The sequence below is a fragment of the Dipteris shenzhenensis genome, chromosome 6 (genome assembly GCF_047967505.1).
Source record: "Dipteris shenzhenensis isolate YYH24624 ecotype China chromosome 6, Dip_SZ_1.0, whole genome shotgun sequence".
Taxonomy (NCBI): domain Eukaryota; kingdom Viridiplantae; phylum Streptophyta; class Polypodiopsida; order Gleicheniales; family Dipteridaceae; genus Dipteris; species Dipteris shenzhenensis.
This window is the reverse complement of record NC_141601.1, coordinates 9,872,559-10,016,737: the sequence shown is the minus strand read 5'-3', so window position 1 is coordinate 10,016,737 and position 144,179 is coordinate 9,872,559. Positions and strand designations below refer to the sequence as shown.

Here is a 144,179-nt window from a genome sequence, read left to right as displayed (position 1 = left end):
CGGCCAGTAGGTCAAATCAACCAACTCAACCTAGGTCGCTTGATTGACCCTAGGTTGACCATGTGGCAGACCTTGGGTCGGCCAATGCCGGACCTATAAAAGGCCTTCTCCATCTCATTGTACATCATTTTTTGTAGTAGTTCATGTCCTCTCTTTTTTGGGTGTTTCCCCTTCTGGAATATAGAGTTATCATTGCGAGCACATTGCCTCTTTCTATGTCTATTGTCTCTCTGTTTCTCTCTCTGTTATGTCATGCCTCCATGCATTTCACAATCTCATAGGGTATCAGACTTCAGGCTAGTGAGAGACCAGGAGAGGGCATGTGGCTATTAAGTGCTCCCAATCGCAGGTCTCGGAGACATGCAGTCACAAGTATTGGAGGTCATCCATGATCCAATCTATTTTTTTGGCTATTTTGAGGAGCTCTATCCCACGCAATCTGCTGGAGCAGGTCTAGTGCATTGGATTGGTTAGGTGGTCTACGTCGACTGGGTGTATTTTACACATGGTGTGATCAATGGAATGGATACATGGCAGGGTACTATTTCGACCACACCCCACCAACCCTTATTGCATCACACATGGCTGAAACCACTGCCTTTTGTCTTGACCAAGATCATATAGATCTAGTAGGGGCAATTTATTTTGTCAAGATTGGAAGCAGAGGTGTTGAGGTTGGAATAGTTCTAGGGTGATCATGTATAGGGCTGGACCCTATGCATCAATGACAAGGACAAGTTAAGCGGACCAAACTACACTCATTGGAAACTACACCTCAAGATTTGGTTCATTCATAAAGCCTTATGGGAGCTTATTTTAGGGGTTTGAGAAGAATTCCAAGCGACCTTCCAATCCCAAGAAGTGGACCCAGGATCTGAAGGATGAGTTTCAAGACAAGCTTGCTAAAGTTTGGCAAGATAATGACTCGAAGGAACATTCACGCCTTGTGCGCACCATCACGAAGGAGGTTTCTCTTGCAATGATGAGTGCGTATGAGTAATGGTCCAAATTGGAGGACCTATATGCAATGTATTCAATAATGCGGGCTGTTCCTCTAATGAGGTAGCCTTGTTCATTAGAAAGAAAAACCTTGACAAAGCAATGTCGAACATGAGCCATGGACTTCAATTTTAGGTCAGGAACACCCAAAACCTCTCTTAGCCAAAGAGTAAACTCTTGGGTATTATCGCCTTTGTCCCACAAAATTTCTCAACTCCCTTTCCATCCTATTCTAATTATAGGAGTCATAGGGTGAAGATATGGAACGGGTAAGATAAAGGACATGGTGGAGAATACAAATCCTTGCATTCCCCCCAAGGATCTTGGAACTCTGGGGTCTTAACATATCCCTTACCTTCCACAAACTCTATTTTGTAGAGTCACAACTTCTAGGAGATAGTTCAAGTGTACCAAATTATTCGCAATCTTTTTAGATCCAACTCCCCCATTTAAAGTCACCATTGCCCTTGCATTTAAAAAAAGATCCTTGACCATATGAAAATTGAGGGCCAAGTCCCACCCTTTCCATGACCTTGACAAAAAGATAACAAAAAGTTCCATCTAATTTCATCATAGGCCTTATCTAAATCCAAACAAGTAAAATAGTAGTGCTCCCTCTTTTAAATGTATAGTCGAGCCTTGTAAATATTGAGGATACTTTCAGAGATGTCTTTTTGAGAGCCAACGCTTTAGCAACAATTTGCGAGCAGAAATCAACCTCAATATGATATTACTAGCCTATTAACCCTCTTGGAAATTAAAGTAAGAAGGCTAGTGTTCACTCTCTTTGAAAAGGGCGCCTATGAGCAAGTAGCTTGCACCATATCAAAGAAGACTCCCTTGACGCAATCCTATCAATGAACATGAACTCAATAGTATGTCCTTTGAACCCAAAGAAATTTTTGACTCCAATTTGAGATCTCCTAGGGAAATGAATCTATTTGCAAGGAACAAGGGTTCATGCAACCAAACCATTTTGAAGGAATGAACATATATTGCATTCTTGACTGAAGATCCTAAGTCTTCCCTCCCATCCTAGAATAGAATCAACTTTGGAACGTCTTTCTAATGCTTGACAAAGTGGTCAGCCACCTTATAAGGATGATTAATTAATGAGGACGATTCAAGATCTTGAGTCTGTCCTCCCATCATGAAGATATACAACCTACAATAGCTTTCAAATGCTTGAAAAGTAATCAACCACCTTATATTAGGATGAGTATTTAGTGAACTTTCCTCATCGTGGACTCTATCTATGTAATGCTTCTCCAATTGCAACCCCTTAAAAAATAATAGATTAGAAAGAAAATCCTTATTAAATAAAAAAGGTATATTTGGAGGTTTAAAAAATTCTAATAGAAGGGAGAAATCCCATTGGATGAAGAAGTGATCAAAGAGTCCTAATCCCACATTAATTTCCCCTGAGAGGGGACCAAGCTTTGACTAAAAGGCTAATTTTGAAATATAGAACTTATCCAAATGAGAAGCACAAAAGGGCACAAAAAGAAACATTATCTTTGCTTTTGGTCCATGTGAAACAAGACAAGGCTCTTGATTGATCTATATGTGCACAGTCCACCAAAGAACAATTTGACTCAAAATCATCCCAACTAGTTATCTCTTCTTGGAACTAGTCCTTGCGTAGGTGGGAACGTTCCTTGTCCCTCATTGTTCGAGTCACCCCAAAATTTTCATTCTTCCCTTAAAGTTTCATAGAAAGGACCACAAACTCTCGCTCTCTCCATCCATAGACCGTCTAGACCTATATATGAATGACATGTAGCAAGAAAAACAAATTACATGCTTTGCCTTGGGCCTCCAATACCTTTATTGTTGTTTCTTTTCTTTTCTTTTCTTTTCTTTTTTTTGGGGGGGGTTGGCATAGTATCCTCAAGAATTGATTCAAGGGATGCCAACTCAGAAAGAAATGACTAGACTACAAGACTTGCGGCTCTTACTGTCTCCTCGAAGGGAAGCCATAAGCCCTCATCCTTCTCCCCTCCAAATCTAAATTTTCTTGAATTAGCTTACATTTAACTTGCATTAGAAACAAATGTAACCATATAGCTGACCTATTCACCCTACCAAGAACCACCACATAAAAAGTCTCCATATAGCGAGTGTTCTATTCCTTTGAATGTTGTCCAAAAGAATATTTCCTTTTTAAGAATCCCTATAGCTTCTCCCTAGATCAAAAAATTGCATTCCCCCCCTTGTCATGGGTTTATAAAAGAAACCTGCCAATTTACATCATCTTGTCTTGAAGGGTTCAATGTGTAAAAGTGCATATAGCATATGCAATCAAGCTTTATATGTATGTATGTATGCAGTATACATCACTATATTTGGAAATTAGTTTCATTGTTGAATTTAAATATCCCCTTTGTACATTCACATAAATTCATCATATTTGATGCTCTGAAGCATTCCTATGCCACTCAAATTTAAAAATCCCCTTGTCCATTCAAGCATGCAATGTTGCACATTTAGACATCTTAATAAGGCTCTTCCCAATGTCCCTAAACCTACTAGTAGGGCGATAAAAATGCAACATTGATTTGTTGTCCTTTCTATAGTGAACGATCAATCCACATTAATTATTTAAAACAACTTGGTCTCGCTTGTGAACTATCTAGTTCCAAAGGAGATATATTATGCTACCAATGGTTGGAGATATCCCTTCAAATTCTCATCATGTACCTACACCGCAATGCATAGTTAAGCTTAATCCCCTATTGCTCATTCAACCTACTAATGCCATTTATCAATACTAGATCCCTAGAGGTGAAGGTTTATTGTAATATTATTGAGTGTATAGTGTCCTCTAACCCTCCAATTCCTAGATCTTCATAAATGGGAACAAATAGCATTAATCAATCACTCATGCCTAGTAAAATTCATAATGGTGGAGATCAACAAAAGATTCTTCAACCTTCAGTCTCATAAGACTTTCTCATTTCCCTTTCTTGCACTCCAAAGTTGGTCCCATACAAGACCATTTTTCTATTATTATAAGATTGGCCATTCCTACTAATTTCTCATATAGTTCTGCAACAACTACTCCATCACAAAGTTTCTACTATGCTGGCCTCCCCTTCTTAAACTTAAACCCAACTTCTTATTAAAATACATTCGTTTATAAAACCCATCCTCTTGGCAAGAATGTGGTCAAACCCCTCACCTAAATATGCATTCTATTGGTTTGGCTTATGGTAAAGCCATCACTTGTCTTTCTAAAAATACCACTCATAAGAAAATAAGCAAACAACTTACAATTCCATATGGAAAAACACAAAGGAAATTTAGACAATCCTAAAATTGTGGTACATCAGTCCAAATATAATTTGTCATTAGGAATTGCAATGAGCAAGCTAGATGCTCACACACATGCACACATAGATATGGACACAATCTTCTCTAGAAAAAAAAAGATATGGACACAAGCACACATGTACAAACTTGCTAGGTTATTCTAGCCATAAGAAAAGGAAATCTATGGGTGACTAAGAATCAAGATTCAATGCTAGCAAAGTCAATGAGACCATATAGAAAGAATTTTTGACCCTTAAAAAGAGAACTTATACCAATAGATCTTTAAAGGGAGTAGCACAACTCAACATGGCCAAAACATGCCAAGTAGTAGGATTAACTAGCACAAAGTAGGACATTCAAGCAATGGTAGTATTGAATGCATTTTATTGTACCGTATTATAGTTTGTCATAGTTTTCAATGGAAAGCACGAATGCTTGGATAAAATAGAATATCAAGCACTAAGCACAACATGAAAAGAAACCAACCATAGCTATTTTGAGGATCTTTTTATAAAAGAAGGGCATGATTCAAAAGTGAGACACACATTGAGATTTTTCAAAGAGCTATTTCAAGCAAAAATATTGCTAATTATAACATTGTTTTCATGAATATAGTGATAAAATTATCAGCTCAAGATTTGCAACTATTAATGTAAAAGAATCCAACAAAGGGGAGTAGGCCTAGACCTTCCTTTTGTAATGGAGAACAATATTGACAAACGCATGATAACAAAAGTAAGCAAATTGGTAAAGCATATAAGGCATTGAATTTTGTAAGAGCTTATGCAAAGTGCTAGCATCCAAATACTAGGGAAAGGAAATGGACAAATGATTGTCTAGAGTAGCCTACAAAAAGCTCTCAATCCTTCATATGAGACACCTACCAAAGATTGGGCAAAACATTAATGGTCAAAAACCAAAATCATACATTTTAGCATACATGTATTTGATCAACAAACTGAAACCAGGATCCCTTATAACAAGTACACCATGGGCCAAATAGTGGAGTTGTAGAGTGTTTAGATAATAAAATGAGTAAAAAGGTTTAAATTCGGGAACAACTAGGAGATAGAGCACCTAAACCTAACCATGGGAGTACGTGCCTCATAAGGTTGCATCCAATAGACACATCTAGTAGATACCCATGTTTTAAAGTTACATTATGCCATAAAGCATTGTATAACTCATATTACATATTTTCTTTATATAGCAAGCCAAGCCAACATCTCACATCTACAAAATTGTAGAAATAGGGAGGAAACACAAAGAATACGAACAACATTAATAGCTTAAAATAGTAATTAAACATCCCTAAACAAGAGCACATGGGCCAAAGATGGGTTCATTTGCATAAGACATTTATTTATTCACTTCAAGAAAAAGTGTTAAAACATATGAAAGACTATATGTAAGTCATGGGGGCTCAATCAATAGTCTTAAATGCACGTGGTAGAAATTTTTTCTAGATAGTAAACCCATTTTGCTACTTGGACCAGGGCAAGTGGTGTATCCAAACGAAAAGGTGAGATGTGACAATTTGATAGTCAGTTAGGATTCTCTTAAGAAATACAGTAAAGCAATTAGAATGGCTACCAAGAAAGGGGCAAATCAAAATTTTTAAAAATGCCATGAACGCTTAATGAGGAGCCTGAAGAAGGCCTGATATGTGTTGCTAGTTGCATGTGGAGTCAATATAATCAGGATGCCCTAATCAAAATGACATTAACAGGACTGGCATGACACCTAAGGGTTCGCTTGAGAGTCCATAGGACAAGATAATTCATGTCTTTATGAAGGATCGTGATTGAATTGGATAATCTAGTTTGGATTCAAATGAGTTATGGAAGATGATATCAAGACAAGTTTCGGATTTTTTTTGAGTGCTAGAGTTCCAATAGGTTTCTATCTAACAATGGGGAAAGTTCCTTTCTCTCCCTGTATGAACCCTCTATACCACGTGCGTTCAAGGCATATTTCTAAAATCCCTTATCTGTGTAAAATTTTCATTAATAAAATGTACCCCTTTTCTATACAAATCTGTAAATTTTTTCCAAAACTATTTTAAATAGTCCTATATGTATATTTATTTCTGTAAATTTGAGAAATAAAAAATATCCTTTTGTTGAACTCACGTGATAGGGTTACATATGATGAGTGACCCCCCCGAGGATTCTTTAGGAGGCTTATTGAAATGATGCAAAACCATGTATGGTTCAATGGTGGTTTTGTTATGCTAGTGAGACTTTGTTTGCTAAAGACTTTGCCATATTTTGCCTTGAGGCCGGAGCCTAGGGCACTATGTTTTAAGATGTTCGATTAGTCAAGGTTTCTCCATTTCATTGCTCATGTTTGTTTGTCATGTGTACTAGGTCATCTGTGAAAGCCATTTTGAAGAGCAATGAAGGTTTTTAAAAAGACTTTACTTTACCTTCTAATCCATAGCTTTTCATGAAGCTATTTGCAAACAACACGATCCTTTTCTCCTCAGGGGGGTCACTATGTATAAACCCTCTATATCACGTGCGTTCAAGGCCTATATTTAAAATCCCTTATCTGTAAATTTTTTCATTAATAAAATGTACCCCTTTTCTATACAAATCTATAAATTTTTTCCAAAACTATTTTAAATAGTCCCTTATGTATATTTATTTCTGTAAATTTTAGAAATAAAAAATATCCTTCTGTTGAACTCACGTGATAGGGTTACATACGATGAGTGACCCCCCCGAGCTTTTCTCATAGATCAATGAAAGGCTGTGATATGAGTCCTAGGATGTTGAACAATGGTTTAACAGGTTCTGAGGTTGTGATTGTAATGTGATAGCCTTAGCCATGGTGAGTTTCATGGGAATCTCTACCAAATGAGACCAAGACATATGCCTTGAGGAGGAAGAAATACTAAGCTATTTGAGACTTCTAATAGGCACTATGTTAACTTTAAAATAGAGGTTCACTAAATTATACATACAATTTTAGCAAAATTTGATGATGAGGGGCCTGTCTCTAAGTTAGAATGCCCAAAAAAATTGTGTTACAGATGTATTATGACTTTTCAAGGTATATTTCAAGCATTCGGCTATTTCGCTAGTGTCATTGGGAGAAATTGGAGAAGGAGACATGATAGAGTTTCACTTGAGTGAATAGCTCAAGGTAGTATGAAACTACATTCTATTCCATATCTGAAAGGAGTATTGCAAAAGGAATCTAAGAGGGCTAGGTGTTCTAGATGTGTGGATGAGAGTAGTGGCTTTAATAGCTTAAGGGAATTGGTTGGCAAGGGTAGGATTTCAAGGCCCCATGCCCTCCTAAGGGGACCACTAAAATCTAAGGAACATGTAAGATATCATATGCAATCATTAGGAGATTACATATTTAAAAAATAAATTACATAATTATAATTATAAAGGGATTTTTGGAAAAAAATTAAAACTTTATGAAGGATTATGATAAAATAACTTATATGTAAGATAAGGGTACCTATATTGGTCCATTGAATGCATGTGTTATATATGGGTTTTCACATAGTGAATCCCCTAGGCATGGACTATGCTATTGAATGCTTTCTAAGAAAAGGTATCGGGAAAAAAGTAAGGCTGGGCAATTAGAAATTTTCATATTGGAGAGCCAACTTATTTTCTCATTTTCCTATAAAAATGGTTGGATCTAAGCCATTAGCAGGGATGATAAAGACATGGAGAGGCTTGACTGCCAATTTGGGATGGGTTAGCTAAGGTAAGAGGGAATCCTAGCAAATGATTAAAAATATGTGCTAAAGAGGTACGTGAGATAATAAAGAAATCTTAGCGAATGATTAAAAGTATGTGCTTAAGTGGTACGTGAGATAATCAAGAATCTCCTTTTATCTTAATCAACTTCAAAAGGGCTAATTGAAGTTGCTAAAGTTGTGGGCACTATGAACTGGAAACTAGCTAATTGAATACATTAACGGTTTGGATGCATTATTGAAAGACCTATTATGAGAGAACACATATCACTAAATTTGTGATGTATTATTGCTAATGCTTCAGAATGCAACAAATGTGAAACATACCATGATATTAAGAAAGCAAATGTAAAATATATATGTGGAATGCAACAAACGTGAAACGCACCATGATATTAAGAAAGCAAATGTAAAATATATATGTGGAAAGATATAGCTGGCAAGAAGGTTAAAAGGATGTCAATGATTAAAAATGTTGTGCATTAAGGATGTTAGGATTAGGCTATGCCCTTCATGATGCAAATGTTGTGAGGTAAGGGTGTTAGGATTAGGCTATGCCCTTTATGCTCTCATTGAGGTGTTGTAAGTGTGGCCACCCTATTGTTTGAAACCGCAATTGCAAGCAAGTGTAAGTGAGTTGAAAATTTGACTAAGACATAAGGGGAAGGAACTTCTAGGGGAGAGTGAATTGGGAAAGCTATGGAGTGATCTATGATGTCCTAGCTTCGAATTGATGTGGGAGAAGTGGTAGATTTGAGGAGGAAGAAGGAACTTGGGGGGACGCCGTTGAGAGTGCTGGGAATTCAGCGACCACCGGAAGTGAATCTACCTTTTGACCTGCCCTTGTACGCTCTAACCCCGACCAATCCACGCTTCCTCCTCATAATCTATTTCCTCCCCCGTCTTAATCCTCCACGACGGTGCATCCATTACGTTACTCCATTACGATAACCTTGCCAATTTTGCGTTCAGTTTTAGGCTTCCTTCATCTCGCTTACGACACGCACGCACGGAATCAGCCGTACCCAGTTCCGTCGCTGCCGGCCAGCTTTGCCGTTTGCCTCCCCGGGATGAGGTCTTCCGTCTGGTTTTTCTTTGCTCTTACGCATGCAGTGGAGCGTTTGATCCCCCCCTCCCCCAAAAATCGCGAGCGGAATCTTTGGCTTCCACCATAATTTCTTATCACGCCCTTCCATGCACCACAGCAGAGCGTGAAGGGCTCAAAGCTGGACGTACTCCTTCGATGCCTATCCGGAAGTCCTTAATCTTTAAAAGTCCCCGACTTCCCCCCCAGGTTCGTGCTGATAATCAGGAGTCACGCCCTGCTGCAGCTGGAAAGAACATCGACACGGAGGCCGTCTATTCCATTGAATGCTGTAGCAGCGTGGTAGCCCTGGATTATTATAAAGTCTAATGCCACGATACATGGATTCTTGACCGATAAGGACCGTCAGATTCGTCAACGGATTTTCGGCAGCAATGGCAATTTAAAACTATGCTAGCAACTTTTTAATCAAAACGTAATGCAATGCTATGTTATTGTTTATGATTGTAGCCAGCAATGGTGTTATTAGGCGCAATTTGTTTCCGACCAAACATGCTTTCAATCGCGAGACGCAACAATGATCGCATTTTTGTAGAACTGGGAGTGGATCCCCCGAAGCTGGAGTGGCAAGGTGCGGTCTACGGCAAAATAGCTCCGACCTCCCATCAGTCGCAAGATTCCTACCATTGTTAATCCGATAAGGATATACTGCGATTAAAGAACGTGGCGGCGGGTACTAGGGCTGCTGTTTAGATAAAACTTTTGCAAAGATACTCCGATAATCAAAAACGGAAAGCGGAACGCACTGAGGGATTAAAATTGGGAGGAGCTGGGATGGGGGCTGAACGAAGGATTAATAAACGAAGGGAGGGGGCCGGGGAGTTGGAGAAAATGGAGACAAAGATGGAGAAGGCGACGGAAAGTGGCCAGAGTGGGCGGCGAATCGCCATGGGAAGCAAGCAGAAGCAGCTGCCTCGTGCAAGAAAAGAGGAGGAGAAGGACTCAGGAGGTGCAGCCACTGTTGATTGATGGACGCCTTGCACCACCCACACTGATTTAATCCAAAAAACAATCGCGTTCTTGCAGAGCGCAATAACGATTCCACAGCTCCCTTCTACGGCGATTATATCACCGGAATTGTTTTTTGGTTTGTGTTCACGATCCTCGAGAGTAGATCTCGATCGCTTCGCCTAGACTTCATTTAGCTCCATTCCACGGCATGCACGTTGCTCTCCCTCTTCAAAGTTCAATCCCCCGTGCTCCGTTCGATGCTCTCCCTCTTCTACTCTTCCTCTAGTTCTCCCCTAATACCTCTCTAATCCACCTTCATTCGCCCACATCGCATCCGCATCTTCTCGCTTTGAATCGCCCCGGCTTCGTTTCATCACCGCAGATTTACTAGCCTTCCTTTCTCTTCCTATTTACGTGCCCCTGCCCCCTCTAATCCTCCCCTAATCGCTCTCTAATCCACCCTGCCTCCTCGTTAATTCGCCCGCATCGCCCGCTTACAATCGCCCCGGCTTCGTTTCATCAGCGCAGCTTTAATAATCACTCTACAGCCTTCATAATTACGTGCCTCCTCTAATGCTGCCTCTAATCCTGCCCGAATCCATCCTCCCACCTTGTTAATTCGCCCACATCGAACACGCAAGTACACCCCCCCCCAGCTTTGCTTCATTTCTGGGGCTTTAATAATCGCCCCAGCTTTGCTTCACTTCCGGGGCTTTACTAATTACTCTACAGCCTCTCTCCATGACATTGGACAAGGCAACTGTTTGAAGCCGAGTGTGATCTCAGCCCCATGGTTGAATTTGGAAGAGTCGTTCCAAGTCTCTTCTTCTTGTCGATTTTGTTGCTGAACGAGTTGAATTTTGGAAGTGTACTTCGTTCTCACTCTCTCTCTCTCTCTCTCTCTCTCTCTCCTCATAGTGCCTTTTTCCGCATATAGCAGAATGTTTTCCTTATGTCCGACATCAGGTTTTATCATCTAGTGTATCTACATGCATCCCTTCCCTCCCCGCGGAATGTTTTTATCATTTCCTTCTCCACCAATATTCCAAATCCAACCTTGCCTCCCCCAAATTTTTTTCATCCCTTTTTAATTCACCTCCAGACTTTGTAGCTGGTTGCTGGACTAGATTTAGACATCCAGATTCTTCAGACAATGGCCGCACGCCCAGCTCTTCTAATCAAAAGCTTGCCATTAATATGCGCGGCCAAGGTACTAATAATAGTAAAGCCAGGTAGCAGCTGTAGCATCTCACTCTGTGAGGATGAATTTTTATATTGCTATTGCGCTTGCTGAGCGACAATCGAGGGAATATCGTCAGAAAACTTCGGTAGAACCCGCATCTTTCTTTACAGACATCGAGTGATCTTTTTGCACAAGGAAAAGCCCAGTTTACCTTCTACAATCGCAGGTAATAATAGGTAGCTGAAGCAGGCTGCTGGGATCTCCCACCTACATATAACTGCCCAATTGCTTTCCCATTCTGCCACTCCTGACATCTCTCAGTGCCTGCTGAGTGTGAGAGAGAGAGAGAGAGAGAGAGGCATCGCTTCGAGCCCATATATATACCTGCCCGCGTACTCATTTTCAAAGCCCAACCTTTCTCGATTTCTCTCCAATGCCAAGCTCCTCTCCTTTCCTGATCTCGTAAATGATACCTTCAATCTCCGCTCCCCCCTCCTTCGTCCTTTCCGAGAACATTCTGCCTGCATCCACCATGGTCGATCACCTGCAGATGTTGCTCCAAAAGCCTGAGCTCGGGTTTTCTACCCTTCGCAAAGCCGACCTGGGTTCCGACTTGACGTCTGAGGATGTTCAAGTCTTGCGCCAGCAAATACAGAACTACTCCACACTATGTAAGTTGCTGGGTATGCAAATACCGCAGTTCTGTCATACTCTGCCCGTCGAGAAGGATAGCACCTCCTCATGTGGCACCGTGGCTGGGATGCAAGTTCCTCAAGGCAACTTCCACCAATCTAAGTGTGGGTCTGCTGAGAAATTGAAGCCCATACTTCAATCTCAAGTACTTCCGAATCATCCGTCTTCCTCTAGCGCCTACGCAGAGCTTGACTTTCGGGGTACTCCCAAAAATCAGCTTCTACTCAAATGTAGCAGCAGCCTTTATGGCAGCGTGGACAATGTTTCATCTTCTGGCACCCCTTCGACTCTTCCTCAATCATGCAATAAAAGTGAGTAGCTATTCTCTTTCCGTGTCCAGACTATTGAACTTCCATTCCATGGATCCGCAATGTAGCCTCTGAAGTTTGTGTAACAAATGGTGTGCTCGCACGTATTAAGACTCTCGAAGGAAGATTGGTGATAACGACTTAGAAAGAGGGATCGTTCACGCTCTAATCATATTATCGTCATGATTTCGTGCAGGAAGCTTGGAAGCAAACACACAGCGATTTGAAGAATCTTGCACTCCCAGACCACGCTGGTGTCCAACCCCGGAGCAAATTCATCTTCTCGAAGCTCTTTTCAATTCAGGCACCACCACTCCTTCGAGGGACATGATAGTCGAAATTGCAGCGCGTCTTAAGCAATACGGAAATATTGCTGAAGCAAACGTCTTCTACTGGTTTCAAAACCGCAAAGCAAGAGCAAAGAGGAAACTCCAGCACCCGACAGGAGATGGAACGTGCGTGGAGAAGGAGTCGAGAAGTAGAAGCCGCAGGGTTTGCACGAAGACAACTTTAGGGTCCTCACCGAGAACTGATACTTCTCAGAACAAGAGTGAGGCTTACAAACCGATGCAGGAATTTATCGGTAGAGCACTGTACAGCGAGCATATACTGCGGCAGCAGTTGCTGGCCTCCTCCTTGGGAAGGTCTGTTGTGGATGCAAGTAGTCATCCGAGCTCAGCAGCCCTGAGCGTCCCGCGCAATATGCAACAAGAAACCGAGCTAAACATTCCTCGTACAACTTTCTCAGAACAGACATGGCCTCCACAATGGCCCGCTTATCCGATTGTAGAGGAGCAGCAAACTACACATCAGCTTGCAGCTAGCAGCACAATCGATCCTCATCAGAACTTCCAGGCGGGACAAACACCTCAGCTATCCTGTAGCAGTACTGTTGAGGAGACCGTTCGCTACTCCAAGGAGGGTTTCCCGGCTGTTCAGCCACATCAGATACCTTCCAGCTGCAGCGTTGAGGACAGCGTTTCCTATCCTCACCAGACTTTCTCCAGTGTGCAGCTGCCTTGTACCTCCATTCAAGATATGGTAGGCTGTCCTCAAGATTTTCTACCTACCCAAACTGCACAGATGACATCCCCCCACAGATTATCCGAGGAAAAAGTTTGCTATGCACAGCACTGCAGTTTCCAGGTAACTCAAGCGAATCAACCTCCTAGCAGTAAAATGGAGGAGAGCTTTCGTTATTCTCAGCAACCCTTATCAGCTGGCGAGTATAGAAGGAGTTGGCTAGAAACCTTGAAAGTATTCTCAGAGAAGAATTCTAATCAGCGGGACCGCAGTCTCGTGGTTAGCAATCAAAGCCTGAACTTGCAAAACCTACAACAGCCACGCATCTGCCAGGATCTTCATCAGCAACTTCTTGAAACCGGAGGTAATAAAGGTTCCTCCTTGAACTTCAAAGTATCGATAAGAATATCATTGGGGTGCCTTTTGCTTTTAAAAATCTTACATCAATCTTGAGGACTTGACTTTCAGATTGACAACTTAAAATATTAGTGTGCGCATTGATCTGCATACGGCTTTTGAATCTTATTTTGACGATAGTATGGGAGCCGTTATGCTGGCGGATTGGCATATCGTGATGTTTACTATATGAAGATTCGTTGTGAGCGCTACGAGAGTGCAATCATCTTAGATCTCTATGCTTTGGTTTGCTTGTGCTGCAGGAAGATATGAACCAACAGTAAATTCGGATTTCGCAGATATACTATCGAGCGCGAAAAATCCTGTGTCCTCGATGAGCATGGTCTCAGAATCAAAAGGCAGCAACCTCGTATCCCTTACTCAAGGAGCTCAAGATTGCTACGAAGTGGTCAGTGTGCAGTAACGGTCTATTATCTATAGTTGCTTTATTTCTCGATTCACTTCTTATGAACTACATACCAAATACATGTTTCAAGTCGACTCATTCGAAACAGGTACAACAGTTAACTTGACCATCGATTGGCTTTGCAGACGTCGCTGCCTGTCTCGACGATGCAACCTGTGAATTGTACAGCAGCTGATTCTCTGGTCGTTAGCCTACCAAACATAACCGAGTGCGAGCTACCCTTGTGGGAAGTACTTGCACCTTATATGGAACATGGGAGATAGAGATGAGAGATATCATATAACTCACGAAAGTCTGCGGGTCTACTAGGAGCAACTGTAGCAGAGGGTCTACGTGGGAAGGCTTTGCCAGTCACTCTACTTATGAGGCATGCGCGCTATCAGCAGCAAGTCCCATCAGAAAATCGCATGGAGTCTAATCAGATGTGCAAGTCCGTTGATAGACATAACCTACGACATAGCTAGGCTGCTCCTTTCATGCCGGTATCTTGGATGGTGCCTCGGACATTTCTCTTCAGCGGCATCTCAGTATACAGACTCTTTAGGGTTGCCCACAAAGAGCGGAGCTTTCTGCCATCTTCACGCTTGTTTACGGGACAAGGCAATGCATCAATAGGGATGCATTTCCATTCCATTCCTTTAAGTCAACAAGTCATTTCTTGGTGCCTTCGTTTCTAACATCTTTATTGCTTTTGTGTGAGACATTTCATCCCTAGCTTAAGAGATGTTGATGAACAGTTTCCTCAAGATTACGTACTTTGGGCTCTGATTTGTCCGTCCGTTCAACATTTATGCGGACTCTTTTTCCTTGGAGCTTTGGCGTATTTTACTTGCGTTTCTTAAAACGTTCGTTGTTTAAAAGCAAGAGTCGTAATCGGAACTCGGTTTCCTACCATATTCAAAAATGTATGCGTAATCAGCTGAGTCATTGGCCGTGGTTATCACTCAAAATGTGCGATCCAGTGCGCAGCTGAGCGCTTTACACTTAGACTTATGTTTGACGGGAAAGGCTTATAGAAACTTCGTTAATTTCAATCACCACATTAATAGGGGGCGTGATCTATCTATCCAAGGTCATGCATCTCCTAAGTTTACAAAAAAGGTTAGAGCTAGCTCTACTTCTTGTTAGACATTAAGTCTAGAAGACAATACTATCCAACCACAAGCATGCATAAAGAATTTCAATACCATTACTTTTCTTTCATGAAAAGATGAAAAGAAGAATATTGAGTGCCCAACACAACAAGACTTTCCTTTTAGTCTCTTCAACCGACAATAAACCTTTCGTGTGCCAAAGGCACATCTTTGGCACAAGAATAACATTTCCTTCTTTTGGTAGGACTCTTTTCATTCAAGGAACTGACCTTGCTTTTGTCTTCTGTTGATTTCGAATTCGCCATTAAACTTCGTTGTAGAAGCCGCCTCTGCAATGTCCTTTGTGAATGACAGAAGTGAGATACAAATCGTAACTTCCTAGAGTGTGTTGCTTTCTCTAGAACTTAATATTTTTATGCCTATTACTAAGCATTGAGGACTTGTTTAGGGCGTAATCTATTGATGTGTGACACCCACATCCGTACACATGAAGATTAATGTTTCTTTAGCCTTAAAGGTACCTCGGGGGGGTCACTATGTATAAACCCTCTATACCACATGCGTTCAAGGCCTATTTCTAAAATGCCTTATCTGTAAAATTTTCATTAATAAAATGTACCCCTTTTCTATACAAATCTGTAAATTTTTCTCAAAACTATTTTAAATAGTCCCTTATGTATATTTATTTCTGTAAATTTTAGAAATAAAAAATATCCTTCTGTTGAACGCACGTGATAGGGTTACATATGATGAGTGACCCCCCTGAGAAGGGTACCTTCTCCCAAATTTTCTAAATGATAGAATGGACCTTTAAGACAAGGATTAAATCCTCATTAGAGCATTTCAACATCTTTCTCATCAAATACTTTGGTTTTATGCTGTGCTCCACTCATGATGACATATCACAATGATAAGAATTAATTTGAATCAATATTTCTTGCTTGCAACATCTTTCTTATCAAAGACTTCGGTTTAATGCTTAGCTCCACTCATGATGATGTATCATAATCATTGGAATCAATTTGAATCAATATTTCTTACTTGTAATAAGCTATCTTCATCCTGAACGTGATATCTTTGTGGAGTATTAAGTCCCAACGTGGTTCTCTTATTGAAATGCACTTCTTTTGTAATCATAGAGTGGCAACTACCACACCAGGTGTTGAAAGGCATCTCAAATATCATAATCAAGATGTTGAGGTCTAGTTTCTTGGCCCTCTCTCTCAAAGCGTGTTGTCCATGAAACTTGTTGAAAGACCCTAATTTGGTTCTAATCTAGATAGTATAAATTCTCAGCGAGTTCTTAGCTCTAGCACCAACTAGATGACATTTTTGAATTCTACCTAGACAATGAAACATGGACTACATGAAACCCTTCTGTTCAACCAACCCTACTTTGTTTCTAGTCTAATGTTTCTTGGCCCTCTCTCTCATACTGTGTTGTCCTCGGGGGAGTCACTAACAAATATGTAAGTATAGCACGTGGGTTCAATAGAAGGAGTTTTCAAAATCCCATTTTTACACATTTTTTACATATAGATGGGTATCATATAAAGGGGCTATTCACAGATTGAATAGAAAAGGGTTCATTTTATTTATGAAAAATGTATAGATAAGGAGTTTTACAAATAGGTACTACCCAGACTATGAAACATGGACTACATGAAACCCTTTTGTTCAACCAACCCTACTTTATTTCTAGTCTAGGATAATTTTAGTTCTCTGCTCTAGCAGCAGCAATTGGAGGAGATTTTTGGATTCGACCCAAACTATGAAACACGGATCACATGAAACCCTTTTGTTCACAATCATACAACTACACATATGTAAACATCATAGAGGACATTGACAAATTCTTCTTCCAAGATCTTCTCACACAATCATTCTATAGACTAGCCCCTTGTTGTAGCTTGTGAATAATTCCCATCATTTCCTTACCACTATCACATACCTCAAGTTGGTTATGGACTCTTGCTCTTGATGTCGAACCTCTCTAGGTTTGCAAAATGAAAATTTAGTACACAATATGGGATTGGAGTGTAAGGGTGAGGGGTGTAAAGGATAGTAGTAATTTTTTATTTTGTGATTTTCTTATTTTTAAAGCTTTTCATATACTTTGGTCATTTGGTCTCTTTGCAAAACTATGGAGAACTTTCTTTAGTAAAAGAAAAATCAAATTCGTTTATAAGTATTAGGGATGGGATATGAGCGTAACGGTGAGGGGTACATAGGTGTTATTAGTTTTTATTTTTTACTTTTCTTTCATTAAAAGAAAATTTTTCATTGATGTTATTCCACTGAGGAATTTTCTCATCGATGCTATCCCATAAGACCATATGTCCTAAAAAGGATGTATTTAAATATGAGCTCAAACGTGTACAATGTATGAGATTTGAAATTTTGGAATTAGTTTCGTTGTAGAGCAGAAAGTTTAACAAGCAACAATTTCCCCACACATGGTAAGTGTCATAGTTCATAGAGATAATAGAGGTAGTTTCCTCCCAACAAAACATGCATAGTGTTCTCATTGTGTTTAAGTGGGAACATTGGTAGGTTTGACATAGTAGTTTCCTACCATTGTTACAAGTCGACACTATGAATGCATGTCCAAAGTTGACTAAGAACCTCCATGACACTAAAACACTCTAGAGCCATACTTCAGTAGCTAGCTCACTCATCCCTACTACCCAAACATTCTCATCTAATTCTAAGCTAACTCAAGTATGGTTGACCCCCACTTTTAATCGATTTCTATCACAATCTATTGTAAATCCACCTGCAAGTGCCACCCCTTCATGACGTTGTGGGGATTCATGTAAGGTGCTTCATTTAGATCTTGCATGCCTTTATAGCTAGCAAGGCACAAGCCCTTTTTCGACAGAAATACCGACCTTTTTTATGCTAAAAAGTTTTTTTTGACAGGCGAAAATGTCGGTATTTACGTCGCTATTAGCGTCGAAAAAGAATGGTCGCTATATAAGCATCACTATATAGTGAAACTAATAAGCGTCACTATATAGCAACACTGGTAAATGTCGGTATATAGCAAAACTAGTAAATGTCATTATTAACAGAAGCTTTAAAAAAACATTAGTGGGGCTAAATAGGGCCACATCAAGCCCTATTTTGCCCCACTAATGTTTTTTTTTTTAGTAATTACAAAAGAATGTTGTTTGTTACAAAATTTCCCTTGTGAAACATGTGATATAAGGCATATGCTTATGAAAAGAAGAGAAAAAGAGAGGAAAAAAGAGAGGAGAAGAGAAGAGAAGGAAGAGGGGAAAAGAGATTGAAAGAGGGGGGAAAGAGATTGAAAAGAGGGGAAAAAGAAGAGGGGAAAAGAAGAGAAGGAAGAGGGGAAAAGAGATTGAAAGAGGGGAAAAGAAGAGGGGAAAAGAGTATAAGCATAAGAGAAGGAACAGGGGAAAAGAGATTGAAAGAGGGGAAAAAGAGATTGAAAAGAGGGGAAAAAGAAGAGGAGAAAAGAAGAGAAGGAAGAGGGGAAAAGAGCATTAGCATAAGAGAAGGAAGAGGGGAAAAGAGATTGAAAGAGGGGAAAAAGAGATTGAAAAGAGGGGAAAAAGAAGAGGGGAAAAGAGCATAAGCATAAGAGAAGGAAAAACATATGCATAAGAGAAAAAGAGAGAGAGCATATGCTTATGCTTATGCATGAGCATATGAGCAAATACATAAGCTTATGAAAAGAGGAGAAAAAGAGAGGAAAAAATAGAGTGGAAAAGAAGAGAAGGAAGAGGGGAAAAAGAAGAGGGGAAAAGAGCATAAGCATAAGAGAAGAAAAAGCATATGCATAAGAGAAAAAGAGAGAAGCATATGCTTATGCTTATGCATGAGAATATGAGGGAAAGAGGGAGGAAAAGAGGAAAAGAGGGGAAGAAGATGGAATGAGAGAAGAGAGGGGAAGAGAGGGTCACTGCAGCTAGCGCCTTAACGCTTAGGGTGCTAGCTACAGGTCAATGCAAATAACGGAATAAGGCACTAGCTGCAGGCCAATGCAAATAACAAAAATAACAAAAGGAAAATAGAGGAAGCACTTTCTTAGTCCCGCTCGGTGTTTCATGGACTGGCCTTACAAAAAAGAGGAAACATACAATTTTTTTAGATAACTAGTTAGAGGAAGGAGGAGTTTGGAGAAGCAACTTTTCAAAGGGATTGGATTGAGGAGACAAGCATAAGCTTACAAACAAGGAGAAAGCATAAGCATACATTATCATCTGGATGTATGATGCATGTAAGTTTCTTACCTCTTGACGTAATTAAGTAATTATTTGTGGCAATATACGCTATAAAATAGATGCATCTTCACTGTTTTAATGATGCTCTTTTGTTGTACAAAAAGTATAGTGCATTATGGTCATATGGACGACATTTTCACTTGGAATGCATCGATTCAAAGAGAGTCACATATGATTGTGGAGTCATGGCTAACTTCATACAAGATAGCCGAGCAAGTGCTTTGGATACCAATCTTCTCTCCTCAGTTGGATTATTGTGGGACCATATGCGAAATCTATGAAATTGATCTCAGACAATTTAGTATTTTCATTCTTGATGTAAAATGGTTTAAAACTGTTTACAACGGTCCCCATGTGACAGTGAGAAAAGACAGTAGCAATTTCTTTGCAATAGGCTCCACCAAACTTCGGACTGATGAAAGTAATACTTTTGTTCTTCCCAAGCATTGTGAGCAAGTGCATACTAATGATTTAATTAATCAAAGCTTTCGTTTTTAAAGATCCATTGATACATGTACTTAAGCATAATTTCATATATATTATTGATGGCATTTTGGCACCCATCTTCAATATATGTGGTTTTTCATCTGGATCGTTCTGATCCAAGATGGTGGTATGTGATCCAAGTTGCACCATGAAGTAAGCAAATTTTTGAAGATAGAGATGTGGATATGGAGATGCCACTACCAATGCTGGATCCAATTGATCCGCATGGATCTAGTGAAGAAGATGAAGCTCACAATATAAGCCAAGAGGAACATGTGCATAATGACATCTTACGGGAGGAAGATGGAGATCATGATATTGAGGAAGAAGATGATGATCATCAAGAATCACCAGACTTTATTGAAGAAGATGATCAAGTCTTAGGTGAACGTACGATGCTAGAGTACGATGATCATATAGGAGATCAATTCGGTATAGAGTTAGAGATAGACTTGTTTGGTGCGTTAGACTTGTGAAGCCGTTGATGTAAATGCTCTTCATTGATTTTTTTCATCTCAAACTTGGATATGAATATATGACCTTCAAACTTGATGTACATGCTCTTGTACTTTTATTCTGACAATGATTTGCATCAAGCTACTAACATTCTATGAGATTATCATAATGTTACTAACATTGTGTGATATTAGGATTTAGTACATGTTGTTCTAGAAGATATTTCCAAACCCAATATCATGCCACCATGGAATGGACTATAATACTATCCATTCTTATCCTAATGATTGCACTCTTTTTGCATGACTATGAGAATTTGGTTGGTTATCTACATTGTGGGCTCTTATTAGATATAGGACTTATAGGGCAAAACCCTCAGGGGGGTTAATATGTAAATATAGCATGTGGGCTCAACAAAGTCTCATAAGTCTTTATAGGTGTTCTTTATAGGTCTCATAAGTCTTTATAGGTGCTTTTTAGAAATTTTATATGCTCTTCATGATCATGGAATTTTGTACATAGAGTTTATAACACACTTTTGTATGTATAGTTTATCATTTCAATGTAGGGAAAGGATGCTTGTCAAAAGATATTAAAAAATCCATCTACAAGATCAATGGCCTCAAGAGATCTTCTTTGTATCCATCATTAGATGCCTTTAAGATATATTGGTATGCATATAATCATGAGTAACATTGTGATCATATTTTGGCATCTATCCCTCTCAACCATTTGTTTCTCCCTTGCAGTCGAACTATAAACTCAAGCCTTGACTATTCCATTTCCTTCACTATTTCATCTTCTATCCCTCTCGACCATTTCTATCTCCCTTGCACTCTTCGTGCAACTTCTATCCCCTCTCGTAATGGACCGTGCATAGTCCGAAAGCTCTTCACACCATCTTTCCTCCTCTCTACATCACAATGTGAGAGCCGCTCCTCCCCTGATCATGACATATGGGAGCTCCTCTCTCACTCTTGAAAAGCCGAATTTGGATGCTCTCAAAATCTTCACCAGGTTGGTACAAGAGGTGATCGTGAAGAAGGGGCAACTAGTCTGTCAAGGTCAAAAGATTACCATCACTGAAAGCATGATTGAAAATGATCTAGGAATTGCTGGGGGCAATTCGCAAGCACACTTCTTCGAGAAGCAGTGGAAGAAACATGATATTCTAGATGTATACCCGAATGCTCAGATTAGTAAAGATGGTGGAGTCAAGCTTTCTAGCTTGCCAACGGACCTCCAAGATGTGCTGAAGAGGTGATCGTGAAGAAGGGGCAACTAGTCTGTCAAGGTCAAAAGATTACCATCACTGAAAGCATGATTGAAAATGATCTAGGAATTGCTGGGGGCAATTCGCAAGCACACTTCTTCGAGAAGCAGTGGAAGAAACATGATATTCTAGATGTATACCCGAATGCTCAGATTAGTAAAGATGGTGGAGTCAAGCTTTCTAGCTTGCCAACGGACCTCAAGATGTGCTGAAGAAGACCATTCACTTGTTTCTTAATACGACAGGAACCATGAAGTTCTGGTAGGTTCAAGCAGCAGTAGAGCAACTAAAAGGACGTGATGTATCTTTCTCAAGAGCGATCTCCAAGAGCACGTTAACCAACCTGAAGAATTGCATGGATGGCAAATACGAATTGTCATCTCAATCCGCTGGAGTTGCCATGCACCTGATGGCATCTACCCTCAAAGGGATTTTTGAGCAATACGATGAGAAGATGTCTCAGATTGTGACTTTTCTACAAGAGAAAGCCATCGATGCAATGCGCAGCTTGAGAAAATTCTCAAGGAAGGCGCAAAAGCCAAGGTAGAGGAGGCATAAGCAATGGCCTTGCAGGCACAAGAGCAAGCTGAGGCCACTACAAAAATGGTCGACATGGAAAGGCATAGAAGAGAAGAAGCAGAGAAGCGCATGAAGGAGCTCCGAGATGGGCTTAAAGAAGTGAGAAGATCGCGGACAAGGAGCTAGCAATGATGTAAATGGAGCTTGAAGATCAGAGATCCGAATACAAATGGCTCTGCAACATGCAGAACACATTGAACATTAAAAAAGAACAGATGACGAAGGAGGTGAAAAGGAAGAATATAGAAACCAGAAAGGTGATGCAGGAATTGTGAGAGAGTTTCAAGGCCAGGAAGGATGGGGCAAAGAGCACCTAGGGTGGAGAAGACAACGAGGAAGCTCTCCAAGCCAGGAAGGATACAAAGAGGAGCCACAGTGGAGCAAGTTGTAGCAGCCACGGTGGAGCAAGTTGCAGCAGCCATGGTGAGGGTTGTTTTTTTGAAACACTATTGGAAGTTCAAAGAGTAAGCTACAAGACCCTGCAAATAAGATTACGATAGGACTCTACATGAGCTTGTGATGGCTTTTGATAGTTTGAAAAGCAGTCCATCATCCTCAGAGATTTCCAAACTAGAGTGGAAGTCTTGGGAAACGGCCAATGTTGATGTTTTTGAGCAATTTAAGCAGCTTCAATAGATGCTAAGGGATTTAGATGAATCTGCTACATAGAGTGAGTAAAGAGTGGAGGAGATGAAGGAAAACATCCATAGCCTTAGGATGCGGGAGGAGGGAATCAAGAAGCAACTTCATCATGTACAGAGCAAGACTGTGGTATTGATGGCCACAATAGTTAAATCGGATGCCTATCTTGCTATGCAGCAGGGTCCGAAATGCATGGTTTGCCATTCTCCCATCATAGATGACTGCATGGTTCTATGGCTTGCATGCTACCACCCGTGCACGCTTTTTGCTTTGGGGTGTTTATCCATGCAAGATCGCTATGTAGAGAATGCCATTTGCCATTGTCTAGGTCATGGATAGATCAAATGTGCCTACCTACTATAGCTATCTACGACGATAAAGTAGATGCTACAGCTCAATTTGCCATTTGGGCAAAAAATGCAAAAGACAAGGAGCTCAAATTGAAGAAGGCCAAGACCAAGCCTAACTGTGAGGAAAAGGAGCTTGAAGGGAGGAACCAACCCCCTTTAAAAAAGGAGCAAGAAGGACCGAGCCTCGAACCAGGAAGCTCAAATCAAGGAATTAAGAAGCGGCATGAAGGGAGGGGCAAGGCCCCTGAAGGAAGGAACCAGCCCCAGTCTGGAAAGGAGCAAGGAGCACCAATCTTGCAATTAGGGAGCTCAAAAAGCCGACTTGCTCAAAGAAATGTGGAACTAACCCCCTGAAGGAAAGGAGTCCTTGAGATATAATCTAAAGGAAAGAAGTCTTTGAGATGTAATCTATGTAATCTGTGTGTAATCTATTGAATTGTTAATCTTCTTTAGAGTTTACTTGGGCAATGTTTTCTTAGCTATGAGACTAGAAAGGAGCAAGGAGTGCCGAGCTTGCAATCAGGGAGCTCAAAAAGGCGACCTGCTCAAAGTAATGTGGAACTAGCCCCCTGAAGGAAAGGAGTCCTTGAGATATAATCTAAAGGAAAGGAGTCTTTGAGATGTAATCTGTGTGTAATCTATTGAATTGTTAATCTTCTTTAGAGTTTACTCGGGAGTGTTTTCTCAGCTATGAGACTAGATAGTGTCCTTTGACATGCCAAGGACCATAATATGAGACGAAAGATTTCGATTTGGCAACTAATGTGAGACCAAGGATTTTGATTAGACATTTAATGTGAGATTGAAAGATTTTGATTAGCCAACTAATGTGAGATGAAAGATTTGGATTAGACAACTAATGTGATGAAAGATTTCGATTAGACAATTAGCATGAGCCTGAAGAATGAGAAGGTCAGGCTCAATGAACTCTCTCCCTATTTAAGTACAGTATTTAAGTACAGTGCAGACACAACTAAGAGCCCACTATGAAATCTAGCCCCAAAACTTTGTACACCAATCCACCTACTGCGAATTTGTGGCAAACCCAAAAGACTTTGGAATGCTTTTGTTCTATCTGAAAACGATGTTGGATGACCTCCTCGCTGAAACAGACTCAGAGAAGGAGGAAAATAGCTACAAGGAGGACATGCTTCAATGGTGGGTGTATTAATTGGAGTCGGCAAAGATGGTGAAAATTAATTTTCCTCGCTATTTTTTTTCTTGCTCCTTTAAGGTACCTGTCAAGCTCATGATTAGGTTTTTTTTGGCAGGACATGATGGAGGTGCAAAGTTGTATTGAGCACAAAGACCAGGATGAAGAGGATCCTAAGCGAAAGGAAGAGTTACTATGGGCAGTGTGTGATCCGAGTGTGTGAAGAGGTCTACAATAGTACATTAGACTAGCCTAAAGAGCTGGGAGATGCTTGCTTTAGAGAGGTTGATACGATAGTGTTCATCATGCCCTCCATCCCCTCACCTTTGACATCAAAAAAACTATCCTCATGTGTCCTCAAGGACATCATCTCCCTCGTTCAGATCCAAGTGTGATCTCCCTCTATTCCCAACATCCCTAGAGGCTTGCCTTAATCTATGCAATTGCATGGGTATATTAGGTTCCCATATCAAGTCCTCTTGAGCTCTCTCAACTTGCACAATGAGTAACATATACAATATATCATGTGAAAGATAGGATGGAAATAGGTACGCATGTAGATGGAAATTTGAAAATCACTTAGTGTTGAAGCACCATCAGGAATTTCACAAATATGCCTCAAAACTTCTCCAAAAACTCAAATGTGCTGCATGACAAAATGACCCTAACATCGATTCCATATCTTGCATCCTACATGAACAAGTAATCTTCTTATGAAGCTAATTTTGGCTTCCATGTATTAGTTCATAATTTGATGACAATGAACTATGTTTATTCCTCCATAGAAAATCCACCACAAACCTTTGAAGTTACACCTTAAAACACCAAAAATTTAGCAAATGCTTTATTCTATTGGTACATCTATCGGTAAAATCTTTGTTATATTGGCTTTCTGAAGAACTATACCAACACAAATACCTCACGAATACTGATGGATCTTTGGGAATTTCCAAAGGAAATACCAATGAAAATATTGATGGAATTCAATGTATTAACCAAAAACCAAAAAGCCTACATTTGAGTTTCAAATTTTTAGCTTTTGAAATCTCTCTTCCCTCCCTTGCTTTCTGCCATTTACACACACACACACACATATTTTCTCCACCCTTGAAATACTTTCCTCCCCTCACACCCACCTACCATCTTCCACTCTCCTACTATCTTTCACTTCCCTTTGAAGGAGAAGGGAGCTTGGGGCTTGGTGAAGAATAGGATTTAAACTCAAAACCCCCTTCTCTCTTCACTTTTTCCATTTCTTCTTTGGATTCAAGAGGTTTGTTGTTTTGGTTTGAGTTTTTCTAAGTTTTGTGAAGATTTTCCATGGTTTCTTCTCAAAAAGAGAACATAGGTTTTGTAGAGGAGGTTAAGTCCCATTTTTTCATGCCCCTTACTTCTCCAATATCCTTTCCTTTTCTCTTTTCCTATAGCTAGTCCTTTCCTTTCTCTTTTAATGCTTTTCTCGTCTTCTCTTCTCATGCAATCATGAAAGAAGATGGTGGAGAAAGAGCGATGTATGGTTAAAAAATAGGGGGAGAGAAAGTCAGAGATTTCTTACTTTGTATCTCCCCTACTCTTATCTCTTGGAGCTTCCCTCTTCTTTGTATATCATGAACGGATGAAAGAAATAATCAATAAGACAAGCACATATGGAAGAGAGAAAGAGATGGGAAAAGAGGGAGACTACTTACTTTTTTCCTTTCAAATTGTGGCTTGCTTTCTCTTCTATGCTCCTCCCTTATTCTTTGGATTATATAAATCTAAGGACATTGTTGTGTTACTTTTGTATGTATCTCGATCTATTCCTCTATCGATATTTAGGGCAACTCTTTGTATTCTCTCTTCTTGCAGGTGTGTATTCTCTTTCTCGCCTATCTCACATCTATCTCCTTTGACTCATGTCAAGTTTGTTTTACTAGAAAGACATGGTAATGTAGGGTCTTGTTCTTTTTCCCGAAAATGTACCTATGTTGTTCTTTAGGTCATCTAAGTCCAGTCCTCCTCTTGTTATATTCAATCCCATGCATCTCAAATGTGTGTCGAGCAAGTTCTACAGTCAACTTTCACCTAGTAGTAGGCTATGCTCCAACTCATATTGGCACTAGGGAGTCACTGTCATGGGATGTCAACATCATAGAGAGGACTAGAGGATGACTGGGACGGTGAGGGGAACTCCACGTCATTGTAGAGATGATGAGAGGATGAATAGGGTGACTACAACCCAAGCAAAGGGAACTTGTTTGCAAAGAGGCCATTGAGGTTATTGAGCCCGTGCATTTCAATCACCATGATACACAACTAGCTAGTGGGATGGCCACACCACTACCTCATTATGCACTATGACCTTGGGATCATCATGCATCTTGACCTTGAGAGCAACTTCATAGCTCTCAACGACATCAACTATGATCCCAACGACATCATTTTGCACTTCTTCTTGTGGGGGGTCCCACATATTTTGCGAATGACATGAGACCAATTTTAGAGGATGATAGAGGATGCTCCATAGAGAGTTTCCAATTCTTGAGCACTTACAATTCAATAGGAGTGGATGCTAGCCTGTATGCTAGTAGTGAACTATAGTGAACTATAGAATAGGAAGCATTCCTCATGTATGCTGTCAGGATTAGCGCTCTTGGCAAAGGAAAAGCTTAAGAGAGATCTTGAGAAGTGGAGCCAATAGTAAAAGGTGGCACATACCTAACAACAAAAGGTTGGACCTTCTCACCTTGGGATTAGTGACAAGGATTGCTTCAAAACACATTCTGTAAGTATACATACTATCTTGTCAGTTAATGCATTTCTTTTAATGTATGTTCCTTTTCATACGGATGCCCTTCTCTTTTGTAACAAACAACTCATATTGTTGTAGACTCTTGTGGTTTGCCAACCAAGGACAAGAATAACTATGCTTATAATAAGGATAAGCTTGAGAGCCAAGGAGTCATATCAATTGGGATGCATATGCATTTTGAGGTAAGTCTTTGGCCACTCTTACTTTTGTAATATAACTAGCTTGTTTTAAGTTATATAATGCTGATGTACTTAATAAGCTTTTCCATGCAACACTTTTCCATTCATGTTGCAAGCAGCCTATCCCAGCTAGTAGCTCCAGAGAGGACAAGGGATTTGGAGTGAGCAAGGAATTTGGAGCGAATGGGGGACCTAAAGTTGACAAGGGATCTAGAGGTAGTGGAGGTGGAGGCAACGATGAGATAGGTATGACATCCAAGAGTGATGCAAATTGAGGAGAGGCTCTAGATTGGAGCTAGTGATCTCTCTTTTGTTTTTGTATAGAGTATAAGTTTGTTTTCTTGTAATTGATCTTGTCGCCTTATACATTTATGCCCCCTTAAGGAAATTTTATGTACTAATCCCTTGGAGCATTATATGTTCATGGAGCTTTGAGCGAATTTTGTGATACATTTTGCAATATATATTCATGCCCCTTTGAGGGATCTTGTTATATAGGTTTGATATCTTTTATGTTATGTTAACTTATGGTGAGGTAGAATGGGGGTACCGAGTTCCATCCTGATTTACATTCCATAGCGTTGGTGCCTGACAAAATATCGGCACTAATTTTTTGCATATTTTGCATTAGTTCCCTATGCCTATACTAATAGTTCCACATATATGGATATACCTATGCTTTCAACTTTGTTTCTTCACAAATTCCATTAAGCATTGCCCAATTATACCTTATAGTGGATATACCAATGGAAGAAAGGATTTACTCCATTTTTGGTGTTAAATTAAGGTATTACTTCAAATGTTAGCATACATTTGGCATGATTGTGGATTGTGTGTAGATGGATAGACAAAGTTTATCATCATTAGACAAAGAACTACTGCACAAGAGCTCAAAGTGGCTTCATTGGAGGATTTCTTATTTAGAAACTATTTGCTTTTTACTATGTGCCTATATGAATATCAACAATACAAATAATGAGAACAAAAAAAATAAAAGTACATATTGAGCACAAAGATATAGAGAAAGAGCTAAAGGAAGAGGATGACCGTTTACGTCACAATCAAGATTGTCAATGCCTCACTCTACACTCAAAGTATATGGAGAAGATGCATCAACACTAGATTCACCGTTTTCATTTTTTTAAGAGAAACATTTTAGGGGTTGAACTTGGTGGCTACATTTTGGCCCATGCCCCTAATATAGGGGAATCATTCCTTATATTGTATTTTTCAAGAGTTTCTCGCAATCATATCCCAATGAAGGAATGATGCTAATGGCATGTGAAGAGATATAAATTCCATGGGCTCTTCATTATAGATAGGAATTACAAGACAAACCATCCCAGTAAAGGTATTGAGACACTTTCCTATCATTGAGAGGATCTAGCATATGTTTGTAGTAATGATGGAACTAAAGCTAAGACGAGCTAGTGAAGGCAAGAAATATAAGGAAAAAGTAGAGTATCCATTCAAATTTCCTATAGAAGATGGTACTAGTAAACTTTGCATCATACATGTATACAAGTCTCTTAGCCAAGCACATTCCTCACCTTATAAGCTAAGAAGAGCTAGTAAAGGCAATAAATATAAATAAAAAACAAACTATCCATTCAAAATCTCCCCTACAGCAAATGGTGCTGGTAAATTAATTACCTATTAATAACAAGTCTCCTAGCCAATCACATTATAGTGCTTCAAAATGTCTTGGTGAAGTAGAGGGTATCATGCAGAAATATCTATTATTAGTTTTAACAAGTTTCTTATATGTTGATTTTGATGGTCAACCAACTTGGTCCATGGGAAAAAGAGACCTTGAATGTATCAACAATACCTTTAAATTGGAATGAAGAGTTGTAACTTGAATTGTTGGTTATCATATTAGATATGCTCTTTGCTTTTCTGACAAGATTGTAGCTTGCATTAAAATAAAATAAAATGATTGAAGCCATAATACTAGGCTGCTTGCATGGCTAATAAATTTATTAAAAACACATTAAAAAAACAGGTGATGTGATGAAATCTTTTTTAGAAAAGCTGTGTGTTTGTGAAAGCTAAATAAGGATTTTAAGTTAACAACCATTTGTCCTTGTGACTCCTTTTTATGAATGATTGATTTGATGCAATGAGGTGGAGCTTGCCTCTTTGTGGATGGTATTTTTAGGGTGGCATGCTTCTCTTTAACGTCACATGTGCTAATACATATTAGCCTTGAAGAGCAGAGATAGAATTAGAGAGAATGCCCCTTCTTTTAGCATGAATTACAGAGGAGATAGGACTGCAAAGAATGCCCCTTTTCTCACCACGGAGGAGAATCAGATTCAAATAATAAAGCAATGAAAATTGAGAATGCCCCTTCTTTTAGCACGGAGGAGAATCATGTTTAGACAATAAAGCACTGATAATAGAAGCAACCACCTTGTATACAAAAAATCAGGAAGGAATACACTGCACTATTTTAAAATCTTGCATCGTTGCTTTCCATTTGATCTTATGCTACTATGGATTTTCACTCCAGAGACTATAGCATCTCATTGTACTTGCAAGGATAAAAATTGGGAGCTTTTGCCGCTATCTCAAACAATTCACCGCCACAGAAACTAGGTGTATAAACTACTGTAAAATCAAACATCCACCTAGTTGAAAAGCTATTCCTTAGCCTCTCAATGTGACATCTGTAAGTGACTTTATTTGGCTTTTGACAATGGTTGTTCGTCAATGTTTTTGATTGGCTTTTGTTTCATGGTTTAGTTATATTGGAATTAGATACTAGTTGTTAGTAGTGTGGGTCGTTGGAAATTTAATGCCAAGTCATTTTCTCCTTTTTTTCCCACAAAACCAGTGAGCTCTTGAGGTCAATGGTTTTGTGGGGAAATTTTTTTTGAAGCATTTGAGTGTTGAGAATGATGTAAAATCTATATTTTCACCAAACATTATGATATTTAACATGGGGAACGAAGACAAACCAACGGCATGGTGAGCACATAGGGGAGGGCCTGCATTAATTAGACCTCCTCAAGTTTTGAATTTTTGTTCAGATAGGCAACAAAGATGCCATGCCTCTAGAAGAGGTGACGATGAGGTGGAAAGAGAATGCCAAATGTCACATACAAAAGCCCTAATGACATGGTGGGAAAAGAGTTTATATGTGGGAGAACTCATTCCCTTATTTAATATCATATAATAAGAGTGGAATGGTCATGGGTAGTCACTCACATTCTTGCTCAAAGGTATGCCATATAAGCTGGCCATTGCGTTGTCTGAACACAAGCGACTGCCATCTTTCTCATCTAGTATGCAAGGCTGACTCTCTGAACCCAGCCCAGATCATGGTTATGGGAGAGGAGGGCCTGCATTATTTAGAGCTCATCCTTTCACTCATTAATTTTCCAAGTTTTGATTTTTTCATTGTCATAGGCCGTTTACACACCGATTGCTTGAGCAGACATACGTGGTTGCGATGTGGCATTGTACAATTGGAGGTGCAAAGGGGGGGTGCCCATGAGCTCCCTCGCTTGTAACCTTGCCCACCTGGATATCATGTTGAATGTGGGGTCTGATCCAATTAGTGCTCTAACCATGTAGGCCATGTCACTTGCTTGGCATTTACACATTGGATGAGTGCTCTGATCATGTTGGCCACACCATTTGCTTGGCATTTACTTCTTGTTGAGCCTGTGTGTAAACACACACTGGCCTGCCCACATCGTCCAATTGGAGGTGCAAAAGGGGGGGTGGCCATGAGCTCTCTCGCTCGTACTACTGCCCACTTGGATATCATGTTGAATGTGGGGCTTGAACCCGTGTGACGATCCAATGAAATGGTAGAGTGCTCTGACAACGTAGTACGCCACGTCACTTGCGAGGCATTTCCACACCGGGGTCCGGGTGAGTGCGCTAACCAAGTGGGCAACGCAAGGTGCTTGGCATGTACGTTTTCGTCTTGTCCAAGCCGCCGCTTGTGCCGAGTGGACATGAAGGGATGACATGGCATACAATTAGGATGCTGAGGTGGAAAGAAAGAGGATGCCAGATGTCAAATACGAACTTCTTCTTCTTGCTTAATTCAATGCTAGGAGTTTCATTTTGGCTATGGCGTACAGCAGGCTTGCTCCCTCCTCCATCGCCAAGCCCCTTCTAAGCTTCTCTCGATGGTGCGCCTCCATCGCTTCCCCCGACAACCTCTCCCCTCAGCATCAGCCTTTCTCTCTTACACAGGTACACATCTCATCCCTTGGACACAATTCGACCTCACATTCCGGTTTCCTGCTCTCAAAATGCCCCAGATTTCTCATTCCGCCTTCCCTTTCCTGCCCTCACAACAAAAATTTCCGTCAAGCCTCTTGGGGTTTTTATGGTTTTCCCACCTGTTGGTCACAAAATTTATTGATTACAATATGACTGATTCAGACAGGTGAGTTCCAACGAACCATCTCCAAATCGGTCTCGAGAACGGGGATTGGCTTACATTCCGGAGACATTACCTCCTTGACATTGCTGCCTGCTTCAGCTGGGCAAGGACGGTATTTCGTTCATCGAATCAAAGATACCGCAGAAGAATTAAGAGTGCCTGCTACCATAAGCTCTGTAACGGGCACAAATTTGAGTACTTGCATTGGCGAAGGAAAAGCTGCCGTACGGACTATAGAGCATCTTCTGTCCGCTTTGGAAGGCCTTGGTGTTGATAACTGCAGAATAGAGGTGGAAGGTGGCAATGAGGTTGTTTTGTGTAACTCAATTTATCTTCTTTGACGCCTATTCATTCGGCTCTCCCTAAAGCAGGGACCGAATTCGACAGTACTTTATCTGGGCGTGCTAGAACTACGTTGTTCTTTATCGTGCAATATTTGGTTCGATCATGCGCATTGAGCACAGACTGTTGGCGTTATGTGTGTCAGGTTCCTCTGTTGGATGGCTCTGCGAAAATGTGGGTTGAGGCAATACAGGAGGCTGGCCTTTCCCCTGCAGTAGATGACGATGGAAAGAACGTTCCACGAAGCATTGTCGTGTTGAACGAACCTATTCATGTCTCGAATCGCGACTCTTTCGTCGCAGCCTTCCCGTCCTCAGAACTAAGGATCACGTATGGGATTGAGTTTAAACAGGTGAGGTACTTGTTGGCAATAAGGGTGTGAATCGAAGCACTGGACGTAGACCCACTCTTACCGTGGTCATTGTATGTGTCAAGGTTCGTTGGTTAATTGGACATGTATGACAAGTTACATTTTGTCGAAGTTTCATAAACTTTTGAACTGCTTTTATGAAATTATGCACTGGTATCGCAAGGTCCACTTATTACTCTCATCCAAATTAGAGGCATTTCTTTAGACATCTTGTATCAAGAGCTTTTCTCAGGTCCAGTTAGATTGCCTACTAGTCTAGATGACAACCACCCTCAAGCCATAAGACATTAGTGGGGTCCCTGATATACATTTAAGGCACATGTTTCAGGGTTGGTTATGGACACCTGTCTAAGGAGCTAGAAACTTACATGGCTTTTAGAAATGACACGTGTCAATAGATATGTGCTAGACAATTTAGTTTGTGAGCAGGCTGTGGAGCCACAATATGACACGTGTCATTTCTAAAGTGGAGACACAATAGGAATGCATGCCTAAGGAGCTAGGGACTTCAGAAGTTTTACAAATGACACGTGTCAATGGATATGTGCTAGACAATTTAGTTTGTGAGCAGGCTGTAGAGCCACAATATGATAAGGAGGATAACAATTCTAGGGATAGAGAATGTGCATCCAGTGACTTAAGAGACCAGGAATCAAGACAAGACTTGGCTCTTTGGCATTGATGAGTTTTTGCTATTGAGTTCAAGAATCGGATTGACTACCGACTAGTCATGACCCATTGAGCAGTGAAGAGTCAGCTCTTCATGGATTGGTCTCAACTTTTCTAATGTACATTTCATTATTACCATTGAATCTTGGCGCGCACATTATGTCTTGTCCAGCTTATACTCATCATCTTGCTGTAGCTGAATCGCCTCCTGTGAGGCCATTGTTATACTGGTTAACGGTCTTGTTCTGCCCCTGGCTCCATTAGGAACTTGGCTTACTCAGGGAAAGCATTCTGTGCTCTGCTCCGCCACTCAAATGGCCCCCAGTAGGAAGTTGGCCTGCCCAGGGAAAGCATTTGTGTGCGCCTTGTGTCACTTGCTCCACCACTCAATGGCCCCGCTGCTGCTGTGGTTACATGTTTGCCAAAATGCACTTTTGGTTGTCACTTGCTCCACCACTCAATGGCCCCGCTCTTTAGGTGCGTGGTTGCCAAAATGCACTTCTGGTTGAACTGACAAATACAAGAGACTAGTACAAGTGGGCAAGTTTTATCATCTATGATGTTTGAAAGGTCGTTTTCTTAGGTATGAAATGGCTCAGATGGGGCGGGCTGTTGGTACCCATCTGATTTGGCTTAGTGCCAACACTATGTCCCTAATCTTACCTCATTGTCTTCATGAAGCACGGTGAGAGGTCCCCAATTCGTATGCTCCTCTTAAGGCCTTCCTTTGCAAATAAGCTTAATCATACCCTTGTTCATCTTGGGGTCCAAGCCTCAAGGCACCTTTGGATAAGGGCTCATTCCAAAGTTTGACTAGCTCCCAAGAGAGAGAGTAAAACTCCACTCGTAACCCATCCTCCCCTGGAGTACTTCCCTTAGCTGTATGGTGCACTGCTGCTCTCAGCTCTATCAAAGTCAAATTTCTGTTTAGAAAAGAAGAGTCAAAAGGGGAGACCATATTTGCACTTCTAAATTATTAGAGAATTTATAACTCAAAAAGGGCCTCATAAGGAGTGTACTAGCAAAATGGATTAAGAACTAACAAGGCCCATGTGAGTCAAAAACGGTTCACCTCCCTAAAAGATGGTGGCCGCCCTCTCTGCCTTCTTTGGCTAAGGTCTTAGTTAACTAAGTTTATTTTGCATTGCAAATTATCCATTCATTCTGTTCACGCGAGACACAGTTGGGTCACTAACCCAAATGTGTGCCCCCATAAGAGGAGGACAAAGGGTTAGTGGACCTGAGTAGGTAGGAGTACCTGTAGGGAACTGATTGTGCAATGTTTGGAGCTGTCTGCAGAGGCACCTGGTTCTGTTTTGAAGTGCTGTAGGTGCAGCAGAACAGGGCTGCTTGGCAGTGTGGAGATGGGCCTGGTGGCCTGCCAGGGCCTATTTATACCTGGCATGGAGCAGCAGGAATCAGACTGGACGCATAACCATTTTGTACAATCCTCACTGAAGCCTTTCAGAGCCCCACAGACTGAAGGAGTGAAAGGACAGAATCCTTTCTGTAGTTCTATGCAGTAGCAAATCTTCCTTGATTGCTGTTTTACGTGTTTACCTATAGTATGTGAGGGATCCATGAGGATTTGAGATCATTCTGCTGTGTCGGGTTACTGTTCAGTAGTCCCTTCAATTCTAACACGCCGAAGGTGGTACCCTCTTGATCTGCTCCAACACACTTAAGATAGGCGTCCCTCCAGCAAGGAGACACTGTTTCAGTAAGGTGCTGTAAAAATAAGTTTTCTGTTTCAGTGTTGCACTCAGTTCTCAGAGATTGTTGTCTCTTATACGTGCTTGCAAATGGCTTCACGCATGCCTATTCCCGACTTCGGAGAGAGTGGGAAATTGGATGGGAACAACTATCCCATCTGGAAGTTGAGGCGAGACTGTCACGTAGGTGCACCGAAGGAACGAGGTGAAACCCAAGGACCTCACGAATCCATTTACCAGAGTTGTAACACCACTGGATCCAGCGGCAGTGTCAGGTTGGACACAGAGAGATGCGGAGCCACTCTCCGTGATAATTGGCAGCGCTGCAGACTCCGTCATACTCCACATCCAGCTTGCGGATATGGTGGCGGAGGCCTGGAAGTTCCTAAAGGATCAATTGAGACCAACAACACTTCACACATCCTTTCCCTCCAAAATCGACTCTTCACCATGGATGAAGGGAACGAGATCCATGACCATCTCCCTAAAGTGAAGGTTGTGAGGGACCGGTTGGCTAAAATTGGTTACAAGGTGGACACAAGCTAGTTGGCCATGCTTGTACTTGGCTCTCTTCCCAAAAGCTTCAAAGGGTTGTCATGACAGTGACAGCAGGCCAACGAACTACTCCGATGACGTTTGAGGAGCTTGATCCTCTACTACAAGAGCAAGCCTGAGAGAAGCAGTACGACAAAGATGGTGGCGAGAAGGCCTTCCTTACAAATGGAAAAGGCGGAAAGGGTAGGCTTAGAAAGGACAAGCCCAAGGATGACAACAATTCTAAGGGAAACATGTCCGAAGTTGATGGAGACTGGAAAAAGAGGAATCAAGACTGAGCGTGTGTCTATTGCGACAAGCCAAGCTGTTAGAAATTACCCAGCAGAGGGTACACACAGCGGAAGACTGATAGTAATGCCCAGGAGCTCACACAGTGTGGTGTGGTGTGTGGAATCACAAACTTCTTAACTTATGTGCATAAAATAGATGTGCGGACTCATCAATAGACAACGAACCAGCCAAATAGAGAAACCACCAAAATTGTCCAAAGCTACGGACACAATACAAAAGAGAGAGATCCAGAGTCCCACCAATGGTGTGGTCCTCTGATCTTACCACAAGGTACTTCTCCTATCTGCTGGCTATCTCTAGACTCGAGCCCGCGTGCTCCACCTCGAGCGTCTGTAGACTTTCCACCCAGAACGATCCTCTCCACCTTGCTGTCTGGAAACCAGCCTAGGTGGGCTGCCACTCAAGCTCAGTCTGCAGCTCCTTCAGGGTCCCCTTCACCTCCTGTGTATAGGCCCAAGGCTTGCCTTCTTGCTGCTCCTGTCTGCTGTCAGAGGGCTGCTCCAGAGAATGATTTATGAGGGCTGGAGGCCCTCCTTTTATAGGCCCAGGGGCCTGTCATAAAAACCGACCAGTCAGCTTCATACTGGCCGACCAGTCTGCTGCTGGTCCAGCCCTTTAAGGGCTCTAAAACCAGGGCCCTTGGCCCAAACTTCTAGGGCCTTTGGCCCTCCAATTAAGGCAAGGGCCCAGCCCTATATAAGACATGCCACTGCCTACTAGCAGCCCCATTTGCTGCTCCACCTGGCCTCCATGTGGCCGACCCAATCTGCTGGTCTGCCCCACCCTTCTGCGCCATCTCCTCTGCCAGATAGCCCGCCACGCAGGCGCTTCCAGCCTGCCTATGCCGCCACCTGTGCGCCTCTTTTGCAAGCCCATGGATTCCTGTTTTGACAGCTGCCCACATGGCAGACTGTGTGCTGCCCACGTGGCAGCCCCTGCCCTTTCTGTGTGCTGCCCCAATATATCCTGGTCTACCTCCCCCATGCTCTCCTCATATGGGGGCTTACAGATGGGGAGGTGACCATTCCAAAACCCCCTCTCACCGACACATCTTGGCCCAATGCCAACACGTCAATGACGATGCTCTAGTAACTCCCTGGTCGTAGTCCTCTGGAACATTTCGGTGTCAAAGTCTTTTCCTGGCTTTTCATCCAGTGGCTTCTGCTCCACCAGGTCTGGTTCTGCTTCCGCACACCATCCTGGTACACAGGTTCATCTATGGTACCACCTCCTGGCACCACCATCTTCCGTCACATTCCTGCCTTCGAACTCGAGCAATCCAGCCATCACGATCTTCCAGTTGTCCCCCTTATAATGAGTGAACAACTTGGAGTCTTCCAGGCACCATGCTCTTAGGGTCCGTTTCAACCCGTCCTTCCTTTGGCAAAGTTTGCAACAAAAGTACATCTTCAGATAACCTGGACTGCGAACTTTAAACGCACCTGACTGAACCTTAGCCACCCTCCTTCTCGCAAGGGCACAATCCTCTAGTCGTGGAAGTCGATTCCCAAGAGCTTCTGAATCAGGGTCGTCCTTCAGCAAGGTCCCTGCCTTCAGGCTCCCACACCTGTGAGCCTCCTACTTGGGCTCTGATACCATGTTAGAAAATTACCCAACAGAGGGTACACACAGCGGAAGACTAATAGTAATGCTCAGGAGCTCACACAGTGTGGTGTGGTGTGTGGAATCACAAACTTCTTAACTTATGTGCATAAAATAGATGTGCGGACTCATCAATAGACAATGAACCAGCCAGATAGAGAAACCACCAAAATAATATATTTCCGTCCAAAGCTATGGACACAATACAAAAGAGAGAGATCCAGAGTCCCACCAATGGTGTGGTCCTCTGATCTTAACACAAGGTACTTCTCCTATCTACTGGCTATCTCTAGACTCGAGCCCGCGTGCTCCACCTCGAGCGTCTGTAGACTTTCCGTCCAGAACGATCCTCTCCACCTTGCTGTTTGGAAACCAGCCTAGGTGGGCTGCCACTTAAGCTCAGTCTGCAGCTCCTTCAGGGTCCCCTTCACCTTCTGTGTATAGGCCCAAGGCTTGCCTTCTTGCTGCTCCTGTCTGCTGTCAGAGGGCTGCTCCAGAGAATGATTTATGAGGGTTGGAGGCCCTCCTTTTATAGGTCCAGGGGCCTGTCATAAAAACCGACCAGTCAGCTTCATACTGGCCGACCAGTCTGCTGCTGGTCCAGCCCTTTAAGGGCACTAAAACCGGGGCCCTTTGGCCCAAACTTCTAGGGCCTGTGGCCCTCCAATTAAGGCAAGGGCCCAGCCCTATATACATAGTTACCAGCCGAAACGGAAACGGAAGAAATGGAAGAAACGGAGTTTCCGGGCCCCGCCAAAACAGAAACGGAAGAAACGGCAATATGATACAATTTATGTATAAAAATTTATTTTTTATACATAATATAATTATCAATAGAGTGCAAATCATACATAATACAAATCACAATTATCTATACTTGAAGCTTCAGCCTTCAAGCATCAATGCATCATTCATGCCTCTATGATTCTAAATTCTTGAATGATGCTTCAATAATCTGAAATCAACATGTATCATGAGTCATGACTAACAAGTTTGGCATTACAAGAATCTGAAATTTAGAAGTTTGAAGTACTTTAAACTTAGCACACAAGTTGAAACTTGAAACTTGAAACTTGAAAGTATCCAATGTCCAGACTCTATAGATGATCATGATTCATGATCCACAAATTTCATGATCATGACTCATGAGTCATGCAAGACTCAAAATAAAAGCACCCATGGTCCATGGATGATATAAAAAAAAGCAACAGGACTACTGATCATCTGCATCATCCATGGACTCCTCGTCATCATCAGATAAGCTTGAAGCATCTGTGTCACTGTCTGAAGAAGAATCATCAACATTAGGATCAGGACCATTGGGTGCAACTGAAGTACTAGCACCATCTCCAGATGGTTGAGTGTATGATCGTGTGTGGTGTGCTGGTGCTGACAGCTCCTCATACAATATGGTGTATATGTCCAGCTCCTCTCGTGGGATATTTGGTATGGCCTTCATCTTCTCCACGTCCACCTTGTCTACATTCACTTGGCGAGGTTCGGGGCAGCCGGCGGCGAACTCAAGGAGACGGAGGTTGCAATGACAAAACACCAACCGCTCCAATTGAGCTGTGCTCAATCTATTCCTCTTCTTTGTGTGAAAGAGGGCCCAAGTGCTCCAGTTCCTCTCACAAGGACCGGAACTGTAGTCCTGTGAGAACACGTATAGCAAGGCGTTTCTGCCATAAGCCAATTAAGCAGAGATAAGTATCAGGAACTTGATAACTTTAAACATATTTGTAGTAGATAAAACTTCAAATTATTTAACGACTAAGCTCTAACTAGTGGCGTTGGAACTTGTCTCTTAGACTCTTACCAAAGTAGGAGTACAGTTGCCATATTTCTCCCACTAGGAGACAGGTTGTAACTGTGTCTCTCGGAGCCTAGCCGTAGGTCGACCAAAGGAGAGGCTGTGATTGCGGAACAATAGAAGTTCATCCTCCATTCTTCGTTGCATCTCCAAGTCACCACTCGTCCAATTTTGTAGATACTGTTGCATCCCCTCCTCCAACTCGTCATTCTCATATTGCTCTTGACTGTGCTAGAGCGGATGCAATACATGTGCCACCGCATGGATTGGGCAGTGGAACCAATTCCACCGCTTATTCCATATAGCACGGATGGATTCAACCCTAAATCATGCCACAAGAAATTAGAATGCATTATGCATGCAAAATTCATAGACTATAGATAATAGTACATACATAATATATATCTGAAAATTCTAGGCTTCATGATAACAAATTGCAATTTGCAATTTAGTAACTGCAATAATTATGCATATTACAAAAGTAAAAAGTCTTACTTGTCAGGCGATAGGGAAGTGTTTCTGTTGAGGGCCTTTCCAATCTTGTCCATAAACTCGTACAAGAGCCCTAACGTGCTTCCCTCCATGTCCGTGATGCGAAGTACCGTGTAGATAGGATTAATTGGTTTGATTAATGCCTCCGCTTGATTCCACCAAGACTCATCCATGATCATGCGAAAAAATTTGATAGACTTTGCTTGGCCTCTATCATCCCAATCTCCCCACTCTCGAGACACAACCGTGCGCAACAAGCCCTGGCGCACTCGCACAAGCCTCTCCACCACTATGAACATGTAAGCAAACCTTGTGGCTGGAGGTTTCAATAGCTCAAGGTCACTGTAAGCCCGATAGATGCTGAGGACTTTGGGTCTCTTCGTGACAAACTTCACGATACTGCGGGCTGCGGAGAAGATGGCATCAATCCAAGGTATCTTCCCTAGGTCCTCGATCAAAAGATCAAGGCAATGTGAGGCACAGGGTGTCCACACAATCTTAGGGAACTCATCTTCTAACATGGCACCCATTGACACACAATTGCTGCCATTATCTGTCACCACCTGCACCACATGCTCAACACCTATCTCCATAATGGCTGCCCGTAAATGCTTCCAAATATACAACCCTGTAATCACTGTACCTACAGTGGAAGCATCTATGGCTCTCAAGAACATGGTTCCCTTGCAAGAAGACACTAAAATATTGTACACATTTCTCTTGCGTGCATCTGACCATCCATTGCATAAGAGTGTGCATCCATATTTTTTCCAAGTCTCTTTCAAGGGCTTCATTTGGTCTTCCACACATTCCCTCTCTCTTCTTAGCTCTCTTGTCCGCAAGGCCTCATATGTAGGCCCTTCCCATTCATACCCAATGCGGCTTACGGCTCTCATGGCCTTCCTCCATCCTGTAGTCTTCGCCACATGAAAGGGTATTGCACAGTGTATGAAGAGCTTTGTGAGCTCACTAGTGGCCTCCTTCACTGCTTGCTTTTGCAAGCGTGCTTGAATGCTAGACCTTTGCAGTGATCCTCTTTTTCCTGCACTAGCATCCACACTAATTGATCCATGTGGCAAGGGTGTTCTTGTAGCACTAGGACCCGCGCTCGATGTAGTTGATGCCCCTCTACTTCTCTTTGCAGAACCCAATGTGCTGGCATCATCCAATGGCTCAGTGTCAGCAGCCTCTTCTTCATCTTGCAGCCCTTGTCCTCCACTTTTGCAGCCAAGGCTGCCATACGCACACGCTTCCATTTTGTTAGGCCACCTTTCACTGGAGTAGGCACGAACTCACAAGGTCCTACATCCTTGCTGGGAACACCTGCTAGATGGTCTTTCACCCGTGTGACAGACCCCGTTTTGCTTATGCCGCAATAGTTGCATCTCCACTTCTTGGAGCCACCGCCTCCTTTATAACTATCCAGGACATGGACCCAATAAGCATCTCTCGGCATTGAGGAGGATGGAGAGGTGAGAAGGAGGATGGAGAGGTCACAAGTGAGTAAGGATGGAGAGGTAGAAGGAGGATGGAGAGCTCAGAGGTAAAAGAGGATGGAGAGGTGGAAGGAGCCTGGAGGATCAAAGGTAGAAGTGAAGGAGGATGGAGAGGTTACAGGTAAGATTAAAGAGAGGATGGAGAGAAGAAGGATGGAGGGATGGAGAGCAGGCTGCCAAGTTGCAGCTTGCAAGATGGAGAAGATGGAGCAAAGGATGAAGAGGATGGAGAGAGAAGGATGGAGGTGACAGGTCCGAGGAAAACGGGATGGAGAGTCCAAGAGCAAAGGATAGAGGGATGGAGAGAGCTTAGAGAAGGTGGAGAGAGCAGCAAGGATGCACAGGAGGAGTGGAATGGGCGGGAGGCGGCGAAAGATGGAGCCAGGCGGTGAAATCACGCCTTTTGGGGTTTAGGGCAAAAACAGGTTTTATGAAATTGAAGAAACGCCGTTTTCGTTTCGCCGTTTCCGTTTCCGGCCACGAAACGGCCGTTTCGTGCAACTATGCCTATATAAGGCATGCCACTGCCAACTAGCAGCCCCATTTGCTGCTCCATCTGGCCTCCATGTGGCCAACCCAATCTGCTAGTCTGCCCCGCCCTTCTGCGCCATCTCCTCTGCCAGACAGCCCGCCATGGAGGCGCTTCCAGCCTGCCTATGCCGCCACCTGTGCGCCTCTTTTGTAGGCCCATGGATTCCTGTTTTGACAGCTGCCCACATGGCAGACTATGTGCTGCCCATGTGGCAGCCTCTGCCCTTTCTGTGTGCTGCCCCAGTATACCCTGGTCTACCTCCCCCATGCTCTCCTCATATGGGGGCTTACAGATGGGGAGGTGACCATTCCAACACAAGCCACATAGCTAGAGACTGCAGAAAGAAGGTCTTTCAGCCAGACAGGATTAAGACTGAATTCGATGACGGAAGATTCCTAATACCATCGCAGGATATGAGAAATGGAGGAGTAAGGACTGCCCAAAATCAGGGCTTTAATGGCCCACGTGGGTATAGGGACTTTGCAGTTGTGGGGTGAAAGGTTTGGGCATCACTTGTTGGTTACCTGGTCCTTCATTTGGAAGTCAAATGTGATGGAGTCTATTGGAAAACTCCATACGAGGCATACTATGGTTGGAAACACGTCGTTTCTCATTAGAGGATTTTCAGTTGTGATGCTTATTTACATGTGAACAAAGCTGGATCCTAAGTACGTCTTTGGTGGGTACAACGAGGAGTCAAAGGCCTATTGACTATATGATCCGGAGACAAAGAAGCTAGTGGTGAGCAGAGATGTGTTTTTGTAGGTGGCAGAGTCTGAGCCACAAGCAACCGCACCAGAGGTTCTAGTTGTTGCTTGCTATTACACAAGAAAAGGGAACATTGGGAGTAAGATTCTTAGGCACCTAAGCTGACAAGGCGGACCTCGACAAAGGAGAGAAGCTACCTAGATGGTACTTGAAGACCCTGGAGGATTCAGGCGCCATAGACATTCCAGAGAGGAGTTCGGAGCTAAGGAGGTCTTGGAGGAAAGGAATTCGGAGGTCTTAGAGGAAAGCACCAACCGTGAACTATACTGATTGCTCTAATAGTTCAGATCCAGAAGATTGTGGAACCAATGACCTTTGAAGAAGGAAGGGGATTCTGGAGTGGCAGGCTGCCATGGATGCATAAATGGAGGCCAATCTGAAGAACCATACTTGGGACCTGGTTGATAGACCCTAGAAGAGGAAGATCAAAGGAACTAAATGGGTTTACCATGCCAAGTACTAATCTGATGGTACTTTGGATAAGTACAAGGCGAGACTCGTCGTCAAAGGCTATGCACATGCAGATGGAGTCAACTACAGAGAGACATTTGCTCCTACAGTTAGGATGAGTACCATATAAATGGTCATAGCAGTGTGGGCTGCCACCACCATCAGTTTCCAATCTTTCAAATGGATGTGAAGTCTTCTTTTCTAATGGTGAGCTTCAAGAGGAAGTTTATGTTGAGCAGCCAGAAGGCTTCCAACAACGAGGTGAAAAAAAGAAGGTATGCAGGCTTCGCAGGGCACTTTATTGGCTGAAACATGCCCTGACAGTGTGGTATCAAAGGATAGATTACTAGTTCTATGATATGGGGTTATCTTGTACTCCATAACCTTTACCTCTTCAGAGAACGAGATAAGACCGTGATAATTATCCTTTATGTTGACTTAATTGTCACAGGTGATCACAGAAGGAAGATCCACGAGGTCAAAGGACTCTTGATGCAGGAGTTCGAGATGATAAATTCAGGACTTTTCCACTACTTCCTTGGAATAGAAGTCTGGTAGAAGAATGCCAACATCTTCATCTGTCAAGAAAAAGTACTGCTAGGAGGTGTTTGAAGAGATTCCAAATGGAGGAATGCAAAAAAGCACCAACCCCAATGGAGTTTGGGACAAAGGTGAGCAATGAGGACAAGTCTCAAATATGAAAGAATGGGGTAGCTTGTTGTATGTGACAATATTCAACCAGATATAGCTCTTGCAGTGGGATTGGTCTTTCAGTTCTCATCAAAGCCAAGGGAGACAGACATGAAAGCCGGATTCAGAGTTTTGAGGTACCTCAAGGTACATCCAGCTATGGGATCATGTATCGCATTTGGAACGATCTTGGAGGATTCTGTGATTCCGATTGGGCAAGAGATTGGGATACACAGGGCTCGACATTAGGCTACTGCTTCAAGCTTGCATCAGATGTCATGTCATGGCTTAGCAAGAGGCAACCGACACTCACTCTCTCTTCTAGGGAGGTATAATACAGAGCGGCTTTTTTGGTAGCATGTGAGTCTATTTGGCTCAGATGGATACTGGCAGACATGGGAGTTCTTGAGGAGGAGGTGACAGTGATCATGTGCGACAACAGGAGTTGCATAGGAACCCAGTATTTCATGTTTGTATAAAGCATATTAGGTTCTGTACCACTTCATTCGAGAGATGATTCTGGACGAGATTGTGGAGCTGCTTTACTGTCCAACATCTCTGACATCTTTACAGAGGCTCTTCCCAGAGAGCAGTTGGAGCATCTCGGCCCATAGCTGACTTGTTGAGAGGGGGTATTAGAGGATTCGTTCACTAACCCACTGTTAACCTCCCATTTGAGGATTAGTGGACCTGAATAGGTAGGAGCACCTGTAAGGAGCTGATTGTGCAATCTCTGCAGCTGTCTGCAGAGGCACCTGGTTCTGTCGTGAAGGTACCAAGGCTGCGTGGCAGAAGAGCTGTAGGTGCAGCAGAACAGGGCTGCGTGGCAGCATGGGGATGGGCCTGGAATGGACTGCCAATGGCTATTTATAGGCCTGGCAGTGGAGCAGCAGGAGTCACAGACTGAAGCATGTTGGCAACAGCAGGTCGGTCAGTTTGCAGACAGGGTTGGCCTTTCTGCAGACTGGGTCAGCTGATTTTGTAGGATCTCTAGCCCCCCCTCTTTCTCTATAAATAGGGATCTATTTTGCACACTCCTAGCTACTGAAGACCCTCAAGGCCCCGCAGACTGAAGGAGTGATACGACAGAATCCTTTTTGTAGTTCTCAGCCGTAGCAATCTGCCTTGATTGCTGTTTTACCCAGCAGCCTTTTGCTGGGTGCGTTCATCTCTTTTCTGAGCAGGTTTTCTCATGCTTGTGGATGAATAAGTCTGAGCCCTTGGTTGGATTTTGAACTTTGGCATGCCTTACTTAATCCCTCTGTATTGATCCTACAAGTCCTGCTACTTGATCTCGGGAATTGAGGAAAACATGGCAGTTGACCCTCACACCGGCGTGAGTGTCATAATCAGAATTTCCTTGGCTCTTATGATGTTTGAATATCATCGATATCCCTATTCTCCACTTAGGTTTGTGACGATATTGCCGAGTAAACTAGGCTGACAAAACGTAAAGCATTCTGGACTTGATCGAGTAAATGGTCAAATTCAGACTCCGATTGAAACAATATGCTGGCGTTTAATAGTCTCCCAGTTTATCAGGTGCTAAACGTCTCGCAGTTTATGCCCCAAGTTGAGTGTGAAGGTCTCCTTGGGCAATGCATGGTGGAAAAGGTACAAATGAAAGCCTATATCTACAAATGATATCTCTTTTATAATTGATGACACGGTCTGGCTTCCTCCAAATGGCCAATTGAGCTAGGCTGGTTATAATGGGCTGAGATAGAGGAGGGATTTGGGAGGCAAAAAGCACTGGGTTTGCCCAAGAGACTCCGCGGGTCTTTAGAAACCCAGTATAGCTGCTTATGCTTGGGCACTGATGACGACATAAGTGTTGCTTTGCTTGCTAAGTATGTCTTCCTTTTGTTTTTCATAAAAGTTTTTGTTTACCTCTTTTTTCTTCTCTTTCATTTTCTCTTTTATTTTCTGTGTAAACTTTAGAACAACAAAAAATCTAAATTTGTATTATTGGACATATTCTAGTGTTACAAAGGTATATACAGCCTGCTCAAGGTCCAGGATCCAAAGTAGTCCATCCCAAGGGATCTTTGTAAATGAGATGAGCTTTGTATTCCAATCAATCGCTCACAATGTTCATATGCACACTAGTTTTGTATAACTTCTCCATCAAGCCTTTAGTGATCAACTCTGAATGTTGGACCATATTGGAATAAACCTTGCTAATATGGTGATCACCATTCAAACAACATCATGACTTCTCTTAGTCCATGGCAACCCAATCACAAGCCATAGATGAGATCCTGCAAACTTATAATTTCATATTGCTCCATCTGCTGGCATTCTTTTGATAAGTTAGGGAATAGTTAGTTTCTAAGGAGAATGTGGTTTAGCTGGATGATTTGACTAGGATACTCTGCTAAATTCTGAAAAGGTTCTGAATTGAAGAACAAGACATCTTAGCAATCTTATCTAGCGTGCGTACTTTATTGTCTGGAAAGGCAGATCAAAAGATCAGGATGCTTGGGAATATTTCTCTTTATCCTTGAGAACATAACTTCTGATTCTCTGTAAAAGATGGACTGATATCACCTGCTGTGGCTTGTACCTGACATGGCGACATGTTGCCAAGGAGAGAATAGAATTAATGCGAGTTTGTAATCCTAGTACCTAAGGATTGTAATGATAGGTGTCAAAGTGAGGTCTAGGGGTTATTGTCCAACTAAATATAGCCGAGAGACTGAGCCTATATAGGTAGCTCTGCCCTTACGATCTGTGGTATCAATCATTGTGAAGCCCTCATCCCTAGGGTAGCCTGTGGAGTGTTAGAAAAGGAAATCCCACCAGAGGGTATCCCGCAAAGCAGCGGAAGACTGATAGATGGGCCCAGGAATGACACGCGAAAGTGTTTCACTTTTGTGTACTTCACAATCATAGATGTGTGTGTGAAAGCCAAATAGACAGTGCATCCAAGACAAATATAGAAGCAACACTTATATATTTCTGTTCGTCGACAAACTGGGCACAATACAAAAAGAGATGCGGAGTCCCGCCAAACCATGGTCCTCCAGTCTTCCCAAAATGTCCTCCAATCTAGATCTCTGAGCCCGTGTCCTCCTCTGAGCTTATGTAGACTCTCTGTCCAGTGATCCCTTCCACCTTGTTGTCTGGGTAGCCAGCCTAGGTGGGAGCACCTCAAGCTTAGTCGGCAGCTTCTTTATGCCTCCCTCACCTCCTGAAGATAGGCCCAAGTAAGGCTGCCTGCAGCTTCTATCTGCTTGTCTGAGGGCTGCTCCAAGTGATGCCTTGAGGAGGCCCAAATGCCCCCTTTTATAGGGGCTGATCCCCCCCCCAAACTGGCCGACTTTCCTGCTCCTACCAGCCGACTGGATGGGGAGGGCAATAAGGCCTATAAGTGGCCCTTAAGGGCCCCAGTTGGAGGCCTGTGCTGGCCTGCCTGGCCACATGGCTTCCAGCCACTGGCCCAGGCAAATCCAGCCTTCTTTCCTGCCCCCAAACCTGTCCCATATGGTCCCAAAGCTTGCTGAATTGCTGCGCCTTTCCTGCAGATTCTGCCTCTGTTCCGGCCTCTGCAAGTCCTTTACTGCCACGTGTCACCTCCATACTGGTCCTTACGTATGCTGATGTCATTCGCTTGTCCATGCAGCCGTCTCTTGCTGGTTTCCCGGTGCAGTCCTGTCCTCTCCAAGCATGGGCAGCCTCTGGAACTTTCCCTGTGCAGTCCTGTCTCTCCAAGCATGGACAGCCTGTGGACCTTTCTCTGCCAGATCTGCCCTCCATGGTGGCTTCCAACATCCAGGTACTCTCTCTCTCTCTCTCTGTGCTGCTGCCCACATGGCAGCCCATGTGCTGCCCATGTGCTGCCCATGTGGCAGCCTGATGACCCATCTTATCATTCTATGGTCCAAACCCCGATGCACTCTTGATTTGGGGGCTCACAGGTGGGGAGGTGACCAACCCGATTTTAACATGGAGCTAAACAATGTGGTTGCCCTCATGTTGTATCAGGGTGGTCATTGCTTAGTGCTGTGTGCCTGGGCTCAGCTGATGCTCTAGCCTATGTCTGGGACACGAGCCTCATGCCCACCCCTTTGTTTGTCATCTAACCTCTATGTGTATCTCTTAGTTGTGTGTTGTACCCCAAGATGGCTTCATCAATTGAAGACCTAACGCATGTTCACAAGGTCTTCAAAGCATTTTGTGAAACTTTCTTTGATCATATCAGTATAATCTGTTGACTGAGTGCATAGATCGCCTCAGTTATCTTGTTTGGTTGTATTACAAAGGTATTGTAGTATTTTTCGTCAAGATTTGTCGGATACCTCTTTGAGGAATTGTCACTTATACACATACTTGCTGAAAATGCGGGTTTTCAGTAGACGTTTCCTTTTCTGCAGGTGCCAGCTATTGGGACCCAGTGGTTCTCTCTTTGTCTTAGTGATACCTCTGTTTATGAAATCGAAGTTGCACCTGCACGAACTTTTGGCATCTTTGAGCAGGTAATAAGTTCTCAATTTATTTTGTTTATGGTGTGCATGAGCATCGGACTAAAATGTGAAGTTCATGTCTGTTTCTTTTATGGAGAGAGAGAGAGAGAGAGAGAGAGAGAGAGAGAGAGAGAGAGGGATTAACGTCTTCAGGAGACCTCGTGGGTCTATGAGACAAGGTACAAAATATATGTAACCCATACAAGCCACTGTGGGCTGTAGCAAAGGGCTCACTAAGGTCCTTGCTGAGTGCTAAGTGCTAAAAATGCAAAAAGCTAGTACAAAATAGTAGGAAAAGAGCAATCAAGTACTGCGTAGAACTAGAGCTCCAAGTACATGTGCAGGCTCTATATAACCCGGCTCCTTGATGGCTCTCTGATGTGATGCAAAGAGATCACGTATCTGTGTCTGCGGGGCTGTCTCTCGTAGTGGCGGGGGCACACTCTCTTGGATCTCTGTATTCGATGGGCTACATCAAGAGTAATGCCTTGTCTCTGATGGTCCCCTCTGAGGAGGGCTGAGATAGGTCGGACCTCAATTGTGCGTGCTCTGGTCGCCCCATGTGTCGTGTGTGGTCTCCGCGTCTCTCATCCAGCCACATCTTGGTGACGGGTCTCACTGCTGATCCATAGTGCTCTCGCCTCCTCGAGCTCCTCCCCCTCGAACTCATCTAGTGGTGACTCGGATGCATAAAAATTAGTGACGCGTGTTTGTGCTCGGTCTAGCTCGGTGGCCTGAGGCATCAACTGTAGCTGATCTCTGGCCTGCCACACAAGGGAATCTCTGTGTCTCCGCATCTTGATCAGGTAGAGCCCAATGCAAACTTGGTCAAGGAAATGTATCAGTCGTGTGAGTGGTCCGAAGCCAAGCCCCTCCTGAAAGAGATAGTGGTATCGCCCTCAGATCTCATAGTAGGCCGGACAGACACATAGAAAATGCTGCTCTGTCTCAACCTCCCCCATCGTGCATAGTTTGCAAACCCGCTGTTCTCTAGGTATGCCGACTGCTCTCCCAGCCTCAATCTGCAACTGGTGGGATGATACTCGTATCTGTCCGATGGCAATCCGCAAGGCGTGTGAGACTCTCCTATCCTTGAGGTGCCGTATGATACGGTTAATCTCATCATGTGGAATGAGCTCCGGTGGTGCATCCATGCTGGCATGCTATACTGAAAGGGGGGGAGCCTATCCATCTGGATATCGTGGCTATCAAACCATGTGGACACCTGCACATACCATGCTGTATCAAAGCCTCTCTCTGCTAGTCGTCTTGATGATTCCAGTGCCAGTCTCGGTAATCTCTTCTGAGGTAGGGCCCAAACTCTGTGGAGAAAAGTCACGGTCTAGAAGAGGGCATCCACCTGGAGAGGTGTCATGGCGAACTCTGCCTGTATGATTTGATGGGGGACTGAAGGCTTACTCTGAATCATCCTAGATCCCATGATCACTTATAGCCTCTCAAATCCCTTCCAATCAGTAGCCGAAAGGTCACTCCCCCAAAAAGGTGTTGCATACATGGCAGTCGGTCTCACAAGAGTGTCAAAAAGCCAGCCCTTCGTTAGTGGATCGTGGAAATGCACCAAGAAGCACTGTCTCTCTAATTGGGCCAGGGAACCCTTCCCTTGTGTGAGTCGTGCTTTGGTGGCATGGGTCATTGTAAAGACTGGTCCCGTGAATACTGGCCCTAGGTACGTGTAGGACTGCACTATCTCCACTGGCTCCCCTCGGTAAGTGAAACTATGTCGACGTCGACGTCGATGAAGCATTGTTTGGGATGTGTTGAAGATCATAACCTTGTTTTTCCCAAGGTTGACTGTCACGTCCCTCTCTCTGCAGAACATCTCCAAGGCCTCAAGTGTTTCTGCAATCCCTCGACTGAGGACAAAATGAGGATTACGTCATCTGCATATAGTAGTATCTGTACCATCAAATCAGTCAATAGGGAGCCCTCTCCACCTAGGCGATCAACAAAAGATGTGATCTCATCAATGTATAGCCCAAAGAGAGTCGGTGAGAGGGGGCAACCCTGCTTCACCCCTATGGTGCTCTTAACCCAATCTGATAGCCCCCCAGGAGCGCAGACTCGCCCTCTAACGGACTCGTATAGACTGATCACTCCCCAGATTATGACCTCTCAGAGATGTAACCGCTGTAGTGTTAGAATCTCACTGTGCCCACCTGTGAGCCCCCGATTTGAGGGGACAAGGGGCAGTGAGAGGTAGGAGGGCTGGGGAGAGACCCAGGACGGCATCAGAGGGAGGATCGCATGGTAAATATAGGTGACCAGCACACGGGCTGGTCACAGCTTGCAACAGCAGGTATGAGGGGGCTCTAGGCCTCACATGGAGGCACCAGCAGCAGCACAGACTGGCCGCCCAGGGCACCCTTATATAGGGGCCTGTGGCTGGCCAAGTCGGCCCAACCAGGGCCACCGACCAGGGCCAACCCTGGTCGGTTTATGGGGCCCCTATGGTCGGCCACTAGATAGGGTAATCACCCTCTCCAATACCGATCCATAAATCTTGGCCAGAGTGTGGCCAATCATGAGAGTGCGGTAGTTCCCAATGTCCATGGGGACCCCCGCCTTATGTATCGATACAACGGTGGTAGTGCTCCAAGTAGGTGGGAAACCGTGGCATACTGCATGGTTGTACAACTGCGCTAGAATCGGGGCCAAGACCTCATGTCCATGTGCGAAGTGCTCTGTACGTAGCCCCTCATGGTCTGGTGCTCTCCTGTTATGCAGGGAGAGGAGGGCATTCCTCACGATCTGTGCAGTGAACAAGTGACAAGTAGTGGGTCTGGGCATAGAGGACATATCTTGTGGCATTTGACCTGGGATGTCGTATAAGGAGCATGCATATCTATGCCAAATCTTTGGGTCCGTGATGGGAATGGGACGTTTCCCCTCTGATAGGAATCCCCAGCCAATAGTCGGGTCTCCCCCTCGAAAGAAACCGACCACCTCATCAATCCTGCGAGTGAGAAAAGTTCGCTTCTTACGTCGTGTTATCCGATGTAAGATGCGATGCGCCTCAGATGAGGTCAGGTGTTCGAGGGCCTTCTTGCGTGTGAGGTGAGCTCTCATCTCCTTACATTCATCATTGTACCAGGGGTTCTGAGGCATCCTCCCAGCCGGGGCATGTGTGGGTCGAGTCGTAGGGAAAGATATGATGGCAGCCTTGTGTACCACTGAAGCCAAAGTGGCTGAAACCTGAGCAAGATCTACCTCCCCTCCATGTAGGGTCAGAAGCTCTCGATCTAAGTGACTCACGTAAATTGGATCGAGAGTCTAGTCAAAGTGAACATGGGTCCGAGAGAGAGAGAGAGAGAGAGAGAGAGAGAGAGAGAGAGAGAGATGTATTAACGTCTACAAGAGGCCTCGCGGGCCTACAACACAAAGGTGCAAAACCAAAAGAGGCCTCGTAGGCCTAAGAGACAAAACCAAAAGTAACTCATACAAGATGCTATGGGCTGAAGCAAAGGGCTCACTAAGGCCCTTGCTGAGAGCTAAAGTGCTAAACTAGTGAACAACATAGCAAAGTAACAAATAACAAAATAACAAATAGTATTAGCTGAGAGAGAGAGAGAGAGAGAGAGAGAGAGAGAGAGATGTATTAACGTGTGCGAAAGGCCTCGCGGGCCATGGGACAAGGTACAAAGTGTAGGATCGATGAATAGAAAGAGAGAGAGAGCAAGGTACAAAGAGTCGATAGAGTCTGCCCTCACGTCAACTAGGATAGTGAGAATAGAGAGTACAAGGTACTTGTACCTAGACCTAGGACTAAGTGTCCTAGGTGTCACATAGGACTAAGTGTCCTATGTGGCCTAAAAGGCACTAACACTACAAGTGCCTATATTTATGCCTACAAGCCACATACCATGGCCTATAGGGCATCACTAGAACCACTAGGAGATGGCCTACAAACCCCCCTCCATGGGATGGGCTGAAGTACTCTGGAAACGTCTCAGAATACCTGGTATTTTATGGTCATGGTGGCACATGTTCATCCAAAAGGATATAGCCACCTATGAATGTACAAGGGATGTCAGATCATGTAACAAAGGGAACCAAGTGTAAAGCCTGTCAGAAGGCTTCGAACTTGGGACGAGGAAGTGCCTTTGTAAACATACCTGCTATCACCATGTGCCTCTTCAAGACACTTGGGTTCTTCAGCACGGATCACCTCTGTCATCAAAGTGTAGTTGACCAAGTGTTCCCGCGACTGGCCATCTCCATTGTGGACGTGTTTTTTCTTTCACAAACAGGATTCTGCTGAGGAGTGTAAGGAGTAGTGCATGAGTGAATAATGCCCCGTGAAGAGAGAAATGCATCAAACTCCTTTGACATATACTCTCCCCCCCTATCTGTGTTGAGGGTGACAAGCTTGCATCCTGATTTATTCTCAACCATATTCAGCCATCTCTGAAAGTATAAGAAAACTTCAGATTTGGCTTTTAAAGGATATATCCAACAATATCTTGTGAAATCATCAATGAGAGTCATGAAATACTTGTACCTCCCAATGGCATTTGTCCTCATTGGGCCACAGACATCACTGTGCACTAGCTGCAATTTCCTTTGTGAGAGTTTTGGACAATTCTTTCGAAAAGGAAATCGATGCATCTTAGCCAAAAGACAACCCTCACACACATGTTTGGAAACTGTGTGAGTTTGAGGTACATCATTTGCCATCTGCTGTGAATGTAGCTTTGCAAGAGCTCTATAATTGAGATGGCCCATTCTCTCATGCCCAAGATGAGTTTCAGCAAGTTGTGAATTTGAAAAGCCAATGCTTCAATAGAAAGTGCAGCTGAGTGATGATCAAGGTGATAAAGCCCTTTTTGCAAAGTGCTAGTGAGAACTATGGCATTGTCATCACAAAGATCATAAACTAGGCATCTGCAGCCATCAAAAATAACTCTGAAACCTGAAGTGGCAATTGCTGAAATTGAAATCAAGTTGACTTCAATTCTAGGCACAAAAAGAACATTTGTTAAAAAGACAGGATGGCTTGAAATGGATGTGAGCTGCACATCTCCGATTCCTTTTACAGCATATGAAGCATTATTAGCACATGTAACAAAGTACCAGGACTGAGCATCATTAGCAGTAAAGAATGCATCAGCTTTGGAGGGATCAAATGAGCAATGGACAGCCCATGCCCAATCATCCTGAAGAGCATGTGCGTGTGAAGCATCTTCTGGCTCATTGGATTCAATAGCATGAGAGGCATTAACTATCAATCTTGCTTTCTTTTTCTCCGAAGCAATGCGCTTCTTGCATTCTGAAATGTCATGTCCAGGCTTGCGACAATAGTTGCATCTTTTCTTCTTTGACTTATCTGCTGTATTTTTAGATGTATGGGAGGAATTGCAGCTGCTATGCGCATATTTTGGCTTGCCCATAGGCTTGGAAGCCTTGCCTCTTCCTGTCTGCTGTGAAGCAAATGCATGATCAGGAATAATGGCTTGTCTATCAGCTCTACTTTGCTCTTCCTGCAAAAGCAAAGTAACTAGCTGATCAAAAGAATAGTGGTCTGGATTACCCATGGCCACTAATTGAAGGGTTGTAGCAAACCCTTGATATGTATCTGGCAGTCCATTCAATGTGGTACTGACAAGCTGTGAATTTGGCACCACCTCATCAATGTCGGCAAGTTGTTCCATGAGGTCCTTGACCTTTGTGAGGTATGCATCCATAGAGTCACCTTCATTCATGCTGCCTTCCTGTAATTGCCTTCTCAAATATGCAACACGTGCCTCATTGTGAATTTGATAGAGAGAAGCCAATTTATCCCAAGCATCCTTTGCTGTCGTGCAAGACCGGATGTGTGGAATAATGATTCTCTTGCATGATAAAGCAATACATGAATGTGCATTTGCATCTCTTGCATCCCATCTTGACTGTTCTTGAGTTGGAAGAGCAGCAGTAGGAGTGCTAGAGGATGAGGCATCAGGAGGAGTACCCCAGTGGTGCTTCCAAGCATGTCACATATTGCAGACAGTTGTTTCATTCTTTAGCTGATGCACCTCGAGGGGGGGCAGTAGAGGCAACCACTGTAGCATTGGCTGGCCTCAAATCAACCCCAGAAACAATATTCCACAAATGCTTTGCAACAAGAATATGTTTCATGACATATGACCACATCGGATAGTTGGTGCCATCCAACTTATCATCTTCACGAAGAACGTCAAATAGATCTTGATTGTTCCCAGCCATAGCAAATTTGATACCCTGAAAGAGACCTGAAAATCCAAAAGCCTCAAGGCTATCACTGGAAAAGTTGGCTGTCCAAAAATGACAGCAAATATCTGCAAATTTCCAACCCAAAACAAAGGGCAAATGCAAATCTGACTCAAATGTGACTGTGGCAGGCAATGTTCACTGAAAAAACAGCAAATCTGGCAAAAGCCCCAAATTTAATGAGGGCAAATAGGCCAAATGGAGGGCAAATACACAAAAGCCCCAAATTTTACTGAAATTTTTGCAAATGTGACCCAATGTATGATAATCTGACTCAATGTCCTGCAAATGTGACTCAATGTTCTCCAATCTGACCCAATGTATTGCAATCAAACGAGAAATTGCAGACCAAATCCCAAAAAGAAAATAGCCTCAAGGCTTGCAACTGTAAAATTAGGACTTGTTGTCCACAAATTGACTGCAAAAAATGCACCTGTCCCAAAATATAGACCTCCAGATGTAGGCTTTCCAAACTATTGAAATGGCTTGAGATGATTTTAAACAGTAGAAGAAAGATAAGGATAACAAAAATCCTCAAAAGCCCCAAATTTTGATAATGTCCTGTAAGGTACAAGCTGTACGGACAAAGCAGGTATGGTGCAGGTACAACATGCTGAGCAAGTACGGTGTAGGTACCTTTGTACAACGCATGTATGGATTGCAGTGTACGAAACAAGTACGTGCAGTGTACGGATGCAGGTACTTGACTGTACGGGTGCATATACGCTGTACGGAATTTGTATGGAGCAGTTACGAGACCTTCTGTACGGAAGATGTATGGCACAGTACGGAATGCATGTACGGAAGATACGGCATAGGTACAGCTGCTGTACGGCGACGTAGGTAGACGGGTGTCCTGTGTGCAGGTTGTACGGTGGGGTAAGTATGGTAGGTGTCCTATGTACGGATGTCTGTTGCAGATTCTACGGTGCAAGTACAACACAAGTACATACGAAAGCAACTGGTAGAAGACGTACAGATTCTGACGCGGGATCTGTACGAACGTCCATATAGTCGTACGGACTGTACGGATGGTGGCACAGGGAGCAGATGCAAATTTGGGGATAGGAGACGAGTCGAACGTGGCTCTAATACCACTGTAGGATCGATGAATAGAAAGAGAGAGAGAGCAAGGTACAAAGAGTCGATAGAGTCTGCCGTCACGTCAACTAGGATAGTGAAAATAGAGAGTACAAGGTACTTGTACCTAGACCTAGGACTAAGTGTCCTATGTAGCCTAAAAGGCACTAACAATACAAGTGCCTATATTTATGCCTACAAGGCACATACCATGGCCTATAGGGCATCACTAGAACCACTAGGAGATGGCCTACACAAAGTACACCAAAAGGATGATCTCATACAAGCCTTAGTGGGCTGGAGCAAAGGGCGTATTAAGGCGCTTGCTGAGTGCTAAGACTGCTAAACTGATAAACTGAAAAACTGAAAACTCTACAGAGCTCAATAACTCAAGCAAAATCAGATATAACCCAGAGACTAGCAACTATTTGAGAGCTGTAGCATGTTGAGAGCAGAGACTCAAGCTCAGAAGCCAAAGCTCGGCATCGTGGTGGCTCATCTGTGAGTGACAAAAATGTCTCGGATCTGCAATGTCTCGGATCTGCTTCTCTCGGGCTGTATCATGCTTTGGTGGCGGAGGGGGACGTGGTCTCCTCGATCTCTGAACCCGTTGGGCTATGTTCAGAGTGACCCCTCGCCTCGGGTGGTCTCCCCTGAGGAAAGCTGTGATAGTATGGACCTCAATAGAGTGTGCTTTGGTCACTCTGCGTGTTGTAGGTGGTCACTGCGTCCCTCTCTCAGTAAGCTAGGTTGTTCGCATGTCAGCTATCTCCTCCACCTCCATCCCATTGTGTCCTGGACCTGACTCAAATGCATAGAAGTCTGTGACGTGTCGCTGTGCTCTATCAACCTACTGTGGCCTGATCGCCTCTTACTGATTGCCTCCTGTTGCTCTCTAATTTGTCATAGTAGGGTCTCCCTTTGTCAGAGCATATAGGCCAATGCAGACTTGGCTTGGAAGTGGATCAATCGTGAGAGTGGACCGATGCCGCTCCCCTCCTGTAGAGGCAATGGTATCGTCCCCTGATCTCATAATAGGCTGGGCAGCCACATAGGAAATGCTCCTCTATCTCAGTCACTCCTAGTGTGCAAAGCATATTTATTCGCTGCTCCCTGGGTATGCCTGCTGCTCTCCCCATCTCGATTCTCAACCGATGAGATGAAATGTGCATCTGTCCAATGGCAATCCTCAGTGCATGCGAGACTCTCTGTCCTCGAGATACTGGGGTCTGATGATGAATCCCTCCTCCAATACTCTCAGGATGTGGTCGCGGTAGAACTGGGACTTAGTGGGGAGCTCTTGGTCCCCCCCCTCGAAGTTCGAGACGTATGGAGCTGAAGGAGATCTAACCGTATGATACGGTTGATCTCATCTCGCGGACTCAAGGGGTGCGTCCATGCTGTACTGAAAAGAGGGGAGCTTGTCCATCTGGATACCATGCTTGGTAAACCATTTGGATATCCGTGCATACCATATGTCTGCTTCACTCTCTGCTAGTCGTTTGGATGACCCTAGGCCAATCTCAGTATCTCCGTCGAGGCAAGTCCCAGACTCTGTGGATGAAAGTCATTGTCTGTGGCATCACTCTGTAGGGGAGTCATGGCAAACTCTGCTTGTACTATCTCATGTGGAACGGAGAGCTTACTTTGAATCATCCTGAACCCCATAGTGACCTATAGCTGCTCAAATCATGAGGTCACCCAATAGTGAACCCTCACCTTTTAGGCGATTTGTGAAAGATGTGATCTCATCAATGTAGAGTTCGAAGAGTGTCGGTGAGAGTGGACAGCCCCAATCGTGCTCTCGACCTAGTCTAATAGACCGCCTGGAGCACGTACTTTGTCTTTGACTGAGTCATATAAGCTCACCACACCCCAAATCAGCTTCTTTGGGATCTGCATCGCCTGTAGTCTCCTAATCATGCGAGAACGCGGGACCGTGTCAAAGGCCTTCCGAAAGTCTACAAAGCATGTGTAGACTTTCTGGTGCCTGGATCTCACCTCCTCAATGATAGCTCTCAGAGTGAATATGTGATCTAAGGTAGAATGCTGTCTCTGCAATCTTGCCTATCCTAGTGCCCGTTGCCCTTGAGCCTTTGTATGACTACTGATCTACCTCTCTAGAATCGATCCATAAATCTTGGCCGAGTATGGTCAATCATGAGGGTGCGGTAATTCCCAGTATCAATAGGGTTACCGGCTTTGTGTATCGGTACAATACTAGTGGTGCTCCAAGCGGGGGTGGGAAGCCATGACAAATAGCTTGGTTGAACATGTGTGCTAGGACCTCTTGCCCATGTGCAAAGTGCTCAGTCCGTAAACCCTCATGATCTTGTGCTTTTTGGTTGTGTAGTTGACGAAGTGCAGCCCGCACATTTTGTGTGGTAAACAAGTGACAAGTGGTAGCCTGGGCATAGAGGACATGTCTGGTGGTGTGTGCATCTGGACATCATAGAGGGAACATGCATACATGTGCTAGATATCTGGGTGAGTGATGGGAATAGGTGGCTTCCCCTCCCCTAGGAAACCCCATCACCTCCTCGAAAAGATCTGGGTCGGGTCTCCTCATCGAAAAGATCTGACAGTCTCATCCATCCTGCATGTGAGAAAGGCCCGCCTCTTGTGGCGTATCAGTTGTTGGAAAATAATTTGTGCCTCAGATGACGTAAGATGCCCTAAGGTCTACTCTCACATGAGGTAGGCTCTTGCCTTTTTGCACTCGGTATCAAACCAAGGGTTTTGAGGCATTTTTCCATCTCGGACTCGCGTGGGAAAGGATTGGGTGGCTGAGAGAGAGAGAGAGAGAGAGAGAAAGAGACGTCCACGGGAGGCCTCGTGGGTCTATGGAAAGGATTGGGTGGCTGAGAGAGAGAGAGAGAGAGAGAGAGAGAGAGAGAGAGAGAGAGAGAACGTCCATGGGAGGCCTCGCGGACAAAGTGACACCAAAAGGGAAAAACTCATACAAGCCACAAGGGCTGAGGCAAAGCGCGCGCTAAGACCCTTTGCTGAGTATTGTGCTGTAATAAAAAGAGCTCAATGGTTCAAGCAAAATCAAGCACAAAAATATATCATATCATGTGCTCTCTGCTATCTGGAGTAGGCTGAGAACTGAAACTTGAATTGGAAACTTAAAATCCAAAACCCGGCACTGTGGTGGCTCGTCTATGAGCAGTGAAAATGTCTCGAATCTGAGTTTGTCTGGCTGTCTCCTGCTGCGGTGTCGGAGGGGGGCGTGGGCTCCTCGATTTGTGAACCCGCTGAGCTATGTTCAGAGTTTCCCCAGATAGAGCTCAATGCAGACCTGGTTATGGAAGTGGATCAATCATGATAGTGTGCCGGAGCCACTCCCCAGAGCCACTCCCATCCTGATAGAGACAGTGGTATCGTCCTCGGATCTCGTAGTAGGTTGGGGCCTGGGCAGGTGCAAAGAAAGTGTTCCTCTGTCTCAACCACTCCCAGTGTGCAGGTTTGTTGCTCTCTAGGTATTCGTGCTCCTCTCCCTGTCTCAATCCTTAGCTGATGGGATGAAACCCTCATCTGCCCAATGGCGATCATCAATGCATGTGAGACTCTTCTGTCCTCAAGATATAGGGGTCTGATGATGAATCCCTCCTCTGAGACATTCAGGAAATGGTCACGGTGGAATTGTGTCTTGGTGGGGAGCTCTTGATCTCCCCCCCAAGACCGGGACGTGTGGAGCTGGAGAAGATCTAACTTGTTACAGTTAATCTCATCTCGTGGTATCGACTCAGGGGGTGCATCCAAACTATACTAAAAGGGGGGGAGCTTGTCCATTTGAATCTCGTGTTTGGCAAACCATGTGGATATACGTGCATACCATGTGTCGGCCCCACCCTCAGCTAGTCGTCTGGATGACTCTAGAGCCAGCCTCGGTAGTCTCCAATGAGGTAAGTCCCAGATTCTATGGATGAAAGTCACTGTCTGAAAGATGGCATCAATCTGTAGTGGTGTCATGGGGAACTCTGCGTGCACTATCTCATGTGGGACTGAGGGCTTGCTCCGATTCATCCTAGATCCCATGGTCACCTATAGCTGCTCAAATCTCTTCCACACTGCTATTGGTAGATCACATCCCCAGAAGGGTGCTAGCAGCATACGTGGCAGTCGATCACACTAGCGTATCGAAAAGCCGGCACTTAGTCGGTGGATCCTAAAAGTGTGCCTGGAAACACTGTCTCTCTAATTGGGCCAGAGCACCCCGTCCCCGCGTGAGTCGTTCTTGGGCTGCATGTGTTATAGTGAAAAGGGGTCCTGTGGAGACTGCTCCCAAATATGTGTAGGACTACACTATCTCCACTGGCTCGGCTCGATAAGTGAAACTGAGTCGTTGGATTATTGCATGTGAGGTGTTGAAGACCATAACCTTGGTCTTCCCAAGGTTGATTGTTAGATCTCTCGCTCCCTAGAGATCACCTCTAGGGCCTCCAAGTGTCTCTGCAGTCCTTCCGCTGATGATGAGATAAGGACTATGTCATCAGCGTATAGCAATATCTGTACCATGAGATCAGCAAGTAGTGATCCTTCGCCTCCTAGGCGGTCTATGAAAGAGGTGATCTCATGAATGTACACCCTGAAGAGAGTCGGTGAGATGGGGCAACATTGCTTCAATCTGATCGTACTCTCGACCCAATTTGATAGGCCACCTGGGCACGAACTCTGCCTCTCACTGACTCATATAGGCTCATCACCCCCCATATCAGTGTCTCTGGAATCTGCAGCTCGTGTAACCTCCTGATCAGTGTCAAAGGCCTTCTGAAAGTCTACAAAGCATGTGTAGACTTTCTTGTGTCTAGACCTCACCTCCTCAATGATAGCTCTGAGAGAGAGAGAGAGAGAGAGAGAGAGAGAGAGCGAGAGCGCTAGGGTGAGGGAAACGATACTCAAATGAAAACATAATGAAAGGCTTTCATTCGTTCATCCAATATGATGTGACAAGTTAAATACAAGCCTTTATAGACTAGGCACACACACTCTAGTACCAAATGCATATGGGATAACTCCCAAGGTGACACGTGGCACTCACACATAGAACCACCACTAGAAAACCTAGTACAGCACACCAACACACTCTTTGGCTATGATTTCTCCAACATGTTCAACATCCGACTGGTGATAAGAGAAGAGCAGATAGATGAATATTGGGATGACAACAGCGTGACGGCCATGCTCTTAGAAGTGATCTCCTTACTTGCTTGGAGTACCTCTAGTTACAACGCTTGCAGTTTGTTGATATGCTCTCACATGGTGGCAGACTTGGCAGGGTTCCACACTGTCATCTGCACTTCGAGAATTACTTGCTTCATCAGGGAGACTTTGTTGTAGAGAGACGCTAGATGCTCCCAAATCCCCTTTGCCATCGTCATGTGCTTGACTTGGTTGATAACCTGGGGAGTACAATTCAGAAAAATAAAGAAATGAACACGAGCATTTACCCAATCGTAGAGCTGTGCCATTGTCTTTGCATCCTTCTGTTCAAGGATTCCAAGGTTTTCTGCAAGCGGATCTGGCTTGATAACTCCCACAGGGATGAAGTCGTCCAAGCTATATAACTCCCACAGGGATGAAGTCGTCCAAGCTATAAGAGCGAAGAATGGACTCGATCATCACTCTCCAAACCGTGTAGTTTTTGTCATCCAACTGATGGTCAACATGAAAAGTGGATAGAATGGGGATCTTGACCGGTTTTCGAGTCATCTTGAACAAACTTATCATCTCAGAGGGGTGGAGAATTGGCTGTGGTGAAAGGGAGGGGGGTGGGAAATGAGATGAGATAGGAGACTGAGGAAAGAAGAGAGGAGGATCCTGGAAGATAATGTGGAAGGGAGAATAGGCTGCTCCAATGCTTGCTACCTGCAACACTAGTTCCTTGCTGTCCACACCTTGCAACAACTTCTCCAAGGAATCACCTTCTACCACGAATGGGCCTTGCCATCTTCAAGCGCTCCTCTGCACCCGAATTGTCCACGCTTTCCAGCAGCAGACTTTGTCAGCCCCAAAAAATTAGTGCTCTGATGTTACATGCATAATCATCACATGATCAAGACATGGGTGATGGTTTCGTCCATGCGCGATGCAGTAAAGATGGGTGAGATATGGGCCGTGACAATATCCTAGATGTTATGCACGCCTTAGTTTAAAACACATGCAAATGGCAATCACCAAATACTAGCGACCTTTGAACTGTCCACACCTCTCTCCAAGTCCAAGCTTTTAGATGACCTTTTGCTTTGATACCATTCCATCTCCCTTGGGTTGATCCAGGAGCTGAGATGGGATGTTAAGAGTTAGACAGTGAGTGAGGGCTGCTATGTGGGTGTGCTCACCCAGTGAGAGGTATAGGATATACATCCTTTCTCAGTGTACATCCATAGGATACGCGGGATTGTTGACTCTTATATGTTGTAGGAAAGGGAGTAAAGCCCAGGATCCCGTTACAAGGATGGCGTGATTCTGACTTGGGGTACATCTGGACACACGAAGATCGACAACTGCTTACTGTTTCACCCTTGGTTCTGTGAGATTGCAGTGGAATGTGGACTGCAATGAAGAGCACAACCACAACAAACTGACATGTGATATGGAAATGGAGAGATGCTGCACCAAGACTAAGAAAAAACACCTTCAACAGCTGGGTAAAAACCTCCAAGACAAGATGACAAAAGAGGGTGGAGGGAGGGCCTATATAGCCCCTGACCCCCTACAGTCGGCCTGCTTATGCAGCCGACCTAGACTGACCTGCAGGGTCGGCATATGATCCAACTTTGGGGTTGGGTCTGACCTGACCAGGGTTACCTGACCAGATTGGTCGGGTTGCCCGACCAGATGGGTAGCCTGTTTGGCCCCCATCCTAGCCTCGATCCAGGCGTCTACAGGGCAGTCAGAAGCGGCTGCCAGGGCAGCCCATAAGGGCGTCAAAATGCCCCTGGGCTAAGCCGTACTAGTCCCTGAATCTGCTTGTACAGTCCCTGGCATACGGAATCTTCCTTGGAACAGTTGGCCTTGGCACATGTCATCCCCCTCCTAAACTAGGCTCACAAAGGGCGGGGACACCCACAAAGAAGCTCTCATTCATATGATACATCAAAAGATGCCAATTCTAACACCCTCTTTCAGCTTTTGGATGTTGAATCAGCTCTAGGAAGCTGGAATGAGCACCAAGCAGCTGCTGTGGAAGTGGCTTGGTAAGTAGGTCTGCCTTGTTCTTGTCCGTCTTACAGAAGATCACTTCATCTAGCACCTTCTCTCGAACATAATTGTACTATATCTCAATGTGCTTCCTTTGAGCATGAAACACCAGATTGCGAGCAAGTGCTATACAGCTTTGATTATCATTGTGGATGATGGTCGGAGAATTTTGTAGGAACCCCTATCTCGCCAAGCAATCTACGAAGCCATGCTGCCTCACATGTAGCTGAATAGGTGGCCCAGTACTCAGTTTTTGTAGAAGATAAAGCCACAGTGGGTTGCCTTTTACTGCTCCATGTAATTGCTGCTGACCCGAGGGTAAAACAATATTCCATTGTCGATCGCCGAGTGTTTGGATCACCTCCCAATTGGAATAACTTTAGCCATGTAACTGAATCCTCGACTTGAGCCCTCCGCCTACTTGATAGAACAATCCTCGATCACATGTACCCTGTAAATACTTGAGGACCCTCATCCTTGCATCCCAATGGGTCTTCAAAGGCGTCTGCATAGCTTCAAAGCCCCACGAAGAAGCTATATGTGAAGGATCCAATCAGCTTGCGGTACAAACTTGCATCCACCGGCTCACGGGGATCATATTTGGACAGCTTTGTGTTGGGATCCATGGGGGAAGAAATAGACTTACACTCCGTGTTGAAGGCTGCCAAGCTCCTGCACATACCGCTTCTGAGAAACAAGAAGCCTTCCTTACTTTGCCAAATCTCCAAGCCAAGGAAGAAAAGGAGTAGCCCCAAATCTGTCATTTCGAATGCCTGTGACAAAGCAGCCTTGGTCTCGGCAATATATGCCACATGATTGCGTGTGATGAAGAGGTCATCGACGTACAGGATGATCAAAATATCTAGGCCGTCCTCCTGGAAGATATAAAACTTTGTTGCGGATGTGCTTGAGACCTCCCAATACATGGCCTTTTTAAGCCTATAGACCATACCCTCTGATTTGGCAAATCTTGGGGGTTGTTCCACATAGATTTCCTCATGCAGGTCACCATTAAGGAAAGTTGACTTTACATCCATTTCATAGATTGGCCATTGTTGATGAGCAGCAATCCAAGCCTTGCGAGTATACATCTGAGCGATTGGGGCAAAGGTGTCTTCATAGTCAATCCTTGGTCACTATGCGTACCATTTTGGCCACAAGTCTCACCTTGTGCTTGTCCACAGGTCCATCCGAAGTATCCGTGGTCTTATAGACCCAATGACAGCTTGCCGCTTGGTCTTGGAACCAACTCCTAGGTCTCGTTCTTCTCAATGGCTTTGATCTCCAGCTCCATAGCTCTCTTGCATTGGTCTTAAGAGAGTGCTTCCTGCAGAAATGATGGTTCTTTGTCTCTAATAATTTGAGACATCAATAATAGCTTACTTGAAGAGGGGTGGCCTCTAAAACTTTCTCCTTGCCACGTTGTGACCTACATGGACCTTCCTCTTCCTTGAGCCATGAAGAAGGAATATAAGTCACTTCAGAGTCTCAAAGGATCTCAATCACTTGGGCACTTGCGCTGGCTCAGGCACAGGAACAATGGCATTGTCATCGTCATCAGTGGGCTCGGCAAGGATAGGTGGCTCATCAACCACTAAGGATGGTATTTGTTCATCGAAGACAACTTCCCTTCTAAGTACAATCTCCTTGTAGGATCATAGAACCAATACCGCGTTTATTGAGAGCTATACCCAACAAAGATCATCTTGGTTGATTTTACAACCAAGATGATCATACAACTGATACCCTTTGACTGAGAGTTATACCCAACATAGATCATCTTGATTGATTTTACATCCAATTTCCCCCTCTGCTTCTCGGAAATATGGATGTAGGCATCATAGCCAAACACTCTAAAAGTGAGAGACATCAAGTCTCCTTCCAAAGTGGGCTTTAAAAGGAGTTAAGATACGAAGAACAGTTGTTGGAGAGCGGTTGAGGATGTGGACTGCCATTCGCTTTAGCTTCTGCCCAAAGAAACGAAGAACTTCTTGATGCGCTAGTATGGTCCGAGACATCTCCGAGGATGTGGACTGCCATCACTTTAGCTTTTGCTCAGAGAAAAGGGGGAACTTCTTGATACAGTAGTATAGTTCGGGATATCTCCACTACTATCATGTTCTTCTTCTACAGATGGGTCTCACAAATTGTACGCTCCTGCGAGCCCTCCCCCTCCCTCCCGCAACCTCTACCCCCCCCTAGCTCACCCCTGCCTTGACCGCCCTCACCCCCCTGCCTCTCCGCCCTCACCCCCTCGCCCTCCGCCTCACCCCCGCCTCTGCCGCCTGCACCCCCTCGCCTCTCTGCTCTCACCCCCTCGCCCCTCCGCTCTCACCCCCTCGCCTCTCCGCCCTCACCCCCTCGCCTCTCCGCTCTCACCCCCTCGCCCCTCCGCCTCACCCCGCTGCGCCCTCACCCGCCCTCCCCGCCCTCACCGCCCTCATCCCCCTCGCCCCTCCGCCCCACTCCGCCCCCTCGCTACGCCTCACCCCCCCCTAGCCTCTCCGCCTCACCCCCCTGCCCCCTCGCTTCGCCCGCCCCCCGCCCCCCGCTTCGCTCCCCCCCGCCCCCCGCTTCACCCCCCCGCCCCCTCGCTACGCCTGCCCCCCGCCCCTCCCGCCCTTCCGCCCCGCCCCGCCCCCTCCCGCCCCGCCCTTCCGCCCCGCCCCCTCCCGCCCTCCCGCCCCGCCCCGCCCCGCCCCACCCCCACTCCCGCCTCTTCACCTCACCCCGGCCTCCCGCCCTCGTTTCCACCGCCCTTCGCCCTCCATCCTTCCTGCTCTCCGCCTCCGCTCTCGTCTGCGCCTTCGCTTCCCCCACCCGACTCACGTCCCCCCGGTTCGCCTCACCCGTCTTCTTCACACCCAGGCTCCACCCCCCCGCATCTTTCCCCCCTTTTTCGGGTGGCAGCCTCTTCTTCATCGGAGGTCTCGCAGTTTGTCTTGGTGGTATGGCGGCTCCCTGCCCGGAACCGGAGGCCCAGTCGGACCCTCCCTCTCCAGATGCCTACCGCGTTATCTTGACAGACCAACAATCGTCTCGGGTTCAGGAGGTTGCCAATGACTTTGCCCTTACCTCTGTCTATGGCAGAGTCATTGGACATTCCCTCTCCAGATCAGCCATCAGGGACTGGCTCCAGTCCACTCTCATGCTAGAGGACGGCCACATTGAGGAGGTGGCCCTTATGGGAAGGGGCATCTTCTGGCTCGAACTCTCCAATGCGAAAGCTGCGAGCAACCTGATTGCTGGTTCCCCCACTTCTGTGGATGGAAAGATCATTATGGTAGTCCCTTGGTACCGTGGATTCAGTGCAGCGGATTTTGATGCTCGGTTCCGCATACCTCGCCATCCAGTGACGCTAGTTTTTCCAGGTCTTGCTGCTGAGCTGCGGCCGATTGTCAGGGACCTGGGCTCCCACTTTGGCTGGGTTATGCACGACACTTTCGCCGACGCGGTGACTACGGCAGGAGCCCCCCGAGTCCGTGTGGCTGTGGCGGACCCTGCGACTCTCCCTGCAGTGATTGAGATCGTGACAGATGCCGGCAGCATCACCCAGAGCATGGTAGTCACCGGACAGCCAGGCCAGTGCCTGAGGTGTCACGGCTTTGGGCACTTGGCTGCTATTTGTCCACGATTCGCCAGTTCCTCTCGGCCACCCCCGCCCCCTTCCCCTCGGCCCCCTCCCCCCCCCTCTGGGCAGCCACGTCAGTGTTGGGGTAAAGGCACATTGCCAACCCTTCATTAAAAGATAGGACACCTATGACTGTCTTAAGACAGTCATAGGGTAAACCTAATCCTAATAAAACACAACTGAGTTTGTGGTGTGGCTCATCATTCATTGCCAACCCTTCATTAAAAGATAGGACACCTATGACTGTTTTAAGACAGTCATAGGGTAAACCTAATCCTAATAAAACACAACTGAGTTTGTGGTGTGGCTCATCATTTTCACACCCGCATTTTAAGTGTCTCTCTCTCTCACTCTCTTCCTCTTGCTCTCATTCCCCCTTCAGGGCCCTTCAACTGGTATCAGAGCCATTCCTCTCCACTCCCTAGCCTACCCACCCCCCTTCCGTACGGACGTACGGACAACGCCGTACGATCGTACCGTACGATCGTACGTCATCCGTACAGTCGTACGGACGGACTTCGAGCGGCCAGATCTGTGCAGGGCGGCGGCGCATTAGCAAAGGCGGGCTACAGGGCGACGGCGCGGGCTGTGGCGTGGGCGCGGGCTGTGGCGTGGGCACGGGCGGCGACGTGGGTCGCAGGCCTCTTTGCATAGCAGCTGCTAGCTGTAGCTCGAGGCGCCGCATCAAGCAAGCAGCCAGCAGCTGCATAGCAGCTGCTACTAGCTGCTAAGCCTCTCGAGGCATCGCGCAGCTGGATCTCCTTTGACGTCCGTGTGTGCGCGTAGAGAGCCAGGCAAGTACATCATTCGATTTTTCGCTGAAAAGACTCGACATAATTTTTTTTTTTTGGGGAAGCATGCCTACTGCAGGTACAAAAAGTACACCAGGTACTCTGCAGGTACAGAAAAGTACAGCAGGCACACAAATTTTTTTTTGGAAGAGGAATAGTGCTGAAGCACTCTGTTTTGTGCATGGTACATGCATGTACGCGCAAGTACGGAAGTACATGAAGCGTTCCTGATGCATTCCTGAAGCATTTCAGCTGTATACTGTGCATTTGTTGAGGTACAGCAAGTACTCTCGTGTCCCTCACGCTTGAGGTGACTTGTGCCACAGTGGTGGTGTTTGCGCAGTTACTTGTCTTTCAGGAAGGTCAGATGCTTGTTTTGCAGAAGCTTCTATGCATTTACTGAGTGCAATTCTCAGTTTTGGGTGACAATTTCAAAGGGCTTTTGCCTGGACGTGTTTTCAGTATATGCCTTGAGGCAGTGTGGTGCCAGAGAGCACACATTTGTCTTGATTTCCGCAGTGTCGAGGTGACATTTTCTTGCAGGTCACATTTCTTGTGCCACACTCAGAGAACCTCAGTTGAGCCACGCTTGGCCAGGGCGCATCGAGTTTACTCGGTCCCTAACTGTCCATCGTTGACAGTGCTCAAAAGGTTCCTCATTGAGTGTTTATACATTGGGATCTGTGTATGTCATTTCTACACATGGCAGTATATGCATTACACTGGTGGATATTTTTGTCAGAGAGATTTTCATATTGCATGCTACCTCAGTGTTGAGGTGTTCTCCACTTGATTCAAGTGTCAGATCAAGGGGCTTTTGCCCAGACTTTGTTTGACAGCACTTGGGTTACCAACAGAGATCTTCAGATGCATTTTCTCCCCTTGGTATAAGGTGATTGCTTGGGATTTATCCCATTTACTGTTGCAGGTTATGTGACAGGCTGAAGTGTCATTTTTTTTTGGGTGTTTGTCAAGTGGTTTCTGCAATTTAACTCAGTGCAATACCTCATCTGAGGTGGGAGAAGTGATCAGTACAGTCAGTACAGCAGTGTTTACAGCAGTGTTTGTGGTTTGTCAGATAATTATGCACTGTTGAGCACTTGTTGAGCAGCTGCAGCAGTCTGAAATTACTGTTTTTATGCCTCTTTGAGCACAGTACAGTGTGTCAGAAGGTACAGTATTTGCAGGGTCATTTACTGTTTTGCTGCAGATTTTCCTGACAGTAAAAACAGCACCATTGAGAGTGCTTCTGGCTCTTGAATAGAGCAGGTTTTTTCTGAGAAATCAGAATTTTTATTCAGTCTTTTTACTTCCAGGGAGTCAGGTACTTTCCTCATCTGATATGGCATTAGGGGGAGGTGATTCTTCAATTCTGAACATAAAGAAACTGGAAGGAGCACACAACTATGCATTATGGGCAGAACAGTGCTTGAATGTACTTCTGTTAAAGAAGATTGCTAAACCCATAAGGGTGAAGGGTGTCAAGCCATCTGACATGGCAGCTGATGACTGGGAAGAGCTTGATTTGTCTGCGAGGGCAGCTATCATGCTCACTATTTCAGACACTCTTGTGTTCAATGTACAGGCTGAAAAGACCTCTTATGGTCTATGGCAAAGACTAGAAGAATTGTATGCCCAAAAGAGCTCAGCCAGTAAGGTTTATTGGCTGAAGAAGCTGGTCGATCTTCGCATGAAGGAAGGTACAGCTATGACCTCACACTTGAGTGAGTTCAATGCCATCTTTACACAGCTGATTGCACAAGGGTTGAACCTTGATGAGGAGTTCAAGGCTACTTTCTTGTTGTGTACCCTCCCCGAGAGTTGGGACACCTTCAAGACCACCCTGTCAAACTCGAATGCCACTCTTATTTATGCTGATGTAGAGAGCTCTCTCCTTATGGAGAAGATGAGCAGGAAGAATAATGCGGGCAGCAAGTCTTCAAATGCTTTGCAGGTACAGGACAGAGGCAAGACTCAGCAGAAGGGGAGATCTGCTAGTAAGTCTAAATCCCGCAGTCAGTCCCATGGCAAAAAGGACATTGAATGCTTTTATTGTGGCAAGAAGGGACATGTGAAGTCTAAGTGCTTCAAGTTCATACGGGATCAGAAAGCCAAGAAGGCTGAAACAAAGGATGCAGGAAATGCAAGCAAAGGCAAAGGCAAGGCCAAGGCAGATGACTTGGATGCAGTGAATGTTGCAGCAGAGGACAGTGACAGTGACATACATGATGTTTTATGCTCTTCTGCTGTAATAGCACATGCTTTGGTTGTTGATGGCCATGACATGCACACCTGGCTCTTGGATTCAAGTGCCTCTTTTCATGTTACTCCTCATAGGGAGTGGTTTACTTCCTACACAGGTACTCATGGAGTTGTTCATCTTGGGAACAACTATGCATGTCAGATTGCAGGGATTGGCAGTATACAGATAGTATTTCCTGATGGACGGTCATTTATGCTTGATGGTGTTCGCCATGTGCCGCAAATCAAGAAAAATTTGATTAGCACTGGCTTATTGGATGACAGTGGTTACCACACCACATTTGGGGATTCCAAATGGGTGATTACTGATGGCCAGACTGTAGTGGCTGAGGGTTTTAAGAGTGATACCTTGTACCCTCTTTATGTTTCCAGTGTGGGTAATCATGTTGTTGCCATAACCGAGCTGCCAAAGGTTTCATTGTGGCATAGCCGGTTGGGACACATGTCTGTTAAAGGAATGCAAGAACTGTCACGTTTGGGTTATCTGCCGCCTCTCTCTTTTTCAGATTTGCCTACTTGTGATCATTGTATTTTTGGCAAGCACTCTGTCACTCCTCATAAGAGGAGAACTCCCCAGAATAGAGCACCACTTGATCTAGTGCACACTGATTTGTGTGAGATGCCACAGCTATCACTAGGGGGTGCAAAATATTTTATTACTTTCATTGATGATGCCACACGTAAGGTGTGGGTCTATTTCTTGAAGCATAAGGGAGATGCCTTAGATGCTTTCAAGAAGTTTGTTGCTCAGGTTGAGAATCGGACAGGACGCAGGCTGAAATGCCTCAGGTCCGATAATGGGGGTGAGTATTTATCACATGCTTTTGTGCAGTTTTGCCAAGCTAAGGGCATCAAACAGGAACTCACAGCCCCTCATAATGCATCTCAAAATGGTGCAAGTGAGCGTATGAATCGAACTATTCAGGAGAAGGTTCGATGTATGCTGTCTTATGCTGCATTACCCCATGGCTTTTGGGCAGAAGCCGTGCAAACAGCAGTTCACATTATTAACAGGTCGCCAAACAAGGCTTTGGAGTTGAAAGTGCCAGAAGAGGTGTGGTCTGGCAAGCCACCTTCATATAAGCACTTACGTGTATTTGGCTGCGAGTGCTTTGCTCATGTACGCAAAGAACTACGCACCAAACTGGATCCAAAGTCTATCAGATGCATCTTTATGGGTTATGGTGACGAAGGTGAAATGGGGTATAGGTTATGGGATCCCGTTAAACGGAAGATTATACGCAGCAATGATGTCATCTTTAAAGAAGATAGTGTACACAAGGAACCCGTGCAACCTGTGGAATACAGGAGGGTTATTTATGATGATGTTGGACAGCAAAGAATGCCCATTTATATGCAGCAGCAGGCTGCTGCAGATCACCCTGTTCAAGAGGGTATACAGGCTGAAAATCAGCCAGATAATTTTGCCAATGATGCACCACTGGATGTGCCAACCGATGGGGCTGTAGAACAGCCAGATATGGTGGTACAGCCACCCGTCATGCATGAAGAACAGGCTGGACAGCAGCCTAATCCGGAACATTTTGTTAGGAGGAGCACCCGTGCACAACGGCCTCCTGCCAGGTTTGTTCCAGGAGCCAATAATGTGGCTGATTTTATCATGCTGACAGATTGTGGTGAGCCTTCCAGCTTCAAGGAAGCTATGGGAAGAACAGAGAAAAAGAAGTGGGAGAAAGCCATGCAGTCAGAAATGGACTCCCTACTTCAGAATGATACATGGGACTTGGTGCAGTTACCTGCAGGCAGAAAGGTTTTGCCATGCAAGTGGGTTCACAAAGTCAAAGTGGATTCAAATGCTTTACCTCGGTATAAGGCCAGATTGGTTGCCAAGGGATTTAAGCAGGAAAAGGGCATTGACTTTGATGAGATCTTTTCCCCTGTAGTCAAGATGACTACTTTGAGACCAGTGTTAGCTCTTGTTGCTCATGACAACATGGATTTATGTCAGATGGATGTGAAGACAGCCTTTCTTCACGGAGATCTCCATGATGAGATCTATATGAGTCAGCCAGAGGGATATGCTGTTAAAGGGAAAGAGCAGCTTGTGTGTAAGCTCAAGAGGAGCTTGTATGGACTCAAGCAGGCGCCAAGGGAATGGTACAAGAAATTTGATGCCTTCATGCAGTCCCAAGGGTATCATAGGTGTGAGACCGATCATTGCTTGTACACCAAACGGGCAAAGGATGGCAGTTTGATGCTACTCATTCTATATGTGGATGACATGCTTATTGCCAGTAAATCTCAGCATGAGATTAGTGCTTTGAAGAAACAACTGCATAAGTCTTTTGACATGAAAGACTTGGGTGATGCAAATCATATTCTTGGCATGCGCATTACTCGTGACAGGTCCAAGGGACTTTTGTTTCTGTCACAGAAAGAGTACATTGACAAAGTACTGCAGCGCTTTAAAATGGAGGGGGGGAAGTCTATTAGTACCCCGTTGCCTCCACATTTAAAACTCAGCAGTAAGGACAGCCCCAGATCAGATGATGATAAGGCTGAAATGGCCAAGGTTCCGTATGCATCTGCAGTTGGATCTTTGATGTATGCCATGGTTGCCACTCGTCCGGATATTGCTTTTGCGGTGGGAGTCATCAGCAGGTACATGGCAAATCCAGGCAAGCGGCACTGGGAAGCAGTGAAAGGTGTCTTGAGGTATCTCAAAGGTACCAAAGACTTGTGCATATGCTATCGTAGGCAGGATGCATTGGTGCATGGTTTTACAGATTCAGACTATGCAGGGAATGCAGATAACCGGAAGCCTACTACCGGTTATATTTTCACATTTGCAGGAGGTGCTATATCATGGGTGTCTCGGTTGCAGAAATGCGTTGCACTGTCAATCACAGAAGCTGAATATGTTGCAGCCACTGAGGCCTGCAAGGAAGCAATATGGCTTACTCGGCTGGTGGGAGATTTGGGCATTACAGGAGATATGCCAGTTTTGCATTGTGATAGTCAGAGTGCTATCATGTTGGCAAAGAATCCGGTCTTTCATCAGAAGACCAAGCACATTGAAGTGAAATATCATTTCATCAGGGAGGTACTGGAAGACAAGTGACTTGAGCTTGTGAAAGTGCATACTGATGATAATCTTGCAGATTTGCTCACTAAGAGCTTGCCTACAGAGCGGTTTGCACATTGCCGCCACATCATGGGATTAGGATGAGACCATTCTTATTTTATGGTCTTGTATACAGTAACTGTATATTGCTGTAATTTTTATTCTTTTCTCCCCTTTAGGCACATTGGCCTTTAGGTGGGAGGTTGTTGGGGTAAAGGCACATTGCCAACCCTTCATTAAAAGATAGGACACCTATGACTGTCTTAAGACAGTCATAGGGTAAACCTAATCCTAATAAAACACAACTGAGTTTGTGGTGTGGCTCATCATTTTCACACCCGCATTTTGAGTGTCTCTCTCTCTCACTCTCTTCCTCTTGCTCTCATTCCCCCTTCAGGGCCCTTCAGTCAGGAGGAGCAGAGGCAGCCGGAGTCCGGTCCAGAGTTAGCTGGCGGTTGGACTGAGGTCAGAAGGAAAAGAGGAAAGAACAAGAAGATTTTCGATAAAGGCAAGGAGGCAGAGGTTACCCAACCTGCAGTAGCACCTCAGAGACCTGACAGGCAGCTGCCCCAGGGTCCTGGGAGAGCTTCTTCTTCGACGGTAGCCCGCCCTCCACAGCCTCAGGTCCCCCTCTCTTCCGCTCCCCAGCCCCTTTCCACTCAGTCCCAGCCCCTTCCCCAGTCGCACCCCCCTCTTCCCGACCCGCAGCTTCAGCCCCCGCCTCTTCCTCTTCAGTCTCCTCCTCCTCCTCAGCCCCAGTCCCAGGTGCAGCCCCATCCCCCCCCCGCCTCTCTCAGCTCTCCTGCAGTGTCAGCTGTACCGATGGTTCCTCAGCCGAGGGCAGCCCCCACTCCCCCTCCACTCCCCCCGCTAGTCGCCTCCATGGAGTCTGAGTTGCCTACCCCCCAGCCACCTCTCCCTTCCCCTCCACAGGCAGGACACCCTGAATCTACACCACCATTGGAGCAGGCTTCCCTGTCCGCTAGCCCCTCAGTTGCAGACTCTGGTGGGGCTCAGCTTCAGGAGAGAGAGCTTCCTCGCGACTTTTACAGATCTGGCCCCTGGGACTACTTGGATGTGGCCGACCTTGGGACCTTCCCTACTTGTCTCGACATCAGTATCTTCCTGCTCCGCAAAGGGGCGGATGGGAAGATCGCAGCCTTGGCCCCGAGGGATGGCCCTAGCTTTGCTTTCACGTTCCTCAGCGACGGCACCGAGACTAGGATAGACGACTCGGTCTGGGAGGCTCTCAGAGAGCAGACGCACGCTCAGGTTTGCTCCTGGATAGGCCCGTCCAGTGGGCAGCTTCTCGAGACTCAGTGGTCCGAGGGTGACGTGCGCCTGCGGTGGCGTTGCGCCGCCAAACGCTTCAGATTTTATTTTTGGGTTTCAAGTGGATCCCGCAGGGACAGACAGCTAGATATCTCGGCTTTCAGGTCGGCTTGGATATCACGCCAGCTCAGCAATTTCTCTCGGTGCTAGATTCCATTCGACGGAAGCTGGCTTTCTGGAGCACTGCTAAGCTCTCCCTTGCAGGTCGTGCTCTAGTAGTCAACCAGGTCCTCCTAGCCACGGCTTGGTATGTGGCTTCCTGTTGGCGTTTCTCGAGATCCAGCATGGCACAGCTTAGGAGGTTGGTTCGGAACTTCCTGTGGTCCGGGGGGGTTGCTTGGCAGACATTCATTCTTCCGCAGGCTGAGGGTGGCCTGGGGGGCATCGATCCAGAGCTTCAGAGTCAGGCCCTGCTGGGCAAGCTAGTTATCCGCGGTTTGACCCCAGGGGGGCAAACGTGGAAGATGTTACTTCAGCAGGGGGTCGGTTCTTGTGTCCCGCGCCGAGGTGGAGAGTGGCTACCGTCCCTCAGGTGGATCTTCACTTCCGCCCCGCTCACTCAGCCCCGCTCCCCACTCGTTCGTAGCCTCCTCATGGTTTGGAGGCGGCTCCGCCTCAGTCTCATACAGTCCCCTCCTAGCTGTCAGGAGGAGATCGATCGCCAGCCGCTTATCTGGAGCGATCAGGTCAGAGATGCCGAGGGCCTTCAGCTGGGGGAGAGATCACACATCAGGTGGGACGGCTGGATGCGGGGGCCAGCCCGGTCCCTTCGAGTTTGGAGGGACACGTACAGACATTTGGAGACCGCTGATCTTGCAGATGCAGCTGGAGGTGCCCGTGGAGCTCAGGCGAGACGTCCGGAGATAGACGGAGCGATTCCAGCTGATTGGTTGGTTCCACCCGAGTTTCAGATCCTCATGCCTGGTGATGACCGTTGGCTGGGACAGTTCACCCCCCGTGGCATCCCACTGGTGGTTGCAGGTCGGATGGACGACTCCTCTATTTCCTTCTTCGCGGTTATGAGGGACGGCCGACTCAGGAGAGAGGATGTGCTCATCGACCCCCTACTCCCATGGCAGAGGGTTCGGGTCGTAGGCCTCGTGGGGAAGGTTTGGCGGACCGATCCTAGTATAGAGCAGGATCAGCTGCAGCTTTGGCGACTCTGGCTCTGGGAGGCGCGGGCCTTGTCAGAGCTTGATTGGGACCCAGGAGAGTGGAGATGGCCAGAGATTGTGACAGCCGACCTCTTTCTTTGCCTACAGCACGACATTGGGCAGGCGAGTTCTCGGGAGGATGCAGAGCCGCCCCCCCCCACCCAGCGGCCCAGTTGGTATGCTCAGGGTATCTCCAGGTTATTTTTGCAGGCCTTCTGGAAGGCCTTGTGGGAGAGCTGGCGGCCGTGGAAGATCTCCTACTTCCTGTGGCTTCTCGCCCACAAAGGTCTTCCAGTGGGGAGCTGGTTGCGGCAGATAGGTCAGGACGGACGTTGTCAGATCTGTCATGAGGACGAGGAGTCACCAAAACATTGCCTATGGAGCTGCACTCGCACCCAGGAAGTGTGGAGGTGGACCTTCGGGATCCTTACTCGCACAGCACCGGAGCTAGGTTTGATCACTTGGGGCGCGTTCTGTTGGTGCAGCACCGCACCTGGTTTTCATCACTTGTTCGAGGCATGTCAGCAGGACCCTACATTCCTTATCACACAGGGGACGTGGGGGCCGCTCGAGAGCATTCCGCCGCACCTGACAAAGGCTGGCACAGGATCTCAGGAGAGGCAGCCAGTCTGGGAGATTATTAGCAGCATCGCAGGATGGCACATTTGGACCTCGCGCTGTGCGCAGATCGTCGGTGGCACATCCTTATCGACTGCCCAGATCATGACTGACATCTGGAGTGAGATTATACACACCCTCAGAGGCCAGTGGGACCAGATACAGGGAGACTCCCGGGCCGGCCGGGAGAAGCGGAGACGTTTCCTCCGGGTTTGGGACACACAGGGTCTCTTCTTTGAGCATACTTCGCAGGGCCTTTAGTGGCGCTACTCACCACCTCTCTGGCTGTTCATTCACACTCGCCTGATCCCTCCGTGAGAGAGAGCTTTACTTTTTTGTTACCTTTTGGGCTGCGTCCATAGTCACATGAAAACGCGTTTCGTCCTGTCGAAACAGGACGAAACGTTTCGTGCCGAAACGTTTCGAAACAATTCGAAACGCTCCCAACGAAACGCGTGTTTCGCCCAAATCTCAAAATGGCGATTTCGCCCGTTTTTTTGTTTCTGCCCTTCGCGAATCGATTGCGATCCTCCCGCCTGAATTTGTTGCTAGTCCGCAGCCCGCTTCTGCTCCCTATGCTACCTACGGTGAGCGCTCACGTGAGCTTGTAGCTCGTGACGCTGCTCCATTCGGCGTTGACCTGCAGCCCAGCACTGCCGCTGCTCCTTTGACTTGCAGGCTGCTTGCAAGGCTCAAGCTAGCTGCTGCTAGCTACCACTATCACAAGGCCTGCAATTGACTCCCACGCTCTGACGCCATCAACGATCTACAAGCTGCAATCGAGATTCATCATTCGACTCCTACCGGTGACCGTCCACGCCTAGGGCCTGCAGCCTGCTGCCATCGACAGTCCTGCCCACCATCCCCTTTGTTGCTGCTGTTTTTTGGTTCTGCTCAAGGAGCAGCACCTGGATCAAGGAGCAACAGCCCAATTTGCCCCAATTCTCTGTTTCTTCCCAAATTTCAAGGCCTTCTCCATCATGCCTCCTCGCAAGTCTCCCACTCAGCGTGATGTTTGGCAAGATTCAGTTCTCATTAGCAAATATGGTACTTCTGGCACAAAATGTGTGGTTTGCAAGTATTGTGGGGAAACAATTCGAGGAGCATCAAACCGGGTGAAGGCACATTACATTTGGGAGAGAGCTCAAGGAACACATGGCTGCACTCATGTTCCAGAAGGTATTTTTTTGGCCCATGGTGGATTGCCATCAAAGTTTGAAGAGGTCCGGTCATTGCTCCTTCTACCTTTGCCTTCGGAGATAATTGATGGGAAGGTGCAAGAAGCCAAGGAAAGTGAAGCGCTGAAAAGAGGGGCCTCTACTTCAACAAGAACCTCAGTTCAAGTGTCTTCTCAAAGTAATACTGGGGCTTCTTCCCAAGTTCATATCACCCCGGAGTCTTCTAACATTGGTGAGTCTTTACCCAATGTCAATGCAGATGAAGCTCCCTCGAATGTTGTGGCTTCTCCACATTCATCAAGCTTTGTTAGTGTTGCTGTGGGTCATGAGAGGATCCCAACATCCTCCCATATTCATCTCAAGGCTGCAACAACAAGAAAGAGGGGAAGAGACCTGCCAAGGCGCCAAATCACCCTTGATGCTAGCTTTGCTCCAAAGTTGAAGCAAGAGGCTCAAATAGCTGAGCATCGTTTCTTCTATCAATGCAACCTTGCTTTCAACATAGCTCGATGTCCAGCATACCAAAAGTTCCATCGTGCACTTGTGGCAGCAGCCGCAGCAGGAGCTACAGGTCTACAACCAGCAAATTGTGAGTCCTTGAGAACTACACACTTGACAAACCAAGTGAGGCAGATTCAAGAGGAGCTTGTGGGTTTGAGAGCTTGTTGGGAGCGATATGGTTGTAGCATCGTGTCAGATGGATGGAGTGACACTGTAAGTTATAAGTACAACCCTTCACTCTTGACTCTTGAGTCTTTGGTAAGATTTGTGGTGGCTGATTTTAGTATTAACAACAAATGTATGATTTACTTATGGATCTTGATTCTTGTGACTTGGCAATGTGGCCAGCGGCGGCGCCACATGATAAATATCTTGGTCTCATCTTGTGCTGGCACTACATTACTTCGTGTAGTTGATGCCTCCACCCCTGGCTTGAGTATCACTGGGGAATGGATTTATGGACACATTAAAAATGCCATTGAGGAGGTTGGGCCAGAAAATGTGGTCCAAATTATTACTGACAATGGCTCCAATTGTGCCAAGATGGGAGAATTGGTTGAGAGAGATTATAAAAGCATTGTTTGGACTCCATGTGCTTCTCACTCGATGGACTTGATGATGGAGGACATTGCCAAGTTGGATTGGGTGCAATCTACTCTTAATAAAGCAAGCCAAATCATCAAGTTCATAACAAGAAAGAGCATTGCATTAGCTCTTTTCAGAGCAGTATGCAAGTATGATCTTGTGAAGCCATCTAAGACAAGATTTGGCTATCTCTTTCTTGTTCTTCAAAGGTAAGTCAACATCCTTTTTTAGCTAGCAATTGAGAGTTAATTTCAATTTTCAATTCTTAATACTTATGTATTCAAATTTTGATTCTTAACTTGTCCTAAACTTGTAGGATGACACAAACGAAAGATGCGCTTAGGCGTCTCGTTTGTAGTGAAGAGTGGGAAGCTTGGAGAGGAAGCCGCAAAGCAGAGGCATGTACAATCACTTCATACATCTTGGACAGTATGTTTTGGGAAGAAGTTGCAGCCATAAAGGCTGCCATTGCACCTTTGTACTTCATTTTAAGATTATTTGACCATGAGGGAAGTACAATGAGTCATCTTTATCACTACATGCAAAAGCTTAAAGAGAGTATGCTCAATTGTAGATCTCTCTCAAGTCATAGGTATGCAAACTCTTTAGTGATTCTATCATGACTCATGAGCTACTACATAGAATTTAGAGAATGTTTATTTATACATAGTATTGAAATTTAATATATTGCAATTTACAGGGCGGATGATCTTCGTGCCATATGGACAAAAAGATGGAACTGGTTTCATAAACCAATCCATATTGTTTCCTACATGGTGCATCCATTGTACAAGCAGGAAAGTTATTGGTCCGATATTGTTCTTATGAATGGATGGACATCCTATGTGGATACAGTTATCCCCTCTGAAGAGCAAGGAATGTGAGTACTAACTTCTAAGTATCTTGATTCTTAATTCTAGACTCTAGTATATTGTACGATCAATTAGCTTTTACTTGCAACCTCTTTTGACTCTGGCATGCATGCCTTTAAAGTCTACTTCATGAATCATTATCCTAATTCCTATCTAACACTAAAGCAATGTCCATGACTCAACTTATAGGATTGAAAGAGAGTCTGTCCTCTATGTTCATGACCGTAGCCAATTCAGGCGAGATGTGGCTATGAGTCTAGAGCAAAGGAAATTTGCTGTATCATGGTGGGAGATAAATGGGCGACTTACTCCCACTTTGCAAAGATTAGCTCTTCGAGTTTTATCACAGGATTGTACTAGTGGATCAGCTGAGCGCATATGGAGCATATGTGCGGACATCCATACTAAGAAAAGAAATAGGTAATCCAACTTATAAGTTATGAATGGTTGGATGCATTTCTTGAGTCTTGAGTCTTCTCCAATTTTACGAATCATGACTACTTAGAATCTAGATTCTAGATGCATTTTCAATCTTGTTTTAGTTCAAAATATTTACGTTTTATGTGATGTAATCATGTATCATGTTACAGATTGAGCACATCACAGCTTGATAGGTTGGTCTATGTAAATGCCAACCTTCGTCTCTTGGAGCGGTTCAAAGACAAAGAAAGTACCAGTGGGGCTGAAGGGGCTGAAGTGTTACATTGGAAGGTGAAAGAGGTTGATCCTGAAGTTCTAAGAAAGCTTGAGCAAGGCTTGGCTCGAGGGGAGAATATTGATATATCATTCATCCAAAGGCGCAGCGATGAGGATATAGCATATGATTTCCTTCGAGAGGATGAGGCACGCTTTCGACGTGTCACACGTTCGCAATCAAGGGTTATTGCACAAGCATCTACTAGTGCACCACCCTTGATTGCAAGCATTGGCACTTCATCTTCACCACGCTGTTATAGACGCCGACGAGATCGTGGTCGTACCCTTGCTACTAGTGGTCATAGTAGTGATTCCTTTGAGGAGATGGTAGCAAGGGTAGAGGAGGAAGAGAGTTCCGATGGCACAGAATCCACAGATGAAGATGCAGATAGTGATAGTGAACTTGGTAGAGAGAGTAGTGAGCACTGAGTAGTTTCAAATTATGATTTGTTATCACTCATGCTACTCATTTTTGGAACTTTGAAGTTTGAGCTTACAACTCGTCACTTTGGGAACTTATTATTTCATATGTCTATTTTGGGAACTTATATTTACTTGACATTTTGGAAAGTAATGACTCATATATCTAGATTCAAATTTCAATGAATCAATGATGTTCATATCTCTAGAGTCTAGATGCTAGAATCCAATGTCCAATGTCAATATGCTTTTAAGTTTTGACTCCATAAATATTAATTGGTCTAAATTTGAAACTTGAGAAAGGAGACTTGAATTCTGATTCCTGAATGTGTTTGTGTTTTGGATTACCTAGAGGCTAGACACTGGGTGTCTTGACTAAGGACTTGTCACTTGACACTTGTATTTCTCTTTGTTCACTCTAAACTTGAATATAACATGTCTTATCTGCCCCTATCCTTGTATATATCAAGTATCATTTCGAAACCTATCCGTTTCGTCCGATGATTCGAAACGAAACGAAACAAAACCTGTCGAAACCTCGAAACAACGAAACGGACGAAACGTTTCTTGTGACTATGGCTGCGTCCGATTTGTGAACGCAGCCCGTCAGTTGCAATGCTGACCTCATGTATCTTGTTTTCGAAGTAATATAATTAGCACTGTTTTTTCGGCCAAAAAAAGAAAAAAAAAATCATGTTCTTCTTCTCAACTAGCCCTGCTTCAGAGGCCGTAACTGTATTTGCAAACTCTTGCTGGATGCCCTTCTCGACAGAAAACCCTCAAATGCTTGTGAATGAAAATCACCACCCTTATCAGCTCTAAGGTTTTCCATGGTGAATGAACCTGCTGAAATCATCGACCAACAACAGGAAGTACAAAGAACCCTCAAGGCTTGGGGTCATCATGGGTCCACAGAGAGCTGTATGAACCATCTCAAGGGATCTAGAAGCCCGCCTCATAGCCTACTTCGGAAAGACCTCTCAATATTGCTTCCCTCATAAACATGAATTGTAGTGTCTGTGCTTGCTGCCCACATCTGGTCGGGCAGCTTGCCATAGCGTATCTACCAAACGTGAAGTGCCACAGGTCACCTTGAGGGGCTCCAATGATAGAAGAAGGTGCTGTTAACTTGTAAATGCCATTGTCCATCGAACCAGTCACCTGGCAGTTGCTTTGTCCCTGACCTTGACATACCCTACATCGAACAGGACAGTTGTGCCAAGTTTGCATGTCTCATGAACTAACAATGAATTAAACCGAAGAGATGGAACAAACAATATCTGAGAGGAGTGCTTCCCGCCTCTGGTGTTAGGAATAATCTCGAGGTTGCTCTCATCACAAACCTTGATGGTTGAATTGTCACCTAGTTAAATGTCACCCTCGGTGATCATGAAGTTTTGAATCTTGATGGGAATGGGCACATTTGGAGAGGCAAGAATCTAGGTCCTGGAATCTTTTGCCTGAATGGCGACCCCCTCTCCAATGGGAGATGTGAGAGAGTCAAGAAATCCAAGATGAACAAAAGCTAGAGTAATAGCTAGAGACGAGGGACCTGGTGCCGTTGTTGGATGTCCTCTACGGGCACTTCCTCCAGTAGTGACCTTTCTAGCCGCAGTGATTGTAGGTGCACTCCGCCTTGAGGGCTTCCTTCTCTGCATCAGTCTTTTTGTCTGAAGAGGTGTGTCTACTTGGGTTCTATCTTTTATTTTGCGGGGCTGTCAAAGCCTCCAAGCTCCTGTCTTGCGAAGGGCTCTGAAAGCGCTCCTCCTAGTCGAGCACCATAGGTACCAACCCCTCCCAGGTGAGTATTCATCCTCCCATTGGTGATCGAAGATGAATAAAACACTGAATATTGGGAAGAGAGATGGGTCGGCAAAGTAATGGCCATGTCCTCTGATGAAATCTTCTTTCTGCATGAAGGATCTCTTGCTGAATCTCTTGGAGCTTGATGCGTTACCGCATGGTAGCTAACCTCGTAGGATCCAACATGCTCATTTGGACCCCAAGAGAGACTCTCTTCATTGGAGAAGTTTTGTTGTACAGGGATGCCAAGTGTCCCATTGGTGATGCCAAGTATTCATCCTCCCATTGGTGATCAAAGATGAATAAAACGCTGAATATTGGGAAGAGAGATGGGTCGGCAAAGTAATGGCCATGTCCTCTGATGAAATCTCCTTTTGGCGTGAAGGATCTCTTGCTGAAGCTCTTGGAGCTTGATGTGTTCCCGCATGGTAGCTAACCTCGTAGGATCCAACATTCTCATTTGGACCTCAAGAGAGGCTTTCTTCATTGGATCAGTTTTGTTGTATAGGGACGTCAAATCCCTTTGCCAACGTCATGTGCTTAACATGACTTGATGATATGAGGAGTGCAATTCAAGAAAATAAAGCTGAGCCAGATTCTCACCATCCTTCTGCTCCAGGATCCCATGTTTGCAGTGAATCTGGCCTTGGAACCTCCACCAGGATGAAGTCCATGAGATCGTAGGACTGCAATACCAACTCTGTCATAACTCTCCACACACCCGTAATTATTGCCATTGAATTGCTAGTGCATTAAGGTGGGTAACATTGGGATCTCAACCCTTCTTCTCAGCCATCTCAGCCAAGGTTGCCATTATGGAAAGGAGAGATACATCTGAAAAGGGAGGGTAGGTGGTAAAGATAGTAGAGAAGGGGAATGAGGGAAGAAGAATGAAAGAAGGTTGGAAAAAGTTGAAGAAGAGGCTGTTCTGCCTTGCTGCCTACAGCATCTTCACATCCTTGCTGTCCAGGCCTTGAAAACATGTTCTCCACCAACTGAAACCCCCTGGAACTAGTAACACCTTGCTCCTGCACACCCTGATAGTCCACACCTCTGAAATCATCACTTCAAACAGCTCTGAACAGCAGTGAAAACCTCCGCACAGTTTGCTGGCTCCAATTGCTCTGCAGGTCTCAGATCTTTGAGCCTTGCAGCTCTGATACCATGTGATAGTGCAGCAGAATGGAGACAGCAATGGAGAGCACAACCACAGCAAACTGAAATGCAAAATGGAGATGCTGTAGCAAGGCTTAGGAAAGACACTCTCAATTGCTGGGTAAAAACCTCTAAGACAAGATGATAAAAGAGGGTAGGGTGCGACTATATAGAGCCTCTCACCCCCTCCAGTCGGCCTGCGTATGCAGCTGACCTGGACTGACCTGCAGGGTTGATGTTTGGCACCCATCCTGGTCCTAATCTAGGCGCACACAGGGCGGCCCATATGGGCCTCAACATGCCCCTGGGCTGAGCCATACCAGCCCTCGAATCTGCCCGTACCTCCTATTTTACCCTAGTGCAGTCCATGGCATGCGGAATCTTACCTGGAATACCTGGCCGTGGCGCATGTTCATCACCCTTCTAAACTAGCCTCGCATAGGGTGGGCACACCCACAAGGAAGTTCTCAATCATATGATACATATGCCAACTCTAATAGGTTCAACAACCATTACGTGGACTGTCCTGCAGCCCGTTTGCCCTCCTTTGTGCCCACGTAGCTTCTCCATAGCCTGCCTCTTCATAGCCGCCTCCAACATGTGAGAAGTGCAGCGGAAATGAAGTGCAGAGAGTGTGAGAGAGAGCATGCCTCACACACAAACCAAACTGAGAAGGAGAGAAAGGAGAGAAAGGCACAAGAGAACTGCAAGTAATCTTTGGAGAAAACCCCCCTACAACTCGGGGAAAAACCTCGAAACAAACAGGATGCTCCAGGGCTCAGACGGACAGCTCAACAACCACGAGAACGGGAGGCACACGGGAGGCACATAGAGTGGAAGAACTGCTCCACACCTCTGCCCTAGGACTGCTCCTGAGGTGCTACACTGGGCTGGATATCCTGCTCCACTAGGCACCACACTGAATTGATGAAATCACATGTGGGGGGGCCCCTATATATAGCCTTCCAGCCTCCGAGTCGGCCAGCAAGGGTAGGGCCGACCAGCCTGACTACATGGGCTGACCCACAGCCCTAGGGGGCCGACCCTACAGCCCTACAAATGGGGCTCCTCAGGGCCCTATATCAGGGCTGAGCCCTTGTGCAGCAGGAGAGAGAAAGGGGCTGTGGCTGCTCCAAGCTACGTGAAGGAGAGAGGATGCTGCTGCTGTTCCAGAAGAGCTGAGAGGGGGCAGATTTCTGGAGAGGAGGGGCTGGAACTGTAGAGAGAGAATGTGCTGTTGTAGAGAGAGAAAGTGCTGCTGAGGTGAGAGAATGGCTTGGGGAGAAGCTGGCTGCACCCAAGGAGCTGGAGAGGTTCTACTGCATCATCCAAAAGGAGGGAGAAGAAAAGTGATTTTCATGTGTGGAATGAAGGGGAGAGGCCTTCTTTTATAGGCTCAGCCCCCCCCTAGGCCTAGAGTGGAAGGTGGACACTTGTCCCAGATTTTTGGTGGGCTGCAGTCCCAAAGAGGACAGCCCACAACCTGCCCCAAATCTACCAGATTTGGGGCCAAACACTTGGCATGCATGCCCTGCCACTTGCCATGCATGCTGCCACATGTGTGGGACAGGTGGACTGACCTGCCAGCTAAGATTCCATGTGGCAGTCTGCCACGTGTCAGCTGCCACGTCACTCCCAAAAAACCCTAAAATTTCAAAGTTGTCAGAATTTAATTCTGATTGCACCCACAGGTTCCTAACAGCTTAGACTATCTATTGACGTACTCTAAGGTCATAATTGAGCCATACTGAGCTCATTTGTTTGTCGTCTTATCTTGTATCTCCATTACTCTTGGCATGCTGCCAGGCCCACACCCAAAGCTCAGGGAACATTCTCTTGAATGGTTCCTAGGTCGGTATGCAATCTGTGCATTTGATTGGTCCCATGTTTGGGTACTCAGGTGGGGCGTGGTTTCTAGATGTCCCTCTCAAAGAGAGGCCATCAAGGGGGTCCACCCTCAAATGCTAGACCTAGTCCCCATTGTCCGTAACTGAACAGTGGGAAAACATTCATTTCTGAATAAGCATACTATTGAAAAACAAAAAGAAATAGTACCAAGCAAGTGGATACATGTTGAAGCAGGATGACACTTAGGAGATAGACAACATCTTAGAGAGGAGAAGGGAATGCTATGATTCAAAATTTCAACTTTGTGTCCACAAGAATGAACTCACAAACCCCAAACTTAGGAGATAGACAACGGTATAATAGTATAAAAATATCTCAGAATATATTGCACAAATCTGAGCCAAACACGCTTACAAAAGTTTCACCAAAGATCCCAAAACATGCAGCACTCCGCTGCCATGGATGCTCTATGGTGAGAACAAACTCTGCTCCTATCTGTCCTTGGACTCCTTTGAGTTGCGTGCTCCTCTATGAGCTTCAATTGACCTTTCATAGTGCGAGTTCCTTGGACAACACCCTATTCCAGACATGTGCTCTCCTATTGGCTGTATGTATGCACAAGTTCTGCCCTAAGATGTAAGTGTTGCTTCCAGTCTGGACTGTGTTTGAGAACCTCTGCTGCTGTACTCCACTCCTCTGCTCTGCATAGATCCCACATTGGAGTAGGGTGGAATGCCTAGAGACTGAGCTTTTCTGCCCCCCACTACGGGGCCTTTTATGCCTCCTACCCAGTCAAGTAAAGCTGCCGACTCAGTCAGCCTTTGACCTGACCTGTCACAGACTGGGTCCTCCAGCCAACCAGTCTGCCAGGGACCACCGTCCGACTGGCTTTGTGGCTCTGCCGACCTGTTCATGCCTATATAAAGCTCTTTTCTGCAACCTTTGTGCTTGCCTCCTGCTTCAGCTCTGTTGCAGCCAACTGCACTTGCAACAGCCTAGCTTCTATTGCGCCTCCTTTGTGTGCTGTCTCTGCCAGCCTCTTCTGCAGCAGCCTACCACTATGCATAGCAGCCATACATGTGCTCCTGTCTTCCAGGCCCTGCAGGTCCTCCGTACTGTTGCTGTACTGTTTCAAAACTAGCCCTGCAGTACCAGCCATAGATTGACCCCTTTTCCGAGCTTCTTTCCACCTCTAATAGTGGACCATGTGGCAGGCCGCATGGCAGCCTACAATGTTGCCCACATGGCTGTCTTGTGGGTGGTTCCCTCCAGCTAGATCTACCCATGTGGCATCCACACCTAATGCTCACACAGTGGTCTCTTATGCCCCCCCAATCCTATCTTGGTATCCTGTCCCTGTGCTCTTCTCTTGTGGGGGCTTACAAGAGGGACACTGGACCCTGATTTCCAACAAGCAGGGAGGTCAGTATATCAGCTCATCTTGTGCTTCACCATTGGCTGCATAGAAGAGCATCAAGGAGGCGTAGGAATCCAGGGAGTGCAGGAGCACTTAGCCTGCAGGTCTTCATGAGGAAGAGAAGTGGCAAGGAGTGCCTACAAAGGCATCACTACAGCTTGCCCACTGAAGCTCTTGGTGAGCACCCAAGATGATAGAAGGTTGAAGGTATTAAGATGGGGTAGAAGACAGCTGTAGACAATCCCATCTCAACTGAGGTCCTGTGTTTCCTGTCAGCTACACCATTTTGCTGAGAAGTCCTGGCTGTAGTCAATTGTCGCTTCATTCCATGTGCTTTGCAAAAGCTGTTAAATTTAGTTGATGTAAACTCGCCTCCCTGATCTGTACGGAAAGCCTTGACCTGCCTCCCTGTTTCTTTCTCCACCTTTGCCTTCCATTCCTTAAACTTTTCAAAGGACTGAGATTTCTTGGCAATGCAGTAAACCTAAGTTAGAATGGACCAACTCTAGAGGGGCCTTAGCCCTGGATGAAGCATCCTGAGGGAACTTGTCTCGATGCTGCCTGCCCTCCAAGCAAGCTCGACAGACACCATTTTGCCTGAGATTGGCGGAAGTCCATCCACCATTTTGGTCTTCTGCATGTCGGTCCAAGTGCCATAATTCACATGCCCAAACCGTTCGTACCAGAGTTTGGACCGCCAGCCTTGATCTCCATGAATAAGTAGGGGCATTGAGTCGATACAACCCATGGTCCTGTACTCCTCTAGCAAATAAGTCAAGTCAGGAACATAAAGTACACCAGATATTACCTTCTCTTCGCCGGAGCTCGTGACAAAAGGAATACTTCCAACACCTTTGACCAGCCGCGTTCTGCTATATCTCATCGTTACTTTGGAGCCTCGATGTCACGAGGACATGAAAAGTGATGTAAAGTATCTTTGTAACTCAACCTACGCTTAACCTAGACTTAACCATGGTTAAGTGTTGTAATGGTTTGGCCGTGAGGGCTAGAGGAAGTGCACACTTCCTAGAAGTTCCTAAGGGCAAAGTCTAGGTGCACCACTAGGTCCTAGGGGCAAGGCAAAGGCTTTAAAACAGGGGTCTAAAAGTTGGGCCCAAGGACAACCAACATTGTCCTTGGTATGGGGGTTAGGACTTTAATGAAGGGACAAATGGCAAGAAGGAGATGCCATTTGTCATGCATGTGTATGCATGCCCTTCCCCCACCTTCTATCTCTCTCCCCTCACTCTCCCAGAGGTGTTGGACATTTTTAGTTGTTCTTGTGTAGTTTTTGAGCTATTTGAGCTGTTTCAAGCCTGTTTTCAGCCGGTTTAAGCTGTTTTAAGTCTGTTTTGACTGTTCTAAAGCTAGTACGCATTTTTGCGAAGTGCTAGAAGTCATTTCTAAACTTTTTGAAAATTTTCGTATGGACTGTACCGACGTCCGTACGGCTGTAGAGAATCCGTACAGATGTGTGCAGTTGCCTCCTACAGGTGCCCAGGGTTGTCTTTTGTTGCGTTGGACCTTTGTGCACATGTTTCTGGTTGTGTGGTGGCTTTTGGAGTTGTTCTGGAGCTGTTTTGGACCAGTGCAGGCTGCAGGAGGAACTTTCCCGGGTGCTTTTGGCACCTCCTCTTAGGAGGACGCAGGCACAGATCCCGAGGCAGTCATTTCAGAGCAGATCTGTGGACCATCTTTCCTCTACAGCTCTTTCTTGTTCACCCTCCGCTCTCTACCTTCATTTCTCTCTTCTCCTGATTGCTGGAAGACACCTGCACCCTGCGGGGAGCCTGGACAGAGGATAGGTGCGAGGAAGTAGCTCGCCCCTTTGCCACAGACAGCGGAAGTTGCTTCTAGGTTTTGTTTTTTCTTATTCTTTCTTGCTTTGCAGCTTTTTGCAGTGCATGCGTGTTGTTTGCAGTCCTTTCAGGACTCCTACAGGTTCTAGCAAGCACCCAGAGGCAAGGGTGATCTTGTGAAAGGCCTAAGGACAATGTGGATGCATGTGATAGCCTTGAGGCTGCCTTGAGCTCCATTTGCCAGTGGTTTGGATGCCTGAATGCCTCTAAGTTGTGTCAGATCAGAATTGAATGCCTGAGTATGCCTTGCTAGTGGGAATTCTAGTGGTGCACTTGGATTAGATGCCTTGAAGACAGGTAGAGGATTTACAGAGAGGAACAGTGCATGGTTGAATCCTTGTTGTAAAGCATTTCCATTCAGAAGCATTAAATAAATACCGTAAGGGGCGCGAAGGCATTTGGGGCCAGTGGGTGCACTGTGTACTATTTTCATTGAGCAGGGGCATTCTAGCCTCACCTTTGTTGTTGTTGAAGCTTGTTTCTAAGTTGTGCTAAGTGATTGAAGTGACTGAAGCTTGCATTGTGGCCATTTATGAAGTTTCTGACTGAGTAGAAGAAGATCACTGTCCTTTTGTTTATCGAAGGCCGGTTTCACTGGATGAGTAGACTCCATGGTGGTGAACCAATCCTTTTTAAAGGACATGTGTTTCGAGGCACTGTTGTCCACGAACCAGGCATTGTCGTTCTCTCCTGCCAAGAGAGCAGAGCATGTTTCTGAGATCATGAAGAGCTTCTCTGTGGTAACATTTACCGCCTCCCCGCTTGACAACCTTGCCCTTGTTTTGCTTCTTTCGCTTTAGGTCTGCCTTCTTCTTGCGGCATTCCTTCGCCATATGATCAAGCTTCTCGCAATAGAAGCATTTCATGTTTTTCTTGTGCTCCTAATCGTCAATCTTCTTATGGAAGTCCTTGGACTTGCCCTTGCCGGACCTATCCTTCATAGTTAGGGCTTTCTCGTTTGCCTGGGAGTACAAATCTTCTCTAGCCTTCTCCTGGGGATAAGAAGAGGGCAAAGCTCTTCAAAAGCCATGGGCTTTGTTCTTTGACCTACTGTGACCGTCATCACGAAACCTTTGAAGCTCGTGGGTAGCTTATGTAGCACCATCAGTGCCAACTGGCTTGAATCCACCTTTTGACCAACTGCCGCAAGTTGGTCTCTCACAACCTTCACCTTCATCAGGTGGTCGTGTACTTTATCTCCCTCACTCATATCGATATGTTGTGAAGTTGATGCTGGAGAGTGAGGATGCGGGCCGTGTTGTCCGTCTCGTAGAGGTCTTTCAAAATGGCCCATGCCTCTACTGAAGTCTCTACCATCTGGATATGCTAGATGACCGTGTCTGCCGTCATCCCAATAAGCATGGCAAGAGCTTGAGCATCTCGGTCCTCCGAGTACTCGAGATCATCCGGGTCTGCCGGGGTAACTATGTTTCCTTTGCTGTCCAAGGTGTCTACCAGCCTCGGATCACCTCCTGTGACGAGCCTCCATAGTTCCCGGGCCACGAGGTGACTCCGGATCTTCACCTTCCATATTGGGTAGTTGGTACCATCGAGCTTCCTGCCTTCTCCGAAGTTGGGGATGAAGGAAGAAGGAAGATGAGAGAGGGGGCTGTCGTGGATGAGGCTATTGTCGACATGTCCGGAAACAAAAATCTTCTTTCTTACTATTCGGACAGCAAGGGCAGCAAGTAATACTTGAACCGGGACTGTCTTCTGCGAAGATTCTCGCATGGAAGTCCCTTCCTTCAAGCTCCCAGGTGAGCCCTAGAATATGGGCTCTGATACCATGCTAGAAATTACGGTCCAGCGGAAACAAAAGAGATGAATACTTGCTGGAAAACAACTCAACAAAAGTGCAGCAACAAAGTAACAAAGGAGATGGGAAAACTGAACAAGTTCTTCCTTCTAGAATGAAGGGCAAAAGGTTGCAAGAGGAGTAGCTACAAAGGGCAGCAGTTGCTGCAATCTTTTTCCACCAACGGTGGGCTAGACATGTCTCCTTCTCCCTACTAAGTGCACGCTGTTGGATCAGCTTCAGTGCTGAGAGGCTGGAGGCTGAAGTGCTATGTAATAGTGAGGGGGAAGGGGGCTTTATATAATAGAGGGGAGAGGCCACAAAGGGGTGGTGGATTGACCATCGACCATTGACCTTGACCACCGACCATTGACCTTGACCACCGACCATTGACCTTGGCCACCGGCCATTGACCTTGACCACCGGCCATTGACCTTGGCCACCGACCATTGACCTTGACCATCGGCCATTGACTTTGATCTTGGCCACCGACCATTGACTTTGATCTTGGCCACCGACCATTGACTTTGACCTTGGCCATCGACCATTGACTTTGACTGATCGGCGACCCCTCTCAATCACTCCCCTTTCTAACTACCTAAGCCCCTTGCCCTTCTCCTCATAAATGGAGGGGCAAAACATGTGGGGCATTAACCACGAATTCTAACAGCAAAGGGCTACAAGGAGAGGCCGTTATGGAGGCAGCAATGAAGATGGCTATGCAAAAACCCTAATCGGGTAGTAGGTAGTTGAAAAGAGGCGGAAATGAGTAGTGGGACAGCTTCAGCTGAGGTGGAACTGACTGCAGAACCGAGGCAGTTGCAAGACGGAGGAGCTTGAGCAGAATTAGGGTTAGGGTTGGGGCAAAGATGACGTGGCAAGGCGACTAGGGCAGGGCTAACCTGCTCTCAAAGAGACAGATAGTCTAGGGAGTGAAGAAGTGATACACAAATGTAGAAACCATAGAAGGCTTTCATTCATTCATTCATCATGATCACTGAATGAGACAAGTGATATACAATCTTATATAGGCTACACACTCACACACTTGCATAAGTGCATATGTGATAACTCCCAAAGTAACACGTGGCACTCTCACATGACTCACACATGAACTAGTACTAGATTTTCTAGTACAACACATCACACGTCACATGTCTCACCCACTCTTTGGCTATGATATCTCCAACAATTAGAGGGCAATTCTATTGTCTATTCAGAGATAGCTCTGTTAGAAACATGGTGTGTGTGTGAGAGAGAGAGAGAGAGAGAGAGAGAGAGAGGGAGAGAGGCTAGGGAGTGAAGAAGTGGTACACAAATGTAGAAACCATGAAGGCTTTCATTCATTCAAGATAAGTGAAGTACAAGCCTTATATAGGCTACTCACTCACACACTTCCACCAAGTGCATATGGGATAAGTCCCATCGTGACACGTGGCACTCACACATGACTCACACAATGACTAGTACTAGATCTCCAAGTACTACACACCAACACATCACATCGACACACTCTTTGGCTATGATATCTCCAACAACCCCCTTCAGGGCAAAGAGTGGGAGACCCAACACGCAAAGAGTAGACCGATCCCCCCCTCGCAATACTGCAAAGAGCAAGTCCAACTATCCAACACCTCCCATGTGATAGTGACTTCTCAGTGAGCTTGCGACCGGTAAGGGCAAACCATCACTCGTCAGCCCCCCTTACTCTGAACTGGGTGCTTAATACCATCAAACCAAAGTAAAAAACCATACAATCATTTTTTGGGGACAACCCAAGGCAAAGTACCTCTTATTGACTCCAAATACATTCACTTTAGAGGGACAAATCAAGGCTGAGAACCTTTATTTGACTCAACACAAGCACACATAGCATAGGGGCCTGGAAAGCCCAACCCTGGCCAAATGGATCCTCGTCCTCAAGAGGGAGGCCGTGAACCTCTGCAGTAGCTACATGTATCTCCTCCGGGGGCTCTTCAGGTTCAGCTTGTTCTTCAGCCAGGAGATTGGCATGAGTTTCATCAATAAGGAGGGTTGTCTTTCCATCAATTGAGGTCTCTTGAGCATTGAAAACAGCCAAGACATTATAGGGTATAGAAATGTCTTCAAATGTACCAAGAGAAGATAAAACCAGGAAATTCCTAATTTCTGAAATGTAGGGTTGTTGTATTCCAAAGCCACTTTGGAGCAACTGAACTGAAACCCTAGAATCTGTCATTCTGCAAAATTTGAATAGTCAAACTTATGAAGTGCTCCTATAGATAGTTGCGGCAGCTGGTCGAAGGCCTGAAGAACTCCAAAATGCACACGCAGGTCCGAAATGTGCAAGGCAGTAGCTATAGATGCTCCAAATGCAAAGGCAGGTCTCAAAACTTGCAGGAGGTTCAGCAAGGCAGCTCTGCAGTGCTGCAGCAGGTCACCACAGTGAAAAACGGCTGATGTAGATATGCTGGAAGCCTCAGAAGAGCTCCAAAAATGGGTCTGTTGAACGCGGTTCTGCAGCAGCAGCTCAGAAACCCTAATTTCGGCGATGAAATACTCCAAAACGTCCTTGGGGAAGCACACGTGCAGACACGTCTTGAAGGAAGTGCCAACCAGCAAGCAATAGGCATCTAGAACACTCAAATGAGGGCAGCAGTGGAGACAGCAAGGGATGAAGAGGCGGTTGGCTATGGAGGAGGCGAAAACAGAAACTAATGGCTGCAAGAGGAGGCAGAATAGAGGCAGAAATGAGGCGTCTGCAAGGAGGAGGAAGCTTAGCAGAGTTAGGGTTAGGTTAGGGTAGGGAGATGATAACGTGGTAGGGCGTCTAGGGCAGAATTGGCCTGCTTTGATACCATGTTAGAAACATGGTGTGAGAGAGAGAGAGAGAGAGAGAGAGAGAGAGAGAGGCTAGGGAGTGAAGAAGTGATACACAAATGTAGAAACCATGAAGGCTTTCATTCATTCATTCATCAAGTATGATGAGATAAGTGAAGTACAAGCCTTATATAGGCTACTCACTCACACACTTGCACCAAGTGCATATGGGATAAGTCCCATCGTGACACGTGGCACTCACACATCACTCACACAATGACTAGTACTAGATCTCCTAGTACTACACACAAACACATCACATCAACACACTCTTTGGCTATAATATCTCCAACAAGCTCCAGGTTGTTATCTCGATTTCTCTTTTTTCCAGATTAGAGATGCCTCGCCACGTTCGTTCACAAGGCAGTCAAACATCGTGAAGACCTACTTCGATCTCAAAGATAGGAGGAACGTACCTTGGTAGACTCATCTCATAGCATGATCATGGAATTCTTCCAGCCGGACCACACATACTCCCCCCCTATAGACCCTAGGCATGATTGGGACCTAGAGCCAGTGATATGACAGCTCAAGTAGAGGGTTGATGCACAGATTATGCTTGGGGACATTCCCTCCATGTTCAGAGTGGGAGCACGACCGACAGGCGTGATTGTCGCCCTTCTTAGACGTAGAAATGTTGACCAATATAGAGCATGTTGATGATAGTGATGTTGTAGATGGCGATTATTTTGATATGACTATGCAACCTTTAGTTCTTTGCTTTTGTATGGGTGTGGATGCTCGATTAGTAGCTCCACCCTTTTAAATAGCTTGTATCAGGTTTCTCACAGTCTCATAGACCCATCGATCTTCCGAAGACTTTAATAAACTTCCTTTCTTTCGTTCTTTCTTTCTTTCTCGTGTGTCTCATTGTATTATTGTAGAAAATCACATCCTTGTTGGTGTAGGTCTCCGAGAAACCCCATAAGTCAGGCTAGAGGGTGCCATCACAGTTCCACATTGTCATATGCAATTCGTTTTGTCTCTCATCGGCTCGACACTGTCATGTGTTGTCCACTTCCCCTTCTCCCCTTGCTATCCTTTTAGGCAGATAATCACTTTGCCATCTCTATAGGCAGCCCACTTCCCTTAATGCCTTGCTGCCATCACACGTACCAACCCTCTGTATGGAATCTCACTACTAGAGGCCTTGTTAGTGCGTCACCTTGTCCACCCTCTAAGCTGCCTCGCAAGTAAGGTTGGCACCCATCTAGGGCTTTGGCATCTGCCATAGGGGGCAAGTGTATATAGAGATAGACACAAACCAAGTCTTGAACAGTACATAGTAGAGTAGAACAGAAAAATACGTAATGTGCCCCAAAGATGGACAAAAACTTTATACAAATGTCACCATCTAGCAGTCAATGTACTCCCAAGATGTGAACCCCCAAAACCTATATTGCAAAGCAAGAATCGTGCCAAAGCCTATTGGGGTGAAGCCCTTGCAACCGCAATTCATATTCTCAACCGGATGAAGACAAAGGTTGTGGAACACATGACTCCATATGAGGCGTACTATGGTAAGAAACCAACAGTCTCTCACTTACGGATTTTTGGTTCTATCGCCTATGTTCATGTGCACAAGGATGAACGGAAGAAGCTTGATCCCAAAAGCCAGCAGTGCATCTTTGTTGGCTACAGTGAAGAGTCTAAGGCATACAGACTCTTCAACCCCAAGAAGAAGCAGATCATTGTCAGCCGAGATGTGGTGTTTGAGGAGACACTGCCAGAGACTGTGCTGCTTAAGAGGTTCCAGATGGAGAACTGCAAGCCTGTAGTTACACCGATGGAGGTTGGGCTGAAATTCAGCATCCATGATTCATCAACATTGGTGGATGCTGGACATTACCGACGGTTGGTAGGGAGTCTTTTGTACCTTACCAACACTCGGCCCGACATCTCTTTCTCTGTTGGAGTCTTATGCAAGTTCTCTGCCAAACCCAGGGAGGCACACTGGAGAGCAGGATTGAGAGTACTATGGTACCTACAGGGTACTAGTACCTATGGCATTACCTACACCTCAGGCTTGGGCCTTGGGGGTTTTTGTGATTCCGACTGGGCCGGGGACTTCAATACTCGAAGATCCACTACAGGCTATTGTTTTGTGCTTTCTTTAGGAGCTATCTCATGGCTCAGCAAGAAGCAACCTTCTGTTGCCCTCTCATCGACGGAGGCAGAGTACAAAGCTGCATGCACCGCAGCATGCGAATCTTTATGGCTCAGATGGATCTTGAAGGATCTAGACTAGACACAGACGGAGGTGACTGTGATCCTTTGTGACAACCAGATTTGCATGGAAGAATCCGGTGTTTCATGCTAGAACCAAGCACATCGAGGTTCACTACCATTTTGTTCGAGAGCTCATCATTGATGGCATTGTTGAGCTGATGTACGTCCCCACCGTCGACAACCTTGCTGATGTTTTCATGAAGGCTCTCCCTCAAGAGCAATTGGAGCATCTGATCACACGCATGGGTATCGGCCCACCATTGGGTCACTAAGAGGGGGTGTTAGAATTCGTGGTTAATGCCCCACATGTTTTGTCCCACCATTTATGAGCAGAGGGGCAAGGGGCTTAGGTGCTTAGAAGGGGAAGTGATTGAGAGGGGGTTGCCGACCGATCAAAGTCAATGGTTGGTGGCCAAGGTCAAAGTCAATGGACGATGGTCAAAGTCAATGGTCGGTGGCCAAGGTCAAGGTCAATGGCCGGTGGTCAAGGTCAATGGCCGGTTGCCAAGGTCAATGGTTGGTGCCCAATGTCAATGGTTGGTGGCCAAGGTCAATGGTCGGTGGCCAAGGTCAATGGTTGGTGGCCAATCCACCACCTCTTTGTGGCCTCTCCCCTCTATTATATAAAGCCCCCTTCCCCCTCACTATTACATAGCACTCAAGCCTTCAGCCTCTCAGCAATGAAGCTGATCCAGCAGCGCGCACTTAGTAGGGAGAAGGCGACTTGTCTAGCCCACCGTTGGTGGAAGAAGATTGCAACAACTGCTGCCCTTTGTAGCTGCTCCTCTTGCAGCCTTTTGCCCTTCATTCTAGAAGAAAGAACTTGTTCAGTTTTCCTATCTCCTTTGTTACTTTGTTGCTGCACGTTTGTTGAGTTGTTTTCCAGCAAGTATTCATCTCTTTTGCTTTCGCTGTATCGTGATTTCTTACATCTCATCTCCTCAACCAGCCGCACCATTCGGGGTCTCTTGGAACAGTGCCTAGGCCATTGATAGCCTCTCGGATAGCTGGGCGGTGCATCCTCCTAGCTTGCTGGTCCGCACACTGTTCAAGGCACGCCCGCACGTTTGGACTTTGAAGATGTTTTATTGCCGATTTTAGGGTTTGCAGGATGCTGTAGCAGAAGTCAACCATCTGTGAGCATTTACTCCAGATTTTCGTGACCTTTGAAGGCTATTTCGACATATTTTGAGACTGCTGCTGCAATTTCGAGTCATTTTGAGAGTGCTGCTGCAGAACCGCCTGTTCCAGAAGCATTTTCGGGGCTGCTCCTAGCCTCTAGTTCTTCTAGAACAGTCAATTTTTGGACTAGTGACCTGCTGGTGTGTTGGAGCTGATGTACTGAAGCACGTCACACACCATCTCACTGTGTGTGTAAACCAACATCTCTGGTCACCTGCAGGTGATTGTGCCATGGAAGAGAACAATGCTAACCATGGTAATGTGCTACGTCTAGAGGTGTGATCTCCGTATGCCCTGACTTGCTATAAGTAGGTGATGAGCTGAAACGCTGCATCTAGCTACAATTGTGAAGATCCAAACTCAGCTTGGATGATCTGGTGAGGAAGTGACGGCTTACTGTGAATAATCCGTGATAGCATGAGAACCTGTAGTCGCTTCACACGAGCCCACTCAGTATCTAACAGGTCCGGCCCCCAACAAGGGCTGCCATACATCCCCACTGGTCCAACCAGGAGTCAAAGAGTAGGCATTTGGTCCGAGGGTCGTGAAAATGTGAACGGAAGCTGGAGAGGGGATTGCCCATTATAGGGTACACTTGGCAGTCATCTCACAGGAGGGAGATGAGGAGAGAAATGGGATATGAAGTTCTGGAGAAGTGATAGTTCTCTTTAGAGCACATCTAAGATTGTTTATATCTGTGATGCAGAAGGAGAAGCATGCACGCCACATGTGGATACAAGTTCAGTCGCGTGACACATGGATGAGGTGATCAGTGTTAGAATTATAGATATAATTCAGCAGTGACCAATGTAATTTAATAAGCTAGTTAGGGGCACTTTTCCCTCTTTAAGAGGTTTTTCCCCCTAACCGCAGTTAGTTCACTAACTATGGTTAGTGACTACTAAGGTTTTGTCACTAGGACAAAACCTTATCTCTCACTCTTTGAGTCGTACTCTTTACACTCTTCTATTGCAACTCAGCTCTCAAGCTCTCACTCTCTTGCTCTCTCTCACTCTCCCCAATCTCTCACATTTGGTATCGGAGCAATTGATCTTGCTCCCTGCTTCTTCCCCGTTCAGCTCCAGCCTACAGCCCACACTCCTGCTGCTACCTTCTGTACCTTCAGTACCCTGTCGTACCGTACCTGCCGTACTGCTCCTGCGTCGTCCGTACAAGTGAAGCAACGTACATTCTGCATCTACATTCCGTACAGCAAACATTCAGCCGTACAGTCCGTCGCCAGACTGTACGGTTCGTCGTACAGTTCTGTACCTGCGCGTACGGTTTGCTATCACCATCTGTACAGTTCGCTGTCACCATCCGTACCTGCGCGTACAAGAGGTCATTGTCCCTGCTTCCGTACAGGTTCTGATTCCGTACAGCTTGCGTCATCACCGTACGGTTCTGTGTAACTGTCCGTACAATCTGTACTCTGTCGTACATTCGCATGTGTGGAAGATCTGTACCTGCTTTTCTGTACTCAGTCGTACATTCGTACTTGGTCGACTGTACTCACTGTACCAGCAGACACTTGCAGTTCTTTGTTGTCATTTGGGTATTTTCAGGTTCACAGTTACTTGCGAAGCAAACATTGCAGACAGATCTGCAGATTTGGTCTGAAATTTGGGGCTTTTGTTCAAAAATTGCAAATTTGGGGCTTTTAGTGAATTTGCCCCTTCTTGATTGCATTTGGGGCTTTCAGTTTTGTAGTACAATTTCTTGAAGAAATTTGGGGATTTTGTAATTACACTGCAATTTCGCAGTGAAATTTGGGGCTTTTGTAGACAGAGCGCAATTCTTGCAACATTTGGGGCTTTTGATCAATTTGCCCCTTTTCGGTTGCAATTTCAGGCCTATTTTGGGGCTTTTGTGTTGGGAGAGCAATGTCTGGAGATTTCAGTTCATACTGCCTTTCTTGAAGTGTTTTGCAGCACTTTTGGCAGATTATGGAGAGTTTTTGATGCTTGGACAGATTTCTGACAGTGCAAGTACAGAAATTTGAGTTGCATTTACAGCCAGTGCTTGGCTGTGTTTTTTGGGAGTTGTGCATTTCATTCCTAGTAAGGGAATTCAGTTTTGTATCTGCTTAAATCTCTTTCTCAGATATGGCCCAGCAAAATCAGAATGACTTCCAGTTCGGTGGTCTTTCACATGAAGACAAGTTGGATGGTACCAACTACTCCCTCTGGAGTTTTATGGTACGCAATAATCTGATTTCTCGCAATTTATGGGATTATGTGAATGGGGGTGAGATCCGACCAGCAGGTATGGCACCTGATACCCCTCCTCAGCAAGGAGGTGGAAGAGGTCGTGCACAGGGTGCAGCTGCAGAACAAGTTGTTGGTGCAGCTATAGCCACTACTCCAGAGCAGAAGAGATGGGATTCACGGGATGCCTTAGCTTTGTCATGTATCTCTCTTTCAGTGAAAAGATTTATCATTCCGCATATCTGGTCGTGTAAGACCTCGAAGGCAGCGTGGGATATTTTAGAAAGCATGTATGCAGCCCGGAATGATGCAAGGGTATCTTTCTTGAAAAGAGAGTTAAGTAATACACATATGGAAGAGGGTGACTCCATGTCAGTCCACCTCACAAAGCTACAGGATCTCAGAGAGCAATTATTAAACATAGATGAGATTATTCTTGATTCAGAGATGATTACTACCACTTTGAATTCTCTTTCCGAGTCTTATCTCAGCTTTCATACCTCGCTGAACTTATCATTGAGGGGGGGTGCAAATCCTCTCACTTTTCATGAGTTGATAGGACTTCTGCTTCAGGAAGAGCAGACCAGGAAAAACTTGGCTTCACGTGCAGGTGAACAAGCTATGCTCTCAAAGTTTAAATAAAAAACAAAGGGACAGGCAAAGACATCAGTAAATCAGCCTTCCAGTGGGTCAGGACAGCCTTCACAAAAGGCTAAAAATGATGCAAGTAAGCCCCAGAAGAAGGGTTTTTGTCACTACTGCAAAAAGCTAGGTCATCACATTGCAGAATGCAGGAAAAGGCTTGCAAAAGAGAAGAAAAACAGCTCCGGTATGGCTGTTTCAGATTCAGCTCCTCATGCATCTGATAGTGGGGATGCTGCAGCCAACTTTGTTGGATAGGATTATGCCTTTTTATCTTGCATTTCAGATTCTAGGCTGGCTGCTCTAGATGCTCGGGATAGTACAGCCACTTGTAATGATGATACATATGCATTTTTGACTTGCAGTTATGACTCTTCTACGGATGCATCTGCTTTCAGTGTCAATGAAACACTAAACACTTGGTATTTTGACAGCGGTGCATCCAAACATATCACTTCTAGGAAGTGTCTTTTTACTTCCTTGCATCCACCTCCCGTTGGTAAGAAAGTCACTTGTGCCAATAACTCATCATATTCAATACGTGGCACAGGAGATGTTGAGCTTACTGCCATTGATGGCTCAATTTTCAGACTTTCAGATGTCTTATATGTGCCTGGTATAACCAAAAATCTTCTTTCAGTGTCCACTCTTAACAAAGCTGAATTTCAGGTCATCTTTGAGGATGACAAATGTGCTGTCCGAGACAGGGAAGATGATTATGCCTTAAGATTATCTGGTACTCTGCTGTGTGGGCTTTTTCAGCTTGATCTTTTTGAGAAAAGAGCAGCCCATGCTCTTGCAGTTTCTACCCCTACTGCTGCCATGCAGAATGCAGAATTATGGCATGCCCGATATGGCCACATGCATTACAACAGCTTGATGACACTTCAGAAGCATTTCATGGTTGATGCATTGCCACCTCTTGAGATACCTCCTCCACATGCCTGTGAAGGGTGCATTGTAGGCAAGATGCATAGATTCCCCTTTTACAAGGATGGTTCAGTTAAAGCTGTCCGCAAATTACAGCTTATACACAGTGATGTCTGTGGTCCCATGAGGACTCCATCATTGGGTGGTCATCTCTACTTTGTTACCTTTATTGATGATTACTCCAATTTCACTTGGGTCTTTGGGCTGAAGCGCAAATCAGAAGTGTTCATGGTGTTTAAACACTTTTCAGCCATGGTTGAAAATGAAACCGGACTCAAGATATAGACATTGCGCACAGATAGAGGTGGGGAATACTTGTCTGCAGATTTTGATGCTTTTCTGAAAGGCAAGGGTATTGTGCATCAGCTCACAGTGAGGCTGACCCCTCAGCAAAATGGCAAAGCTGAGAGGAAAAAGAGAACTCTCATGGAGATGGACAGATGTATGCTGAAAAGCAAACACATGCCTCACAAATTCTGGCTTGAGGGTCTGATGTGTGCCAATTACATTTTGAATCGGGCTTCCACTAAGGCTTTAAAAACAAAAACTCCCTATGAGGTCTGGAATGGGAGAAAGCCTTCAGTGGATCATTTCCGAGTCTTTGGATGCCTTGCTTATGCTCATGTGCCAGTTGAATTTAGGCACAAGTTGTCAGATAAAGCCATTAAGTGCATATTTGTTGGGTACAGTGCAGAAAGCAAGGGGTACCGTCTCTACAATCCTGCTACACGCAAGATCATTGTCAGTAGAGATGTGATATTTGCTGAAAATTCAGCTCACACTCAGGCTGAAGTTCAAATGCCTTCTTCTTCAGAGGATGTCTTTGAGGGGTTGCTACCCATTGCCTTGGGTTCCCCTGCTGATATTTCTGATGCAAATCAGAATTTACAGCCACCTCCCGATGCTTTAGTTCCGCCACAGGATGTCTTGCCACCTCCACAGGCAGTGGGACAGGTGGTGCAGCAAGAAATTGCAGACATACATGCAGCAAAAACAGTCCCAAACTGGCTGTTACAGACTCTCAGGGAGAGTAAAATTGATGCTCCGTTACCTGGCAGGGCTCGCAGTGCAGCAAGGCACATGGAAGGTGCTAATTCAGTGGAATCAGCATATGCAGGTACTCTTCTTGATGAGGAGGAGCCTGGCACATTCGAAGAGGCAAAGGACAATGTGCATTGGATGAATGCCATGCACGATAGTTGCAGTCCATTGAAAAAAATCAGACTTGGGATGTTGTAGACTTGCCACCAGGTAAACATGCCATTGGCACACGATGGGTTTTCAAGGTCAAACGGAAGCCAAATGGCTCCATTGACAGATACAAGGCAAGGCTGGTTGCTAAAGGCTATGCTCAGAAAAAGGGCATAGATTATGAGGAGACATTCGCTCCTACATCCCGGATGACCACCATCCGATCAGTTATTGCAATGGCTGCACATTTTGAGTGGAATGTTCATCAGTTGGACATAAAAACAGCCTTCTTAAATGGAGACTTGCTGGAAGAGGTGTATGTCAAACGACCTCCAGGCTTTGAAATTACAGCAAATGCACTTCAAGTATGCAAGCTAAACAAAGCTTTATATGGGCTGAAACAGGCCCCTCGTGCATGGTATGCCAAGATTCATGCCTTTTTGACCAGCAAAGGGCTGCACAATAGTCCTACTGAGAGCACCCTCTACATCAAGATGGATGGGGGGGAAATTTTAGTCATCCTTCTTTATGTCGATGACTTACTGCTCACAGTCCAACAACAAAAGCTATATATGCCTTGCAAAGAATCCTATGTTTCATTCAAAGACAAAGCATCAAAGTGCAGTTTCACTTTATCAAGAAAAAGAGGTAACAAATGCAGCAAATCTCATACTTTGCACCACAAACAAGCAGGGCAGTTGACATGTTCGCAAAAAGTTTAAATGGTGCAAGGACACGTCAAAGTGAGTGTTAGGAGTCAATGCTTGGTTTTAGGTATGCTTGATGCATTTCTAAACCAAACAATGGTCTTTATTAAATTTCAACATCAGTTGCCATGTGGCACAACTACATCATCAAGGGTTATAGCGAGCCTAATGTTGTACTGCATAGGATTACACTAGTTGTGTATTGCTTGTGAGATTTCAATGCATGAAAGCCAGCTGTTTTCTCTCATTTCTTTTGCATGCATCTACACCACAACATCATCCAACAACATATAAATAGTGTCTCCAAATTTTAGAAGCACGGATAGCAATCATTCTTTTGAGTAAGATATTGAAGACAAAATTGCAGATTTCAAAGCTGATTTGCAAACCAACTTTGACATGTCAGATTTGGGGCTGCTTCACTTTTATTTGGGGATCCAGTTCTCTCATGAGACACGTGGCACTGTTATGTCTCAGTCCAAGTATGTGCAGAAACTCTTGGACAGATTTAACATGCATGATTGTAAGCCCATAGCCACTCCCATGGAGCCGGGGCTGAAACTCACAATGCATGACGCAGGAGAATTAGTTGATGCCACACTTTACAGTCAGGCTGTTGGATGCCTCATATATCTCTGCAACACTAGAGCTGATATTCAGTTTGCAGTATCTCAAGTGAGCAGGTATATGCACAGCCCAAAAACTATGCATTGGCAGGCAGTTAAGCGCATCTTCCGTTATTTGCAGGGCACGAAGTCCTTTGGCTTGCTATTTCCCAGGGGGGGTGACTTGCAGATGCATGCCTACAGTGATTCATATTGGGCTGGTGATTATGACACTAGGCAGTCCACTAGTGACAATTGTTTCTTTTTGGGTAAATCTTGCATTTCCAGGCTAAGCAAGAAACAATCTACAGTGGCTACCTCATCATGTGAAGCTGAGTACAGGGCAGCTTTCACAGCAACAGTTGAATGTGTTTGGCTGCGACGTCTATTTGCTGATCTTCATCTGTCTTTGGAGGGTCCTTCTCCAATTCTCATTGATAGTCAGAGTGCCATTGCAGTGGCAAAGAATCCAGTGTTTCATGCTCGCACGAAGCACATTGAGGTTCACTATTACTACGTCAGAGAGAAGTTGCATGCAGGAGAGATCAATATGATCTTTGTGTCCACACATGACAACGTTGCATATATTTTCACCAAAGCACTACCACGTGAAAAGTTTGAGGCATTTCGCAGTGCCCTGAACTTATATCCGTTTGGTGATTGATCAGCCTTGTACATGACATTGGCACTGCAGGGGGGTGTTAGAATTATAGATATAATTCAGCAGTGACCAATGTAATTTAATAAGCTAGTTAGGGGCACTTTTCCCTCTTTAAGAGGTTTTTCCCCCTAACCGTGGTTAGTTCACTAACTATGGTTAGTGACTACTAAGGTTTTGTCACTAGGACAAAACCTTATCTCTCACTCTTTGAGTTGTACTCTTTACACATTTCTATTGCAACTCAGCTCTCAAGCTTTCAGCTCTCAAGCTCTCACTCTCTTGCTCTCTCTCACTCAATCAGATCTTTTGGGGGCTTCTCTTTGAGGGTAAGTTACCCATCCCCATCACTGATCCGAGAATTTGGCACATATATGAGACCTCACTCTGTGCATGTCTTCTTTGCCTATCGTTGGAGGGTCTTGGAAATGTGCCTGAATGCACTGTCACTCTAGTCGAGCAAGAGCTCCTTGCCATTGTGTAAGTCGTGCTCTGGCTACATGAATCATTGTGAAAACTGGCCCCTTGAAGACTGCCCCTAGATAGGTGTATGACTGCACGATCTCAACGACTCCCCTTGCTATGTCAATGAAGCACTGCCTTTGAGGAGTTGAAGATCATAACCTATAGGGAATTTAGGTGTCTGTGTAGGTGCGCCTCTGGAGAGGTATGGATGGGTAAGTCCAGCTTGGTTCTGAAAGTTCATGTACGATGCGGAGAAGGAACTAGAGGTACAGGAGGTGCAGGAACTTGGACCTGATGTTGATGATGTAGTTTGAGAGCTTTTGCATGGGAGCTGATGGAGCATCTCTTTGACAGAGTGGGTATTGGTCCACAGTGGCGTGTGAGCCCCCATAGGAGGACAAGGGGGAGTGAGACCATACGAGGGAGGGATTGAGAGAGGCTGCCATGTGGTAAGCAAGCACGCTGCCACACGGGCAACAACATAGCATCTTCTTGAGTATATTTAGGGCAGCCACAAGGGCTGCCCAGGCCAGCACATATGGCTGGAAATAGGCTCGCTGGAATGTGGGCAAATGGGCTGGGATCGAGCCAGCAAGATATGAGTACAGCAGAGGCCCTTTGTAGGCCAGTATAGAGCAGGACCTGGCTGCTGGTTGGCAGTCCCATAGACTGCAGTTGGCAGTGGCAGGGTTAGTTGGCCAGATCTGGTTGGCTGAACCCTGGGCACAGTCGGTCATCCAGGGGATGGACTCAGCCTTATAAAAGGAGACCCTCTTGGGGTCATTTGGCAGTCCCATAGACTGCAGTTGGCAGTGGGAGGGTCAGTTGGCCAGATCTGGTTTGCTGAACCCTGGGCACAGTCGGCCATCCAGAGCCTTATAAAAGGAGACCCTCTCGGGGTCATTTGGCAGTTAATTCTGCAGCAAGTCTTCAGCATTCTAGGGCACCACAGTGTGCATACCTGCAACCAGTAGGAGAGCAACTGTGGGTGCATAGGATTGAGCATATTGAGCAGTAAGAGCTCATCCTTGAGTAGCTACTGAAGCCTGCTATGAAGAGGCACGTGAGAGAGTACAAAAGTCTACAGCAGTTAGTGCAGCATACAGAGCGGGTATTGGTGCCTTACTTTAGTCGATGTATGCTGCAGGTGCTGATACTTAATCGGGCAGGTTTTGTACTCGGCTTACACAATTATACATGTTCCTTTTTGGCTGTACATCTGAGTGTGCTCAACCTAGATCTGAACTGGTTTCTATCTACTTGTGTACACACGTGTTGAAGTGAGATTGTGGGTGTGGTATCTTGGGAAATCTTCTGCATTAGATGACTTGTCAAAATTGATGATAGACGCAAGGTCATTGTTGTTCTAACATGGTGTCTTGCTTGATTGTTGAGCTAGAGATACATGTTGAGATCTTCCACGTGGTATGTGAGCGAGTGGGACAGTTTTAGTGTGTTCCAACGCGCAATGGTAACATGACCTAGCTAAACTTAACTAATATCAGAAGAAAAAAACAAACCCTCGTTGGCCCAAAACTGGTATATAGAGTGCCAAAACCAAAGCATTAACTATTAACATTTATCATATACATGAGATTCACACTTGTTGCTAGGTGCGAATGAAGTGATTCTCGTATAGCTTATAATCAAGACTATGCTCACCCTAGTGGAATTCAAAGGCTTTGAGCTTTGCTCCAAAATTCAGACCAAGACTGTTTCCTTATTATAATAAGATTGTTTCTGTACACTTAAGATTCTTATTCATTATTGCTTTTGGTTCCTAAAAGACCTTTAATCTATCTCCCCCACTCCTTGTCCCTTGGGGGTTCTCCTTCCCTCTTTGAACCCCCAAAAGACTCAGATCTACCCTTGCACAAAAATAAAAGATAGGATATGCAATGTTCCCTTTTCTGCGATAGATCTCACTGTTTCATAGTGCATGTTCTTCCATTTCAAGCTAGGATAAATCTCATAAGCATTGTGTCTCATTGCAGCCACCGTAAAGGATGGATAATGGGTCAAACTTATATGCATGCAGATTGGACAATTGCAAGCTGCTGGCCTAATCAAAGGAGGCTCAATGGAGAATGCCATGATTTGCAGGTTCAGCTATCTACAACGCCCTTTAAAAACATGATTTTGTTTATTGTGAAGTGAAGATGTTTGGTAATGAATTTATTGATTTAGCCCTCAATCAATTATTGCCGCCTCCTGCCACCTTCCTTTCCACTTACCCCACCCTCCAAAACCACCAAAAATTGGGGACAAACTGCTTGATTTGTTTACTTCCTCAACTTTGTGTGTGTGCAGTTATGTACTTGCATGTTGGTTGTACTTCCAATTTCTGCTCTTCTACATGCATTGCACTTACTACGTTCCCATGTTGTGAGCCTTGACTTGCAAGCAAGAAAGAGGCAAAAGTAGGATAGTGCTCTCTAGGTCACCTTGTAGTACATTCTTGTATTAAGGTGGAAGCCATTGCACAAAATCTGTGATGGGGTAGATCAGTGCCCCAAGAGGCCAATTCATATTAATTCGCAGAACCAATAACGAGAGGCACTTGTAGGACTGATTGGCCTTTTTTTGGGGCGTCTGTTTTTGGTTTAGGGAGTGGGTTGGGCTCCTAGACCTAGAAGTTGGCCTATTGAGCCTTAGGGATGCACCATGTAGGTGTGGATGAAAGAGGGCCAAACCCTTGTGAATCCTTACCTGATGAGTCATCTTGGAGCCATTGGAGGGAGGGCGGAGCATCCTTTTGGCACTTTTGCAGCATTGTAAGCTTCCATTGCATCGATCAATTTATTACGCAGTGAGCTTCACATCTAGAGTAAGAAGAGGGTTAGTTAACAGTAATAACATGTTAGGAAGCAAGCACTGCAAGCTGCTGCTGCCATGTAGCAGATAGTGATGCAGGCAAAATGGTTGATGGGGCTTGACACCTTGCAATAGGTACAATTGTTTGCACCCAACTCACGATGCAGTCACTTTCCTCAAGGCAACACAAAGAAAGCACAAACTACGGAGGTGGCTTGTGAAAAATGGTCTGCTGTGGTTCGTGCCTGGAATGTGCAGAAGTGTGGGTTCTCTCAAGGCAGTTTGCCTTGTGAAAGAGTATGCAAATGTACAATCTATAAAACAGTTGGAATTTTAGTGACATTTGAGACAAGAATGTGCAGCAAGACTATTGCAAGGTCCAGATTCTGAAAAAGGAGTCAGCTTTCTAGGTTTCCAGTGTAGAGTCAGCTACAAGAGGTTTGGAGTCCAGAGGTCACACTGCAACTCACACTCTTTTGCGACTCAAGTATTCAGTGTCCAGGTGCAACTCAAGTCTTGCAGTTACAGATGCCGTAACTGTAGCTCCGCTTCTACAGCTCACTCGGTTCTTGCAAGACTGCAGCTCATTGCGGCAATTCCACAACTCCAGTTCACTGCCACAGCTCCAAGTCAGAACTGAAGCTCCATTGCTGCAGCTCCAAGTCTCAGCTTGAAGCGGCCTAACCAACGGTTCCACTTTTTAATAGTCCCATCTGCATGATACTTAATTTTATATAGATCTCCTTACTTGAATCCACCAAATTTCCAATTGCAATTGTATATATTGGATCTGTAGATTGGAAAAAATATATTCCTTAATATCATCAGGAAGCAGAAGATTCATGTTCTGAATACAAAATTAATCATCTGTAGCCTCCATGTACATGCTTGAGCTTCTTAAAAGTGGGATGAGCATGGCTGTCTTGAACTATCTGCATGTGTCATCTTGGTATTCTTTTGTCCTTCCTTGCTGTCTCATCTGTGTGTACAAAAGGATTATTTGATGAGTTCGTGTTAATGGTTTATGTGCAATGCAAAGGGTGGGATCATTTCATAAGTTCATGTTAGTGTTTTGTGTGCAAACCAAAGAGTCAGATAATTTGTTAGTGGTTTTTGTGCAATACAAAGAGCGGGATCATTTGATAAGTTCATGTTAGTGGCTTGTGTGCAAACGGAAGAGTCGGATCATTTGATAAGTTTATGTGTGTGCCTTGTGTGCAATGCAAAGGGTGGGATCATTTGATGAGTTCATGTTAGTGTAGAGTCTGATCATTTGATGAGTTCATGTTAGTGGTTTGTGTGCAATGCAAAGGGCAGGATCATTTGATAAGTTCATGTTAGTGGTTTGTGTGCAAACCAAAGAATCGGATCATACCTAGGTGAGTCTTGGATTAGGGTTGGTCACTTCCCCACCTGTGAGCCCCCAAATGAGGAGTGCATCAGGGGGGTGGACCATAGAGAAAAAGTGAGGGGACTGCCACATGGGCAGCAAGCAGGTTGTCATGTGGGCAGCACTTCTTGGAAGCATACCTGGCTGTGTGGAGCAGCGAGATGCATGGAACACCGGCAGAATGCTACTTGAAGACCTTTGGGACAGATCTGATGGCAGGCCACTTCAGCAGCAAGAAACCCAAAGGAGCAGTACGGAACTGATGTCAGCACTATGCACGGAATGTACGTCATACGGGCACCTGCAGGCTGAGGTCAAGGCTGTTCTAGGGCCTGGAAAGGACCAGGATAGAGGAGGATTCAGGGCAGGAATAAGGCGTTGCAGGTGCAGCAGTTCTGGCAAGGATTTGGGGCAGGAAAGAGCTCCGACCAGGGCTGGAGAAGCATGGGGTAGTGGCTGTGACCATGTGGGCAGGCAGACCAGCAAAGGAAGCCAGGAAAACCTGGCTATAAGGCTTGAAAGATAGCCAACCAGGCCGACCTGGTGGTTGGCTGGTTGGGGCTGCAAGTCAGCTCATAGGGGGGCTGCTGGGTCGGCCAGTAGACTCCTATTGGGTTGGCCAGTTCAAGGGCCCTTGGGGCCTATATAAGGAGGGCCATTGGGGGCCCGGGCCTCATACATCGTCACCTGGAGCAGCAGAAATCAAGTAGCAAGGAACAACAGACATCATCTTTTGGGCCTAAATTCAGGAGGAGAGAAGAGGGCAAAAGCTGTGCTACTATCACCTTGGCCCCTTTAGATCTTTGAGCCTGTGTGCTCCTCTGAGCTTCTATAGACTCTCTATCCAGTGATCCCTCCACCTTACAGCCCGGGTAGTCAGCCTAGGTGCACAGCTTCTCCGCAGAGAACCACAGTTTGGTGGGACTCAGGCCTCTTGTCTATTGTGTCCATCTTGGATGGAAATATTATTTTGTTGGTACTATATCTCTCTTGGATGACTGTCTATTTACTGGCTTGCACACACATCTGTGATTGTAAAGTACACACAAGTACAGAAGTTGGATTCTGTAGTAAAACACTACCCTGTGTAATTCTTGGGGATGCTCTATCAGTCTTCTGCGGCAGGATACCCTCTGTAGGGATTTCATTTTTGACATGGTATTAAAGCCCTGACGGAAGTTCACAGGAACTTGTCAGGAAGTGAAGCTTGAAGGCAAGGACCTTGCTCAAGGGTGACTTCGATTCATTGCTCGGGGGATTGATTTCGATGTTTGAATGATTGTACCTAGGCTCGAGCCTCAGGTTCAAGCAGATGTCTGAAGGATTGTACTCAAGCGAGAGGCTCGGGTTTAGGCAGGTGTACGACACTCTAACTTTACCACTTTCTGTGCATTGTCATGGCCAACTGATATCAGATCCCTAACTTTGGAGACATGGGCAAGCTTGATGGGACCAATTAACCATTGTGGACGATGAAGGTTCGGAGCCACTTTGTGCTGAGGGAGTTGTGGGAGATTGCGATGGGGAGAGAGCTGATTCCTCAATCCACCATGTCTACTCCAGCCACAACAACAGTAGCAGCAGAGTGCTGACACCTGCAAACCCTATCTTAGTGAGAGCATGGCAGATTCGTGATGCGGAGGTCTTGGCTATCATTGCGGATACCATGGCAGATGTGGTGTTTCCTCACATACAGACGGTGAACACCTCCTTCGAGGCGTGGACCACGCTGAGGGACATGTATGAGCTTAATAACGAGGCGAGGATCTTGGACCACGAGACGGAGTTGTATGGCATGAGCATGGATGAAGGGGAATCAGTTCGGGATCACATCACGAAGATGAAGGTGGTGTGGAATCAGCTGGCAACAGTTGGTCTTAAGGACAAGCTTGACTAGGATGGCAAGGCTGTTGCTGGGAATGCTCCCCCAGAGCTATAGTAGTTTTGTTACTATGATGATTGCAGGGTAGAGCGCAGCGCCTGTGACTTTTGAAGGCTGGTTCCATTGTTGCTGTAAGAAGAACCTTGGGAAAAGAAGTATGATGGAACATATGATAAAGCCCTAGTAGCCTAGGACAGGAGCAAAGGCAAGGGCAAGGGTAAGCATGGCTAAGTCAAGCCTAAGAAGGACAAATCTGACACCGGAGTGGACTCTTGAGATGGAGAGAAGAAGAAGAAGAGGAATAAAGCAAAGAAATGCTTTCATTGTGATGAGCCAGGGCATTTGGTGAAGGATTGCAGAAAGAAGAAGGCTAATTAGAAGAAGAAGGGGGCCAGCTCAGAGTCAGAGGAGTCAAACTCAGCTCAGTTGTTGGTGATCAAAGCGGAACTTTTCTTGGTGGTGTTAAAAACGAGAGAGTGAGAGAGCAGGAAGCAAGAGAGCTGAACGTAGTACTTGTAATAGAAGAAGTGACTAATACAAGAAGTGGGATGGATTTTGTCTAGGTGACAAAACCTTATCCTTCACTAACCGTAGTTAGTGAACTAACTGTGGTTAGGGGGAAAAACCTCTAAATGAGAGAAAAGTGCCCCTAACCTACTTATTACATTACATTGGTCACTGCTGAATTATAATAATAATTCTAACACCCCCCTGCAGTGCCAATGTCATGTACAAGGAAATGATCAATCACCAAAAGGAGATAAGTTCAGGGCACTGCGAAATGCCTCAAACTTTTCACGTGGAAGTGCTTTGGTGAAGATGTCTGCAACATTGTCATGTGTTGACACATAGATCATACTGATCTCTCCTGCATGCAACTTCTCTCTGACATAGTGATAGTGAACCTCAATATGCTTCGTGCGAGCATGAAACACAGGATTCTTTGCCACTGCTATAGCACTCTAACTATCAATGAAAATCGGAGGACCCTCCAATGAAAGATGAAGATCAGCAAATAAACGACGCAGCCAAACACATTCAACTGTCGCTGTGAAAGCTGTGCCTACACCTACTTGTCCATATATACCAAGCAATGATGCTCGCTATCGGTTCCCATCTATGACAATTTCTAGGTGTACACACCGTCTCTATCAAGTCCATAGTACGGACAAGGTCAGCTTCTTCCCTACCAATCTGAAGGATGAACTCCTGTGAGTGTCCTCATACGCACAAGCAATAGCAAGCTGGAGCTGTAGTAGCTCAGCTAGGATAGAAAGAGCAAAGAGACTACTGGATCGCATCCAACAAGTGAGTCACAAGGCAGTAAGTTGAAAATGCGAATTAGTTTCAGCAGTTTAAAAAAAGGGCCTTAGGTGATTTAGCAGGTTGAAAAGTTGAGGGGTACTGAGAGAAAGGTAGGTGCATGCACAGGCTGCCTGCATGCGTCACAAACTTATTGTGAGAAAGGCTTTGGCATGCAAGCCATGAGTCTTGGCTTATGCATTGCAAATTCTTTGTACAAGGCGAGCGAATTCTACACAGCTTACTCGGCTGTGTTTCATCCAAGAATTCGTCCCTTTCTATGCTCAAATCACTGCCTACTGCCTACCCTTGCAAGGATTTCAAACATGCAATCAGAGAAACCAATTCATCCCAAAATGATCCCTGAAAAGCATGCTCGAACTCAGCTCCACTGCCATATCTTAGCATAACAATTGTAGGAATCAAGCAAACAAGCAAGGCATTCACGGACAAGAAGAAAGAGAAACAGCCCCTATAGGTTAGTCACCACTAACTTGTTAGAAAATACCCAACAGAGGGTACGCACAGCGGAAGACTTATAGTAATGCCCAAGAGCTCACACAGTGTGATGTGGGGTGTGGAATCACAAAATTCTTTACTTAATGTACGTCACATAGATTTGCAGACTCATCAATAGACAATGAACCGGCCAGATAGAGAAACCACCAAAATATATATTTCCGTCCAAAACTATGGACACAATACAAGAGATAGAGATCCAGAGTCCCACCAATGGTGTGGTCCTCTGATCTTACCACAAGGTCCTTCTCCTATCTGCTGGCTATCTCTCGACTCGATCCCGTGTGCTCCACCTCGAGCTTATGTGGACTCTCCGTCCTTTGATCTCAGCTCCTTGCTGCCCTAGAAGACAGCCAAAGTCTCAGCCTCACACTTGAGCTAAGTCTGCTGCAACACTGGTACTTCTTCAGCTTCTGGATGTAGGCCCCAAGGGTTGTGCTCTGCTGCTCCTTTCTGCTCTGCTGGAAGCTGCACTGCTGGATATGAAATGAGGGCTGAGGCCTCTGCTTTTATAGGCCCCCAAGGACCCCTTGGAAGTAACCGACCAGCCAGCCCTAAATGGGCCGACTGGCTGGTCTGTTTGGGCCGACTAGTCTGCCCCAAAACCAGCCCTTTAAGGGCTCCAAAACTAGGGCCCTTTGGCCCACACTTTTAGGGCTTTTAGCCCTCCAATCTAGGCAAGGGCCCAGCCTATATAAGGCATGCCACTGCCCACTGTCAGCCCCATTTGCTGCTCCACCAGGCCTGCTGGTTCTGCCCTCTGCCAGGTTCTCTCCAGCCACGTGTGCAGCGCCGTACACTGCTGATGTCATCACGCCCTGCCAGGTCAGATCTAGGGCTTGCTGTCCCCGCCATCTGCACTATAATTCGTGCCATCTTCTTCTCTTGTGAGGTGCTGCCCATGTGGCAGCCCCCTCTCTCTTCTCTGGGCATCTTTTGCCCTAGGTCTCCCTCCCCCACGCTCTCCTCATTTGGGGGCTTACAGATGGGCAGTGACCTTTCCAACACCCCCTCTCACCGACACATCTCGGCCCAATGCCAACACGTCGATGACGATGCTCCAATAACTCCCTGGTCGTAGTCCTCTGGAACCTTTCGATGTTGAAATCTTTTCCTAGCTTTTCATCCAGTGGCTCCTGCTCCACTAGGTTTGGTTCCACTTTCGCATACCATCCTGGTACACAGGTCCATTTTTGGTAGTACCTCCTAGCACCACCTGCTTTAGTCACGTTCCTGCCTTTGAACTCGAGCAACGTAGCCATTACGATCTTCCAGTTGTCCCCCTCATAATGAGTGAACAACTTGGAGTCTTCCGAGCACCATGCTCTGAGGGTCTGTTTCAACCCGTCCTTCCTTTGGCAAGGTCTGCAACCAATGAATATCTCCAGATAACCTGGACCATGAACTCTCGCTGAGTTCTCAAGTAGGTAGTCTTCTGGCTTCAGTACTCTTTGTCCATCACCTTCTAGCAATCTGCATCTGAGATTTGAAGAAGCACCAATACTTCCCCTTCTGCCTTCGAAGAAGGCCAATTCCCTCCAATCTCGTATCTCCTGAGACAAATGAAGAGCAGATTCTCTCCACAGCATGCTATAAAGTCTCAAATACAAAATATCAAATACATACCAGACTATTGTACTGCCTGTGTGTTTGCCGGGAAAGCAAACCCTGTATCTCAATGAGGCACCCACCAAGAGCCTGTGTAATCCTGTACTGTCTCCTTCTGAACTCTAGCATCCATCTGACCATGAGACCTCAGGCCTTTCCATGGAATCCACCCTCGTGTCAGTGTCGATAGCCCCACACTTGGAAGGTACCAAGCACTCCATGCTGTCCTTCACCTTCACAAAGGTATCTGACTCCTCGTCGACCCACATCTCTATGTCAGACATCCTTACTGTGATTTCTGGATCAACATATTTGACCTCGGTAACACTCGGTGATGTCACCAAGAACAACTCTTTGATTACCACATTTGCTTTGGCCGCTCCCTCTGAATCTGAGTCAGACTACTTTTTGTTTTTCTAATCTGCCTTTTTCATTCTGCAATCCTTTGCAAAATGTCTTGGCGTATCACAGTAGAAGCACTTCTTGTTCTGCTTCCTTTTAGAAGTCCCCTCATCATCAGAGTCGTCTTTCTTGGACTTGCCACTGTTAGGCTTGCCCTTTCCTTTGCCAGCGGAATCCTTCGCCAGCATCGCCTTGTCGTCTTTGTCCTCATTGTAGAGCTTCTCCCGAGCTTCCTCCTGTAGCAGTAATGGAACCAACTCCTCAAACATCAAAGGTTTGGTCCTCTGTCCTGCTGTCATAGTCGTAACAAAGCTCTTGAAACTCCGAGGTAGTCTCCTTAGTACCATCAGGGCCAAATGGCATGAGTCTGTCTTCTGACCAACTGCTGCCAGCTAATCCCTCACCACCTTGATCTTCGTCAAATGGCTATGTACCGTATCTCCTTCTTCCATATCAAGATTGTAGAGTTGATGCTGAAGAAGCAAAATCCGGGAGGTGTTGTTCGTCTCGTACAGATCCTTCGGAGTGGCCCACGCCTCTATTGACGTCTCGGCCAACTGGATATGTGGAAGAACGGAGTCCGCCCTAGTCCCTATGATTATTGCCAGGGCATGGGCATCTCTGTCTTCCCAAGCTTCGAGCTCCTCTCTGTCTACTGCCATGAATATCTTTCCTTGCCTATCCACTAACTCCTCCGGCTTCGCCCCCACTCCCGTGGTCAGCTTCCACAACTTTCGAGCCACTAAATGACTCCGGATCTTCACTTTCCAGATGGGGTAGTTGGTCCCGTCCAGTTTCCCAGACTCTCCAAAGTTAGGGATAGTGAATGAGAGAAAACTGGGGGAGGAGGAAGGGAGAGCAGGGGCTGAAGAGGCTGTTGAGGTTGACATCTCTGCTGTTTATATATACCACAAAGCAAAGTCAACCAAACTCAATTTCAGTAGACCAGAACTCTGAACGCACCTGACTGAACCTGAGTCACTCTCCTTCTCGCAAGGGCACAATCCTCCAGTCGTGGAAGTCGATTCCCAAGAGCTTTTGAATCAGGGTCGTCCTTCAGCAAGGTCCCTGCCTTCAGGCTCCCACATGTGTGAGCCTCCTACTTGGGCTCTGATACCAAGTTAAAAAAATACCCAACAGAGGGTACGCACAGCGGAAGACTTATAGTAATGCCCAGGAGCTCACACAGTGTGATGTGGGGTGTGGAATCACAAACTTCTTTACTTAATGTGCGTCACATAGATTTGCAGACTCATCAATAGACAATGAACCGGCCAGATAGAGAAACCACCAAAATATATATTTCTGTCCAAAACTATGGACACAATACAAGAGAGATAGATCCAGAGTCCCACCAATGGTGTGGTCCTCTGATCTTACCACAAGGTCCTTCTCCTATCTGCTGGCTATCTCTAGACTCGAGCCCGCGTGCTCCACCTCAAGCTTATGTGGACTCTCCGTCCTTTGACCTCAGCTCCTTGCTGCCCTAGAAGACGGCCAAAGTCTCAGCCTCACACTTGAGCTAAGTCTGCAGCAACACTGGTACTCCTTCAACTTCTGGATGTAGGCCCCAAGGGTTGTGCTCTGCTGCTCCTTTCTGCTCTGCTGGAAGCTGCACTGCTGGATATGAAATGAGGCCTGTGGCCTCTACTTTTATAGGCCCCCAAGGACCCCTTGAAGTAACCGACCAGCCAGCCCTAAATGGGCCGACTGGCTGGTCTGGATATGAAATGAGGCCTGTGGCCTCTACTTTTATAGGCCCCCAAGGACCCCTTGAAGTAACCGACCAGCCAGCCCTAAATGGGCCGACTGGCTGGTCTGTTTGGGCCGACCAGTCTGCCCCAAAACCAGCCCTTTAAGGGCTCCAAAACTAGGCCCTTTGGCCCACACTTTTAGGGCTTTTAGCTCTCCAGTCTAGGCAAGGGCCCAGCCTATATAAGGCATGCCACTGCCCACTGTCAGCCCCATTTGCTGCTCCACCAGGCCTGCTGGTTCTGCCCTCTGCCAGGTTCTCTCCAGCCATGTGTGCAGCACCGTACACTGCTGATGTCATCGCACCCTGCCAGGTCAGATCTAGGGCTTGCTGTCCCTGCCATCTGCACTGTAATTCACGCCATCTGTTGCAGCCTTCTTCTCTTGTGAGGTGCTGCCCATGTGGCAGCCCCCTCTCTCTCTCTTCTCTGGGCATCTTCTGCCCTAGGTCTCCTTGCCCCACGCTCTCCTCATTTGGGGGCTTACAGATGGGGAGGTGACCTTTCCAACATAACTTGGGAGTTCTAGAATCTCCATGCTAACCTACAAGCTCAACAATTGTCGTTATACAAGCACATGGACACACATGGTTTAGGCTAGTGCATCACCACCCAACCCTAGTTCCCTCAAGATCACCCCCAAGCTAGAGGCCAAGCAACCTCCGACCACAAGTAGGACTATGTAGTATGCGTCTCATATGAGATAGCCCCATCTACGTATAGATGTCGTTAGGGAGATAGAGGCCTAAAAGGGCTCTCAACCTAGCTGGGTATTCTTGGAAGGCCTCCCCAAATGAGTAATCGCTCACTTATATATCTAAGGTGTCTTAGATGTCTCAATCCTAAGATCACCCTTAGTCTACCAAAGGTACCACATGTCCTAACTACCCTAAGGTTAGAACACATGACCATAGGTTAACCTGACCTCCATAACACTAGCACGTTATGTCCATACGTGGACATAACGTCAACCATAATCTAGCCTTCAAGATGGAGTTCACTTTTTTCATGGGCTACTTTGCATTAGAATTTGGAGTTATGTGCACAATTTGGAATAAGAGCATTCTTGTATCCTCCATTCATCGCAGTATCCTAGACTTTTTGTCTTGGCCTTTAGCCAAAAAGTGTCCTCGTGCTTTTTAGCATCTTACACTTTTTAATGAGCGGCTATTAATAAGTTATGGGTGGCCGTATGATTCACCATAGTGTTGACCCTCTTTCTATAAGTAATCCATTCATCTAGGGGCCAAAGATTGACGTCCACATGGTCGAAGAGATGAAATAAATAGACATGGAAATATTCTCAATTCCTTATACTTGGGCTTTTGGTCCATCCTTGTACTCTGAGCTTGTCTCATAGGCTGTTTACCCTTTACAAAGGCCAGGCTAGGGCAATTTGTGGATATATGATCCTTACTAGCACATTTAAAGTAGAGCCACTCCTTTGTATTGCTCAGGATGCAAAAATAACCTCTTACCTGCAGTGCCTTGTACTTTTTGAGTACTTGCGGGCTTGAAAAAAGAAAAGTAGAGAACTCTTTTTCAAACTAACTAAGATGGAAAATGAAGTTTTAGAAGGAGATTTCGATTTTGCTACAGAATAATAGTAGATTTGTGCAAACCTATTTTACAGACACAAGAGCATTTCTTTGTACTTAGATTTTAATTAAAGTCATCTTTAAAACCCTACATAAATCTCCTAATCTTATGAGGCCTTCCAACTTCAAGAAGGTGGCACGATATGGCAATGGGAATCTATAAGCTCACCATGCAGCCATTGGGAAGCATTCTAAAACCCATCACTAGAGGTCTCTAGAAGCACAATCTACCACCCCAAAGCACAACGATCACCTACTATGTTGGTGCTACTCCACCTAGGACACACAACCTACTCACAATATTAGGCTAGAACTCGCTACACTAGCCGTTCTAGCTAGGCACCAATAGCCTTTTAGGCTTTTAAGCCCACTAAGTAATGACCATTGCGTAGCTTCCTAACCTAAGACAACCCTCTAGGAGTAGTGCGGGGTAGCATTGCAAGCATTGTACCATTGTCCTATTGTGATCTTTCATAATCTCCAAGATGCCAAGAGACTCTTGACCTTAACCTTAACCTTGTAGAATGATTCTTTAGGTCCATCAAGTTTCCCTTAGGGGTGGGTCAATACTTGGTCGATGTCATTTAAGGTTTCTTTCTTTGCTGAAATAAAAGGTTGATGAGGTAAAGATTCAAAATTAAATTAATAACTACAACTGATAACCTCAAGCAACTCTTGAGTTGACTAGTCACATTGGTTCATACAAACGCTCAAGGGGCATCACGGAAGCTAAGTCCCAAAACTGCTCAATTAGAACATGCATGCCCCAAATGTTACACTTTAACCGCATTCCTAGGGCCAAGTTGTCTTTTACACAAAAGGTGTCTACGAGACATGTCCAAGACCTAGAAAGAGTTCTAGGCGATGAATCTATAAACCTTATGTCTTTCAAGAACTCAGTTTTTCCTAGGATTTAGTTACCTAGCACCTCCCCCTATGATTCATAGAGTTTGGTTAACCTCAAGTTAGATTTGAAAAATCTAGTGTATGGGCAAGAGCACATAGGTGCTCATAGGTCACCCAAGGGGAAAAAAGTTATATCTTCTTATAATTAAGTAAAGTTGAAGGTATGAGCATGGTAGGGAAAATTGTTGCAAACATGTGAATATTAATGGGGACATCCATACGAGGGCCTCACGTGTTTGTATTTGAATTTGAAGGGTGGGTGGGGGGAGTGGCAAATGCGGGGGGCGAAGAGACAGAGAGAGAGAGAGAGAGAGAGAGAGAGAGAAGATGGCTGGTTGAACCCCCCCCCTTCCCCCCCCCAAACCACCACCACCACCACCACAGTGCACACACACGCGCGCCCCTCTCTCTCTCTGTCTCTCTCTCACACACACACACATACACATACACATTTTTTTTGTGTGGGGGGGTGAAAATAGAGTTGCTTTATATTACAAGATCATCATCCCCACACACACACACACAATTTTTTTGGGGGTGAAGTCCATAGAACCCTATATTGTAGTGAGAAGTTCCCAGAAAAGGAACATGCTAATACATCAGAAAATGACATTATAAGACAAGCATAAGAATCTAACTGACAAGCACACACACACATGCACACAGTAAGCATTTTCTCTTTTGTGCAGTGCGAAAGATGGCTGGTTGAATCCCCCTCTACGTTTTCCAAATGAGCCTTGTCGTCATAAGTTACTAGATCTTGTTGGGGATCTTGCTCTTTGTGCTCGAAATGGTGATCCTGGTCTTCCAGTTGCTCATATTATTGCTTTCAAGGTATCGAGCCACTGCCGGCACATCACTCGTTGCCTTACGTAGGGGTTTTAGTTTAGCTAGTTTTGCAGTGAGGAATTGTTATGTAGTTTGCACTTACAGAAACAAAGAGGAACTCCTGTTCTCTTAAGTTGTGTTTTTGTTTGGAGGGTTGTACTGTTCTTGTCATTTTATCATTTTGATCAGTAGTGGACAAAGTGGGTGTTTGTGCATGACGTGATGTTATTATTTGATTGTCTTGCTGCAGCGGCGCAAAAAGGGCATTATGTTCTTACTGAAGGAAAGTGGACGAGTCATTTGACTCTATTTTTACAAATTTTTGCAGGCCAGCCATCTGCTGCACACAAAATTTGGTGATGCTTTGCTACATGCAATGGGATTGTCAAGAAAAAGGTAAGTGGACTATGATGGTCATGTTTAATTTCCAATTATGGAACTTGACTAGGCGAAATGGAATAAAGAGATGATGGATATATCATATGGTCTAGTCTTGAGTAGGGATTGATAATAGGATGCAATTGGTGCAGTGAAAATCACTAAGGGCCTTTAATGATTGCTTCTTCCACCATCTCAAGGGTGCTCTTCAATTAAAGAAAAGGAGCTGTCCTCGTAGGAGCTTATCCTCTCTTCAAACTGATACAATTTGGGGGTCCAATATCCCATATGGTTTTCTACTTGTATTTGCAGGGGATGTGATTGATGAAGCTGGATCGCTTGACCTTTCTGTGCTGGTGTTGCAATACAAAGGGGCATAGACTTGCCCCGATTGACAGTTTGCTCATTCTAATTCCCATTTTTTCTGACACAAGTTAGTACAGTGTATCTCAGAAGCTCGTATGGAGCCTTGACTCTTACCATGTAGAGGCAAGGTTGGGGTGATTTTGGCTGTTCTTGCTGCCCTTACACGTTTTACTCTACTTCTCATGCTCTCACTCAATACAATATCAAGGTTACAGATATTCAAATCTAGTAAAGGCCAAATAAATATTACTAATTTAAGAGGGCTGAAAATGAATACCATACTACTAGACTTATCGCGAACAATACACGATGTCTAATACTTACAAAGTCACCAGCTTTGCCTTCGTGTATTTTGGAAGGCTATCCTCTCACATCGTGGCACCAAGTTGCTTTGCACTTTTCTTCTCTTCTCCAATGCTCCTAGTCCTTCCAATGATCACGTGGGTGCCTAGTTTGTGCTCACTACCATCCATCTCTCTGCTTCTTGTGATGCACATGTAACTATAGCTTTGATTTCATCATCTAGATTAAGTCAAAAGTGCATAATTTGTAAAGTCATGGATTCTATGCAATCGAATGTGTACTAGACGACTTATTGTAGACTAGACTTTTTGAAGTTATCATGGAAAGTTTAATAGATACATCAACCATCCAACAATTTTGACATAAGTGACTTTAGTAGCGTGTTCATCTGCTCTTGCAAGTACTCATCTGAGTACTGATTTTTGGAACCTACTTCTGGGTCTTGAAAATAAACTTTATTAATGTCTATGAAAGACCAAAGGATCTATGAGACCAAAAATTTTGGACCATTTCTTTATTTGTGCATGTCATCCTCGTGCAAAAGGCCATGCTAATCTTCTCTATATCATTCCACTTTAATCAAATCCTTTTTGGTTACTACGTATTGATGCAAGCATAGCATTAACACTATTCAATGGAATTGGGCAACATGAGAGAAATGGAATAGTGACATTACATTGGAGGACCAATATGCTACTTCATAGGAGCTCTAATGCTTCTTGCCGTCTCATTATTAGGGATGTGAATTATCTCATTGGGTGTTTCTAGAGGGAATAATCAATCTATCGGCTCATTATATCTTGGCTCGATAATAATCCATGCCTCCCTCACCCAATAGTGTCTCAATCTTACAAAATCAAACTCTACTCTCTCTTTCGACAAACTCCTGGAAATAAATTAGATTTCTTTGGTAGCTCAAAACTTGGGAGATTACTTCCATGCACCATGCCTTAGAAATGCCTAAAGAGAAATCAACTTGCTCGAAAATCCATAAAGAGATATTCACATCCATATAGTGATGAGGAGCATTAGAGATCTTGTAATGTAGCATATTGGTCCTCCAATGTACTGTTGCTATGCCATCTCTATCTTGGTGTCTGGTTCCATTGACACAGCCTCACTATCGTGCTCTTGCATTGGCAACACATAGTAAAAGAAAAAGGCAATATTTATGAGAGTCATGGAAATTTGCAAACAATGGTCAAATGGTCTTCCACCAATTTCATTATTCAAATTTGGTAGTTGTTACTCCCCTTTTGCTTGATGGCCTTAAAGATCTCCCAAATTTTGCCACACTTAACAGTGGTGATCAAATAGTGATTGATTCGGTAAAATTTTGGACAATGCATCTATAAAATTCATTGTAATATGACACATTTGAACTCTTTTAATTGCCACACATGAATGAAAATAGGAATGTTTTGAAGACTTTTATTGTGCATGGGTGACCACAACCAACTTGAACTAGATGAGGGAAGGAATCCCAACCCCAAGTTTGGATTTTTAAATCAACCTTGGGTTGATTTTGCAAACTTTGGCACATTTGTGGGGCATGGATGGGGTTCTGGGTAGCTCTAATGCTCATTAGAAGCACTCCCCACACTAATATCAAGGCTGAACATACAACATTGGGCTATCATATTAGCATTGCAGATATAGGTCTCCATGAAGGCTTGCTTTGAATCTGGCTTGGTATTCATTTGCCATGGAAATGCAGTATGCCAGTAAATTTTATGGCCAACATTATTAGGGCAACAAAGACAACGTATAAATTGGTAAATAAAAAAGCAAGATTATTTGCAATTATGTCATCTCATACCAATGCAATATGCTAAAATGCTTGGTTTTATTGTAGCCCAGGATTTGCATAAGACCAAATGACCAACAAAATCTTCAAAAATTGAAAATTTTGGCACAACAAAAATATTTTAAGGATAAGGATTGTTCATCCATGATCTTCAAAGGTTTGCATGCCTCTAGATAGAAACAATGTATTGTTTGAGTTAAAAGATTAGATGGGACTTGGACTATGGATACATTTGAACATGAAAGTGAGTATCTAGATCATTTTTACCATTTGTTTGTAGCACCTTTTCCATCTACTTCATAGGAATTGTAGCTAGAGTGAACTTGGTGATGCTTTACATTCTCGAGGCACATGGAAATCCCTAGGATGGGATGGACTTACAGTGGAATTCTTTCATGCTTATTGGGATCAAATCAAGGATAGATCCTTTGCATGGTTAACTAGTTTTGGGAGATTCAGCTCCTCGTATGCTAATGGAAAGAGGGCCTAGTAAGTAGGTCCCAAGAAATCAAATGTTTGAACACTTTCTAATCGGCGCCCCTATAACTTTAATGTATGTTATTTATAAGCATATCATTAAAATGTTGGTTAATTGCCTAAAGGTGTTCAAATATGTAGGCTTATTTAGCCCAATATGGCTTTGTAACATATAGGTGAATACATGACAATATTGTCAGTGTGCATATAAGCATTAAATATGCTAAGTATACAAAGCAAGATGTGTACGTCATGCAGATTGATATTGCTTAAGATTTTGATACAACGTAATAGGATTACATTGCTCAACTAATGTGAAAAATGGGGTTGGACCAAGGCTCTATAAGGCTATCTTTTGTCTATATTAAAATAGTTTTTTCTTGATGCATTCTTGGAGGTGACCTCTCGTTCTCATGGATACTTGGGAGATCGGTGCAGTAAAATGCCCCCTTAGTGCTTTATTTTATCACATCCATTGTTATAATATATAGATACTCTTTCAGAAAAGGGTATTTTGCATAAGGGGAATTTCGGACTCAAAAAGGGCCTCATAAGGAGTGGATTAGCAAAATTAATTAAGAACTAGCAAGCCCACGTGAGTCTAAGAAAGTGCATCTCCCTAGGAGGTGGTGGTCTCAATATGCCTCAAGAAGTGTACCTCTCTCTACCTCTTGGAGGGGCCCCTTACTTAAGAATAGGTGCCCGTCTCTTCCTCCCCAAGGTGTTCCCCATTCCCAAAAATAGCTTGCGGGTGCCACTTCCCCCAAAATTTTGAATTCTTTTAAAAGTTTCAAAAAAGGCCTGAAACCGCTCCAAACCTTCCCCTAAACCATGTCTATGCACCAAAGTCACTTTCCAACCACTAAATGCTTTATCTTCTCACCATAATCACTTTCCAACTCCACTTTCCAGATTCTTCTCACCATAATCCATTTTCAACCCCTGAATCCAATATCTTCTCATCACTTTGTTATGTTCTAATCCCAAACCTTTACTACTTCCATGGATCCTATTCTACCCTTTGTTGATCTCAAATCTTAGTTTATTTGACTTTCCATCTCTAAATCTAGTTTTGAATCCTGTCATGGCATGATTGCAAGATTGCATCAACAAGTTGCAAAAAAGCACCTTGTAGATTGAAGTTCCACTTGAGTATGCTATGGTTCGTCAATGCCATGGTCACAAGATTACTGACAAAGAAAAATTATACCATCTACGACAACAAGGAGCAAGGCATGTTGACTTATGGAGTGTTGGTGGCAAAATCTACAACAACAATACACAAGTAAATGGACACATAATGCAATAGAAATCTCAAGCACTTAGTGAAGCAAAACTAGCTACATCTTGAGGGAGCAAGAGAGCTAAAAAACATAAGGCATTTGAAGTAGAGAGCTGATGGAAACCGCCATAGATTGAATACAAATCATGAGAGAACTGCCAAGAAAAAATTGTGTCATCATGACCTCTAGAAGTTGTTCTACCCAATTCTATGCATGCACATGGCCATGCATGGAGTCCACGTGGCATCAAAGTAACCAACCCCCCTAAAACCTAAGCCCAACCAAGGCTTGGTTCCAACAACCCCGTCAAGTTGAGGTTGGGAAAACAATCGATTGCATGAAACTTGCCCAGCTAGCAAATTCTTAGAAGATCCAACAAAGAAGGATCATGACCAAAAATTGATCTGAAGCATAAAATGAGTTGAAATACCACACGTCTCTTCCAAGAAAAAGCAAGGAATAAAAGGGTTTTTTCTCAACAACCACACAATCGATCCAAGCAAAACATCGACTAGACTCATCAACAACTAAGACCCGAAATGCATATATTTCTCAACCCCTCATTTGACAGACACGACTACTACTATGATCAAACCATTTCGCCCCAACCCTACTGGATGTTTTTGGCTTACAAAATCAAATCACCTTAATGACTAGGATTGATGCCCTACACTACAAGCTGCTATTGCAGCATGCACTCAAACGACAAACTCATCTTAGTCTACATCACCCTCGACAACACATAGATCTACCATCTCCTCAGTTATTGCATGTGCACTCTCCTTGCCCAGTAGTCATGACCTCTAGGTTTTTCTTGGCCAGGGCCTCCTTCTTCTAGTAGAAATAGTCTTCTTTGTGTCTAGATTCTCCCACAAAAGGTGCCCTTCAAACCAGCCTTCTTCACTGCCTTTGCTTTCTCCATTAGCTAAGCGTTTTCTCCAAAGTCATTCTCATGTCTCTAATGCCTCTCATCTTCCAAGAGTGTGGAGATCATCTCATTTACTGTCATCTTACTCCTCACACAAAGAATCTTCTGATAGGAGGAGGGAAGACTTGATAAGAGAACAACCTTTGTGTCATCATCTTCAACTTTGACACAGAGGTCAAGGAACTGCCTCAAGATTGCTCTCATTCTGCTCATGTGTTCTCCAAGGGTCATGTTCTCTTCCATCTTGATACTAAAAAACTCTTGCTTCAACAATACCTTTGAGTTTCTCAACCTTGCACTGAACAGTGTCTATGGTAATTCAGTTCTTTGCCGCACTAGCTGTCAAATCAAGGTGGATATGATAATGAGCACCTAGTGATCTACCAATGATTCCGAGAGCTCTTTTATTATGACTTTCCCATTGCAAAGAGTTGCTGCTATCTAAGTCTTCTTTATCACCTCTAGAAACTACCGGCCATATCCCCTTCTCCATTAGACTCAATAGAACTGTTAGGTGCCATGCTGGAAAGTTTGCCCCATTGAAGGTGACTAGCTTCACAGCTTTTGCCTTCGACTCCATGACATGAGAATTGTGTTGAATATAAGAGCATGCAATTGATCAGCTTCTGGGATACAACACACTCTACGAACTCACATGCATGCAATTTATCAACTTCTGGGATACAACACACTCTATGAACTTACATGCATGCAGACAAGATATTCTCACATCACTTCAGATCGACACGGCTGATACCATGTACATAAGTAAATGGACACATCATGCAATAGAAAGCTTCTTCTATTCAAGCACTGACTGAATAAAAATGAGAGAGAGAGAGAGCACAAAAACATGAGTTTGAAGTAGAGAGCCAACACAGATCGCCACAAATGGAGCACAAATCACGGGAGAACCTCTAGGACAGAATTGTGCAATCACGACCTCTAGAAGATGCTTCCACCCAATTCTATCAAAGTAACCAACCCTCCTTAAACCTAAGCCCAACCAAGGCTTGATTTGAACAACTCTATCTGGTGGCTCCTTTGACAGGTGCTCCTTTGATGTTTGAAAATTTGTCAAGTTTACTTATTGTGCAAAACACATTGGTCATAGTGTTGTGGAAGCCCAATTTGCCAAGGTTCACATGTGTAGGATGGAAGGAGATATTACAAAATTTACCTATACTATGCACACTTTGCGTGAACAATAAACCCAAGAACAAGTAATAAGTTTGACGCTCAATGAAAAACTTGCAGATTCTAAAATTGAGATTATAAATTATATTGATGCAAAAGAAAGGTCACAAGATTAATTGACGAGAAGACAAAATTGTTGAAAGAGACTTCGTCCCTCCAGCGCCAGCTTGCTACATTGACTATCAAGTTGGAGAGAATGAAAAGAACCCCTCTCGATTACAAGCATAGGATCAAGGTTGTGCAACTAATGGAGAGCTTGGCATAGGGTGGTGAAGCAAGGAAGCATAGGTTGCAAGCGACAACAGTGTAACATCTAATTTGGGCATGTAACATTGGTACCTGTTTTAAGATTCCCTCAAAAATTTATAAAAAAACACCATTAAAAAAATAAAGTATTTTTTTGCGGAGTCAAAATTTTAAAAGTTCTTAAATTCAAGTAATTCTTACACATTGTGCCTACAAATTAATAGGACCTCAACTACATCACTAAATATCAATGTTTTTTGAAAAATTAAGAAGTCCATGTGTTTCTTATTTTCTTTGGCCTACTTTCGAAAAACTACATGACACTCGCAAGTTCTTACGCGTACTGTCACAATGTCATCAATATTATTCAAATTAAACTACACACTATCACCTAAACTTTTGAAAGAACATAAGAATATCATCACATTAATGAACTAAACTCGATTCCTTCTCTCTTACAAGTGTGCAAGTGTGCAAAGCATTCAAATTGTGAAACGTCTTGGGAACACTTATTTATTGAAGCCATGCATATTCATTAAAATTGTTTATACAAGTCCAAGCTTAGAGTCTAGGCAAAGCTGCCATTTGTATCAACATTATTGTACAAATCAAACTTTACACTCACATAAAAGTCTTCTGAAAGAACATAATAATATTACGTCATTAATTTATTGATCTCAATGCTTTGAAACTTATAAATGTGCAAACTATATGGATAGAGAAATGTATAATGAGTACTTTTTTATTCAAACCAAGAATATTCATAAACTATTTACACAAGTCCATGACTACAATCTAGTCGAATATTCCATATGTATCATCTAGATCATCTATATGCTCATCTATAGTGTCAAGTTGCTGGATGGGTTGCTCAGTGACTCTCTTTCTCAGCCTCCTTCTCCCAAGTGTCAGCTAGCTCACTTGCCTCCGTAAACCTATGCTTGAATATCTTTGGAGGTTGGGGCTCACGTGAGGAGGCTACCAATGAATCTACATCAAATATTCCATCTTTTAATCCAAGCTCTTAATGCTCATCAGGCAAGTAGTGAATTACAGTCACTCTCTTCTTTATGTAGTCACACTGAATAGGATCTTCCTCAACAACAATTACATTCGGACCCTTTTTTAAGGCACATGATGTCATTGGGCTTGAACCAACAAATAGATCAAGTATCCACTCATTCTCATTTGAGAATACATCGATGAGTTGATTAATGAGGAGTTGTGGTTTTTGGTAAGCATTTACTATCTCACCATTCTTGTCCATTGTGATATGCTTGAGCTTCTTAGTTATAGCCGGAATAATAAAAAGATCTAATGTGAAAGTAACAGACGAAGGGAAATTGATATGACCTATGCTTTTCTTGCCATCCACAAACCAATATCCGACTCAAATGTTTTATGTAGCAGAGGTGAATCGATGCCCTTTCATCTACCTCACATTAGGTTTCATCCTGCATCAAGTAGCAAAAATAACTTTAACATTTAACATTAGAAAAACAAAACCTGTAATAATTGAATTAAAAACATGTTTGTATTGTGTAGTGAGAACTCACCAGTAAAGGTTATCACGTCCAACACATTTTTCATTGATCACACTCATCATTGCCCCGGACTACAAGTTTGAATGAAAAATTACAATAGGCCAAATTGTTACTATTGTTATCTTCATGAATTGGTCAAGCAGACTCATTACCTCCTTTGCCTTGTAAGGAACTTCATCAAATGTAGAGCCTACAACATTAAAACCATATGGTATATTTGCAATGACCAATGTCTACTCATTCTTCGAAACTATCTTTGACAATTTAAAACTCGATGGATAGTTCTCTCCTTGATTGAATTCTACCATATCATCAGTAAGAATCATATAATGTTTATATGTTCGACGGTATCTTTCTTTGATAGCTCAATCGATGAGCTGCTTAAAGCTAGCAGTCATCATGGTACTCTCAAATCCTTTCTTGCCTCATCTCTAAAAATTATCATCATAATAAAAGTTCAGTGCTTTAATGCATGAGAGTTTTCAAGTTCTAAAAGACAATAGTCATTATCATATGCAAACCAAATTTGACATACCATGGTTTTGAAGACATTGAAATATGGAGCAAGGCTCTCCATTTTACTACTCTCAGGGTATTCTTCATAAACAGCTTCCCAATCTGGCATATTTTATTGTCGGATCATTGATTCTTGCATCCGCATAAACATTTTATGCCTGCATTAAAACACATATTCAATTTGTTCTACTTTCATGTTAAAAATCAAATCTCTAGAAATATTCTTTATACAAAGATTAATATAAAATTAAGACAAGGATGATGATACAAAGGGGAGAGGTTGACTTACTCATCAAACTCATTTCCGATTTCATCTTCTTCTTCTTCTTCTTGAGATCACCAGATACAACTCTACCAAGCACGTGGACTTGATAAGAGTTTCATCCTTTATTCCCTCCATGCTGTGGCTGGAATCTTCTTTGGTAAAGCTTTCATCATCTGGGTTTCCTTCTTGCTTCCTTTAGGCAATACTTTTTTTTACCCCTTAATTTTAAAATTTTCCCAATGTGAGAAAATTACATTTATCAAATCCCATACTTCCCCACTTTGAAAGGCAATATGGAACATCCCATCCCATGACCTGAAGCTATCATTGGGACTTGACAGATCTTTAATGATTTTCGTAATCCTGGTCTCATTCAAAAGTGCCAATTGAAACTCAGGAGTGATCAAAATACGATCTTCTCTAAGTTTTATGACAAACTCATTGTGATAAAATCAAACTCGTTCAATCCATGACATGGATTTTTGATAATCATTATCATTATTATGATCAAAGGCCAACAAGTTTGGCTCCTTGGTAGTCAAGCCAACATAGACCGTGCCTACACCATGCAATTACATGTCTTCTAAATTTGATTTTTGCAAGGAAAATCAACATTAAGTTGCCACTTTTCTTCTACTGAATGGGAGCCACCAAGAACATAATAATAATAATCATTGCTTTTTAGGAATCAAAAGACTCCTTGTTGGGACAATCATTCGGATCCACTAGTACAATGAAATTGACAACTTGTGCATGTGGATTCTCTTTCATCCTTGTCTTCAAATTATGCATACCTCTAAAGGGAGAAGGCTAGTAGAAGGATCCACAAGAGGTCTGAGAACGTGACTAATGTGCAAAAAAATGTTTGCCGATCTACAAGATTATCTCATAGACATTTGCACGAGTTTTGTTTTGAGTTGTATCTAAAGTTCCATCTCTGATTTTTACTCTGAGTACTTGTAGATCAATGCTCTTTTCAATTTCTATGATATCCCTTGTCTTTGTCTTCTCTTTTCTCCCTTTTGTTCCCTTTCATGCTTTACTTGTGTCCTTGCTTGATCTATTACAGGTGTCTCCACTACAACATCATCATCTAACTCATCCGAAGGAATCATAATTGCTCCCTTTAGTTGTTTTCTTTGTGAGGGTGGTGCAGTCAAACCATGCCCACCTGAAGGTGCAACTAATCCATAAATGCCTAAAGAAGAAGAGGATCGTAAACCTTATGAGCCAAAAGATACAGGAGCTCTCAATCCATGGCTTCTTGTGCCAAATTTTTCAACTTCATGAAGAGAAGATAATTTTCCTTTTGACTTGGAAGAGCCCAGGGCTTTGATTGGGGATGTTGCAGTATCCTGCTATAAATCCTCCTCCTCATGCTCTGGTGAAGAACGCTCAAACATAGATAACTCCATCTCTTCAATTATCTCATCCACCTCTACAATTTGACCTGATTTCATTTGGATAGACATTGAATGTCTTCTTCTTTGGCTTCAAACTGCAATGCTTGCATGTGCCACGAATGCATTCAATGCAGTGCCACTCACAGTCTCCCTTTGGACAAACCATTGGTTCCCATAGAGACCTTAGGCTACAAAACCTGCTCTCCCTTGGAAACACGCTAGAGATCCAGGTGGCCTAGATATTGCACATTCATCGGAGAGGCATGGGCATCGATCCCCATGGAGCAATGCTCCAACACGACTAGATCTCAAGGCATTCATAGCTTGCCGAGCCAGGTCAAAGTCTATGTGTGTTTTGCAACAACAAACATTATTATCTTTGTGTTTCTTAACGTACCAGGGCTTACAATGCTCAAAGCTCCTCTGCCCAGTTGAAATGTCAGATTTTGATTCATTAACTTGAGATACAACTCTGTCTGCTATTGGTGACCCAACATGCGGGAACAACAGAACAATGAGCCTCCTTTTAGCACTACTAAAAGAAGGCAAAACATACTCTAATTAAAGTATATAATGAAGCATTGGTGAATAAGATCTTGAACACACAAAGAGTTAAATTCATTCAATTATAGTTTTGAAAAGAAAGTAGCAAAGAAACAGATTAAGAAAATAATGTTAAGATAATGGCTAACCTTTCCTTTTGCCTTGAATTTTTTCAATTGTTCTACTACATTCGGTGGAGTGACGGCCTTGTATGAAAACTTGTCTTCCATAATGACATAAACAAGAGGTCTCTTGTTGTTATCAATACCTAACATTTCAACTTCTCCAATCTTTGACTCACTTTTTGCTATTTCCTTGTCTTAATGATTGGCTTGAAAATAGATTTTCTATTGGGAAGCATCTTTGAAAGCATCAATGCCATCTTCTCTGTATCGGAGTCAACCTTGATGGATAGAGAAAGGTTAGGAGGAAGGACTAATAAGTGAGATAGATGTTGACCTTGAGAAAGTGAGATGGATGTTGACCTTGAGATAGCTTCAAGAAAGCGAGATAGATGTTGACCTTGAGGGAGAGGGAAGGCTTCAAGCCTTGAGGATTTGAGAGGGCTATATGAATTTTCACAAAAACAATGGATGGAAGCATGTATATATAGTTATTTTAAAAGCATACTTTTAAAAAGCTAACCAATAAAAAAGCACAAACTTTTTTGTTCACTGTTTTTAATTTTCAAAAAGCACAATTCTTTTTAAATAAAATTTCATTACTATTTTTGGTATATTGAATGATTTTTTCAATATCATTGTTTTCTCCTACCAAACACACCTAATTACCAAAATTTTAAAATCTTCTTGGAAAATTCCTCGAATTCTAATTTGTCTATCGAATTGGAAAAAAAAACACAGTAAAACATTAGAGATTGCTATATACCAAGAGCCTTCTGCAAGTTTTTGGCATGTACGGTAAAGAATGAGAATACAATGTGGGGCTCTCATATTTATAAGGAAAAAATAACTATTTTTAGAAAAAAAACTAAACCCAAAACCCTAATCACAACTCTTGTGTGTGTAGTGTGGTATATAACTTGCTCCTTTCATTCATGCATGGCAATTTTGGGACATCACTGTTGAAGCTGAGCATGTTCAACATGGGAGGTTCGTTTGACACTACTTCTATCTCAATTTCTTCTTGTCATAGTTCTAGTGGTGCTTACCTTCTCTATAGTGGATGTATCATGTACTAGTGCTGGAACCTCTTTTGCGACCTTGGACATGTCTTCAATTGAGCATGATGATGATGGACATCCAAGCTTAAAAAATCATTTCCATGATGTAGACGTTCCCATTGAAGATATTGAAATAATGGATCTTAATGCATCAAAATCTGCCCCAGCAATCACGGGAGGTCAACAAGTCCCTTCTGGTATGTGGTCCATGTGTAATTAATTTTAATGATCTCTTCATTTCAGCTTTGAAGATGAAAATTGTCTTTGACGATCAACATATCATCGAGATCGTTCAATATTGTCACGATTTTCACGAAATGGGAAGCAGAATTCAATCTCATCTGTTGAGGATAGATTATTGGAAGACCAATGAATGTGGACCTCCAAAATTCTAGCTATACTAGAGGGAGAGCTTGCACGTTGCTAGACATTGAACATCTCAAAGAAACCTGCAATACTATATGCTATAGCAAAATATGCTTGGTCACGTTTGGGGTTACAAAATTAAGAGAGCTATGGCAAAAATATGTTTAAATGAATAAAGATGATCAAAACTTCTATTTAGCATGGTCCGTAAGACCTAGAGAAAAAAGATGAACAATACTATGTTTGAGTACTCATTCGGCTCAAGGATAGTTTGTTGCAAAGCATATAGACTCGCACATTGTCTTGGTAATGGGAGGTTGAGAAGATTACATTACCTCCTCCATAAAGATCCTTGCATTTGTACAATAGGACAAATGAGAGTGTGTGGACCACTTGGCAACCTGTTGTGTTCTTGGTTGTAGGAATTTGTAGAAAAACATGTCGAGGCTCTTTCCAATAGTGACCAAATGCACTTACTAAAATAATATCTACGAGTGCGAGATCCATTCCATGTACAAGGATGCCATGGTTCATGCAAGTGATGAGTACGTGATCTACCAACACTTTTGCAAGATTTGGAAGAACCAGTTCAACAACATGAAGATACCAAAGCTTTGTCAGTTTAGCATGTGTGCTACATGCGTGGACTTGAAGGCTTTATGTAATCAAAGTCAAGGGCAAGAAAGAGGTGCGTATAATGATGTCATAAACTTTTGTTCTTCTTCTCAAAAATAGTTTGATTGCAAACTAACATTATTGCACATTTGCAAAGTTGCAAAAGCATTGAGATATGCAAGCTTTAGAAACAAATAAGTTAGCGAGTCTGTCATGTGGAACCTCAATTTCCTAAACCACCTGCATGTGTGGGCATACTAGCATCTTTGGTCACCCTCAATTGCTAGGGGCCATCATCATTGATGGGATGGATCAAAAGAAGACCAATCTTCCTCACTTCAAGAGAGTGCCCAAGGATTTGAAAGAGAAGAACTTATCATGTGGTTGATTGCATGATCTACCATGATGAATTAATCCCCAAGGTTTATTTGACAACGCCAAATGTAAGAAATGATCCTAATCTCATAGTGTCGGTTTTAAATAATGCAATCAAGTTGTGTTGGCATACCTTTGCATGCTTGTGAAGAAAGGCATATTTCAAAAAGTGAAATTAGGATTCCTTCCCGTGGGCCACAGACATGATCACATTGATAAGATTTTTAGCAAGTTCTCAATAAATCTTGGAAGGAGAGAAGCATGGGATGGAGATGCAATGATCCACATTTTACATGATGCATATGTGCCAAAACCAATAATTGCAAACATAGAAAAACTACTGATTTCAGACACTTTGTGTTTGGTGACCATGCTTGAACTGATCGATGATTAAGAAGCTAGACGAGCTAGATTTCAATATCATTTTCGAATGAAGATAGATCTATAAGGCATGACATTGTTGTGGGGAAAGTTCTATTCCACATCGCTAGCTTGGGTTCTTACCAAAGGATTGAAATTCTTGAAGTGTGTTCTAGAGCACATGTGAGTTTTATGTTGCACCCTTACAACCTTTACAAGCAGAGAAGGAAGTGCAATGAGCCCCAAAGGAGGGAATAAATGTGAAGCCATTAAGTTTACTCAATGAGATTAGAGACACAATCAAGCATGCTACAATGTACTATAAAGATGTGGTGTGGACATGGTGGAATCCATTCTTTGCAGCCCAATATTTCATCAATGACCATGTGAATGAGCCCCAAGATATATCATATTTTAGTTGGCCACAATGCACTATAGAAACTTTTGTAGATGCACGTATGAATGCCTCAGCAAGTACGCATTTTCTTGTACCACCAAAGAAGAATTACCATGGGGAGGAGAGATAAATGTACATTGGGCAAGAAAGTTTAGAAAAGCTAGAGAAAGGGTTCAAGAAAAGTGGAGTGGTAGCATCGAGGACTTGGCGGTGGGTATGATGGTTGTTGTGCTAGTAGCAATAGATGATCCTAGTCGATTTCCTTTTTGGATTACTAAAGCTGTGAAAGTCAAAAAAGAAGGTTCACAAAATAAATCGATAGAATGCATTGGTTTTTCAACAAGTCCACGGATACTTTCATTGGTTGGTATAACCTAGAGATGATGGTAACAATGAAGCGTGGCCAAAAAGGGAAGAAGGCAACAAAGAATTCTCCAAGACTTGATACTTTGCAATTGGATGAGGTAGATATTTTGGTATATGCATTTGAATTAACACAAGGTGGGCCTTTGCCAAAGGGGACACAACACATAATATCCCAAAAGGCTCGCAAGACATTGATTGGATGCAGTGCACAAATGGAAAAAAGAGGGTTGAGGTTCAACTTGCCCAGGTTGACTTTAAGACTGTTTTGGTGGACAGCCTAGAGGAGGAAGGTTCTACAACTTCTACCCCACAAAGCTTTGGCTCTAGTGCATTTGAAGGTGTAGGATCTATGGCATGCATGTTTATGCAGTAATGTAATTTGTAGCTTTTCATGATTTTAAAATGTGCTTTGCCATGGCCCTTTTATCTGCATTGGATGCAGAGGTCCATATTGTAATAGTTTGAGAAGATGTATTTTATGCAAATTTTTAATTCCAATTGAAGGTTTTTTTGTCATTTTTCCAAAAAAGTTAGTTCACAAAAATTCAAAAAAACATGGTTTTTTGGTTTTTTTCCAAAATCCATCACGCAAAATGGTCATCTTTTTGAAAAAAAAAGTAATATTCATAAGAAAAAAGAGAATCTTTCAAAGATTCCCCTAGAGTTCTATTTTAGAGGTTACAGTTCTCGATTTAGATGTCAGACTGTTCTACACAGTATGTTTTTTTTGGACTATTTTGAAATTGTGATGTTTCTCATATAATCATACAATGGTGTGTTTCTCTAATATCATCCATGCCTTCTGTAGGAAATGTATGGCAGATGTTGTGGAAGATAAGCATCCGACAAACTTTATGTAGTAAAGAGTATAGTGAAGAAGAGAGAATTCATTTCCATTCTTAGGGATCCACGTCGACGTGCAACTTTGCAAGAGGTTGCAGAGGTAGCAACTGATTTAGGGGACATTATAGACCCATTAGAGGTTTTTCATGTACTTGATGTTGTTGGCATTAGTAGACAAAGATACTTAGCTTTATATAATGTTTTTGTAAATGCACTTCGTGGTTAAGGTGCAAAGAATCCATTATTGCTTGGACAAGTACATGTTAGAAATGCAAGAAAGAAAACAAATTTTGTTGTCCAAGATATGCTAGGTGGATTTTGACACATTTTAGAGAGCATGATGTTGGAAGGAACAAACAAGACAAAAGGACAAGTCACTAAAAAGAAAGGTGGACAAGCTACCAAGGAAGCAAAGCAAATACCAAGCATCTTCAAGTATATAGAGATGAGCAATGCTTTTTTGGATGTATGCAAGGTCCAAGCTGTTATGGTTGAGTATTATAACATGAAATCATGGGGTTAGTGACCTTTCTCATGTTTACTTGAGTTTCACCTTCAAGTGTACATAGAGATGAGCAATGCTTTTTTGGATGTATGCAAGGTCCAAGCTATTATGGTTGAGTATTACAACATGAAATCATGGGGTTAGTGAGCTTTCTCATGTTTACTTGAGTTCAATATATTGAAGATACTTTTTAGTAGTGTAAATTTGTAATTTTTTCAGATTGTGAAGGAAAGCTTGTGTTTTGCGATCATGTTAGATGTGTGTGAGGTTATCAAGGGGCACAAGCTGAAGAGGGTGAATATTACATTAATGAAAAAAGTTGAAGAAGATTTTGGTGTTCAGTCAGAAAAGCACATTTGGTGGCTTGCTGCATTCTGCCTCAGTACCATACACCAACTCAAAAGGAGTGTGGCCTGTAGACGTTTTATGGGGGATGTTGTAAGTCCACACGGCTTTTGTGACCTTTTGATCCCACTGGCTCTTGTACACTATGGCCATTTTTCCCATGGATTTACAAAGGAGGCCATTGGTCTGCTCCATTTGTCCCATGGATGCTGGATAATAGATGCTAGAAGTGCAATGATCAATACCCATGCGATCCATGAGCAACTCCACTGCTTCATTTCAGAATGGACTCCCATGGTCAGATACTATTTCCATGGGTGTCCCAAACCTTGTGCAGATACGTTCAAATATGAAATTTGAAACTGCCTTACCATTTGCAGCAGGGAGAGCGATAGCTTCAGTCCACTTAGTGACATACTGAGTGGCTACCAAAAGATACTTCTTTTTGCGGGAAGTCATGGGCAGGGGCTCGACAAAATCTATTCCCCACTTCCGAAATGGATGGATGGACATCACTGGGTGATGTTGCCTAGGACGCAAATCCTTCCTACCAAAGAATTGGCATGGTTCACAAGTTTTGCAATACATAGTGACATCCTTGAACAAGGTCAGCTAATAGTACCCAACATGTAAAATCTTCTTAGCTATATAGTCACCAGCATAGTGGCCTCCACAAAATCCATCATGATAATGCTTCAATACCTTAGGTACTTCATCTGCATTAATGGCCCGTCTTAGTACCCCATCCATGCCTTGACAATACGACACCCCATCAAAGAGAGTGTAGCACCTACTTTCTCTACGGATCTTCTTTCTCTCATAGCTAGCACTTTTCGGAGGAAAGGAGAAAGCAGTCAAAAACCTATAGATACCACCATACCATGGATCCCCAACTTCTATGGCCCCTGCTACAAGGGTTACATCGAGGCACTCCTCTAAATCATTTAAAGAATTTTGCAATTTGGAACAACCCCCTTTTACAATTTTGAAAGAAAAATCATGTTCTTGTAGAACTGCCAACCATTTAGCCAATCGGCCCATGGGATGGAACAACCCCCTTTTACAATTTTGAAAGAAAAATCATGTTCTTGTAGAACTGCCAACCATTTAGCCAATCGGCCCATGGGATTTGGTGATTGAAGAACTTGCTTTTGCAAGATTATTACTAGAGACTTTCTAGCCACATAATGCTTAAATTTCTCAATGCAGAACACCAAAGACAAGGCATGCTTGTCAGCCTCAGAGTAGCGTCGTTCAGTTTTGAGCAATTGTTAAGAAGCAAATCGAATGGGATACATGAACCGATCCTCCCCTTTCTGGAGAAGAATACCCACCAAAGTGTGCTCACCAAACCTAGGATTGATATAGAAAGTCTTTGACCAATCAGGATTGCGTAGAATGGGTTCTGAAGCCAAAGCACTCTTGATTTGTACAAACCCATGATCACAATCCTCATCCCAAGAGAAATCAACCCCATATTTTAATAGTGTAGTCATGGCTCGCATTAAAGCAACATATTGATCAATGAAGCGATAATAGTATCTTGCTAGATTGACAAATGAACGTACTTGATGTTTGGTTGTTGGTGGGGAGAGCTTGAGGATAGCTTCTACCTTAGGCTTGACGCCCTCGAATGAGACAATATGTCCAAGTAACCTCCCTTGAGTGGCTCCAATGGTGCATTTATTAGGATTGAGACTACCATTCGCATCATTGACCCTTTGGAAGGCCATCCTAACCTTCATGACGCGCTTCTTACATGCCGAGAATATACAAAAATCATCTAAAAACACCTCCAAGAAAACCCCCAAATAAGGAGCAAACACCATCTGCATAAATCTTTGAAAGGTAGCAAGAGCATTGGTGAGGCCAAATGGCATCACTTTGAATGCAAACATCCCCTAGGGTATGGCAAATGTGGTTTTGAGCACATCCTCCTCGTCAATTCTGATTTGATAAAACCCGGAGTAACCATCGCAGAAAGTGTAACTCTCATGACCACTTACCTTCTCAAGAATGACGCCTTGAAAGGGCAGAGGATGATGGTCCCTCTTGGTGGTTGCATTGAGTTTCTTATAATCGATGCAAACCCACCACTTGTTGTTTTTCTTTGGGGTGACTACCACTGGTGAAACCCATTGAGTATTGTGAACCAGAACAATAAACCCAGCTTCTACAAGCTTCTGCAACTCTGAGTGCAAAGCATCAGTTTGTAGGGGCCCTAATCTCTGATACTTCTGAGCCAGTGGTGCTTAGCATTAGGCTCCAGCTCTATCTTGTGTTCTATGGTAGTCACATGGCAAAGGTGGTGGTAGCTAGTTGCAAAGAGGTTAGGGAAACCTTTGAACATTTCTAGGAACTCATCTTTCTCACACAGAGTGAGGTTTGGAGAAAGTATAGATTCAAGCTATAGAGGACTAGTTGTTACCTTTTTCGCAGGTGGCGAGGGGTCGGAGACACCCCCATCATGTAAACTTCTTCCTCTGAGAACTTTTTCCCCGTGTCTGAATCTTTGTCTGAATCTTCTATTGACTCAGACACCGAGGATGAGAGAGTATCACTATCTTGCTCTTCTTCTTCTGGCTCAGTGGCATCTGGTGGCACTGAGATCTTTTCCTTTGAAGTCCTGTCTTCCAATAACTGAGTGCATCACTCTTTCTCAACCACAGTATCCTGAGTATGGCTAGGTAACTCCTGCCTATATCTTCAATGTCCACTACATAGAAAATGACGGTGGTGGTCAACCCATTAACAGTGATGGGCAAATCCTCAATGACTCCTAGGGTGGCGAGTTGTCGACCATCTGCTACTTTGATTCAAGTGGAGGAACTCCTTGTGCATTTCAAATTCAACTTCTTCATGATACGGGGCACCATGATATTACATGCAGCTCCCCATCAACACACACACTTTTGATACGGCAATTATCTATGATGACGTCTATTGTATGCGGGTGTCGATCAACATCTTTAGAGATAGAAGACATCTCTCGTATCTTTTCCTTTTTCTTGCTCCTCCTTGTTGAGAGCCCTTGCTGGAGCTCATGTCTCACCTTAGGGCTTAATGCTATTAGTTGAGGAAGTGTGATGCTCAAAGATTGATGAGCAAGGTCTTGAAGACCGAATAGTCTTCTTGTCTTGAGCCGATAGGAAAATTCGAGGGTGACCACTTACTCCTACAAGATCTTTTAGCCTTCTCTGTTGGTCGGTTTGTCATCTCAGCATCTAGGGGCTTTGACAAGGACACCTTCTTCCTGGGGTGGCCCGGCCCATGGTTTGGAGAGGGGTCTCAGGTGGTACGACTTCTCTTCCCAAGGTCAAGGACCTCTATGTCAAAATCCTCGGTGCCTGATCCACCTAGAAGATTCACCCTTGGAATATTAGGGCATTCGGTGCGATAATGACCCTTCTAGTGGTACTCGTGGCACACAACATTGGCATGTTCTCTTGGAGGGTGATTGGCTTGATTTCTGATGCCCACCATCTCAATCCAAAGATCATTCAGGGCCTTGGCAAGGGCATTGACTCCGCGTTCTTTAGCAGTAGGAGGGGCTGAGGGAGTAAGAAGGAGGGGGGCTCGTGGGCGAGGCTTGGGAAATCTTCCAGTGGAGGGTGAGGATATACATCTCATTGAGGGTAAGCATCTAAGGGAGGACCATACATTTTAGGTGGAGGCGGTGGATACATCCCTAATGGGGGGTGGGGGTATGCCCCTGAGTTGGACCCCCTAGGTTATTGTTGCAAGAATTGAGGGGGTTGTGGAGGGACAATCGTCTTCTTTGAGGCGGGGTCAAACTGAACTTTGTCAAACTTTTGAGCAATCTCTTGTGCTCACACCATGGTCTCTGGATTTTCCATTTAAGCTTGAGGTAGAATTCATCACTTGCTCTTGCTACAAGGTAGCCCAACACATGCTGAGTCATTCTAGCTTGAAATCTGGCGTTGTCCTCCTACATGGCAATTAAATGGTCCAGGAGCACGACCACTCAATCCACATATCAACGCACCATGTCACCTTCTGACTTCTTCAGGTTTGCCACTTGCAGGTACACATTCTCCGGCTCCTCTTCTTTGCCAAAATACTTGATCATAGCTGCTATCAACCTCGACCAACTTTGACAAAAGTCCTCGACTTGCTTCTCATACCACACTTGAGCCAAACCCTCTAGAAATGTGGGAAGAACCAACAACCATCTATCTTCAGTAAGAAAGTTGAGAGAAAGACAACGGCACTTGAAGGCCACAAGATACTCGTGTGGATTTTCTTCAACCTGACCATAGAACACAGGAATGTTAGCCATGATTGGGAAAGAGGAGGGGATCAAAGAATACATTAGAAGAGGTAAGAAAACACAATATTATGTATTGACAATAGACAATGGAATTTTAAAATGGGAGTGCGGGGACAAGACTTCTAGAAAGAAAATGTAAGCTAGAAATGGAGTATTGGGAGTGGTGCGATATTCCATACGGGAAGAGTTGATGGCGAAGAAGAGTTCATAAACAACTTTTATAGGCTAACATCATTGCGGAAGATTGGGGGTACGGCATCGCATCAGGTTGCTCATCAAAGCAAGAGGAAAGCCATTACCATGGTAAGAAGATGCACAGCTTGCACATCACCTTCCGAATCCTGAAGCTCTTGTAGGCTCCATGAGATTTCTTATAGCGAGGTGAGGTTTGGCATTTTCATTCCTTTGAAGACGTATCTCCTTTTGATTCACAAGCTCGTGCTAGTGAGTCGGCGAGGCTATTCTAAGTTCTTGGAATATGCTTCACTTGAATCTCTTCAAAATTTTGACAAAGCTGAGTAGCTTGTTGATGGTGGCCAATCAAGGCTTCACTTCTCACTTTCCACTCACTGCTCACTTGTCAGCATACCAGTTGTGAGTTGCCTTGTACCTCTAGCTAAGTGATTTGATGTTCTTTGGCTTTTTACAAGCCAAAAATAAGTGCAGAGTATTCGGCCTGATTGCAAGTGTCTCTGTTGCCATGGGGCTGCCATACAAACACTTTTCTCTGTTGGGTGAAGTCAAGGTCACTCCTACCCCGACTGATTTTGTTGAAGGTCTATAAGCACCATCAAAGTGTAAGACCCAAGCTAACGTCATATGAGCACCAAGACATATACATCCCAAGTCTCCCAATAATCTAGGATTGGGAGGATGAGTGGATGAGGGGATGCCAAAACCTTAGCAAGGCGTTCTGCCCCAAACAAGAGAGGAGAGGAGAAATAGAGGTGGGGGAAAAGAGGGACTAGAGGGTGGACTAGAGAGAGAGAAGATGAGAGGGAGAGGGGTGGGATGAGAAGAGAGGAGAGCATTTGCACAAGAGAACTACCAAGTTGTCGAAGGTGGCATGATCCTCATACATGGAGATTCGTATCCCAGTAGGCCACACCAATTCTACTAACTAGAAAAGAAATCAAGGCATGAGGCTAGATGCTAGGCATGGTGACACTTGAGGGCCATGGGGGAAAGGGAACGTGAGGGGAGAAGTGTTAACATGGGTAGGGAAAAGGGATTAAGAGGGAGACTATGGCACAAGGGGAAAGGGAGAGGGGGAAGAGGAGCATGTACATGATGGGAGGTGGAATGTAGAGATGGAGACATCAAGGGAAGAGAGTCATGCTTTATCTAAAAGGAAGGATGGGGGAAATCAAAGTACTAGCATGGTGGCTTTACAAGAATGAGAGTGTCACATCAAGGAATAGCCCCCTCCTTTTATAGCCAAGAGAGGGGGTCTCTCCTAATAAATGCATCCTCCCACATGCATGGTGTGTGTGGAGGAATCTCCCATGTGGGCTAGGTCGGTACACACTCTCAATTGTGTGCGACAACCCTTTGCCTCATTTTTCCACATAAATCAAACCCCATATCCCAAGTCTAAGATACTCCCTTGGTCTCTTCTCAATTTTATAATACGTTCAAACATCTAGGAGGACAAGTGGAGGGTTGGCACAAGGAATCCTCATCCTACTTTCCCCATTATTTAACTTGCATTCTTGGACTATCTACACCCCCCCCCACATGGGCCTATCCTACATGGAGGGAATAATCCAATATAATATCCATCTCCACCTATTTTATATTACTTCTCCCATGGTCCTTGGGCCATGTCCCACTAGATGCAGGCATGGGACTGCCTAGCTGGAGGGGTGGCACATGGAGGAACCATGCCACCTTAACATTTTATAATATTACTACCATGGATTATGTACAACACACCTATGGGTCCTCTTATGTGGAAGGGTGGCACATGGTCATGCCCTGCCACCTCAACCCTGGGTCCTATGCACACCATATTTCATTATACTATTACCACACATACAAGCACACAAACATATTTATGCCTTTTACCTTGGTCAAATTGATCCATAACAATATCAGGCAATGTATAGGGAATTGAAAGAATATTGCTAATGCTAAAGATGCGATAAGTGATATGGTATATGATGATGTTGAGAAATGGATGTACTAGAACAATGGAGTGATGAGATGCGATCAAAATGCTACACCCAATAGAGATAAAATCGATGAAAAATGAGATCTAATTTTTAACATCCCATTACTTAGAGTGCATTTTTATGCATTGCATGCCATGATGTGGCTTATTGACAAGTTGGTTTACTTGCACATTGTATATGTATGAAACATGAAACTGGGAGAGAGAGCGGCAACGTGTATTGCAAAGCTTGAAGCTCTTCTCTCAAGAATGGGACTACATGGAGGAAACATAAAGCTATGCTAAGATGCACGACTCTTAGAGAATTAGGGAATATTTTGGTTAAAATATACATGGGGGACTCAAAGGCACAAAGTTTTTTTTCCAGTCATGTAAAGAATCGATTAAACATGCAATGGAATGATTGGAAAGACTTGTGTGATTGTACCACTAATTTGGAAGCTCACACTAATTCAAAAATTTGAGAGTGCGTGTTTGGAAAGCACTGGATAATTTGGTTAAGATACAAAGAAAGCCTTCTAGAGATAATGTAGATGTGCAACTATATGAAGTTCTGGTGAAAGGGTTCACTAATGGTGGATGGATGGGATGAATCGCAAATTACTCAGTACATGGTATGTTTTTTCTCCACAATCTCATTTCTTTTCTATTTATTTCTTTAATGTTTACCTCGTAAACCTTTCCTATGGATGCAACATATTATTTATGCTCACTGTGCATGGTACCTTCAACAATATGGTTCATTGAATGTTTGGAGTTCTCAAAAGATAGAGAAGTCACATTATAGAGCTCAAGGTGCATACTCTAAAAGTACGCAACATGGAGGTGGTATTAATGGAAGTAGCACTATTTGTGAATTGTTTGAGTCATTTTATCGTGGAATAATAGGGTCCTCAGATGCGAGGGAGAAAGCTTTGCAAATGCAGTTAGCCCAAGTGGTCCATCTAACTCAAATGAGTAAAAGAAGGTGCTCATGGAAATATTTGGAAGCATCCCAAAAGCACAAAGGGTGGCTAGCAACTAGAATATGGTTAGGAAAGCATTAGGTTTCCAATAAGAATGTACATTCATGCCATTGATTTGAACCATATTGGAAATATCAATCTTATTGGTGGTTATTTTTTGTGGAGTATTTTATTAGGGGAATTTTTTTAGTGAACATGGCCATTTATGACTTTAACTATAAAAGTGACTTTATAAAAATGAAAGATTCTTCATTACCTCAATGTACCTTCTCCTTCATTAAAACTCCCATCTCTCTCTTGGAAAACAAAACTCCTATCTCTTCTTCCATCTATCCTTGCAAATTTCTTTCTCTCACACCCAAATGGCAAGGACAAGGAAAACTAGTAGCACTAGAGGAAAAATGGGAAGACACCAACTCAAAGGCAGATTTTGATTTTGAAGTTGAAGAAAAGGAACAACAACAGAAACAAGATTAAAGAAATGAAGATCTAAAGCCAAAGCATGAGGACCGAGAGAAGAAAGGCAAGAAGGTGACGACTCAAACCAAAAAAAAAAGGAGGAAGAGGACCAGAGATAGCAAGAAGTGCTTAGAAAAAAAGGGCAATCATTAAAAAAAAGGCAACGCTCGGATGATGAGGCATGGAGGAGGCAGATAGAGGAGCAAAGATGGGTGAGGGTTCTTGCAGAAGGAGAAATTTGCAAGCACCATCATGGGATACCAGAGTTCCTAATGTTCTAGCATCGAGAAGATTAAATGGCAAAAAGATTTTGCCATCAAGGGGTGGAAAAAGCAGAGATGGCAAAGGAGGCAGAGGTGGAGGTGGAGGCAAAGATGGAGCTAGAGGTTGTGGTGGAGGAAGGAGACACTACCGCAAGGGGTGGAGGTGGAGGTGGAGGTGGAGTTAGAGTTGGGAGTGGAGGTGGAGGGGGAGGAGGTGGAGGTGGAGGAAGGAGACACTACCGCAAGAAGCCGGGAATGAAGGCTCTTTGTGAGATACCAAAATACAAGAAGGCCATAGAACTATTGATCTTGAGAGATCCATTCGCTTGCCTTGTCAAAGAAGACATGGAGCAATACAAGGATGATTTGCATATCCAAGCTCTCATCTTGTTTTCCTTGCAAGAGGGAGCAGAAGCTGTTCTATTTCTCTTTTTGAGGATACGAATCTATGTGTCATCCATTCCAAGAGGGTTACTATCATTAGCAAGGACATGTAGCTTGCACGGAGAATAAGAGACGATGATGCACTCAAAAAATCTAGATTCATGATAAACCAATTTTGGTCATTGTAAAAACTCTTTTTGTAAAATTTTGACAAATATTATAATATAAACTTCTATATATCTTGTTCCAATATTATTTTCATTCCATTTGATTCCATGTTATTCAATTGTATTGAATAATTTAGTATCTTGTGTATGGTGATTGGGGGGGAGAGAGAGAGTTAGGAAAAGAGAAGGGAGAGGGAGATCTCTCAAATTTGGTTCAATGCATGCTGGCAACAACTTTGGAGCCCATTTTTTCCATTCTTTGTTAAATTCATGTTTTTTTAAAATTTATTCCATGCACTTGGGTCACTTGCATGCACTTGACATGCAAAGAGTTTCTGAAAAGAAGAAAGGGCTCCAAGAGTGCTCATGCTCAATCCGACCTGCTAAGAGTCAAGGTGGCAATGCCGTATTGGCTCTTGGCACATTGGATCGAGCATGAGCTCTTGAGCCCTTAAAAAGTTTTCTTTTTTAATTGGTCTCTTGGAGCCCTTTTTTTAAAAGAAAATTGAATGGTTGGTGCTTTCCAAAGCATCAACCGGCATGCCAAGCTCTTGGCATAGTGGGTTGAGCATGGGCTCTTGGAGCCCTTTTTTAAATTTTATTTTAATATTTGCATGACAAGTGCAT

The 144,179-nt window shown here is 44.4% G+C and overlaps 2 protein-coding genes and 1 non-coding gene across 7 annotated transcripts; 2 read left to right on the top strand and 1 right to left on the bottom strand.

Annotated features, from left to right (window-relative positions):
• The first annotated feature begins 31,454 nt into the window (after window positions 1–31,454).
• Window positions 31,455–119,483, top strand: LOC147900757 (uncharacterized). 5 transcript variants are annotated; one of them, XM_087375989.1, is made up of 8 exons: window positions 31,455–31,592; window positions 31,785–32,093; window positions 32,273–32,479; window positions 47,941–48,042; window positions 105,278–105,342; window positions 118,101–118,245; window positions 118,568–118,635; window positions 118,930–119,483. In XM_087375989.1, the coding sequence occupies exons 1-8, from the start codon at window positions 31,467–31,469 to the stop codon at window positions 118,940–118,942; spliced, it is 1,035 nt and encodes a 344-aa protein (XP_087232115.1). In that variant the 5' UTR covers window positions 31,455–31,466; the 3' UTR covers window positions 118,943–119,483. The 5 variants fall into 5 exon arrangements, with proteins under 5 accessions (XP_087232115.1, XP_087232114.1, XP_087232117.1 ...); XM_087375988.1 differs by having other exon boundaries at window positions 118,770–119,483; XM_087375991.1 differs by lacking the exon at window positions 118,101–118,245.
• Window positions 78,517–79,773, top strand: LOC147900758 (uncharacterized). The gene is made up of 3 exons (XM_087376348.1): window positions 78,517–78,579; window positions 78,761–78,991; window positions 79,162–79,773. Exons 1-3 carry the CDS (start codon window positions 78,524–78,526, stop codon window positions 79,694–79,696), a joined length of 822 nt encoding a protein of 273 aa, XP_087232474.1. The 5' UTR covers window positions 78,517–78,523; the 3' UTR covers window positions 79,697–79,773.
• A 298-nt stretch (window positions 119,484–119,781) lies between the features above and the next one.
• LOC147900756 (U6 spliceosomal RNA) lies at window positions 119,782–119,888 on the bottom strand. The gene has a single exon (XR_015541261.1). It is a non-coding gene; the product is annotated as a U6 spliceosomal RNA (small nuclear RNA).
• Between the last annotated feature and the right edge of the window lie 24,291 nt (window positions 119,889–144,179).

What these genes read in the sequence shown, in the direction of transcription:
- LOC147900757 (XM_087375989.1), top strand. Translation starts at nt 31,467, where the DNA reads ATGGCGTACAGCAGGCTTGCTCCCTCCTCCATCGCCAAGCCCCTTCTA. An exon ending in AGCCTTTCTCTCTTACACAG is followed by an intron (nt 31,593 to 31,784) that starts GTACACATCTCA and finishes TGACTGATTCAG; the next exon opens with ACAGGTGAGTTCCAACGAAC. An exon ending in AGGTGGAAGGTGGCAATGAG is followed by an intron (nt 32,094 to 32,272) that starts GTTGTTTTGTGT and finishes TATGTGTGTCAG; the next exon opens with GTTCCTCTGTTGGATGGCTC.
- LOC147900758 (XM_087376348.1), top strand. Translation starts at nt 78,524, where the DNA reads ATGAATGGATGGACATCCTATGTGGATACAGTTATCCCCTCTGAAGAG. An exon ending in CCCTCTGAAGAGCAAGGAAT is followed by an intron (nt 78,580 to 78,760) that starts GTGAGTACTAAC and finishes CTCAACTTATAG; the next exon opens with GATTGAAAGAGAGTCTGTCC. An exon ending in CATACTAAGAAAAGAAATAG is followed by an intron (nt 78,992 to 79,161) that starts GTAATCCAACTT and finishes ATCATGTTACAG; the next exon opens with ATTGAGCACATCACAGCTTG.